Source organism: Lissotriton vulgaris, chromosome 7 (genome assembly GCF_964263255.1).
Source record: "Lissotriton vulgaris chromosome 7, aLisVul1.2, whole genome shotgun sequence".
NCBI lineage: Eukaryota > Metazoa > Chordata > Amphibia > Caudata > Salamandridae > Lissotriton > Lissotriton vulgaris.
Genome location: NC_141695.1, coordinates 1,161,138,589 through 1,161,282,767, shown reverse-complemented (window position 1 = coordinate 1,161,282,767; position 144,179 = coordinate 1,161,138,589). Strand labels below are relative to the sequence as shown.

The following is a 144,179-nucleotide window of genomic DNA, read 5'->3' as shown; positions in this document are numbered from 1 at the left end:
TACTGTAAAGCCCTCTGAAACCCGACACTGGGATGAGTAGCCCTATTAAAGAATTAAATACAAAAATAAATGAGTAAGTGCCACTGAATCATTAACTGTGTAATACTCATACACACAGATACAACTGGCACACAGCCGCGGTTTGTGCAGGTAAGATCGGTGGGGCCGCGTGGAATTTCAAGGGGCAATGCAGAGGGAAAACGTAATAAATACTTAATTTTCCCTCTGCATTGTCCCTTGAAATTTCCCACATGCAGCCCCTCTGCTCTTGCACAGACCGCGGCTGCTGGACCATGCACATCTCTTACATTGGGGGATTTAACAAACTTTAAAACTTGCCTCCAACTCATAGTTTCTCTATAGTACTTGTTAAGTGATAAGTTGTTTACCTTTGTTTCCTTCTATTACATTGGCCTCTAGGTATTAGGCTTCAGATGCCTCCCAGCCAGGAGGACATTTGAGCAAAAGAAGGGGTGATTGGCATTTAACTCTGTACTATGTTTTAGACCCAGCTGGAAGTAAAAATAAGAAAGCCTTCTAACTGCTTTTACATTGCTGAGCTGAAAATAATAATAAAAGCAATGTCCTACTACCTGTATTTATGACATAGTACCTCTTGAACACCCACCTCAAACTCTGTTTACGCTGAGCCTCCTCAAGCAATGTCAAAAGCACCCTACCCCGTCCAATGTCCTCACCTGGTATGTTCCTGGAGATGATGTCGTCTTGCATTGCTTTAATTCCAAACTGTCAACTGTTCATGAGATCACTGCAGGAATAAATCGACAAGCAATGGCAGCAGATAGCAGGATCATTCGAAGACGTCATCACCATGATGCCAGAAATGAAAACTGCTGTCATTTGGTGGATGGAGTAAAAGAACGTTTATACGGGCTTAGCATTCCAAGGTGCACCTCAATACTTCGTAATCACAACAGATGCTTCAACGAAGGGACAGGGAGCCCATCTTCAAGACCTCAAAGTAAGTGGGAAATGGTCAAGCACAGAGAAGAAAAAGCACAAACATTTTCTGGAGTTAAGGGCTGTGGCTTTGGGACTGCAGGCCTATCTGCCAAGCAGAAAAGGATCTTCCATCCTGGTATGCACAGACAACACCACCACAATGTTTTACCTGAACAAACAGGGTGGAACAAAATTGTCCTACTATGCTACAGGCAATTGTATTCATAATACCTGTTGTTGACTCGTTTGTGCGGTTATTCTTAACCTAACACCCACTCCAGGAGTTTGCAACAGGGTGTGCCTGTCTTTAAAATGTCCTCATAAAATCTCTGCGTGTCAATCACTGTATGCCTACAGTCCCTCCACTCAAGCTATGCTTGTGCAGCCCTGTGTGTGGATGCAGAAAGGGAAAAGTCCAGTTAAATCAAATCAAGATCAGAAAAAATGTGTGGGCGATGGGAAGGTACCTCACGGGAGCAACCACCAGGGAACTGCTGACAGGTTCTCGTCAGTATGTTCCACTTCTCATCATTGGCTCCTTCCCATCATAAATAAACAAAATGAAAAGTAGGAAAAAAGGAAATTCAGTTAGCTCAACAGTGTATGTCCCTACCATAACCATGTGCATCTATCCCCATGAATATCAACACCCCTAATCAGTGTGATACTGCTTTAAAAATGGAGTTAGAAATCCCTAGCTATTTGAACACCTTTATTCTGTGCTGGGTTTCTACTCCCACTAAAACCAACACTCTACCGTTGTGCTTCGTTTTGTATTCTATGAAGCCAACATGTTTCATTGCCTGTGTGATATCGTTGGCAATTTCATCAGGGCTGGGGGTGTTTTCTCCACACACCGCCGGTGGCGACTAAATCTTTATCTCTTTAGCGGCTCGTATATACGTATATAGACGTTTCCTCTACTCGGGGCTCCCGTTCCCAGCGGGAACGGGAGCCCCGAGTAGAGGAAACGTCTTCAGAGAAAGACGGTCGACGAGAAGCGACCAAGAAACAATTTTTAAAGGTGGACTAGTACCACTTAAAAGGGGAAAGTAGAAACCCCAGGTATACGAGCCGCTAAAGAGATAAAGATTTAGTCACCGGCGGCGACCGGCGGTGTGTGGAGAAAACACCCCCAGCCCTGATGAAATTGCCAACGATATCACACAGGCAATGAAACATGTTGGCTTCATAGAATACAAAACGAAGCACAACGGTAGAGTGTTGGTTTTAGTGGGAGTAGAAACCCAGCACAGAATAAAGGTGTTCAAATAGCTAGGGATTTCTAACTCCATTTTTAAAGCAGTATCACACTGATTAGCGGTGTTGATATTCATGGGGATAGATGCACATGGTTATGGTAGGGACATACACTGTTGAGCTAACTGAATTTCCTTTTTTCCTACTTTTCATTTTGTTTATTTATGATGGGAAGGAGCCAATGATGAGAAGTGGAACATACTGACGAGAACCTGTCAGCAGTTCCCTGGTGGTTGCTCCCGTGAGGTACCTTCCCATCGCCCACACATTTTTTCTGATCTTGATTTGATTTAACTGGACTTTTCCCTTTCTGCATCCACACACGGGGCTGCACAAGCATAGCTTGAGTGGAGGGACTGTAGGCATACAGTGATTGACACGCAGAGATTTTATGAGGACATTTTAAAGACATGCACACCCTGTTGCAAACTCCTGGAGTGGGTGTTAGGTTAAGAATAACCGCACAAACGAGTCAACAAGAGGTATTATGAATACAATTGCCTGTAGCATAGTAGGACCAGGTCTTTGTGTATAAAAATGATATGAGTGGAGGGTACCTGGGTCTGAAAATTTCCCTCTGTGCTCCTTTTGTGTATGAACTGGAACAAAATTGTGCCTCTTATCCAGGGACACACAGCATATTTGGGATTGGGTCCCCCGCCACAGGATTTTGTTGAAGGTAGAACAAACACAGAGCATGAACAATCAGTGGACGGACGATCTAAGCAGATCTTCAAGGCAATACCACGAGTGGGAGCTGTCACATTCTCAGCTGTCGACAATCTTTTAAAAATGGGGACACCCCTCACTAGACATGCTTGTTACCCCCTCAATCAAAAATGCATATTTTATGCAAGCAGATTTCCCCACAAAAGATCGTGGGAGAACGCCTTTCAGATAGCATGGACAGGAATATTTGCTTATGCTTGTTCACCTATCCATCTGGTTCCTCGACTTCTCAACAAGATAAGAAGAAAACCTTGTAGAATCATTCTAATAGCCCCAGCATGGCCGAGGAAATTGTGGTTCATGGAACTTCTCATTCTGTCAGACTAGAAACAAATTCCACTCAGCCCATTCCCTGAAATGCTCTCCAGGAACAATGGACAAGTGATTCACCCAAATCCAGAGTCACTCATCTTCGTTGCCTGGAACCTGAATACAATGAATTTCCCAAACTTAAAATTCCTAAACAAGGCAGAGACATTCTTGCTATAACAAGGGTGGACTCTATGAACAAACCATATTGAGCGAAGTGGCTACGATTTTGCAACTGATGTTCCACCAACAATTACCATCCTTTTTCCTCAACCTCAGCGCATATTCTATCATATTTGCTGAATGTGGCTCATTCTGGCCTCTCACATAACTCAATTAAAGTTTACCTTGGAGAAATTTCTAAATTCAGATGTTCCTGTCCTTATAGTCCGACAGGGTAATAAAGGAATTCTTACAAGGACTATTTTGAGTTTACCCTCCGATTGCATGGCAGCTCAATTCAGTCACTAGCCCAGTTAATGAGAAAGCCTTTCGAACAAATTCATAAGTCTAACATCAAATATCGCTAATGCAAGTTAGCCCTCCTTCTATACTGATGCCGGCAAGGAAAATTAGCAAAATACAGTCTTTTACAATTCAGCAACAGTACATGCAATTTACAAAGGATAAGGTTATTTTATTAATTATCCCTTGATTCATGCCTACGGTTTAATTCACCTTAATGAACCAGTTGTCTTTATAGTCAAATACAGCTGAAAGAGCACTGCGTTCTCTGGACATTAAATGGTGCCTCAAATTCTATACCGACAAAACTAAGCCCTTCTGAAAGTCGGATCAACTTCTAGTCGCTTTTGCATCTCTAAGGAAGGGAGAAGCCTTGTCGAGGTCCAGCATAGCCAGGAGGGTTGCAGCAGCTATAGCATTCTGTCATGAAAAGGCAGGAAGATCCCTGGACTCAAAGGTTATATCCCACATGACTAGAAGTATATCAACCTCTATGTCTTTGTTCCCTGGAATATCATTGCCGGATATCTGCAGAGCGGCCACATGGACAGATCGGCATATATTTACCACACATTACTATCTAGGTGCTACTTCCAACCAAGATGCGGCTGTGGGACAATCTGCTCTATGTTACCTATTTCAATGAGGTGAGACACTTTTACTGGTTTTTTTAGTATAAAGAAATGTTTACATGTTATACACTGTTTTACTCCCACCTCCACATGTTCTTTTTATCGGTCAGGTTGATTACTGACTTAAGCATGTGAATCTATGAAAGTTTCAATATTGGAGAAAAAACAAGTTACTTACCTGTACACTGTGGTTCCACAGTATTGATATCTTTCAAAGATTCACTTGCGACCCTACAGTCTCCCCTTTGTGGGGCTCACCATATTGAATACCTTATTTACTTTCTTTGGACACTCGTGCTTAGAAATCTGAGATGTGGTGATCCTTGAGAGGAAAGATGATTCAAGAACTGTTCTTTGTTTGGCTGGACTTTGGTTCTTCCTAAAGCGATGTGAATTGGCTAATGATGTCACTCCTATGGGCTTTACTGTGTGATATTTGGAATCTACTACTGCTTATTATAATTATCATGGGACTCTCCCCTCGTACATGGGGAAGATTCAGGCATGTGAATCTATGTAAGATATCAACACCGGAGACCTGAGTGTAAAGATAAGTAACCTGTTTTTTCTACTCAAAACGTGATGCTAATGATCAATCCCAGTCTGAGAAAACAAGTGTCTGAATCAGAGTTCCACGTGCTGTGAAAGTGACATACATGAGTAATCCGCTTCCACTTCTTGCAATTTTTTTCTGACATTGATTTCATATTTAGTTTTTTCCTTTTTCAGGGATGAGCGGTGGCTGGGTGTGTGCTTATCCAGGGTGCTGCTTGTGTTTAGTTGTGATATCCCATTGTTTTTATTTCATCTTGTGGTCTACTGCTTCTGTTGATGGTTTTGATGAGCTGTCCACGCACAATGAGGACCGTCTGGGACATTTAGCGAGGGTGTGGAAATTAATTTACATTGGTGAATTAAAATGTGAACACAAAATCAGGCCTAAGTGGTGGATGCACCGATAGGTTGGTAACTACAGTTTTAGTGTGGTCAGTGAGACCTTTCACCCATTGGACATTACCCATGGTTTCCAGGTCACTCTATCAGTTAGTCTCCTAGTTGTCAGTGCCAGTTGTTTGTAGGTGTAGTGCTAGTTTGAGAATAGATCAAAGGAAGTTGTTCCATATATGGGTACACTTCATCACTGCTGTAGCAAGGCAACGGTTTGCATTAAAAGTTTTGAGTAGATACTCGATTGACCTGTACTGTGTATCAGTGATCTCTGTGGTAGTATAAATTATTCAATATTTATTGTTAATCCACTTTCATAGCATCTTCTTGGTACTTTATTTTACTACTATGATTTTCTCATCTGCTGATACTATATAGATGGTGTTTACAGTCATGCATCTTGTCTTTCCAGCATAAATCAAAGCAGACTTCAGTGTTCTTTAAAGCAGTTATTCAGTGTGCTTGGTATATAAACATCTTTATTAGATAATAAATATGTGCCAGTGGTGCAAACATTCTGAAAATGTCAGTAGAGAAGTGCATTTCTTTTGTAATAAATACTGATGGCGGTGATAAAGTTGATTTTGTTGCTGTCGGAGGGAATCAATCCACGAAGGTTCTCAGTGAACATCGGCTGTTTCTGCAATTAGACAGCAGAAAAAAGCACATATATTAAATAAGAGTTTAGAGAATTTTTCATCCATAAACTTTAATCAATCTTTGAAGACAATAATTTCGTGAAATGGCCAAACAGATATATTGTGAAGAATAAAAGTGCTAAAAGAGACTAACCCATAAATATCACAATAAGCAAAACTGCGGCATAATGAAAAGTGGCATAAAGGCGCCCACTGTTCAGTGCTCAAGATCTTTTTTTTTTCCTCACAAGTATTTTAATATTTAAATGATATTTAGTACGTTTAATTAAGTTCTGTGTTTTGTATTAAAAGCAGGTTAATTATTTTTAAAATTCTAAAGTATTTTTTTCATTGAATCTAACTTGTTACACGAAAAAACTTAGATATATATCTAATTTAAAATCAAAATAATTGAACATTGTATTTGCTATGGAGGGTGCTATATTATATTATATAGTCCTCGTCTCCATTATTTTCTATGAGAATGAGTTGCAAGACCTCTGAGTTGTGAGTGGCCATGTATTTTTTTTTTGCACTCATTCACATAAAATATTAGAAAGTCTCAAGGCACGGACAACTTGGTGTAGAAATTTACTCTATCACGGGCTACTCCATGAACCTTTAAGGATATGGTGCTCCCTGAGGCTTCCTTTTGTTGTAGGATTGCTCTGCAAATTCTCTACTCTGTTATGTGTACAGTCTACAAGAGAGTGCTGAGGAATCTTGCTTAATAAGAGACACCTCTCAGAAGCACCAAGGAGGGTAGCAGGTTGTACTCTACTGCACTGCTGGCTCCTGGTCATTGGTATCTCTCTTGCTGTTTGTGTAAGGGAGTAGGGAGACCCAGGGACTGTCTTCTGTATAAGCTCATTGCGCATTACAAAACATAATTAACACACCAAGGATTCCTTTTTAAGCTAAATGTATTAGTGTAAAATATAAATTATGTATAGAGCCGGTAGAGGGAGACAAGTCTGTATTCCAACTTTATCATGTGGAAAATCTGATTAATTCTCATACTACGATGCAGTGTTCAGATTCTCGTGTGAGTGCAGTGAAATAAGAAACATAACATCATCAAAATCGTGAAGGAAGTGGTGAGAAAAGCAATTCAATTAAGGAAAGAGTTTTTTTTCTGATATCTTTTAAAATGGGGATCTTTAAAGATATTGACTGCTCAAATATCCTCTTGACCTTTTTCAAGTCTACATACATCATTTTTATTTTGAACTAACTGATTTGGCTAAAAAGAAATCTGTGATGAATTATTAATTAGTGTACACGCCCTTCAGGTTGGTATAGCCACTTGTCCAGATGAACCATTGTGTTTTCTTGTAGCCCTAGCATACCCAGGTCCATTTCCTGACACTGGGTAGCCAGATGGGTTTCTAATACTGTCCCTCATTTAGGGAAGTAGACGACAGTGTGCACAAGTCTATGGCTAAGCAACTAAGGGGCATATTAGCCAGAACCTCGTTAAAAGTATTGCCGTTTTAGCGGCAGGAAACTGCCGCTAAAACGGCGATAATGGGCTTGCTAATATGCGTTATAGAATTCCAATAGAAGCCCAGGTTAGATGTGCAGGACATCTAACATGGGCTGCTATTGGAATTCTATAACGCATATTAGCAAGCCCATTTTCGCCATTTTAGCAACAGTTTCCTGCTACTAAAACAGCGATAATTTTAACGAGGTTCGTGCTAATATGCCCCCAAATGTCCAATTGATGTGTATACCTCAGGTAATGTATGTAATAAGATAGTTAGCGTGAAACCTGTATTCAGCAAATAGTGCTAGCAAATTTCCTGTACTAGGTACAGGGGAATGTTCTATTGTAATGCGCTGTATGTATAAGGAAACTTTATTGTGCAACTCTAGCTGAAGTACAAAGGACCAATGGTGTTCTTGGAGGTCTCTATAAACCCTGTGTTAGCAGTAGAGTTTAGTCTGACTCAGCCTCTGCTGTGAATGCGAGGACAATATCAGCCATTCACAAAAAACACTGCCTCACAAGTATTTTAATATTTAAATGATATTTAGTACGTTTAATTAAGTTTTGTGTTTTGTATTAAAAGGTTAATTATTTTTTTAATTCTAAGGTTTTTTAAATTAAATCTAACTTGTTAACACAAAAAACTTAGATATATGTTAATTTAAAATCGAAATAATTGAATATATTATTTGCTATGGAGGGTGCTATATTAAGTCCTCGCCTCCATTATTTTCCATGAGAATGAGTTGCAAGACCTCTGAGTGGTGAGTGGCTATGTATAGTGTTGAGTTAGTATAGTGAAATATGAAAGTAATTTGAGTGGTGGATAGGTTAGTCAGTTAATTGGATTCAGAAGGATAGCGGAGGGATAGAAGAGGGGAAAAGGTTTGCATTTATTTAGCGCTTGTTACCCCTAATGAGGTGTTAAAGCACTTTCTTGGTGAGTAGCACGCTACTCCGGAACCCATAAGGATTCGTGGTGAATTAGTATAGTGAAATATGAAAGTAATTTGAGCGGTGGATATTACTCAGTTATTTTGATTGAGAAGGATAGCGGAGGGCTAGAAGAAGGAAAAAAGGCTTACATGTATGTAGGGCTTGTTACCCCTAATGGACTGTTAAAGCACTTTGTTTGGGGAGTAGCACGCTACTCCGTAACCAATAAGGATTAGTGGTGAATTTAGTATAGTGAAATATGAAACTAATTTGAGTGATGGATATTAATCAGTTATTTGGATTGAGAAGGATAGTGGAGGGATCGAAGAGGGAAATGGTTTGCATTTTTATAGCACCTGTTACCCCTGATGGGGTGTTGAAGCGCTTCTTTTTTTGGTGAGTAGCACACTACTCCGGAACCCATAAACGATTAGAGGTGAATTATTATAGTGAAATAAGAAATTTGAGAAGTGGACATGTTAGTCTGTTATTTCGATTGAAAAGGATAGTGGATCGATAGAAGAGTGAAGGCTTTAGACTTTTTTGGGGGGAAGTCACAGCAGTAGTGGGAGAGTTGGGATTAGTAAAAAGGGATGAGGAGGGGAAGAGTCAGAGGGAAGAGTTTAGAAAGGCTTGTTTTGGGGGATCAGTATAGTAAAAGAGGTGTCAGGTTGTGCAAGAAGGGGTAGAGTAGGGGAAGGTCTAGAAAGGGCTATTTTGAGATCACAGTAGTGGTATGGAGTTTGGGATAAATGAGAGTGTGGAGGTAGATATATTGATAGAGGTATAAGGTGAGAAATAGGCTAGTGCTTTGGAAAGAGTAGTAGAAAGAGGTTTGAGGTGAGTCAGAGAGTTGAGGTAGAAAATATATTGAGAGGTATAGGGCGAAAATAGGGTAGTGCATTGGAAATGCTGAATTAGAAGAAAGTAATAAATATATATAGAGCCATAAGTACATGGAAAGTTTATAGATGCATAAGGAAGTAAGTATATGTAGATTAAAGATATTGATAGAGGTATAGGGAGAGAAATAAGGTAGTGCATATAATATATTTTTTTTTGTACGAAAGTAATAAGTATATAGATCCAAGTACATGGAAGGTATATAGATGCATAAAGGAAGTAAGTATAAGTAAATTAAAGATGCATTCGATAAACTCTGGTTTTGAAGTGTTGTACTTAAAAAACATTTTTTTTTAACTTAATTAGTCTACATGTTAATACAAAGCCATACACATATATATGTACATATCTATAGTACAAATAAATGCTTATATACAGAGGGATATGCTGTATATTTCGTTTGCGTATGGTGCTTATATGGGGATAGTTTTCTGAAGATAAGGTGGTTGTCGGTGTATCTTATGTTGGGGGTAAAGAGCTCATTATTTTAGCTGCTTGAGCAGAGAAGGGTGTGCCACCCATTCTTTTTTCTTGTATCTTGGGATTTTGAGGCTAGGTGCCACTCTAGCGCGAAGGCTCCTATGATGAATGTGTTTGGTTATTTTATTCCTGATGAAGAGCGGTCCCATTCCATGAATGGCTTTGTGGGTGATACAAAGCAGCTTCAATGTGGATCTTCTGGCAACCAGTAACCAATGTAGGGCTTTCAAGGCAAGGGAGATGTGGTCTCGCCGTTTGATATGCAAGAGTAGTCTGGCAGCCGAGTTCTGAATCCGTTGTAGTCTTTTCATAGTCGTTACAGGTGATCCGTGGTAGAGGCTATTGGCATAATAGAGTTTGGATGAAACAAGGGAGATGGTAGCTTGGACCTGTGTGGGAATCCCAAATGGGGGAAGACTCGTCGCAGAGTTTTTATAGTAACAAAGCTTGATCTTGTTAGTTTGTCCATTTGGGCATTCATCGATAGCTTGGAGTCCAAGGTCATTCTGAGGTTTCTCACTTCCTTTGATATTTTAGGCGGTGATCCCATGGCAAGTGGGCCATAATGTTTCCAATCGCCACACATAAGTATTTAAGTTTTGGAAGCATTTAATTTGAGATGGCTCCAAGTCATCCACTGATCCAAGGCTCTGAGACAACAGAAAATTGGAGAGTTTCCAATGTCTTTGGGGCATTCCAGTTGGAGGAGTATTTGTGTGTCATCTGCATATTTATAGCACGTGAGTTGAAATTGATTGATCAGTACCGGTAATGGCTTCATGTGAATGTTGAAAAGCATGGGCGAGATGATAGAGCCTTGAGGGACCCCGGCTTTTGTGAAGTACGGTTTGGACAAGAAAGGTGGGGTATAGATGACATTAGTTCTGTTTTGAATGTAGGACGTGATCCAGTCTAAAGCAGTCCCCTCTATGCCAGCTTCGTAGAGTCTTTGTATTAGAGTGTCATGGTCAACCTTGTCAAAGGCAGCTGAGCGGTCAAGCGGAGTAGTGCAGCAATCTTCAGGTCATCCCAGATGGCAAGGAGGGCAGAGTCTGTGCCTCTTCCCGGACGGAATCCTGTTTGGAAGTCTGAAAGTATGGCATTCTCTTCAATTAATTGTGACATCTGGGCAAACGCTGCTCTTTCTATCAGTTTGCCCGGGAAAGGTCCATTAGTAATGGGGCTGTAGTTTTCAGGGTTCAGCAGGTTCAAGTTTGTTTTCTTCAGTAAAGGGTTTATGTATGACTTTTTGAGTTCTTCTGGAAATATTCTGGTAGTTAAGGAATCGTTGATGATTTGTCTTACTGGAGTGGCAGCAGAGGTTGTTATAAGACTACTCTTGAAGGTTTGTGGTGGACATGGGTAAGAAGGACTGCCAGCAGGCCTGCTTGCTTCGACCAGGTCCATAAATGTATCATGTGAAATGTGTTGGAAGGAACAGAGAGGCTGAGTTAGAGTATTCTTGGACTTAACTCCGAGGCGGTGTTGGAGTGCACATAATACTGTTTTGTGACCTTTTGCTCTGAAATTACATTAGATAAGTAGTTTGTAAATAGCAATGGTCTAGGTCTATGGGTGATTGTATTAGCATGTCCTTCTCTACACTAATCTTTACCCCGCCCTAATACCTCCTTATTCTGTCCTAAATCCCACCCTCTTGATAGTAAGTGTTCACCATTTTCCAGCCCCTCTCCCTTGTCCTTCCCACATTTAAATCTAAATTGTAGGCTTGCAAATCTCTGTCATTTTAGGGGTGATCTTTTCGACTGAGAGATAGGCGAAGCAGTGGTCTCAACATGTACGTTTTTTATTAGCAATTCATTGTGTGTGAGTAATGCTACCGTATTACAGTACTTTGTGCATTCCAAAAAGCAATTTGTAAATAGACCATTAAGTCTACAATTGGGTGTAAATCTGCACTCGGAAATGGTGAATAGCGAAAATGTGTAGACTTACACCCAGGTGGAAAAATTAATTTACATATGAGTACATCTACATATGTAAATGTAACTTTATGAATAGCGCCCTATGCCTCCAATTACTGCTAGAGGAACTGTTAAAATGTCCTTTTACTACAACTGATACAAGTACTTCTAAAGCGACTAGTACTCAAACTAATAATATGGCTAGAAGATCTATTACTATAAAAACTATTACTGTTGTCAACACTGCCGATGTTACTGTTACTATTACTTTAATACTACCTCCCAAATATTCAATATGGGTACACCGCATATTCTCCTTGAACAAACCATATATTTTCTCTGCTTTACAACTTTCACAGACTATAACAAGCATTAGAAATGCAATAGGTCTCGCAGCATTAGAGTTAGTGCTTTTAGAATTGTTTATGGGTTTTTTTGTAAATCTTTAGCATGAGGTTGAGGGTGAGTGAGGGTGAGGGGTTGAGGGTGAGTGAGGGTGAGGCTGAGGGGTTGAGGGTGAGGGTGAGTGAGGGTGAGTGAGGGGTTGAGGGTGAAGGGTTGAGGGTTGAGGGTGAGTGAGGGTGAGGGGTTGAGGGTGGGTGAGGGGTTGAGGGTGAGTGAGGGGTTGAGGGTGAGTGAGGGTGAGGGTGAGTGTGAGTGAGGGTGAGTGAGGGTGAGGGTGAGTGAGGGTGGGTGATTGTGAGTGAGTGTGAGTGAGGGTGAGTGAGGGTGAGTGAGGGTGAGTGTGGGTGAGGGTGAGGGTGAGGGATTGAGGGATTGAGGGTGAGGGGTTGAGGGTGAGGGGTTGAGGGTGAGGGGTTGAGGGTGAGTGAGGGTGAGGGGTTGAGGGTGAGGGGTTGAGGGTGAGTGAGGGTGAGGGGTTGAGGGTGAGTGAGGGTGAAGGGTTGAGGGTGAGTGAGGATGAGGGGTTGAGGGTGGGTGAGGGTGAGTGAGGGTGAGTGTGAGTGAGGGTGAGTGAGGGTGAGGGTGAGGGTGAGTGAAGGTGGGTGAGGGTGAGGGGTTGAGGGTGATTGAGGGTGAGGCGTTGAGGGTGAGTGAGGGTGAGGGGTTGAGGGTGAGTGAAGGTGAGGGTGAGTGAGGGTGAGGGGTTGAGGGTGAGTGAAGGTGAGGGTGAGTGAGGGTGAGGGGTTGAGGGTGAGTGAGGGTGAGGGGTTGAGGTATACAATTGTGTTATTCTCTGAACTCCAAATAAAACGTACAACAGGCTTGCACTATACAACGCCAGCCAAATAGATGATCTCTCCCTGGTATTGGCAAGAGGCCAGACCTGGACCCTGTTGCAATGACCTGGATACTGAGTCAGTACGAATTTTACTCTGATCTTTCTCTGCTTTCTGGATTCACCGCGAGTCAATGAGTCAGAGGAAGGAAGAAGACCGATGCTTAAAGCCATTACATGACTGCATAAAATCAGAAGCCTTCCCTACTGGCTGCTACCACGGTGGGAGACCAGGGCTTATGTTGAAAGAGGTGAAAAGCATGCAACACCTCCCAAAGGCAGGCGAGTTGAGAGGTATGCTTAATCAACGCCACTCCCACTATACATAAGGCCTTTGAAATGTTTTTTTTTTTAAGTAGGGACAATCCTTTCAACCACATACTGCCAAGCGAATCATTTAGGGGTTAGCAAGCAGCTTTTTGTGAACCCCATGGTCTACATGTTTATATTAGTCATACTACTGCTCTCAGGGAGTATATTTTTGACCTGGCTCCAGCATAAAATTGTCTACACTTCAACAGAAGTCCATGAGGAAAATGCTGGCATTACTGACAGAAATTACTGCATAAACTTGTATGCCCGCTGATAAATAGATGTGTTCGTAACAATCACATTTTCTGCAAGTCCTCAAAGTAAGTTTCTTTAGTCATCGAAGATATTATGATGCAGTTTGGATAAGAAGCAAAGTGACCTATTTATTAACCAGATTTCCCGTGATGACATAATGGGACCAATGTCCTGTGATATAATGTACAGTGGTGCTAGCATTACCCTAATTAGCGGTCTTTAAAACTTGACCAATCCTATTGCTTTCGGGTCGGCAAATGTTGGCTCTCAAGTTACCATCCGTTGCATACTTGTCATGTGAAGGTTTTGAAGGGTTGCAGTGGCAAGCTGGCTACTGAACTTCGAAAAGATTAAAAGGAAGGATGCAGCCAGGCCCGGGGCTGGTCACGTGGGTGCCCGTTATCATAAAGGCAACAGTCACTGCAGGGAGATTTGCAGGCTTTCGTGACAAAGCGAATTTGCCATAAACACTGACATTGAGCTAATCCAATAATTGATGATTAGTGCAACATTGAGGGAAGACTGTCTGCTCTGCTTCCTTCCTCACAGGGCTGTAATGGCGGCCGCGGGAGTGGGAAATGGAGGCTAGGAAAGCCAGTCGCCTCTGCGGCGGGTCTCACGGTATCCCATGGTCAGGTCGCTCCTATCTTACATCAAAGGCAGGGCTGTTCATAGCACTTCCGTGATGGCGGCATCAAGCCCCTCTGCACAACAGCTTCTGACGGACCAATACCAGATATATGGAACCTTCCACACGGGCCTGACGGAGCTGTGCGGGTTGGTTGGGGGACGAAGGGTGACAGGTCATAAAAGCATGGAAACAAAAAAATTAAAAAAAACTCTGAAGCTGCGGTTCCAAAACCATCTTAACCCAGAACCATCGCGCTTACAGGTTCTAGTGTCCATCCAAGCAGGATAATTATCACAATATGGTTCCAGAAATACTGGAGTAGAAAAAAAATCCACGTTTCAGGAAAAAGCATCAAATAAATGTCTGCACCTAATGGGTCTGACCGATGCAAGCGCAACAGAAACAAGAACAAGAATAAGTGGAGGCAGTTTAGCGAGTGCTTCTTTTCAATTGTCATAATTTAAGTTCACAATCACTGAAATACATTTTTTTCTGCGAGTGAGAAGAGCAACAAGAGCACAACGACGGAAAAGATAGGAGTGAAGTGAAACGACGAGGCGAACATGTGTGAGAAAAACGAAAAGCGGCCGATGGGAGACGAGAACTATTAGGCAGAGAAAGAAAGGAATGGACAAGGAAACAAGACGGACGGACGGAAGAGAGGGGAGGGGGGAGGAGAAATGCGACACGGAGGGAGGGGGCGGAGCGGGTAAACATAGACGGACGTGCACGCGCTTTTAAGGTCAATGCGCATGCGCATAAGCTTAATGCGCATGCGCATTGACCTTAATAGTCACGGGCACTGCAAGGAATCGCCACGATTCCTTGCAGTGCAGATAAAGAGTGGATAACTCGCAATACTCTCGCCTTGCTCGATGCGCATGCGCATCGACAGGCGAGACCTAAAAAGGTAACTGTATTCAACTCAGTTATTCTCTGAAACTGACTCAATTCAAAATGTACTCAAAGAGCCTTAACTCAGTTGAACAATACTACAAAAAATGGTGCAATCCGTTTTTAAAATGGGAGTGTACTCCTCCACAATCCAAAGTGTTGATCAGACTTGTAATTGAAATGCACGGCTATTTTCTACTCCATAGGAACTTGGAGAGGAGTCATTCACAGCTTTTCAAAATAACATTTGGCTGCTGATACGGCATCAATATTGGAAGGTAGGGTATATTCATTGAGATTATAATCTTAATGTTTTCTGATCCATCCCAAAATGGTTAATCAATTTCTAATTAGATTCTTAATTATCTTATTTTGTGTTAACAGATATTGGGGGAGATTTACCAAATCTCCACGCAAAGCAGCGTAGCCTTCCGTGAGGCTGCACTGCGTTGCGCAACAGCGAAGGAGCAGGAGAGTGCCATATTTTAAAAGATATGGCTTACTCCTCTCCCTTCCCTTGCGCCGGCGCTGAGTACAGCTGCCGTGTGGCATGCGCACACCTTAGCGCTAGGGTGTGTGCATGAGTCCAGCATAGGTTTTGTACCGGAAAGGTACCCTTTCTGTACAAAATACTATGGCTGGACACGAGGGAAAGCTGTTCCCACTTTGTATGCCTGCTGCACTGTGCAGCACGCATGCAAAGTCTGAAAAGAAAGGAGAAATTAAAGCATTTCTTCTTCCTTGCGCCTAGTTGGAAAGGGCGCAGTTTTCTCACGCTAAACCCAATCTACTGTGTTTAGTAAATTGGGTTTAGAGTGAGAAACGTTGGGTGGTTGCATGGGAACGCCCATGCACCACCCTTTGTGTGCCCCCATGGCTGAAAGTAATGCTATGCGCTGCTCCGCATTACTTTTAAGTTATTTCCAGCGATAAACAAGTTTAGCGCTGGAGAGTACATTAGAAAAAAAGATTTCGTGCCAATTTGCATCACTTTTGTGACGGAAACACAGTGCAAAATCTTAGTACATCTCCTCCATTGTCTCTTATGGTGATTGGGAGGGAGAGGGGTGTAGAAAGACAATTGCTTCTGTAGCCTACACACTTATAGTCAATCTTACCCTATTTGCATTTGAAAATCAAAAGGGGTGCAAAGATTTCAATAAATCAAATGAGATCAGAATGGTCGAAAGCGATCCAGCGCTGAAGAACATAAAAGTATTTAGCTTAAGCTGAGATTTAAAAAAAAAACACCATCTGTAGTATTGTAGCTAACCAAACATGATAACAATTGCATGGCCAGAATAAAGAGAACGAGGACAAACCTGACATATACCTATTTAAAGCTGAAAAACAAGGGAAGGAACAAAAATGGCACGAACCCCCAAAGCTGGAGCATTAATTCACATTTATCCACCCTACAATGGCTAGGTGGAGGAATTCAAGGTGCAGAAAAAATGTGTCAGGGATTTTTATGTACTTGATGACAAACCGGCAGAAAAAAATATTCTTTGCAGGTGATTGTGGCCGTTTCAACTCTAAACGAATCCATGTTCTTGTAGATTGTCACAGGTTGCAAATGACATAAGTGATATGTATTCTGCAACCCGCTGTTCATGTATTCATCTCTGTGTGGTCTTTAAAGGTCTTGTAAATGATCTCTTCTGTTTTTATAGAGTATCCTTTGCTCTCAGCATGGGTTTCGAAAACAGGAACAAGCCAATCCACTCATTAGACGTTTTATGATACTCTGGAGTCATTTTATACACGAGTCTCAGCTCATCAGTCAGGAGGTAGAATGCACCTCCCTGTTACTGGTAGTTGTGTTGGTTAGCATACTGTAGCTATCACACTCCTACAAGTCTAACAATTCAGACTACTCAAGGCCATCCAAAACCTAAAAATCATCTGGACAGCTGGTATTCATTTTCAAAATATATTTGTATTATTAAATAATCTGTTGATGTGCTCAACTCAACCATAGACAAAGGGCGCCTCCATGTGATAGACTATCGTAAGTGCAGGTGTTGAGAATTAAGTGGTGGTGCCAAGCACTGGCAAACACTGACTCAACTTAAGCACTGGATGTAACCCGATTGGGTAATTGAATATCCACTGACATATTGCAATTTCTCTTTAATTTAGTCCTAACTGAAAACATGCAGAGAAATTGCAACTTGGCCATTGTTTTGCAAAAATGCACTTGTCTTAGTCAAAAGCACTCATTTGGTTTTGCTCAAGAGAGTTACCTGCAAAGCTGGGTGCTGCATTCTGTGGCATCCCTACACGAGGCCCCAATTGGCCTGAGTGAGAACCCTCTCCAGAACGGAGTCATCCTTCTCAGCCTCACAGCTGGTGGAGCATCTGGAGCAGGTATGACTGCACAATTAATCTGAAAAACATGAGAGCATCAGTAGAACAGTCCAGTTTTATGATGGAACAGGAGTAGAGTAGACAAACACATAACGTATGTGCAAGAACCTTCGATTGAAGAACGAGTAGATCATCCAGCAAGGATGGAGAGCGTTGATAGATAATACTCGCTGTCATAAATGCCCCCAAAGGTGGCCCTGCCTTGAAAAACAGCAGGAGTCTTGAATGCCTGAGTGTACGATGGCAGGGTCACTTTTAAGCTTCTGGCTTGGTAAGGATGCTGCTTACAAGGAATATCGCGTGGATGGTTGAATTAACTAAATACCAGGGAGAAGAAGTGGATCTATCTAGACCTTCCAGTTTAAAGTCTTCATGTTTTGGAAATGATAGGCCACTGAATCTCTTACATCTAGTCCAACTGCTAGTCAATAAACACTTGTTGCCAGGATTGTCAGTGTTATCGCTATATACATCGGGACTCATACCGTGTGGCCACTACATCGTAAGTCCCTACGATAGGAGTACCTTACATTGCACCTTTCCAGGTAAATTTTTAATTTTGTTATTACATGCCAGAGATTATGCTCTCCATTTAAAGTGGTTATCGTGCACTTCTAACTATGGTGGCATTAACTCTTGAGAAAACCTCTTGATTTTAATTCTAGTGGAATTATCAAATTAAGTGGTAAATAAAAAGGTTCTCCACTGGCCCGTCAATACTCTGCATAGAAAAGTGAAGTGTAACTATTTATGCCCTCAGGAAGCAACAAATTAAATCCTAAATGTCGCAAAACAGGTGTTGGCATTGTTTACACTTGATATCTTAATTTTATATGGCATTTTCACTTAATCAAGTATAGGTTTCTAATCTTTTTTTAAACAAATAAACGTTGGTATTCATAATTATTCATTTTCTAATAACATATCGTTTTTTTTCTTTTTACAGAAATGCGATGAACATCCCAAAATTTGGAAGATGTCTTGAGCTGACGAGTTTTCATTACATTTGATTTATGCCCACTTGAATATGTAGTGAAGTAAAACAAAATGTGGATGTCTCGGAGAATTATATGATAGTGAATGATATGTAAACTCATTCATGTGTTTTACAAACAAATGTTATTTCACAACAAAACTAGCAACCAATACTTTTTAAGAGGATAAAATGGGCCTGATTTTGAAGAGCGACTAATGGGATTCAAGGCATAATCTATTATCACTGTTTGTTGTGACGATTTATAATGTGACACTGTAAGGAAACAAGATTTTTGCAGGTTTCACTCCTATTGTCTGCCCCATTTTGACTACTAGTTGCTGTGTCATTGCTATGAAATGTTCTGAACTATGCTAAACAGGACACTGTGCATGTCCTCTGCCCTTAAAATTGTATATAATTAATTGGCTTGTCCCCAATTGGCATAGCTCACATTGCTTGTAAGTCCCTAGTATATGGTACCAGAGGGACCAAGGGCATGTAAGGTGAATTTTGAGAGGTTTGACCTATGGAAATTTTCCTGGGAAAAAAACGCAGGGGGTGCAGTGATTATCGTATAACACACAATTGCTATTTGTGTAGTAGCAGGAGTTACTGCACATATGTAAGAAAGTGGCTCTATATATACTGGACCAAAGTAAGGTACAGTGTGTACAGAGTCCACAGTCCCCAGAGGTTTGGCAGAGGGTAAAGTTAGATATAACCTTACTCTCTAAAGTGGTAGCTTGGTCCAGCAGTAAGGCAGTATCAGAGGACAGTGTAAAGCATTTGTTGTACACACTCACTCAGCAAATGGTCTCACACACTCAAGAACTGAACTCTAGGCCAATTGTTTTGTATCAAAATATATAGTTGTTTTATTTTTAGAACCAACAAGGTATCAAAATATACTTTCTCAGGATGAGTTACTTTAGTTGAATACTTTTCAAATAGGCAATAGACTTTTTGATTACAATAGTTACAGTTGTTGCAATAGGCAACACAATTTTAAACACAATGCAACATTGAGCTCAATGGGAATTTCTAGATAAATGCTATTAGTTACTTTATAGATCACTTTTCTAACCACAGGACTGGATCCTAGATTCAGTCCTGGGACATCTCCTGTAAACAGTTAAGTAAAAGCGTTTTGGTTACAGTAGTGATTTTTAAGGTATATTATTGTATTTTAAAAGTTGACACTTAGAAACTTTTTTACATAGAATCACCAATGTTATCCTATCGGAGGAAATTCACTTAGCAGGTAAGTAGTGTTATCGTTACTCTTTTTTACTCAGCGTTGGATCCTGGATCCAGCCCTGGTGCATCTCCTGTTAACAATTAAAAGAATGCGTTTAAGTCATACAGGCGATTTTTAAGGAATATTTGTAGTTTTTTAAAATCGACACTTAGAAACTTTCCTAGTGAAAACCATACAACGGATTCCTATGGAAGGAAATTCAAGTTACTGATAAGTACGGTTAAAATTACTTTTTAGGGTCAGTGCTGGGCTAAAAGACGCAGCATAGGTTCTCTCTTGATAACAGGTGAGTAAATCGGAATTCGTTGTTCGGCTGATTTTAGATGAATATTTTAAAGTTTTAAAACGCCACACTTAGAAGAATTTCCAAGTGAAACCAGTCAATAAATCAATCAATCAATTTAAGCTTATAAAGCTCCTGGTTGCACTAACCCGTGAGTCCCCGCGCTGCGACAAGGTCCCATGCCAGGGAAAGAGAACAAAGAAAGACTCAAACAATGGAATTATCAGATGGAAAAAGCCATGTCTTGAGCTTTTCCCGGAAGATTGTCTCAGATGATTCCAGTCGTACCCCATCGGGAGCTTGTTCCAGTAAGATGCCGCTAGGAACCTGAAGGAACGTCCGCCCATCCCAGCTCTTCTAATAATAGGTATGTATGCCTGACCCGTACAACTGGATCTTAAACCTTGCGTGGGAACATACGGGGTGAGAAGTTTGTGTAAGTAAGAAGGGCCTTTCTTCTGCAGGATCCGGTGACTAAGGCACATAGCCTTAAACAGAACACGTTTCCTCATCAGAAGCCAGTGTAAGGATACAAGAGCCTTGCTGGATGACGCTCTCTTGGGGAGCATTAGAACAAGACGAGTAGCCGCGTTCTGAATGTGCTGAAGTCTCTGAATGCACTTAGTGTTAGCACACAGGTACAGAACTTTCCCATAGTCCAGCCGAGATGTCACAAGGGCATGGACCATCGACTTTCTTGCCGACACTGGGAGTACATCTAAGGTCTTCCGGAGAGTGCGTAGGACCCCCACACAGTTTCCCAACACTTGCCTAGTGTGAGTCTTAAAGGACAGTTTAGGATCCAGCCATATCCCCAGGTTCACCTGATCTTTAGGGGAAGGGGCCTGGCCCAATCTGGATGGCCACCAGGCAGATGACCAGATCGAGGGAGCCTTGCCTATGATTAAAACCTCCGTTTTATTACCGTTTAGTTTCAAACAGTTCGAGGCCATGCAGGACTCCAACTCTTGAAGACACCGTGAAAAATTCTGTCTAGCCTCTGCCGACTCTTGAGTCAGGGTTACCACAAGTTGTGTGTCGTCAGCATATGACTCCACACTTACTCCAAATTTGTCCACAATCTCTGCCAATGGGGCGATTTACAAATTAAAAAGAGTGGGACTAAGAATGAAGCCTTGTGGGACCCCTTGATCTAACTTGACTCTTTCCGACAGGAAAGGTTTTTGTGACACCTGAAAGCAGCGGTCGCTTAAAGAGGAATGCAACCATTCCATTGCCTTACCGCCCACACCACCCTCATGCAGGCGCCGCAATAGAGTGTGATGAGCAATAGTGTCAAAAGCGGCACTCAGGTCAAGAAGAACTAGTGCCGCCATCTGTCCCGCATCCACTAATTTACGGATAAGCTCGGTGGATAAGAGCAAGGCCGATTCCGTAGAGTAAGTGGCGCGAAATCCAGACTGAGTAGGATGGAGTAGGTTGTGATTATTAATATGCGCACCCAGTTGCATGTTAACAACCTTTTCTGCTACCCTCGCAAAATAAGGCAAGAGGGAAATCGGGCGGAGATTCTCCATCTGACTTATACTGATGTTAGATTTCTTTTTCAGGGGGATAACAATGGTCTCCTTCCATTTTTTGGGGACTTTTCCTGATGAAAAGGAAATCTCCAGAAGATGTCTAATGTAGGGTTCTCCTATAGTAAGACTCCCCCTCAGGATCCTTGGGGAGGCCAGATCTCTGGGTAAGCCAGACTTAATACTGGTAGCCACTACTATGAGTCTATCCCCGCAAGGTATCACAAAGTCACGGAGACAGTCTGTCTCTGGGATCATGGAAACCCCATTGCTACTGGCACGACCCTGTTGCACTGAAACAGGGAAGGTGGCATAAATCCTCCCCACTTTTTCCGCAAAAAAATCCGCCATTTTGTTACAGGACTCAACTGAGCTCACATCAGGTGCCGTAACTCTAGCTAAAGAGGTAATCGCTTTAAAGATCGAGAAAAGCTCTTTCGAGGAGTTCTCAGCTGCTACAATCCTGGTATTATAGAAGGTAGCCCGAGCCTTCCTAATCAAAGCATGATATTTTCTTAGGCTGGATTTATATTCAAGCTTTGCTGGATCATCAAACTTTTTCCTCCAAATTCTCTCGAGGCGCTTACAGGCAGATTTGGCCATTCTAAGATCATTGTTACCCTATGGAAGAAAAGTGAGTTATCGGCTTCTGGGTAAGTACTCGACTGGCAGATTTAAGGTTCTGGGCATTGACTCAGGGGTCTCCTAGGGTCAGGTAGGTACAGTTGGTACACCCTCAGCGGCACAGGGGCAGCTGGGTGCAGAGCTAGTTAGGCCCAATGTTATCCAACGAGAGGCAGAGGGCCTTCGGTTGGTGGCTGCTGGCAAGCAGGCCACGCGACTGTGGGAGCTGGGCTCCTGGTCACTTGCCCAGGGCAAATGGGGGTGTAGATTAGGACAAAGGTTGCACTGCCAGGGGCACTCGGGCGGCTGGGTGCAGAGTGCTTTTGAGCGGTCGGGCGCTCAATGTTATTCAATGGAGATCTTGGGAGATGAACAAAGGCTGCAGGCTCGGGACGAGATTCCAGGTCATAATTGCTGGGGGGACGTACTCAGGGTCTTTTTCCACTCAGGCACAGGCCGGGTTCGGCGGGTGCAGAGTGGGCTGGATTTGCGGTTCCTGGCTGGCACCAGGGGTATTGCTGTTTGAGCAGAACCACTGCTCATGGGAGTCCCAGTCTTTAAGAGGTTCAAGGCAGGCAGGTCCTCTGGGGTTTTCATCGTTGCTGTCTGCAGGAGATACTGGGATTTAGCAGGAGCAGGTTCAAGGTTCAACAGGCCTGTAGGGCTGGGGCCAAGTCAGTTGGTGTCGTCCTCTTGTTAGCAGATGCACAGCAGGTCTTCTTCTTCTTCTTGATCTTCTTTCTTGTTTTCAAATCGGGATCTGCTGAAGCAAGGTTCAGGGTGCCCCTAAATACTGAATTTAGGGGTGTTACAGGTAGGGTAAGGGAAGGGACCAATGGGTCCCTGTCCTGGGGTGAGTACACCCCCTATCCTGCTCCTCTCCTGTGGAAGGGGGCAGGAGCCTATCTCTTATTGGGCAGGGCTACCCATCCTCAAGATGGAAGGAGCCCAAAGTTGTGCTTCACCTCGCCACCCCCACCTGAGGGGTGGGGTTGGCAGAGGCTGTCACACCCCCTTCCCATTGTTTTTCCTGCCTGCCTTCCCGCCAGAGTGGGGGTCAGAACCGGTGGGGGCCAGTTGCTAAGTACAGCAAGGGGCCTGGAGAAGCTCACAAAGGTGGCGTGCCTTTGAAGCTTCCCTTGCCCATCCTGGGGGAGGAGATCTAGCACCTCGTCGCAGGATGTGCATTGTTGCAGGGCAAGGAGAGCGGATGGCTCTCTACCCTGGGGTCCAGCAACATGTCTACTGTGTGGCAGCCTAGGCAGCCTCTCAGTCAGGACACTGGTAGTTGGTTAGGTTTCAGGGGGCATCTCTAAGATGCCCTCTGTAGTGCTTTTTACATTAAATCCCACACTGGCGTCAGTGTGGGTTTAATGTGCTGGGAAGTTTGATACCAAACTTCTCAGTCTTCAGTGTAGCCATGATGGTGCTGTGGAGTTCATAATGACAACCTCCCAGCACTATATACTCTTAATTGCATCACTGCACTTACAGTGTCCAGGAATAGCCCTGGGTATTGTAAATGTACATGTAAATGTACAGGAATTTATATAGCGCAAATCACCAATTGGTCTCTAAGCGCTTGCTTAGGGAACCCGTCCTGGTATTCCCCTGTGAGATAACCCCGGCAGGGTATCCGCAAGGTGAAAGCCAGGCATCCCGCCTCGAGGGGCTGTTGTGGAGATTAAGCAAGCTATTGCCCAGAGTCGCAGAGTGTGAACCCGTGAATCGAGTAGGCACCGGAGCGAGAATTGTCGAGTCCATGGACATTTTAGGACTCAAGACCCTGCCGAGCCGGGAATTGAACCCTGGTCCCGGGCTGACCACTGCTTCCAGGTCTGCCTCCTCTAACCAGTGAGCCACACTTCTCCACAAATTGTAGGGGCACAGGGCTCATGCACCTGTGCCCACACCACTGGCATAGTGCACCCAGCTAGAGGGGTGACTGATGTATGCCAGGGCAGTGTGTTTGTGAGCGTGGCACACAGGGATGTGTGCCATGTCAACTCTGTTTAGTTCTGTACCAAGACACTCAGCCTGCCAAGGCAGTGTATGCGTGTCAGGGTACAGGGCCCCTAGGGGTGGCACAATAGGTGCTGCAGCCCTTAGGGGTTTTCTCTGGTCACAGTGACCTGGGTACCTAGGATACCATTTACCAGGGGCTTACTTGTGGCCAGAGATGCAAATTGGGTTTAGGCTTTAGTGCAGTTTTTAGGGAAGGAACACAGACCCTGGGTACCTGATTGGTAGGGACCCAGGGCACACCAAGGAAAAGTGCATCAGGTATCAGGCAAAAAAGTGGGGGGTTACTGCAATAGAAACCCACTTCCCTACAACATATCACAATTAATTAAGCTGGCCGTAATCATAGCCAAAGTGGTTGTTCACTCCTCCATTACCAAGAGCCGGTGCAGCAATTTATGGGCTGATGTGATGTGGTCAAGTTTTGTAAACCAATCAACAGGTAAGCCGCGTAATTTTGTACTCTGGAATTTTGAGAGAAATATTTTGGGGGTTCCAGTGTAAAGGCTCTTGCAACAATCCAAGCAGGATGTGAGAATGATGGAACAACTGAAGAGCCACTTTTAGTAGGCATAAATAATCCAGTTAACAAAAGAAACTCAGGGGCATATTCTCAAGAACGTGTGATAACCATCGCAAAAGTAATTTAACGCAACTTCCAACATAGCAGTCTATTGCGGGAAAATTACGCAGTGTTAACGAAGCATTCTCAACACGGCGGCACAATGCGAAACGCGAACGCAAAAAAAGCTGCGATGAGGCCAATTGCGATACAAAAATCAGCGAAAACCAGCAACAAACCTGCAATTCACACGCGTCAGGCGGGAAAAATCACCATAAAAGTAGAAAAAAAACCTGCCAAACAAATGTCAAACAACAGCGAAGCACAATGGATGTTGCCGGAGCAAGTACGGAGGAGAACCAGAATCCCACAAGCTCCCCGGAGGACCTGCCTGGGTCCTCGGGGTCAGAGAAGGCCAAGGAGAAGAAGAGTAGGAAGAAGCGCTTCAGTCCACAGGAAAACAGGATCCTGATAATGGAGGTGGTAGAACACCATCAACAACTGTTCGTCACCTCCACTGTGTCATTGGCAATCAAAAATGGACTATGGCAGTCCATTGTGGACCAGGTGAATGCAGTGGGAGTGCTGAAGAGGACAATGGAAGAGGTCAAGATGCGCTGGAATGACATCAAGCGCCAAACCAAGATGAAACTTGCCAACAACCAGAAGGCAGCAATGCAGACTGGAGGTGGGAGTCGAGGAACAGGGTCAAGACTGATTTGCATATGGCTGGGTCCAAACTGGGGTGGTGTTGTGAGCAAAGGAATGATGGATTAAACCCAGGTCCTTGTGACTGGGGGTGAACGTTTGCATTGTCCAGCATTCATTCCATCAACTGTTTCTTTTGCAGGTAGGAGTCCTGCGCCACAGGAGGAGCTGGACGATATGGAGGAAATGCTGTCCACAGTCATCAGTGGGGAGGCGGTGTCTGGAGTCAGGGGACCAGACACTGCTCAACATGACTGGACACAACAGCAGCAGGGTGAGTAATGACCAGGGACTGGGAGGACGGGGGAGATGGGCACAACGGCTTACATGCACAATTGAGCTGAACACATCTGCGGACAAACCATGCCCCAGACCCCAACTCCCACCAAGAGACCAATGTACCCAGGTATGCAACATCTCAGCACTGTGTAAGCACAGAAGTCAAAGGCACATCGCAGGAAAGGGATAAGGGGCAACAAAATCAGAGCAGTAGGGGCCACTCCCCCAAAATGCAGCACACACACATACCGTGCAGAGCACTGCAACACTGACAACAATGTGGCACAAACCGCAACATGTCCACAACAGAACACAGGACACAACTGGTGCCGACTGGGTGTAGACACTGGCCAATCACAATTGGCATTGCAGGGAAATGTGAGTTGATAATGTAAAAGTACAAACACACAGACGTCTGTTGTCGAACTGTCTACTGTCCCCCATCAAATAGGCAGCTCCTCGCAAACAGCCACGATGTACAGTCATGCAGTCTGTATGTAAATATGTAAAGTGCAACAACATACATGTGAACACATTGTTAAACTGCATCTACTCTTCTCATTGCAGAGGGCAAATCAACACCTCCTGCAGAGCAGCCCGAACCTCTCTTCTCTGATGACAAGGAGGACCACCACAGCTTCGACTCCGACGCCCTCCAAGAGTTCATTGACAGCCTCCGCAGCCCACGTCCAGGAGCAGGGCACCCCGGCTGCAACAAGGATACCCCACCCCCTGCACAGACCAAACAGCAGGCGGCACCCACCACCACTGCTGCCTCCCAGGACCCCTACGAAGAACACATGGCCTTCTAACGCCATGTGTTGAGATGCCAGGAGCAGATGGCTGAACAGGTGCGGGTGGGCTTTGACTGCATGGCAGACAAACTAGATGCCATACGTGGGTGCCGTCCCATCAGGGACCACTCATGGTCCCTAATGGACGTCTGCTTCATGCTCTTTAACAGACCATGGCTGACATCACTGGAGCCCTGACTCAGAGACTAGAACAACTGTCCAGTCAGAGTGACTCTTGCGAGGTCACCCGGGAGTTGGGACACATGCAGATGTTAATGGAGACCATGGAGCGGGCCAATGCAGGAAGAGCAGCTGCCATGGCTGCACACCAGCGAGTGGTAGCTGGGTTCCTCATTGACCTCAAAACCATCCTCATGGCATGGCTGCTACAAGGCCTGGCGCCGATGCATGCTGCTGCTACAACTCCATCCACACCTCCGCCCCTGAAATGTCTGTGCCACAAAGTGAGGCAGACATTCCACCTCTTGCACCTGAGGTGTCACTGCCACACAGTGCTGGAGAAAGGTCAGCACCACCCACACGTGAGGCACATGGAACAGCAGAGGATGAAGATGCGGATGAAACAGCCTTCGTGGTACGAAGGATGCAGTAGCATTCATCTCCACCATATGGCCGGTTTCTGCTTGGTTCTGCCCTCTGCATTTTCACCTTCCACTGTCCCCGATGCACCCTGCGACACTCACCTTGGACCTCGACATGGACTGCCACTTACTGTGTGTTCGCCAATGACACAGCAATCAGGCTGCAGACTGAACACTTCCTCTTCATTTGGACTAGTCATTCCCTGAAGGACTCTGGCTGGCCCTCCACGGGCCGACATTGTAAAGTGGGGTTTGCATGGCCCTGTACTGCTCCAGATGCAACACTCCACTGAATGTGCATTAAACATTCCGAATCACACAGATGTGTTGTGTCTATGGTCTTTCAAGTGTGGTAGTATGGATGAATGTAGTGTCAGTGAATTCCTCTTATGTCCAGGTGGCTCATGTCGTTGGACTTGGGTCACAGGGTGACACCTTGCTGAATGTTGTCCGGGTGGTGCCGATGCAACAGGGACACATGCATTTGTTACTTCCTTGTCCAGCTCTGTATGGAACAACGCCCAGAGCCCCGGGGTCATTGTTCAAACCCTTACGCTGGACTGGCATACGCCAGGCCAGCCCACTCCGCTTTCGCTCACGGGGGCGGCAACGCTACATGTCCCAGTTCTTCCCTGTTGTGATCTGCTGATCACAGGTCTAGTTGTCACCATGCCACAGCCACTCCCTCACGGCTGATATACACCCACACCACACCCATCCAGCACACATGTCACAGGACATATGACCCTGCCAATAAAAAGGGCTGGGCGCACGTGCTTGACGCCATTTCCAACCTCTCTCTGGGTGTATCCGTGTGGTGTGCATGTAGGCATGGGGGCCCATATTCCGCCGGCCTGGAGGTGACATGATGGCATCCGCTCCACGATACCCAATCATAGAGGGTCCATGACTTGCGAGTCACAGACTTGGTGGCACCGGATACACTGAGGCTGGCACAGACACACAGGCACACCGCCACTAGACGGTGACTTTCGGTGCACTGAGGTAGGGGCACCTTAAGTGCTAAGCAGGTGTGCAGCCTGCGATGATGCCCCGTCCTGGCAGTCCAGATTGCTCAGGTTTTGTGTGCCCTGCTGGACCGCAGTGTAGGCCTGAGCCAGCGGATAGTGGGGGCCTACCACCATGTGGCGTTGCCTCCTGGATCACAGACTTAGTGGCTCTTATGAGGCAGAGCGGGTTTGCAGTCTGCGATGATGCCGGGTGCACTGGTATGATTCAGAAAAGGGGGTGGTGATGAACAGAGTGTCTGAATTAAGCAGACCACTCTTACCCAGTCCAAAGATCAGGGCTTGATCCATCACCGTTATTTATCTCACTGCACCATCCCAGTTCAGAACCTGGCTATATGCAAATCAGTCTGTCCCTGGCCCAGTGCATCATGGGAACAGGGCAGACTAAACTACCAAGCCAATTCTTCACCAGAAAGGAGACAAGCTACCGGGGACCGGTTTCTGGCATTTCAGCCGTCTTCGGCCCGGCTTGCTTGAATCCTGATGGTGCAGTGAGAAAGGGACTCATGTCTGAGTATACCCTGCCACACCTATAGTGGCCACTGGTATGTCCTCTGCCATGGCGAAATCAAGACCCAGAATCAAAAGTGAGACTTTGTGGCCTGTAGAGCAGGGCTGCATGATGTCGAGGGTGCCATGTCCGTGGGCCCCGGGCCTGTGGCTTTCAGCGGCACGTGGTGGGCCCGCTTTTCTATACGCCGGTGGTGGAAGGTGAGCAGTGAGGCCTGAGTGTGCAGGGGCAGGCATGCACCTCTGGGCGGCAGGAGGGGCTGGGGTGCAGCTGCCTCGGGGGTAGGGGCGGGCATGCACTGTGGGCGGTGGGAGGGTCTGGGATGCAGCTGCCTGGGTGCGCAGGGGAGGACAGGCAATGATGTTGTGTGCATTTGTATGTACTGTGCCATTCATGTATCTGGACTCTGTTTCAGATGACGGGTCTGTCTCAGATGTGGGACCTGGTGAACTGCACTACATACCGGCACGTGGTTGGAGACACACAGATAGCAGCAGGTGAGCAGGGTGACCTGGGTGCACAGTGTCGGTACTCTCTCTCCCTGTCCGTCTCTTCTGTTATCTGTGTCTCTCTCCCCCCCTCTGTCCATCTATCTCTGTCCCCCTCTCTGTCCATCTTTCTCTCACTCCCACTCTATGTCCGTCTATAGCTCTCTCTCCCCCTCTCTGTCCGTCTATCTCTCTCTCTCCCCCTCTCTGTCCGTCTATCTCTCTCCCCCTCTCTATCTGTCCTTCTCTCTCTCCCCCTCTGTCCATTTTTCTCTCTCTCCCCCTCTCTGTCCGTCTATCTGTCTCTCCCCCTCTCTGTCCGTCTTTCTCTCTCTCCCTCTCTTTCTCTCGCTCCCTCTCTTTCTCTCTCTCTGTATCTCCCTCTCACCTTCGTTCTCTCTCTGTCCTTTGATGTGCGCAAGACACACCTTCTCATCATGATTTTTGTCTAGCAGGCTGTGACCTACGGATTGTCCCGAAGGGAGCCGCCATGTGTCTTCATTTCTGTTCTGTGTTTATTTGAATACATTTTCATTTGTTGATTCGAAGGTGAATGCGTGATGCTCATTTTTGTGACGACACATGCCTGTCACCAGATGTGATTGTGCGCCATCAGGTGGATTATTTGGTACATTATTCTGTGTGGTTGATGGGGCATGTCTATGTCTTTGGCCGGGTGGGGGTGTGGGGAGGGTGGCGGTGGGTGTTGTGGTCCTGTTGGGGCTCCCAGCTGCATGATCAGTTGATCAGTGGCTCTATGGCAGGGGTCTCCAACCTTTTCTTTAGTGAGAGCTACTTCTGACCAGTGAAAATCGTCGTGAGCTACTAAAAGGCCAAGCAACTCGCGCATTTTTTTGAGGGACGCCACACGTCAAGTTTAATTGATTTTAAGCCTTTCTTTGGAGCCCTTACTGTCATTCGAACAAAAGGGGCCGCACTCCCTCTTTAAAAATGGCAGACAGACAGACGCAGGTTGTGCTACCTGAAGTAAAAGCTTGTCTTGCTTGGAAGCATTCCTGGAAAGTATAAGGAACTACTGCGGGATACAAGCCTATGAACTCCTTTTGTGATCCTCGATAAACGTGTTCACACACTGCAAAAGTTAAACCTCAACATATATTCCTTACCAAATGTGATTACAGTCTAACTTAGATGTGGTCATTTTTTTTAAAAAAGAGACTCATTTTAGTAAGAAGAACCTCAATTATTTCTCCTTCACCACATACTCTTTTTTATAAAGTTTTACATGTTATACTTTGCATTGCATTGGTATGGTTTGTTGGGCCTCATCAGAACAATATAAAACCACAAATATAAATTAAATAAATACCATCACCTCCACGAAGTCGATGTTCCCCATAATGAACATGGTTTGAAAAGTAAATTTTCTGCTCATAACGCGCATTGATATTGCCCAGCCCCAGTCCCTTTGGTGATCAGGAGAGAATCGTGGGGAGAGGGAACATGTGACAAGTCATTCTGAAGAATGTGTGGCGTGAGGACATGTTTGAAGGTGCACGGAGAGACAGCAGGCCTTAAGCCAGCCTTAAGTTGGAAAGAGTGTCTTCTGGTGAAAAAGTGCCAGGAGGGCAGCGACCTTTCAGCCTGAGGAGGTACAGAGGGGTTTGTGGGCGGTGATCTGGGTTAGTGGTCAGTGGTGGGCGCCAGCAATGAAGAAGCAGATGAATTTGGCAAGATATGGGTAAAACAAGCCTGCGCGTGGGTGGCAGCTTCAATGCTTTATTACCCCTAGTAGAGCACTGTCTGGGTAACGACAACAAGAACCGTTACTAATAGGGGCTTGAAGAACCCTCTTAATCTCTGTAGCTTGCTTCCCATACCCTTCCCTTTACACATGCTGAATGAGAGGCTGACTATAGACCAGGGGTCAGCGCTGAGCAAGCATCGGTTGAAGGGCGTGTTACTTGATCTAACAGACTCGTGAACTTCTGCCCATGAGACTATGGGTGGATGTGAACACCATGCACCAATCAAGGACTCCGTACAACACTGCACACCTCAATGAGGTGTTGCTAGTAGCATTTTAAAGCACAGCAGAATAGATGCACTCACAATTACCATCCATACACCTCCTGTCCCCTGCAGTATTTTATCAAGACTGTGCACCCGAGTTTAGGGAGCACCTTACAATTTTGCGACCTTGATACAATCATATGGACCGCTTTGCAAATGTCATCATCTTTGCCCCGCCCCGCCCCGCCACAGCCGAGCTCAGTTAGGCCAATCTGAGCAGCTAGTTTTGGTGACGGCAGGCAGCAGCTACAAAAAAGGCCTAAAAACAATAAATTACAATAACAGGCTACTAAATTGAAATGCGAGGCGCGAGCTACTCATGGGGGTGAGGCGAGCTACCGGTAGCTCGCGATCGACCGGTTGGAGACCCCTGCTCTATGGTATCTGTTGCCCTTCAGCTGTGGCTCTAGTCTGGGCTCCCTTTTGTGGTGCAGGCTGTGGTCCGACTTTACATCAGGTCAAAGCAGGTATTAGTTTCCTGCTGCTAAAGCGCCTTATCGTTGAGAATGTTGCGGAGTGGTGTTGTCGCAGCTTTTGGCACAGTAACACCTACTTTGCATCTCATTAGCGATAGTTGCGGGGGTTATCTGTGGCGATGTTTTTTGCGGCTGCTATCGCAGGTAAACTGGTGCTATGGGCTATTACCACCAGGTTGTGAATGGGGTGATAAATTTATTGCCTCTTTGGCTGAGATAAAGTGTTGTTAACTCGGCGATAAGTCCTTCAGAATATGCCCCAGAGTGTTCTGATTGGCCCATGGAGCTTTATTTACCTTGGATCCTCTCTCTTCCGCTGTGCTGCGATTGACTGCCAGCAACATCAGAAAAATGTTGCTGACAGGTATTACAGGATTTGGGGACTTAGTCCCATGTCCGAAATAAAAAAAAAATGGTATAATGGGGCAGGGTAGGGATCCCCTGACCAGCTCGGCCCCTTGGGGAACGGGGCAGGGCGACCCACAGGGACCCCCCCCCCCCCCTTGAGGCCAAAAAGAAAAATACAACCATCTGCCTCCAATCTCTAGCCGGTTTCCATAGTCTCCTATAACACACTTTAGTCGGGTCAGTCTCACCATTGAGGAACTAGACATCTTCTCTGAAAATTCTTTCCTTTTTCACAAATTCATCCTACTCTGCGGTGACAGCCTGGGTGAGGATGTTGGTGTCAATATCCATCAGTTCGCTGCACTGCTTATCCAACCGCTAACTCATTCACTCGCGGATACCATATACTCAGAGAGGCGCAGCCTTGAGAGCTACGTCTGTCATCCCAAGACATCCCTTCAGCCATCACTCCTCTCAAAGTTCCTTAATCAAGTTAATCACCACTCTAACCTGGCCGACAACCTCTCAACCCTCCCTCCTCTCTCAACATAAACACTTTACCAGCTAAATGGCCGAATCCGATAATTCGCTGATGAGGAAATCATTGCTGACCCCACTCGTCCTCCCAGATAACTTGCTGTCAAGAAGGCCTAAAATGTACATCTACCATATGGCGGTAGTACCTTTGCAAGAGTAACAACCTTGCAGAGCAGGGGCGTGGTTCGTAAAGGTGCAGCAGCACAGGGACCCTTTGAACTCTGATAGCTGCTATATTTTACTTCCCGGGGAAAGGGTTATTTTCCTTTCTCGCACCAGAGCTCGTGGCTTCCTTGCTAGTTACTGTTACAGAGTGGGAACACAACTCGCCTAATAACACCGGAAGTGTTGCTCGGGAAGTAGAGTCTGGCCACCCTCGATCTTCCAAAGCACCACCTATAAATCGGCCCGCAGTATCCGGCGGCAATAAAGCACAGCAGCTCCTTATTTTGCCTCCCAGGGCGCGAGAAAGGAATGGAATTTGCACAGGCTTGAGCACTAAAAGTGCATGGTTGGCTGCATAGGATTTGAAAGGCGGTGTCTAGTGTTTAATTTAATCCGGTGGTGGCCACCGCCACTCATTTTTGAGAACCAGCACTTATTTTTCCTGATCAAATTGCTGAGAGCAGGAGTGGGAAATATAATCGGGAAAGGAGGCTAAATAAGTGAAAGGTGGAAACCCAGTCTACAGGAGGCTGTAAGAGCGAGATGAAGTGGTACATTGGGTGGGTTCAAGACTGCGGCCTTGGTATTATTCGGCCCGCTGACGTTTTAATAGCGCCGGCCGCGAGCTTCTGAGAAGGGGCATCGGGCACCGGCACTCATTATTTTACAAATAAAGCACTGTAACCTGCTACAAATACCAAATAGCATATTCCCATTGCTTAACGCAAAATGATGGAAGCTGTCTGCAGAGAGCGACGAGAACCCCCTGAAACTCTCACAAATTTACATAGGTTATAGACTGAATGTGGGGGCACTAAGGGGGTGCTGCCCATCGTGCATCAGGGCCTTTTCACATTACTACTCTGTGGCTTTTTAGCAAAAATATGTTCTTATAAGTGCTTACCTGCGTCATGAATAATGCGCAAGCAATCAGGAGCGCTGCCACCTTCACCAATTGGAGCCCCATCCTTTAAAATATTGATTGATTGTTTGATGACCCGAGCTCGAGGCCCCTGTGCTGTTGCAGTTCTGTCCCGGGTGAATCCGTGCACAACTTTCGACTGAATTTATGCAGTGAAATATTTGTCCTGGCCAATGAAATGTGAGTGGGTGCTTCCTGCAATGCAATGGGCAAAGGTCACTTGCTGAACTCTCGCAGATTCCGCGAGATAACGACGGCGACCTCCGGCTCCGACACACAGGGCGACGCAATCACGGTGAGACTGACAGTGTGTGCTTTTCCCCCGGTGCTTATCGCGGAGACATTTGCATAATACTGTACAGAGCATTTCTAAAATGTGGCGCATTCCAGATGACCAGGCCATCGACGTAACTTAGTTGTTGGCTTTTGCAAAGCCCCTCTTTGTGTAATTTTGAAAATAAAACTTAGACTCCAATTGTGGCAATTGTTGAGAATCCCAACTTCCGGCAAGGACGTAATGGTGGAAAAAGAATTTCCTTATTTCCATCCAGCCATGTCCATCTGTCTGTACTCTCATACATCTGCCAATTTACAAATTAATGCCACGTTGAGGGGCCTTGGAGGAGGCCTCTTGCTGAGAGCTACGTAAGAGGCTCTCTGCCCCTCACCAAGCTCTCCCCACGCTTCTCCCCAAAAAATAAAAACATAGGGTTGTCGCTGTTGTCCTGCGGTGTTTTCACACCTTTTAATGGACATCGGCTAGTTACTGCCTCCGAAAACAAGCTGAAAAGTCAATGTTTAAGTGGTTTCCAAATCGTTTTCCCTGCCACCCTGTGATTTTGGCTCCTTCCCGGTGGGTGACCGTGTGAGTTGACAGGTCTGCTCTCAACACTGCTGATCCTGTTTCCTCTACTGTGTTCATCTCCTAGGCTTCAATTTGTTCAATTAAGTGCCTACCGGCCATTATCAGGCACATGCATCAAAGGATTTTGCGATCGCAAACTGTGCGAATCGCAAAAATCAGCTGCTTACGATCGCAAAATCTGCTTTTGGAATGCATGAAGGGTGAAGGCCCTCGCAATTTTAGAATTCGCAAATATTTGCGAATTCTCAAATTGCGATTGCATTTCAGGAATCGCATTTTGCGATTCCTTAAATGCAATGCATGAAACTTTAAAAAGAATGTGATTTCGCAATTAGGGGGAGCAAATTACCATGAGGTTGAACCTCATGGTAATTTGCGAAAACTTTGAAAAATGCACTTTTGTGCATTTTTCAAAGTTTCATGTTGTGCACACACATGCCCTAAGGGCATGTGTGTGCACAACATATGTGCACAGATTGATTTCAGGGGTGCAACAGGGTGTCCTTTGGACACCCCTGCACCCTTGAAATTGCATTCTCAATTTGCGATTCGCTAATTGCTAATCGCAAATTGAGAATGTCTTCCCATTCATTCCTATGGGCCTCTAGGCCCATAGGAATAATTGGGGAGGTACTCCTTAATTGAGACTCTCAAATTGCGAGTCGCAATTAAGGAATATTAAGAAATCACAATTTTTTTAGCAATTTCTTGATGCATTGCATTTTGCAATTCCTTAATTGCGATTCCTTATTTTTCGCAATTAAGGAATCGCAAAATGCAATATTGATGCATGTGCCTGTATGTCTCTTAAAAGTGAGTCCGAGGTGTTTACTGTATTTCTTGTATTGTAAGATTGTATAGCACCTTGTACCACTGATGAGCCCCAAAGCACTTACATGTGGTCTTTTGTTGTGTGTGGCTGGTAGTGTGGCCTTATGGAGTAGAATATCTGTCTAGCGTTTAGCTGTTGGAAATATGGGGTCAGCAGTTGTTTCACTGTGAACTTACATACGCGCTTAAGCATGGCTATGCTGATGGGACATTCTCATCATGGCCGAGCCAAAGTGGAATCCATTTTCCTTGTGGGAGCAATACACAGTGGAGGGGAAGAAGTGCAACTTTACACTATTGAAGAAATAATAATCCTACGAGATTTCATCCTGTACATTTAATCTTCAATCCATTTCATACAGAAAATGTTCACTGTGTTTTAATCAAAGGGCTAGCGTAACCCCAATTACAAGATATATGCAGATTTCCACAACATCGGATATGGATTCTTGCCTGAATTCGATAGCAAATCAAAGTACAGTTTTTTTCTCGCTAGGCTGAGTCTAAGCACAGTTCACTTCCTTGTGGCATTCCAACTAGTGGGTTCCTGATTTTCCTCCCTCCCATGTGCCCTTGTGACTGTTTTACTGCCCAATCCACTGCACATTTTTATGTTTTTTAGTACTTTATATAGGACTCCTTTAAATTGCACTTTTTAGGTCCTGTCCTTCTGTATAAGCACCTTAATTCTTATAAAGAGGGTTTGTTCTATTTGCAAAGTTTACAATCACTTGATGTTTGCACTGCTGTCCTTACCTATATCATTACTGTAATCAAATTAAGAACCTATGCACTTTAATTACAAACTGTTTTATGATGCTTTTGAAGTGTTATTTATATTTTTGAATATGTTAATCTTTTTATTCTGTGCTGACATGGTACAATCTGACCGAATAAAGATGTTTTGATTTAGCCTTTAGTTAAATTCTAGAACTGTCATAAATCACAGGATCACCTCTGACATGTGGCTCGTATGTGTCATTAAAGACTGATACACACGTTTATATAATCCCTTACATGGTCATAGCTCATCAACGAAAATTTGAGCTCCCAAAAGCAAACCTGACATGTACATTGTAGTTGTGTGTTGGGGGGGGGGGGGGGGGGGGGGTAGAGAAAAAGAGCAGTGGACCTTTGCAACTATTGATTTATATATCTTTTTCTGCAATCCGTTTTTCTGTTAATATCCTGAAACAGCAGGACTTGTTCCTGCACAGGCTGTACTTTATCTTCTATCAAATGCCTTTTAATTGAAATAGAACTGCCTCGCTTTTAGCAATCCCTAAAGGGAAGGGTGGATGAGTCAGCAAGATTTGTAGAGCAAGGAAAAAGTTTGGACAGATTTCTCAACACTTTGAGCCGATGCAAAGTCCACAAATTGACGCAGAGCTGCACTAAGTGCTGATTTGAGATTTAGGAGCACATTTTCAAGGGGGTTTCACCACAGGTACCGATGTTCCTGTGACGCAATGTTCTGCCCCAGTTTTCTGAGTGAAAGAGGCGGGCAATGGGTGTTGCTGTGGTCGTTCCACCGCAACACCCTTTGCTTTTTGACGCTGCCCCAGATTTACAAGGATGTGTAAATCAGGCAGCGCCAAAAAGCTAACGGCATGCAATAGTAGGCATTAGTATGGCTCAACAAGGAAAAATACTTTTTTTTCTCCTTGCTTTCGCTTTTTTCTTTGTAGGCTTCATTCTGCAGCATACATAGACAGAGCAAAACACCATTAATGATGGTTTATGTGCAGGCAGGTGTCCTTTGTACTTCATATAGCCAATGATATGTTGATTTAATACATTTTTATAGAACCACAGCAATCTTTATGTTTCATTTCATCCAAAATCTTGCATTTGAAAATTTGCCTGACAACAGCAAAAGTACTATGTTGCCTTACTTTAGGCAACTTTTCACTGCTATAAAGGTTTTACGCTGCAAAGTAATTTCCAAACTAGTATTTTGAGCAGTTTGCGTCACTTCTGGTGGCTTTGCACCTGCACAGCCTGTTGATAAATGTGGCCCTTAGTGTCAAATGTCTGGCAGCTTAGCAACAATAGCAGAGGAGGGCGAGTTACTAGCTTGGACCCACAAGTGACTAAAGTCTGGGCAAAGCTGCTCTCCCAGTAAGCCCCAGAGTTGAGAAAGCACCAACCTGCCTGTTTTGCCCTTGCAGTGAATTCCTTACATGCTAGTAGGTTGACCGGCACCCAGGGGTACATGTGTGGTCAATGTCCCGGCCTTCACTCAAGGTAGTAGAAGGCATCAGAATTGTGCATTACACATCTAGAGGAACATAACAGGTGACAATTACTAAATTCGCACCAGACTTGCAGGTAGGGAGGACATCTTGATTTGTGCCAGTCAGGAAAGGAGGAATTTTGGGTGTAGTTGTAAGATCAGGCTGCATGAATCATCGGTCAATGTAGATGCTGACATCTTATAAAAACATGAGATTAATGTAACTAAAACACCATAAGCGAGTCAACTACAAAGAGGAATATAGGGAAATAAAAATTTCAAAACAAAGGACCAAGATGAGAGTATGAGGGGCCAAAAATGTTAGTATACTGAAGCCTACACAGAGGACCATCAGTGCATTAACTTCACCGTGCACAAACAGCTCACGGTGAACTGGATTCTTTAGTCCCACATTACTCCAGCAAGGAGAGGGTCAGCACCTGCCTACAGGTAAGGTTGTTAGTCAACCTGTTGCCCAGCACAAAAAGCAATTTCAGATGTTTTGTCATCCATCTCTCTCATCAATGCATACAAGGAACTCACTGCATGCATCAATGCAAGATTTGAACCACAAGAGAACATTCACTAGAAGCATTACACATTTATAAACATGAAGGACCTCATTTATGAAAAGTGTTGCATCGCTGCGATAAAATAGCGATGCAACACTTTTCACTGCGCCCTCCTTGCGACACCATAGATGCGCCGTATTGAATCCTGACTTATTTGTCAGCGCAAAAGTCACACATTGCTGGAGTTGTGTCGCAAGCATGACAACTCCAGCAATGAATGAGGCAGGCCTATACACATAGCACTGTGTCACCCATACGACTGCAGTGAGTTAGGCGTAAGGTTTTGTCGCAGTGGCAGCCTAGAAGTGGCGCAGTAAAATCTGAAAGATTTCATGCGCCACGCCTACGAGGCTTTGTAGCGTGGGAACGTCCACCCTACCTACATCATACCTGACGCAGGTATAATGTGCCTCTGGGCGTTACAAGGTGATGCATCTGCCTAGATGGTCAACTTCTAAATATGGCTCGACGTGGCACATTGTTTACGCCTCCGCTGCGTCAAGAAAAGTGATGCAACGGTGGTGGAAAAGTGTTGCGAGGGGCTCATAAATAAGCCCCCCCAACATTTTTAGAATTGTAATCTTTCTTACGTCACAATTATTTAAAATTCTATGACAGTACATGGTACAGTAATGCAAAACTAGATCAATCCACAAAATAGCACGTTCCACTAATCGAATAGGGCTTGTATTTTAACATGCATCCATATCAAGTGTTATTGGTACAGTAGGCACCAAGACCAATATAATATGGCCCAAAATATAAACATCCACATTGTAGGGTCCCCAGGATTGACCAAAATGATTATTCGGATTTCAAGTTTAACCTCCCTTGTTAAACAGTTTCACAACAATCACTAAAGAAAATATTAAACCAGTATATCTCAAAATGTTTGTATAGAACAAACAAAGGCATTGGGCAAAAGGTAACCGCGTCCTTATTCATCGAATCATGAGTTAGGACACACAACAGAGCAGTTTGACTGCAGTTTCAGTATTACTATTGGCCCGGTCTCAGCCTCTCTTTCACCACACAAAAGGCTGAGTAAAAGGGCCCTCTAAAGAGCAGGGATCTAAGGATTACCAAAGTCTACGCCAGACTATTGTGTTATGACGAGGTTCCTGCCAGTAGTTTGCCTCATTGGTCCACCTCCCTCCTCCCCACGGATTTGGTAAGAGTAGTGACGTCAGATAGAATGATAGAAGGTTCGGTTGAAGCCACTGCGGCAGGCCCTATCATAAACGGTTAATCTGTGTGCGTGTGTTCGCACGACCCCCTCAACCACGCATTTTCTGCCTGTAGGGTGTTATGTCACTTTGTTACTACAAAATTATTGTACCCTATTGCACTGTATGACATAATTATTGTATTGTACGAAAATGCGAAATCACAATAAACAGAGTCAAACAAAAATTAATCTCCACCCTGGCAATCATTGATGGCTCCTGCCCCTCACTGGATGAGCATGCACCACTCAGGTTAAACTACAGTGGTTTTGTGGCTGTTGCAGCAGTAGATGACTAATGGGAAGACTAATGACACTCCTGGCCTATGCGGTGTCTGCCAGACCCACCTCAACAACCTTGAAAGTAATGGTGTGACTGATACTGGCTGGGAATGCTGTTTTGCCTATCCATCAGCCTTGGTACAGCCTCTGAACTGGTGTGGAAACCGATTAGCAGGTTCACCGAACACAAGGAACCTGCCATAGCAATACTTTCATCAAAGTGCTATAAAGCAACCTTCTGACTGAAAAAAGATGAGCCATTAAAGGATATATCCGTAAGGAAGGCCTGGGCTTCCCCAGAAAATCCTGTGGAACACATTCACAAGTGTCCGCAAAGTACATCACTAGTGTGGACTGCCCTCCCCAGGTAACCAGTAGCAGCTAGACCAGCGTAGCTGACTTTTTGGCCTGGTCTTTGTCCGTCATGGATTTTCTGAGCAAGGGGCCTGAAGGTTTTCTGGCACTGGCAGGAACATCTTGTTGGTAATGTCCCATATGTCGACTGCAAGGAGTAGAAAAACACGCTTGGATTCTTTAAACGTTGGAGTGGTTGGTATTGAGTTGGCATTAGCTGTACTGGTTGAGGCCTGAGCCACAAGGCTCTCAGGAGTAGGATGCTTGGTAAGAAAATCAGGGTCACTAGGATTCGGCCTGTGACGACTGGTTACCTGCCTATTTACAGGTGGGCAGGAACAGGCCTTTGACTTAGTGGCCACCAAGGTATCAGCGAGGGCCTCATTAAAAGGGAACCAGGGCTCCAAAGTAGCTGACCCAGGCTGCAACATTTGTCAGGACATTAATTTTGGTCTCAACTGAAAGCAGATGTAAATTAAGAACCTAATCTGCTCTGCAGAACAACACTATAAAAGGACATTTTCGTTCATTGGTGGCCAAGTAGCAAATCAAGCCCTACCTCAGGAGAAATGTCAAGCCAACTCACCTCTAGCAAATCTATGTAGAAAGCATTATCGGTAGTGTGGGGAGAGTAAACCACCCCCATGCCCACCATAATCATCCACATCTTCAGTGTTCTTGCTCTGAATCCGAGCCAAAAAATGAATTGAGCCTTCGATGGCATGCACGCCCAGGCAAAGGCACCGGGTCAGAATCTGTGTGCGATTTTGTGACTTTGTAGTGCGATATCAGCAGACATTGAGCAGAAGTTGGTTGTGTTCAACATCTGTATCAATAAAATGTCCTCTTCTGGTGCCAATGTAGATTGACCAGCACAGATCTCTGCGCAAAACTGGAAGTCTGCACTGGTGCTCAGTACAGGGACTGTAATAGGTCCCTAGTAATCAGAAAGACAGAGGATGGAACACCAGGCAGTAACTGGACTGGCGACCACTGTATTACTTGAGGCTCGGAGGCATGCCAGAGTGTGAACCCGAAGCCCACCAAAAATCTGCAGCATTACCTCCTTGAAAGCTTTAACCGTCTGAGGTGTCACAGATGGCACCAGGATCAGTTGAAGAATCGGCTCCACAAACCGAGAATTTGAAGGTGAACAACAAACACTGTGATGCCCCTGTGCTTTTTTTTTTTAGGTGCAAAGTGGAGGGGTGAAGGGTAGTGGTAACAGGAGGGATTGGTGGGGGGAAGAAAGTGTCAGATGGAGGGATGGTGGGGCATTGTTGAGCATTGCTTTTTTAGGTCTCGCCTAGCAACGCAGAGCATGCGCTGCTTGCCTTGGCGAGATCTATTGTTGTCTATTTCTGTTCAGAAGGGGGACAGGATATGTGCACGCGTACGTCTGATGGCTAAGCAGAAGACGGCAGATGTGTGCATACGGGGGACAGGAGATGTGCACATGTACAGCTCTCTCCCTACCAGTCGGTGCGCACGCACGACAGGAGATATGCACGCGTTCAGCTTGCGTCGTTAGCACAACTCCTGGTCGCTCGCTCCTGTGTTTAACAGAATGCCTCAAACTTGTGTTCCACACTCTGTGGTCTCTGTCCCTGTCATTCCACATCACTTGGAAGTAGAGCACCGGCACTTAGAGCCGTTCAGGTGATACGGACCCAAAATACCAACATGATGGTGGGGTCTGCCAGGAAACTACCACTTTGTCTGCTGTAGCACCCGGGCCACTGCCCACCTCTCATTTCAGCCCACTCGCACACCCAAGGGCGTTGAAATGTGTGTGCGTGCTTATGTCAATCCCACCTTAAAAGTGCTCATTGTCAATGTGGACTAACTTTTATACAAATTATTTGCTGCAATTAAACATTATACACCGCCCGCAAATTCTGCGTTGTGGTTTCAACGCACTAAAAGAGCACAAGGCCACCCCTAATAGAGCCTGCATACTAACATTTTTTATATATGTATACATTTTTACAGCATTTGTCAGAATAAAAAACTTATTTTAAATATTAAATTTTTTCCTTCCTTGCTTCCTTGTGTTATTTTACATGCCACTTCATGCCAATTGAAAGTTGTGTGCAATCAGCATCGAACAGGTAGCAAAAAATGTTGATGAATGTTGTGTCGGGGATGAAAATTTCTTTAAATACTGTTTCAGCGACATGACGCGCTCACTAGAAAGGCAGAAGAGTTTGTACGTCGCTGTTCCACAGGGTAACTCCGTTAGTACTCAATTCTCCACCTCACACTAGCGGGGTAATCATTTAATTCTGACGTGCAGCCAAAGCCCTGCGATCTACGTGGGAGCTGCCAAGTGGGCCCAATGCCTCAGATGTATGTGACCCCCTCGCTCCCCATCTCTCATTACAAACTGACTGACATCCCAGGCACGCTGGATACAGCTGCTCTGCAGTGGTTTCACCCCCAGGGGCTGACTGTGGAATAGCTCGGTACAAAATATGCCAATTCAGGTGTTCTTTGAGGTAACCCACAGGGAGTTGTCCTAATACGCTGTTCCACACGCCACGAGGGGCAATGAAAATACAGCAAGTATCAAATGTTGCCACTCTAGTGAATGCCTTAACCTTACAGCTCAACACCACCAGTATTCAGCGCCTCCAAGCAGTCACCCAAGTATTCAGGGCGCTACACCACAGCTGTTATATTAAGCAAATTAAATAAAACTAGGTGCCCAAGCATTCAAATCATACACTTCTTTGAAACACTCAAATGACATATCTCGATTTGCACACCACTGGCAATACGTACACACGCGTTCAGGTGGCCTGTTTAAATGTTTGTAAGTGATGAACAATGACAATGCATTTAATTTATGTGTTTAGAAAACCTGCAAGCGATGTTTCTGCACCACTTGCAGGTTTTCAAAACACAAATAAAAGGCGTGGTCATTTACAATGCCAATGGCTCAAACTCTCGCAAATGCGAGACCTATTGCATTGCAAATGCTTGGATTATTGATTTACTGGAGGACTTCGAATGCAAATTTGATTGCTCGCAGGAATGGCCTTGTGAATGGGACGGAGTTTGTGCGCCTGTGACGTGCAGTAGGACTTAGACGAAGGCCCCAACTTCTTTGTGTTTGGTGAGATACAAATTCGAATCCCAGTCCTGTGACCTAAGCCCAGACACCAAAAACAATACATTGAGCATGTCCATGACCAACATCTGTTTTCCAAAGTCTCAGCATACATTGAAGCCTGTAGTTTTGGATGGGGACATTATTCCAGAGCACACTGGAATTCGTTTTAGAAGTTGTGGGATAAGTGGCAATGGAGCTTTGGATTCCTGTCGGAAGGAACTGATGCTAGCGTGCAGGTGTGGCGATTATATGCAGCTTCACTCGTCACTTATAGGGCGGCATGGAGCAATATAGCGCCAGCTAGCGGACCGCAGGAGCGCGGCTGAAGATAAGTCTTTAGATCCAGTCTGGCACCTTGGGGGTTTTCTAGGGTGAGTAATCTACAGTTAGAAGTATTCTATTAGAAAAAAACACATATGTATATATAGCTTCTACTCTGCAATGGATTTGCAACATGCTGTGAGCTTTCAGTTGGAACCAGAGGAGCATGTTAGATTTATAATTTCCCCTGTACAAAGAAAGAACTACAGGAAACAGATACGATTTGGTAGCAGCTGTTGGGGTAGAAGCCTAAACAATGAACAAAAGCACACAGCAGCTGACCAAGGTTTCGCACATCCACTTCGTCTGTTTCAGAATTATTTGGTGGTGCGACTACTCTCACCATCCGCTGCCAAGGATGTATATCAGACCAATAGTATTTAAGAGCAGAGAGGCGCACACAATGAAGTCAGTAGTATAAGAAAGTCCAAAAAAGCATGTAGATCTTCAGTTCTTATTTCTAAAAGTATTCTTTATTTTCACGTACAACGGCACAGCCAACGCGTTTCATTCCCATTCGTGCCTTGGGAATTTCATCAGGGCATGTACTAGACAATCTAGTCCGTACGGTATTTCTCGAGGTCGTTCCTCTTCGAAGACAGTTTAAAGGACAGTCACGGTAGGTCACAGTGTGTACCTGAAGAATGCTTTGTGCTTGATTCCAAGTGGAATGATGATTTGAGTCCCCCGGATTATCTGGTCACTGTCACTATGGCAAGTCAAGAAGGATAAGGATTCCGGACCCCTCGGGGGAACTCCGGAGGGGGGGTCTGAACGCTCGGTAAGATATCCGGCTTCAGTGGGGTTGTAAATAGCGTAGTAACGCGACGGTGCCTTTGATATGGTCTCCGTTCTCCGCCGCTCCTCCTCGTGGAATGCTGGAAGCGAGGAGGAGCGGCGGAGAACGGAGACCATATCAAAGGCACCGTCGCGTTACTACGCTATTTACAACCCCGAGGGGTCCGGAATCCTTATCCTTCTTGGCTTGCCATAGTGACAGTGACCAGATAATCCGGGGGACTCAAATCATCATTCCACTTGGAATCAAGCACAAAGCATTCTTCAGGTACACACTGTGACCTACCGTGACTGTCCTTTAAACTGTCTTCGAAGAGGAACGACCTCGAGAAATACCGTACGGACTAGATTGTCTAGTACATGCCCTGATGAAATTCCCAAGGCACGAATGGGAATGAAACGCGTTGGCTGTGCCGTTGTACGTGAAAATAAAGAATACTTTTAGAAATAAGAACTGAAGATCTACATGCTTTTTTGGACTTTCTTATACTACTGACTTCATTGTGTGCGCCTCTCTGCTCTTACATACTGTTGGGGTAGAAGCGTCCGCATCAATGACGGCACTTCCTGATTTTAAGATAATGGACTGACATTACTGAGATTTCCCACACGCCTTAAACAATTGAAGCTTCTATCGCAATAAAAGATTTGAAGCAAAGATTTTGTACATCACTTCTTGTGGAACATCTCCACACTACAATTAAGAGCCCAAAACCAAGTCCAAGTCTTGATAGAGAATCACAGATTTGTTAGGGATTCGAAACGAGTTGGCTTTGAGCATGGGGGACTGTTGATGGGGTGTGTCACGAGGAATGTAAAATAATATTTCCCTGATCATGTTTTGACAACAACCACCAGTAGGTTAGGTATCCTCATCCTCTCCCACGCAGGACAGGAAATGTGTCTCAAAAATGAGTAACTGTCCGCCTTGTGTTATTATGAATGTAGGACTGGTTGAATTTTAGGCTGGCACACATGAGTTACTGATGTTTGTCTTGTGATTATTGGTTTGTTAATATTCGTTTAAAAAAAAGACCCAAAATATTTGTTCTCACAAAAAACTTTCTGAACTATGTAAATGTTGCCTATATTTTTCCTTTCAAAGTTTTTGTATTGTGCGATTTCTTATGTGGGGATTCTTTTAGAAGACATGTTAAAATTTATTTATGAATGTCTGTTGAAATATCAAAAATAAGCGGAATAAAGCTTAAAAACTTTGGAATTAATGGTCTAAGGTTTAGCACAACTCTAATCTCAAGTCAAGAGATACTTTATTTCGGCCTCACAAGACCATAAAAGCACAAAAAAAAAACATTACAAAATTCAATACGATTTATCAACATAGAATATTTTTTTTGTACACATGAAAATATAAGAATAATAAAAAGTGAAGAAAAAAAAAATTAAGTGTCTTGACAGGCACTGAGCATCTCAAACATATAATACCAAGTCATATAATAAAATACTGAGTCCCGAGTCATAGTAAATACATAGAGTGGGTTATTTGGACTTTATCTTTCTTTAAAACTACCCGGCGTGCGCACCACATTGAGAACAGGTAACGAGAAACTGAATATACAATTGGCATGCCGGTATCATATCTCAGGATCCTATAAGCCTGTGAGCAGTGGGAGGTTCCAAGGTTCCTACAAAGCTGTCTCAGCCAACGATTCCTTATTGCCTTGTAGGTGGGTCAGAAAAACATCACATGCAAATCAGTCTCCGTACAGTTTTCACATGACGGACAATCTTTCGTTGAACTACCTCCCACTTATAAGTAACAGCACATAAAGGAAGTACACCATGCCTAAACTGCAAGTAGTTTTTTAGCAAGAGAAAGCTTTATGTCATCTATACTAGATTCTAAGGTATATTGCAGTTTAACTTCTAAAAAGGATGATGTAAATGTGCCAGTCCTGGGGTCCCTCAATAATAAATTGAGATGGTGATCCTTAAATTTTTTTATCAAGGCCTTTCTTGGTGTTGACAAAGACCTTTCTTCCGGACTATCCCATAGATCTCCCATTCCAATGGATAAGAAGGAATTCTTTATATAGGCGAGCCAAGGTATTTTGCTTGCTCCACTGAGGTTTGCCACCTCCCACAATCCCTCCTTATACATGGATAACTCTGGGGTGCTCCATATACGGCGCCAGTAAAGCAGGGGTCTAAGCGCTACCTCTAGTGCCATTGGGCTGACACCCAGATCCATTCGGAGCGGAGTTAGTGGGGTACCATTGGGCAGTCCCAACAGTTGTCTAAGAAATTAGTTTTCAATCCTAGCAAGTTGTTCAGATGTCCTGTGGCCCCATAATTCCGCTCCATACAGGGCAGCACCTCTAGCTTGCGCCTTATATATTTCCAACAAAGGCCCCAGTGTCTTAAGTACACACTTCCTCTGCTGTTTCCCTAGGCTCCCCGAAATTTGCGCCAGCTTAAGACAAGCCTTCCTCGTTTGATCACCCTACTCTATTTTCTGATTAAGGGATAATCCCAAATATTCACATAGAGGGACTTTCTCTAAAAATTCCCCAGCTAATTGTGGATTGGGTTGTTTTGAGTGCCCTGCGTTAAACACCATATATTTTGTTTTCTAGGAGTTGATTTCCAAACCCTTGTTCTCGTAAAATAAATGAAAAATATCCAAGACCCTTTGAATACCCATCAGTGATCTTGACAGCAGGAGAGTATCATCTGCAAGCATCAAGGCAGGTACCTTGCGGCCCGCTAACTTTGAAGCATCTATGTCCCCTTCCGTTGTCAAGGCTCCCACTAGGCCATTAATAAAAATAGAAAAGAGGGCTGGAGCCAAAACTCAGCCCTGTCTTACACCTCTCTCTATGGGTATGCGGTCAGTGAGGGCTCCATTTTTTCCATATCCAGTTTGAGCGTAGTTATTCACATGTAATTTTTTCAAGATACCACAAATACGGGGGCGCCTACAATTCAAATAAAATAGCCCATAGTTTTTCTCTAGGGACTAAGTCGAGAGCCGATTTTAAGTCCACAAGGATCATGTAGAGGCTGCCACCCTACAAAATCACTGTTTTCCAGTGCAATAATTGTAACCTGAAAACTTGATCTATTGTGGACATTTCTGTTCGGAAACCGGCCTGGTAAGTGCTAAGAATAGAAGACTCCTCCGTCCAGTTCTGTAATCGATCCAGAAACACTCAAGCAAAGATTTTTTTGTGTGCAACATCTAAAAGGCTAATGGGCCGATAATTCGCAGGATGGAGGGTTGAACCCTTCTTAAAGATATGGATAATTTTTGCCCCTAGCCATGTTATTGGGATCTCCATTCCCTGTAAAAAAGCATTAAATACGCTCCAGAAGTACAGAGCCCAAACCCTGGGTTCTGTGCGATAAAGATCTCCAGGGATCTTATCTAGGCCTGGAGCCTTTGCAGGTATTACTCGAGCAATTGCAGCCGTTACTTCTTTTAGCGAAATTGCAGGCATTTCCGGGCAGGCTGTGGGCAATAGATTTCAGCTTGCTCAAAAGGACCCTCTACCCTGGAGTAAAGCGACTGAAAGCGGGCCCTCCAGACCTCTGCACCCAAATTAGGTTTGAATGCTTATTTATCCTCTTTTGAGTCTAATCTAAAAAATCCCCCCAGACATTTTGTTAGCCAATTTCAATATTGCGGTGATCCAGTCTGGGGAGTTACAGACCCAAGCCTTGCTTGATCACACTAGCTTCCATCTAGGAATACACAGTATGTGTTACACATCTGCTAAACACTACCTGAAGTATCAGACTCTTTTCTAACAATGTACACTGAAGCACCTGACATCAACGGTGGCTTCTTCACTACTTGTGGTATCAGGGTGGCTCATTATCAGTTAACCCCTAGGGAAATTGGCTATGATCCGGACTGTGGGTAACTGCATGTGTCAAACGGACATTTTGCACTTGTTAACAAGATACAAGCCCAACCTTCGATCCAAACTTTAGTGTCTTGCTTTCAGGTAGTGAATAACTGGCAGCCACATCCATTTGGAGCGGGGGTGTTTTGCTTACGTGAGGAGCTGCAGTATGGCCTGCGCGACCGACTCCACTGGAAATCTTGATGAGCGCAGATGACTATTTAAATCTTATCATCTGTTCCCATGGTAGCCCAGTCAGTTTCTCCTCTGCTGCTCTTTAGAGGCACACTCACCAAACCCACTTGCTGGCAACCGTGGAAAGGTTTTGCAATATGCCGCTTTTCAAGCACCAAATAACATTATTAATGAATTAATAATTCCAAGTTTATTGCTGGAACAATACAGGGTTTAAATCTCTTCTACTCTTCTGTTTTACTCGGCCATGGGCGAGGAGAACGGTCAAAATGTGCAATCTAAACAAATTAGCGGTTCCTTTAATAACAACATTATGCAGGATTTATGCAGAGCACATGTTAGAAAAAGGTCTTATACATTACAATACAGAGTAGGACACTGTGCTAGCAGAGTGGACTCAGCAGACCAGGAAGGGGAGATTCTGGAGAGTGGCAGCCATTTCGACAGTTTGGGATCCATGTAGGCAAAACCATCTGACCAGCACCCAGGAGAACAAGGAAAGGCACGGACAGCGGGAGGGAGGGAGGGCAGGAAAGACACGGACAGCGGGAGGGGGCGGGAAAGGCACGGACAGCGGGGGGCGGGAAAGGCACGGACAGCGGGAGGGGGGGGCGGGAAAGGCACTTCTGTTTTAAAGGATTGGTAAGAATCCATCAAGCACAGCTGCACAATCAAACCTGACATTTCGAACAGTAAGTTACTTGTGTAGAACCCCTAGCCATTGATCGGAAATGGACAGTCAGCAATGTTTGAATATGTGCCGATAGTCCTAAAAACGTTTTTAAAAGAGGGTCAATGAGACTTCCTGTAACTTCCTGCTCTGATGCAAGCAGACCTGCAATACTAACTCATGCACAAACGACACAAAAGTAGGCAAAGTATAAACCTGTAAAATGAGACCGTGTAAAGGCACGGACAGCGGGAGGGAGGGCAGGAAAGACACAGACAGCGGGAGGGAGGGCAGGAAAGACACAGACAGCGGGAGGGAGGGAGGGCAGGAAAGACACAGACAGCGGGAGGGAGGGAGGGCGGGAAAGGCACAGACAGTGGGAGGGGGCGGGAAAGGCACAGACAGCGGGAGGGGGGGCGGGAAAGGCACTTCTGTTTTAAAGGATTGGTAAGAATCCATCAAGCATAGCTGCACAAGCAAACCTGACATATCGAACAGTAAGTTACTTGTGTAGAACCCCTAGCCATTGATCAAAAATTGCTGACTGTCCATTTCCGAATATGTGCCGATAGTCCTAAAACGTTTTTAAAAGAGGGTCAATGAGATTTCCTGTAACTTCTTGCTCTGATGCAAGCAGACGTGCAATACTAACTCATGCACAAACGACACAAAAGTAGGCAAAGTATAAACCTGTAAAATGAGACAGTGGAAAGGCACGGACAGCGGGAGGGGGGCGGGAAAGGCACGGACAGCAGGAGAGGGGGCCGGAAAGGCATGGACAGCGGGGGGGGGGGGGAAGGCACGGACAGCAGGAGGGGGGGGGCGGGAAAGGCACAGACAGCGGGAGGGGGGGCGGGAAAGGCACAGACAGCGGGAGGGGGGGCGGGAAAGGCACGGACAGCGGGAGGGGGGGCGGGAAAGGCACGGACAGCGGGAGGGGGGCGGGAAAGGCACGGACAGCGGGAGGGGGGCGGGAAAGGCACGGACAGCGGGAGGGGGGGCGGGAAAGGCACGGACAGCGGGAGGGGGGGCGGGAAAGGCACGGACAGCGGGAGGGGGGGCGGGAAAGGCACGGACAGCGGGAGGGGGGGTGGGAACGGCAAACGGCAAGAAAAAGCACTCACCTGGACTTCTTCCGGCGGCGGTCGGCCTGCAATGACCAAAACAAACCTTCCCCCCCCCCCCCCCCCCCAAAAAATAGGAACCGCCACGATGACGATCAGAAAAGGGTGGAGAGGGAAGAAATCGCGGGAACGCCCACAAATCTGGTCCGGCCATGACGGACAGATCTCTGTTCCAATCGCTAGCCTCCATTTATGGAGCTAGCCAATGGAATAGAGGGCGGATTCCCAAACCACATAGTTATTCTCATTAGGTTCTCGCCTGCGCGAAAAGCTTTCACTTAGGCGAAACATAACTACTCTATTTGCAGGAAACCAAGTTCTGTCCATATGCTGAAAAGAAAGATCTAACCTAGTTTCCTCTTCATGAATTTCTTCTACTTCCTTGCTGAATGGGCCAGACAGAAGTTTAATCTCTCCAAGAACTTGCAACGAGGATAAAGTAATATTGTTCTGCATCATCTGTACATGACGAGGAAAAAGGGATTTACCTTCCCTCCCTACTATTTGTTGAGGTAAAACGCCACCATGGTGGCCGCTGCCAATATCTGGACAACCTTGCCATGAGCCAGAGTTAAAGGCTTTCAAGCTTAAGCCCACTGTCGGGTACACTAGGACACTTATGTAAGGTGCCACGCGTTTGCCTCAGTTTTTTCATTGCGAGATCCTGCATGTGTGCTCTGTGACCTAGGAGGAAGGAATCCATGTATAAGATCCGTGTACATGTGTTCTGTTCTTTTTTTACCACAGTAGGCTGTTCTTTACCTTATGTATTAAATTAAAAGCGCCAGATCCTCTAAGTCCCACAAACCTTGTAACCACTAGTTGTTGAGCCTTTTTCTACAATCATGGCATATCTTGACACTAAGGGTGATACAAGATAAATTGCGTATTGTTCCCAATTGTTTAAACCCTATTCTCAATTTTAGGACCATGCACGCCGAGAATGTAAACCCATTCTGAAATGCCAGAATTCCATCATGAAACGTGACCCCACTTTTAGCTTTGTTATCAAACTTTAGAATGTTTCTTTTTTCAGTGGGTCCTGGACAGGAATCCTGCAAGTTGACCAATCGTACACAGGACCAGAAGATAGATGGTGTGGTTTGTGCTGCTTGGACATTACTGGAAAGTTCACCTTCACCACACAATCATTTAGGAATGGGTCGACACTTGGTTAATACTCTCTTGCAATTGACTCTAAACAAATACACAAGGTCTGCTAACTGTCTAAGTACCTCAAAGAAGAGAAACAAAGAGGTCCTCTTATGGCGATCGATACCAGAAAATAACCCCCGTTCCGAAAGAAGTGGGTAACATCCAGCAAAGCGGACGTTTTTAATGTCATTGTACAAATTTTGTACCTTGAGCTCTATCATGAGGTAATGCACCAAAGTTTGTGGGTTAAGAAAGTATACAGTACTTTGCAGGCAGTTTAGAGATCACCAGAGAAATACATGAGAAGATGATTCACAATGTCACTGTCCGCGCTGAGACATTCAAACCTGGTTCCTTTGGCAGGGCCGGAACAGTTGTCATGGGTTTCATTCGCTCGTAGTCTGTAGTCTTTAATAATTAATATACATACCTTTGAGCTTGCACCAACAAGCAGATGGCAAATTTCGATTTTCCAGAGGACGGACTGGTACATAACCATAAAGTGATGCACAATAAATAGCCATTTTCTAAAGAACCAAATTAAACAGACCAGAGTATGTCTGTAATATTGACAACGTGTCCAAGTTAAGTGCTCCTTGGGACAGTCACTGGGTAATAGCCTGATTTGGTGGCTTTGTTAGACCAGGTCACTGTGAACGATTGGCACCATTTCCAGTCAAGCACTCTGGCGATAACCAACTGTAAGACTTCTTAGAGCGGATGCTTAAAAGGAAGTTCACTGCTTCTCTTGAAATGAAGCACAAGTCATGCACCAAAAGTACATAAATGTGTCCCCACCCTCTCACCAGAGGCTAAAATATGCCAAATGACAATTTCTCATGGAGTAGATAGAGGGTAGTTCGATTTCTCCAGAATCCTGCATCTCTATCTTGACACACTCTTCAGAAAAACTGATCATATCCACACACCAGTCAACATTATGCAACACGTTCCACTATAATATGTCCAATGCCTACTGGGTGTCTTTGCTGTACAGTTAGAGCTAAACATTTCATTAAGTGCCAGTATTTATGAAGAACATTAGTCAATACATTACTGGTATTTACTATATATAGCCAGCTAAAAGAAATTCACAGGAATCTGTAAGATGTGACTGCTCGCTTTATTGAATATACCTCTTCAAAAAGAAAATAAATACATGGAAAAGTCAACTGTAAGATGCTGGACTTCTTCTGATCAGCTGCATTTAGTAGTCTTTCTTACTCGTCTTTTTCATACAGGGACAGGTCCTTCCTCTTACTTTTTGCAAATTCCTGTTGTCCCCAGGAGTACACGAGGTACATCAGGATAAAAGCTGAGAAAAAGGTACAAGACATAAGTTAATTGACTAGCAACACGAGGCCAGGTCAAAATCACCGGTTGAAAGCATAATTTGTGTCGGTTTAAAAAAAAAACAAGCATTGAAAATGCAATAGGCCTCGCCTTTGATTAGGTTTAAGCCATTTGCTTTGCTAATGCTATTGTATAGCAAAGCAAATGGTTTTAAGTTAATGAAAGGTGAGACGTATTGCATTTGTAATGCTTCTTCTAAGAAGAGGTCAACTTTCAATTAACCAAACACCGCTCCCTCTCAAACATACCAGCAGTATTCCCCACTGTTAACAGTGTGGAAACCGCCCCCACCCCACCCTAATTATATGCAATACTAACAAGCACCAGCAACTGGTCACAACAATGAAGACACGAAAAAAGGTCAACAAGGCTAATAATCAGACTGTAGGCACAAATCAATTTCTACAAATGCATGCATGGAACTACACCCTGCAAAGAAGTTTATATAAAAAATTAGTCTTAAATGTTATGCAGCCAACAAAAGTTGCATCAATGATCAATCCAGTCTTGAAATATTTTAAGTGGATATTTTGTCTGAGGTCTCGTTCAGTATCACTCAAACTTTTGTTCGCACAGGTAAAATATATATTATTTGTGGTACTGGGCTGACGATGCTGAGTACATCAATTTATAACGTTTGCTGCAGGGATATTTATTGCTTATTTCTCTAAATATTTTTGACCGAGGAGCTTTGATGGCTTTCAAAGTGCACGAATAAGAAGCCGAAAATGAGCGACTCTATGGTAGTCATATCACCTCTCAATATTGTACAGTAATGCAAATACACCCAATTTCGCAACCGGTTAGACCCAGGTTGGGAACAGAAGGTGGGATTTGTTGAAGGGCTATAAGAGCCCACTCTGAAGAGGGACTTTTTGCACTTGGGTTTAGTGTAAAGGCATGGGGGCGGGGTTCGGGGTCGGTTTACATACATCTCGTCGAAGCTCGGATTCCCATACTCAGCAGCAAACAAAAGGCAACCAGGAAGCATTTGAGGGCAGCCCCTGCATGGCTTTGTAGTCAATCAATCAGGTGGAACTTCTCTGCAAATCACGGGCGCACTTCCGGAGCACAAGTGCACTTTTGGCAGCGGGAGAGGTCGCCAGGCACCGCTCTCAGACACAGCCAGAGCCCCCGACAGAGAAGGGGCGCCGGTCAGGCAGGGGTAGTTAGTCACTCACTAGGAGGGAAGAGGTGTTTGGGGGAAGTTACAAAGGATATTTATAAAGTGTGTACCAGGCCTGGCTGCTCAGCTCCGACTTAAGAGATGGTCTAGAGAGCTTAAACTGGGGCACACGGATTGTCCAACACAATATAGGGATCAAAAATGGCTGGGCTTCTAAGCGGATACAACAGGAACAGGATGCCATTCTGCAGAAGTAACTGCTCGTTATACGGTCAAATGCATGGCATAAAGTATGGCCAACAACTGTGCCACTAAATGATATGAGAGATTGTAAACAGTTCGTTTTCGATTAAATGCAGTTTGATATCTACTGCAAAACTCGCCATGAGCATATGACTCGTGGACGAAATCGGTGGAATGAGGGGCACAATAATATGTACATTGTTTCAAATTATCCTTTGAAAACAGGCTGTTTTTAGAGTAAGCATGTTTTCTCTTTTGTATGCTCATTTCTGAGAAGTGCTGGTACCCTCCAATTAAAAATATTATGTTTCTCCTGAGAAGTGCCGGTACTCTCCATTGCAAAATAGCGGGCCCCACGCTCTCTACCATCGCGTGACGAGGATGGCGCCCCCGCTCAGCCTGCGCCCCTCACTTGTTCCGCATTGTCCTGAACCACCGAGAGACTTCCACAGACATGCTCCTTCACACCTTAGAAAGACGCCCAAGCTGCAACCCCTTAGCTCGCACATCAACCACGGGAGGGAAGGCGCTGGCTGCTGCGTCGAGAGCAGGCCCCTGTGCCCTTCTTGAGGTGGGTTGGGGCTTGGAAAGTGTATTAATATCTGGGACCGGTCTGGATCTGTGTCTACATGACTGAGGCCCCCCCCCAAAAAAAGAACACCTGACACCTTGCAAAATAGCAGGCCCCACGCTCTCTTCCATCGCTTGACGAGGATGGCGCCCCCACCCAGCCCCGTGCCCCTCACTCGTGCCGACATGGTCCTGAACCACCTAGAGACTTCCTCAGACGTGCTCCTTCACACCTTATAATAAAACAAGCGCGGTACCTATAAAGTCAGCCGCGTGTTTACTAAGCACAATAGGAAAGTAAACACGCGTCTGACTTTGCCAAAGCAGAGAGAGTAAAGAATAAGCCCTTCCTCTGAGACTCCCCTAACTGGCCTTCAATCCGTGCTCGCCACAATTCCATCTCCCCTATCACCCCAAAAGCCAAAGCCCGCCTAGCCTCACGCTCTTCTCACACTGAAATTGCTTTAGAGGCACCTAATGTCTTCCTTATGTTGTTTCCTCTCCCCTCCTATGAGACGCCCATGGAACACTCTATTCTAATCCTGTTTTTTCTTCGCTAGCCGCTCTGCTTACCTCTGTTCTGCTCCTTCGTTCTCAGCACTTCCGGTTCCGTGCTAAGTGCACTTCTGATAGGATAGCGACTGATTCCCATTAGAGGAATGATCATTGGCAACTGCCTACGAGGCACGTCACGTCCTATATCTGCGTGTCTTCGCTATATCAGCCACATCGTTGCCTATGCAAGATCTAGTAAGCGGCTTTCCTCGTTGATTGAGTGATGCCCGATCTTGGCAGTTGGAGTAACAGCACCTTGGAGGCAGAGGGGTGTGGGTAGTGGAGAGCCCAGAAGAAAGCAGGGATTCCAGGACTGCTGCGGTTCCCGGGAGAGAGCAGGCAAGCATAACGGTGCAAGCGATTGAGGTCCTCCAACTCCCAGAACATCCTGTGACGCGATGTAAAAGCCCTGTTTGGGGGGTGGGGGCACGTGTGTGGGTGTAGCTGTGTGTGTGTGCAGGTGTGCGTGTGTGTAGCTGTGCGTGTGATTTCGAAAGCCTGACTTGCTCTGAATGTGGGACAGGGATGTGCACGGCGCCGGCCTGGACGTGCGCATACAGGCAATAAATTCGCAGAGGGAAAGCGCGTGCCCATCCCCTGTCCTCCATGCCCGGCAAACCCACAACAATAGGTCTTTCGCTGGAGCAGCACTTCGCGCTGCTAACACCAGCGAGACCTAAAAACGGATTGTCTCACGTGAGCAAAATCACAAACGCCTGATGGTCCAGAAACTAAAATGCGAGCTTCTATCTTAATAGTTTTGAACACATCAGCCTTATTACAAGATTAGTATATGGGTAATTATCATAAGAATATATTAATGACCTGTATTTTAGGTTAATTCTTTATAAATCTTGCAGAAAATGCTACTGAATAACCCTTCTGCCTTGCAGTATGTACTTAAAGACAGCTTGGGCGTGGATGATTGGCCAGAGGGCAAACAAAGGTAATAGAGGTCACAATCCACGAAAACACCTTTAAACGGAACAGTGCTACATTCGCTATAAGTGTTCATGTCGTCATAATATTATTTCACGAATGGCAACTGAGCTGTTCTCTAGTGAGATATTGTCTTGGGTGTACTACAGGTTTTCGTTGAATGTCAACTGCTAATTAGCTTTTATGTACAATAGGAAAATACAAAACATCGTAGACATTATGGAGCGAATGCATCCTCCACCTCAATTAAGTAGTTATTACATGCTAAGGAAGTGGTGCTAATGTTATTTTATGAGTGCGGTGTTCTCCACCCCCATAGATGAGTACTCTGCTGTCCTAGCTTGAAAGATGAACCCGCATCACCTTTAGATTGTCCTTTGGAGTTTAAGGTGACACTGTTAACAACTCTGTACAGTCAATCAAATGAGACGTGTGGAATTTTATGAAACATCAATTGGCCCAGGGGGCTGGATGCTTCAGACATCTAGTTTATGGCTAAGCAGTGAGGTTGCAAATTATATCAGTATTGTCATATCACAGCTTTTATAAAACCGCTCTTATATTAAAGGTAGGCCTGGATTCTACCTAGGCTCGGGATTATGCCACTTCTTGGATTATATCAGACACTAAACATAAAACGGTTATATTTATGCTAACACTTTTGTATATTTACACTTTTTTTGGAGAGGTCATGTTTATGTATTGGTTATATTTGATGCATCTTTATAAGCATAGTAGGACAATTAATACATCAGCACATGCATAGGGCTCTAATTGCAGCCGAGATCTGGACACGTCAGTGCTCCAATTATGACCCGTCTTGTCAATCAAAATATTATGTGCCACATTCTTTTGAGGAGTAAGTTAGGGTACACCTCCACATGGTGGTTTTGCACTTGTAAAGTATGTATGCATGCAGTGATACTGAACTGAGGAAACTACTGGAGGTGGGTGTTGTAAGACAGGAACATCATTTGATTGTGTCCACATCCACAAACAAACGTTTATGGATATTCTTAAAAGTCACTCCTGACAAGGCGGATAAAAAACCTTTACCATAATGCAAAGAGAATTCTCATGAAGAGCAGAGGGAAAAAAAGAAGAAAAAAGATAGCCTTAGCAAATGCACTTGCACAGTACATATTTTGGATGAGCAGATATACACACGTAGGTTTGCTCAGGTAAAATTGGAACGCCTAAACATTTCTAGAATTACGCTTGGAAACTGACTTTGGCAGGTTTTACTCTTGATTTTTTAAATAATTCCTAACAATCATAAATGTGAGGTCGGACCTTCATGTGACTCCTCGCCATGAATGAAGATCATGGGACAACTTCCCAGCCTCGTTGCTTAGTAGAAATACATGAAGAGCAGCAGCTGTGCTTGGACATGGAAAGGGCTGAAGGTTCTACTGCATTGCACATCACCCACATCCTACTTCCTAAACCAAGCTTGCCCCGTGTCCCACTCCACCACTTGAGTCCCAGTACCGGCAGAGACTCACTACCCTCATTCTATGTGGAGTGTGCACCACCCCATAGCAGTAGCGAGAATCCTATGAAGCATCACAGGCACTTTTCCGTTTAGTACTTACTGTCAGAGCTTCCAAGTTAATGCCAGAATCTAGGCATGAATTGAGTGAGAAGTTCATTAATCGGAGGGCAACAGAAAAGCACTTAACCATCATGGTAACCAGATGCATAGTAAGATCGAAAGGAAGGGCCAGTGAGGTGAAGCAGAAACTTTACATTGAGGAAGAGGCGTCGGTGGGCCAAGTAATCTTGGAAAGAGAAAGTGGGAGCCAGACAGCTGCCAGAGCACACCACCATCCACGCAGAGGGAGGCCCTGTGATCTCACTAAGAATACAACATGAAACTAGTTACTCAGAAATAATCATAGAGTGAGACCAAATTCAAAGCTGGACACTCAACAGAATATAACGTCAACTGCCAAAGCCCAACAAAATCCACAAAAGCTACGGCCCAGGGATCTCATACAGCACACAATGGTGGTCTTCACAAGAGGGAGGAATCAAAGGATGAGAGTAAAGACAGCTGAAGATTGAACAGGGTCCGATGACTGCTCTCAGAACTTCCCATCAGCCATAAAAAGGGTGAAGCAGGATGCCACCGAGCAACAACATGAAACTAATCCTAGGGAGTAATTGCAGCACAAGAGCAAAATAGAGCTGGAAACTGAGTTTCATGGCCATCATGGACTAGTCATTCCCACTATCTGGCCATTTCCTAAGACCTGGCCTTTTTAGATAGCGCACTTTACATAGCTCTGTATTTAAACCCTCGTGTGATTAAGTGCCTGCCTATTATTGCAGTTCTATACCTCTACTTGTATTTTGTACATTTTTACTTACATTTACATTTTGTATATAAACACTTGTGGGATGAAGTGTCTGCCTTTATTGCAGTACTATACCTCTACTTGTATTTTGTACATTTTTTGTAACCTGCACACATCTCACTTTTCTTCACTGGTAATGTACTGAGCGCTACCTCAAATTTTTCTGGCGGCTCACTAGTATCAATATTGCTTCATGCAGCTTTTTGGTGGCACCGGTATTTTGTTTCAGTATATCATCAGTATTATTCTTTTATTTGTGTACTGTACATCTCTGTAAGCTGCACCTATTTCACTTTTATTCTGGAAATGCACCGATTGATACCACTTATATTTTTGTATATTTCTGTGCATTGTGTAAGCTGTACAGTCTGCTACCTCATATCTTTGTATATTTTTGTACATTGTGTAAGCTGCACCCATTTCACTGTTTATTTTTGGTTTGCACAGATTGCTACCTCTATATTTTGGTTATTTTTGTTACTCACTAGTGTCACTGGTGTACCATGTAACTTACTGTCTGCATTGTTCTTTGCACATGTGTATCACTATCGTCCACCCTCCCATACCCACCTTTACCGCCACACCCACCTATACCGCCATCCCAACATGGAGCCCATCGGCAAGCACACATAAAATCAACTACCCATCCACACTCACCAAAAAAGCCGCTAAACGCTTTAAACACAACTTCCTGAGGTCCCACCCTGAAACCCCCTTTGTCGACACCTACTTCTCACCGGTCAATGGATCCCTGAACATCGATATCTTCCACACCACTCGCAGAGCTCAATGGAGAAAAACGTTCCTCACCTTACTCACTGTCTCCACCACCAGGAAATCCGCTCATGGCTTAACTCTCTCCATCACACCATCCCAACTCTTCCTAGGCAGAACCACCATTACTATCTACAATAACGGGATTGTCCTAATTCAATCCACAGACAGGAACCTGGAACTACTAGACAACCTGTTCCCCACTTTCAAAGAGAACCTCTCCAACCATCAGACTTCCACTCACATCCCCTCCAGTAATATCACCCCTGACTTCACAGCCCCCACCCACAACCCTTCTAACCTAGCTCAGCACCAGAACAACACGCACCTCACCTCTTACCCCATCACACCAGTCACTCACCCACCTGCTGTAACCACCCCACACTCCTCAATCACAGACCCAAATCTCTCCCCCTCATACACCAGCCGCCCCCACACCTCCATCCCTGGGACCCCCACTCATACCACTCCCACTCCTCCCCCCCCTGACATCACAGACCCCACCCACAACCCCTCTAACCTAGTTCAGCACCAGAACGACACGTATAACGACAAATCCCACCCTTTATTCCCCCCCATTCTTAGCCCCCACTACCACCCTCTAACTAACCACACAGAGCACACCACATCTATTAACTTAACTACTCCTCCTCCCCATAACAGGACCATCACCAATCCCATTTCCCCTCCCACTCTTAGTCCCCACTACCCTACCTGCTCCCCCATCACCACTAACCTACACTCAACCTCCACCCGGCTCTCTCCGCCTGCCACTAACGCCCTCATCTACACCACCAACCTCCTCCCTACTTCATTCACACCCATCCCTCCAAAACCCACCATCCCTCCAAAACCCACCATCCTCTCTAACACCAACCCGTACACTGACACCACGGAACCCTGCTCGAACACCAACCCACCCCCCCTCCCCCGCACGCTCATTCTCAGGTTAGTCACGCACCCTTGATGCCCATCCCCAACACCAAGGCTTATCCCATGCTGGACAAGATCACGTCCACCCTCCTCCAGCTCAAAGAAGACATTCACACCATCAAGGAAGACGTGCACACCATCAAAGAACAACTCTGCACACTCCCCAGACACCCCTCACTCACCACCACCCCCTACCAAATTGCCCCCCACCCTTCCGGATGACTCCCACTCTGCACCCCCCACACTGGACCACGATCCCTATCCACAATCGCAACAACCGCCCCAGTCGCTCACGCAACCCTCTTTCTGACCTCGACACACTCACCCTCCTATGATCCTACGACCCAGCCCCCTAAACAAAAAAAACGCCACACACCTCTCCATTCCCACGATACATTCAAATCCTCGTAGACCCCCCACACTAAACAGAATCTCCGTCCCTAATAACCTTAGAAGAGTCCCCCTCTCACTAGTACCCTCTACTTCCCTTGACACACCCAGTCTCAAATGCACTCTCCTCAACTGCAGATCGGCCTCTAGACACTCCTCCGCAATCGCTGATCTCATCCTAACATTGGACCTTGACCTAATAATTTCAACTGAAACCTGGCTAACTGAATCTTCTACACCTATAATGGACATTCTGGTTCCCCCCAACTACCACATCATCAGACTTGACAGGTCTGGCAAGATAGGTGGTGGAATCGCATGCATATACAGGAACAACCTTTCTGTTCTGAAAGTCACCGCACCTTCCCTACCCTCCCCATCTTCCTGTGAATACATCTGCCTCGATATTAACAGTGAGGGCAAACCGATATGCTCTCTTCACGGCATTTACCACCCACCCAGGGACAACCTCACCTTCGCCCAACAAATCATGGATATGATCTTAACCAATTCCGGGCGACAGCTCACCCAAATATACCTTGGTGACTTCAACCTCCACTGGAACGATCACAATGATGCGGTGGTAAATAGTCTTAAAAATTTCCTGAATGCCCTTGACCTCAAACAACTTTGCAACAACCCGACCCACGAGAAAGGCTCTATCCTCGACCATATCATCTCCAAAGAGGACGCTATCCAACTTGAATCTATCCAACCCTGTGACTGGTCAGATCATCATATTGTCACTTTCTTCATCAATGAAAAGGTCAAATTCAACACGGTGCATTCCACCAAGCCTAAAGTCTGGAAAAGAGACCTGAAAAAACTCAACCCAAACTCCCTACCCCCTAGCAGCTGCGACCTCCTACCGGCGCCACGGACGTCCAATCCCTGACTGACCACTATCTCTTCGCCATGACTTCAATAATTAATGAGGCTGCTCCCTTGCAGCTAAAAAGAGCCTCTGCAAATATGTCCAATCCATGGTACGACGGGAGTCTGAATGAGGACAGACGAGCCATGCGAATGGCAGAGCGCACTTGGAGATCAGCTCCCTCTCCAGTGCACCTAAAACCCCTGAAGGAAAAGAGAAACGCCTACTTCAGGAAAATAAAGCGTTCAAAATCTGACTTCTTCAGCCTCCAGCTCGACCAAGCAAAAAACCACCCGAGAAAACTGTTTGAGCTAATCAGAACTCAATCTAAGGAACAACCCCAACCACTCAGCACTAGGCGCGAAGCACCCTCCTGTGAAGACTTCGCTGCTTTCTTTATCCAAAAAACTGAAAACATAAAGAGTGATCTCATTGACGCAAGCCTTTACTCCAAACCCCACTGCATAGCACCTAATGATCGAAAAAACAATGCCACATGGTAATCCTTTGACACATACTCTGAAGAGGAAATTAGCAAAATGATCAGCACCTTGAAACCTTCCAATCACCTCACGGACCCCCTCCCTGCTAACGCTGTCAAAGACTTCACCCCTTTGCTCCTTCCACTCTGGACAAAAATTATCAACAGCTCACTGCAACAAGGAACCATCCCTGACTCACTCAAAGTTGGACAAGTCACACCCTTACTAAAGAAACCTACAGCCGACCCATCTGATCTAAACAATTACCGTCCATTACCAATATTCCCACTCTCGTTAAACTCCTGGAAAAATGCGCACAACTACAATTGACTAAACACATTGATCAGTTTGATCTCCTCAACCCTCATCAATCAGGCTTCCGAGCAGGACACAGTACAGAAACTGCTATGACTCACATAATAGACGACGCCCTTCAAATCCTAGATCAAAATGATACCTGCCTCCTCATCCTTCTGGATCTCTCTTCAGCATTCGACACCGTCAAACATGAGAATTTACTCAGACTTTTAAACACAAGAATGGGTCTAATTGGGACCGTTCTCAAGTGATTCACTTCCTCCCTTCACAACAGGTCGCAGAAATTTAAGAGCAACAACCTGATGTCCTCGCCTATACCGGTATAGTTAGGCGTCCCCCAAGGATCCTCCTTATCCCCAACTTTGTTCAACCTAGTTATGGAACCTCTAACCACCTTGCTACAAGCATCCAATGTTCTCTTCCACATGTACGCCGATGACACCCAACTATATCTCAAATTACAATCCCCAAAGACGTTTTACTCCTGAACTCAACGATCAGAAGCACCCAATCCTGGCTTGCCGATAATCATCACAAACTCAATGCTCTGAAAACAGAGTTCCATCTGATCTCACCTCCAGAGAAGATCGCTACCACTCAACTTTGGCTTAAACACCTAACTGCACTCAATTTCCAACCCACCATCGTGGACTCAGCTAAATCTTTAGGCATAACACTCGACACCAATCTCAAAATGCAGCAACATATCAGCAAGGCAACTAAGGGAGCGAACTACCAAATCAACACCTTGAGGAGACTTAAACCCTTCCTCCCAGCCAAAGACTTCCAAACTGCAGTACAAGCACTAGTCATTCCTCGAATAGAATACGGCATCACCGCTCTCTGCGGTCTCCCTCTAACCACTACTGCACCCCTAAGAGCTTCTCTAAACGCTGCAGCGAGACTCATCACTGGGTCAAAAAAACAAACGCATATCTCCCCTGACTTGAAATTTCTGAACTGGCTGCCTTTTGAAGCCAGAATACATCTGAAAATCGCCTGCATGACACACAAGGCTGTACACCTGAGCTCACCCGGATACCTCACCCAGAAGCTGACAATCTCTGGTGGCTCTAGAAACACTAGAGGCACAAACAATCTTCTGCTAAAACCTCGAAGATTCCGGAAGGAAAAAACTTATAAACGCCCCTTCTCAGGAATGGCACCCAGGATCTGGAACTCACTCCCTCCTGAAACCAGGCTCATATCATCCATCACACTCTTTAAGAAAGAAGTAAAAGCTATCCTCATGGCTAAATACACTTGAGCTATTGACGTCACGGAAAGACGTTGGTTTTTAAGTAGCTGCACCGATATGTATTATCTGGTCGATCCCTGCGATTATTTGTATTACTTGTGTTGTTAATTTACCTGTCGGCTTTTGCTTTCACTTTTTTGTACCACTTACGTCTATAATGCAACTGTTCTACTGTGCTTCCTCCTATGCCTACCCCCCACTTATTACCTACAATTACGCCATATCTAATGGCTTGTTATGTATGCTCTGTAAAGCGCTCTGATATCTGCAAAGATCTGGTTCGCGCTATATAAAACTTTCAAATAAAGGGAAGGGAATATCACAATAAGAGGAAAGCAAAAAATGGAATACTAAGCAAGCAAATGAGACTGCCCATCCATAAAAGCAACCAGTAGGTTGGTGGCAAGCCCACTGTAAACTTATAATAGGTCTTTCGTAAACAGCCAGCTTGCACTGTCCGGTAGTCTGCACCTAAAGAACATACAGATTGGAGTGATGGGATTGTAGGCAGGAATACTTGTATCTAGACATTACTTTGATTTAGTAGTATGCCCAAAGATTTTAATTATTAAAAGAAGGCACATGTAAAATAGAGTTCAACCTATAGTTCAACATATAGTGTTCATAAATGGCATAGCACCCAAATAGGATGCTCACTCATGGGAATTTCTGACCTCTCTAACTCCTAGCGACCAAATGACAGATCACTGGTTACCATTAGGCGTAGGCCACTGGACGACTAGCAAACCAATGCACACTGTTCCAAAATAAGGACTGGTCTTTTGTAGGGTGCTGTAACTTAAAATCTACCAGTCATAATAGAGTATTTCCAGCAGCAGAGAATCCAATGCGAGTCATGGCTGCACTGGTGGCCACTAGACACTGCTCCAAAGAGAGAGAAAGGTGACTGAAAATGTAAATGCTAACATCTCCAAAATAATAAGGGCTAGGATTATTGTTTACATGATTCTGGGTGAACCTCTGTTAGTCACTGAGACTTGATGTCCCAGATGAACAATAATGGAAGTAGGTTTAGGCACCTCACAGAGGGACAAAGCACATTCCATTTTCAACTTGCGATGGAGCAGCTATACAAATAGTGTCTTTTTTGTTCATCTTCCTGGGCTGGAACAAACATTGTCGCTACTGAACACTCTCCACTTGGAGCTGTTCTACCACACAGGACCATCCAATCAGATCGACTCTGGCTCCCTTTCCTTGCATATAGTGAAATTCTTCTGAAAGAGACAGTCCAGCTCATCTTGTATGCAGGCTAGTATTTCTTCTTTCGGAGGGTCAAGCAAGAATTTGACTCTAAATGCTTTCACAGTGTTGGGCCTACTTTGGAGAGAGAGTGGGAACGAAGGTAGGTTCTGCTTTTTATCTTTTATGCTTCTGACCCAGTTTGGTACACAGCACCTCGTCAGTAGCAAGTTAAATGTGTAACAATGTACTGTTGTAGGATGATGAGCACCTATCTCCTTCTGGCCAGGCATAGCTAATTAGGGGAAGCTCGACTTTTCCAAAGTAAGGCGTCTCTAGAGACTGGGTCACTGTAGCTCAGGTGAACGAGGAATGGCTCTGACTCAGACTGGCGAGCCATTTCACAAGCAGATGCTGGTCACAGTCTAGAACAGTGGTGGGAATCGCTTTGGCTCGGAGAGCTTTGTTACAACAAACGGACCCCAGAAGTTTTAAACAAGTCAAACAACCATTGGGAATGGTCAACATGTCAAGGTATCAACACCACGGACTGCTTAACTGCAAATTTTCTATAGAATGAAAATAAATATCTATTCTGTCACTATCAAGTAGATCTTATGTTTTATTGTAGTCCTGTTACCCGTTAGTTGTATTACCCACAGGATCATTGAGCCACACTCGCTAAATATCAACAACAAAAAATTTCACTATTCCCATGAAGACAAGGATGGTAAATTATACTTTCACATACAAGAAACACTAGCCATTGATCAATAAAATAGGCTACTGTGAACCAACAAAGGCCTTCGGTGAGATTTGTTGTCCTATTATTGATACAAGTTTAGTGTAATATGACATGAAAATATAAAAACTACTTCATTGAAAAAAAATGTCATTCTTTAATGTATATCCTGTTTCTATATAGAATATCGGGTTGCACTATATTTCTCAGGGTGAATAATACGACATTTTGCCATCTGCTATAATTTTATATTAAGCCTGATCATCCCTTGCATTTTTCAGCTTCACGAGAGGCAAGTGTACCAATGTGTAAACAATAAAAACATAAAACCAAATTTAGGTTGTTACTTACGGGGGCCTACTTTGAAGACCTGGCTTCTGAATCTCCTCCAGGTGTTCGGAATGCCTTTGGAGAAATAGTGTGGAAAAGCCTTCTGCTCAAATGGAGACAAAGTGTAGGTGATGATATGTCGCATCTTCGCCAGATCACCAAAGTGGCGCCCCATTGTCGGTCTTAGGCTGTCAAATAAAGAAAAGGGATACATTTGTAGGCCTTTATGAATCTTTCTGGAATTTTAACTTTTGTCCTCTGCCTAAGAGCAGAATCAATCACGTCGCCAACTTTTAAAAATCAATTCGCAAGTTCTAGAAGATATATGGGGCTCTCCAAGATTCAAAATTAAAATTATTGATCATACACAAACTAGGCTAGCATATAGAGAAGAACAGAACAAAAACTGAAAACTCCTTTCGGAATTTGTTCCAGCTTACCAAAGAAACAGAATGGTGACTGAACACTTCTCTCATCATAGCCTGTCTGGTGAAACCGCAGAGCATATCCTATCTTGAGGAACCATTTCTCTACAAGTTAAGCTTCTTATTCAATCATAGTTAGTCTCTTTGTAAACACAGAGAAACTAAGGCTTAGCTTGCACAGATGGATTTAGCCCTATTTAACCAAAACTAAATGGCGTTTATACAAACATCCGAGTCACCTCTGACATGATCGTTCAATCTTGAAACAGAATGTAGTATTGGCAAAGCCAGTAGGATTTGCCCATGTAAGATCCATTTGCTTTGTCAATGATTTTAGCCACCCCCCCCCCCCCCAAATAAAACATTTAATGCACGATAGCATTTGATTTACTTTCAACCATGCTGTACAGCAGATGCCCTGCTGTACAACATGGCTAAAACATATTGGCAAAGCCAATAGATTTCACTTGGGCGAGGCCTATTGGCTTGCCAATGCTTGTTAACTGGAGCCTTGGTAATCTCACTTGTTGTTAAACCAATACCTATTCTTCGGACTCCCGCAAGAGGTTACCACGAGTTCGACGAATCCTGTATCACAATCACTAAAACTGATTAGAGCTTGGTGGCTGAAAGGTCAGTGCAGGCTGTTTGACAGCAGTGTGTGGTCACTGGGCTCGGGAACACACAGGTCATAAAACTGAAAGATAAGTAACTTTGTGAGCGTTTAGGGAACCGGGTTATGTAAAAATTATGTTAAACGCCCCTTGCAGTACCTTTTCCGATGTGGGGCTGGTGTACATGCTGTACGGGAAGCGGTGACTCGGCACCTTTCACCAACATGATCTGCAAAAAAACGTCAATCTCTGGTTTGAACGCTATGCCGAAAAATCCATTCTAAGCAAAAAAGCCAGTTGGTGCCAACAGGCAGAAGCGGGCTATTACCCAGGAATGCTGCCCTTTTCCATGCAATCTGTAGTAGAGAGCACAAACAAAACGAACTGCTACTAGTTTAGATTTACAGACAGTCAACTTTTACACATGTAAAGGTCAGCTTTTAAACCTTTTAAAATAACAGGTACTCCAAACGAATCGGAATAAGGCTAAAGTTCACCACCTCTTAAAGCACTCTAATGCTATAGAGGAACTTTAGCACGTACACACTTGCTTTCTGTCTCCAATCCACTTACAAACAAGCATTTGCAATGCAATAGGTCGCGCATTTCGAGAATTTGAGCTATTGCCATTGTAAATGACAATGTTTTTAATTTATGTGTTTAGAAAACCTGGAAGCGGTGCCTAAACACGCACTTTGTGTTTTTAGTCCTTGCTTGTGAACAGCAAGGCTGGCAGTAAAAGAGGCACAGTTCCTGCCAGCCTACCTTCTCATAAGCAACAACTATTAGTACAAAGTACAAATACAATTAGTCGCTTTGAAATGTGACATTATTATTATATTAATTCTAGATTAGGTTGTACTCTATGTGGCTCTGATGAAGGGAAATGTATAGGTCTAAAATAACGGAGATGTGGTAGGTGCAGTACAGCAAGCTGCACCTAGATGTCCCTAGTGAGCAAGGCACCAGCTCTGCTCGTCTAGGTGCAGTAGCACAAGCTGTGCCCAGAGGTCTCTAGTGAGCATCATAAACTTTGAAGTTATGGTAAATCAATCCTACCCATAATGCAGCGCATGCAAGACAGTACCACAAGTACATTTAAATATCTATGTCCATGTATACAATTAGTAGCTTTGAAATGTGACAAAATTATTATATTATTTATTCCAGATTAGGTTGTACTCTGAAGCTGATGAAGGGACATTTATAGAAGGTCTAATATAAACGTGAGATGTGCTAGTGAGTAAAGTAATAACTGCCAATCTAGTTTAGGACTAAGTGAGTGTCCTGGCTGAAGGTTTTTAAGAAAGTAGTGCCTTGAGGCTGTAATTAAAGCATAGGGTGTAACAACACATGTAACAGGGGGTGTCCTCATGGGAGGTTACAAGAAGAGACAAGGCGGTACTATGGAGGGACTAGAAAGCCTAATGACCAATGAAAAGTCACCATTTACAAAGGACAGGGACAGGAGCCATTTGAAAAGATGGGCGGGAAGTAAGTGGAGCTTTATCCACATATCCTGAATACAGCATGCCTCGAAGAGACAAAGCAAGCGCTGCATAGGCGAGACCTACAAACATACTTTCCTTAATATGCCGCATTCGGTCAACAAGTTAATAACATTGGTACAAGACTCAGTTTTACATTTAACCCCTTGGGCGCGGCCGCGTTTTTCGCGCTGTGCAGCCGTTTTTAACAGTGGGCGGGTTCATGACGGCCCCCAGCCGTCATCAGCACACGCCCACCGCGGTGCATGACGGATGGGGGCCATCATCAGCACCGAAGGGGTTAAAACATTCCATGGAAAAGCATAACAAGTGGAGAATAGCTGCCAAAGTTTTAGATTTCGATGTGACATTTTCATAATTTCAGTGTAATTATGAGTGACATCTGAACGACTGAGTGACACTATCTCATTAACAAAATCAGGCAGTACTAAGGGGAAACACAAATATCAGAAATTACACCCAATTGAGCAACGAGAAACTGTAAGAAGATCTTAAAACTGCTACAAAGCACCAGAAATGGATGGGCACTTAGGAAGTAAAGTGGTGGCAAGGGGCCTGCTGAGTGAGAAAGAACCATTCGAGCTCCCTGGTGGAAAGACTGAGCAGCATGGACAATGCATATGGCCTAGAGTTCCTGCTTCTAAGCACTACCATCAGACACGAAAGACCAGAGTCAAGGAGGGGGAAGAGCAGAGTTATAGGAATTATGACAGTGCTGCGATCAGTCTAAACGAGCAGAACCCCGAGCTCACTACAGAACAACCATGGCACGGAGAGGGAAGTAAAGAATGTGGGTATGGTGGGGAAACTTAGGTTCTTGTAACCCCGGATAACATGGTGGGGGGAAAATGAGAAAAAAAAGGGGGGGGCGGGGGGGGGGGGAATGAGAAAAAGGGGGCTGGCTGGCAAACTACAGAGTTTTTGTGGCCGTTTCCAGTTACAAGTGACAAGTTAGATCTGCGTTAGATCCTTCACAACTCTATTTCTCTACTTTATTAAAAAAGGCATTTTAGTTTGCAAAATACCAATATTTCGATTTCTAAACAGTACATCCCGCTACAGAAGAAAATACAAAACTTGATAGGTGGCTATGAGTGGGAGCCAATTTACCTTGTGGCGAAAGGGACACCGCAGTGTGAACTCCCATAGTCTATGATGAAAGATAGAGGCGGCAGACAGTGACAGGCAGCTGAGGCACACACTTGAAAAGTCACAGCTGCCCGCCGACAGCATCAGTGACAACGGCAGAACTACATTGACAAGCAGGTAGCTGATCGCGAGCTAAGAGCTTAATTTAAAAGCAAATTAGATTAACATTTAAACGCACTGACACTTGCAAGCCATGGCAATTTGGGCTTACGGGCCGGCTGTCAGCCTCCTTAAGAGTCCTGGCCCGTCACTCCCTCTGCAAACATGTGCCATCAGACTCACTCAGGTTCAGCAGCAGGAAACTGCACAGTGTGGGCTCCAGTGGCTGTTGGGGTCCGCGAGGTTGGGTCATAGATTTGAATTTACCACCAAGCAGCGCCGGCGCTACCATGATTTACTGCACTCAGCCTAGCTGGCCTCCCAAAAATGTAACTGCAGCTGGCAGCAGCAGGGTGAGACATCCCACAGTGCGCGCCCTTTAGGCGTGGCCATGTGGCATCAGTCACAATGAATGCTGCAGCGGAAATCTTATCCTTTGATCAACAAACTGATGCAGCTAAGTCAGTTAGCAGCGACTAGCTCAGCCAGCCCCCAAGCCTGCCAGGAGGAGCCTTCAGGAGACATGGCATGCTTCCACACCTTTAGTTTAGTCAGTTTTATCAGAGCTACTACGGCTTGACAACTGAGGCAGGCGCTAAGCGTAATATGCGTTTCTGTGCATTTCAGTGCTGTGATGCGGACCACCGCACTGAAATACGTTAGTCTAATGCCTGATGCGTGTTACTTGGCAGAGCAAGTGCAAGCAGCAACCGGCAAGCAACGACAATGAGGAAACGACAATGGCGGAAGAAAGGGGCAAACAAAAAAAAAAGTACCCGAATCAGAGGTGAGCAGCAGAAAGATCCTGACAAAGCATTAATTAGAACCTGGTAAATGCTGCATCCAAAGGCCAAACACCAGAAAAATAAAATGAATCCAACGCACACTGACCAATGAGAAGTAAGGAAATAAGTGACAATGAAGGCAACACATGGTAAGTAATACGCAGGTTCTAAAACCCTTTTTTTTTTAAATGATCTAGCACGCGACAGCATATGCACGGTCTGAGGCGAGACCTAAAAACATAGAATAGTTTTAAAAAAAGGAATAGCGCACTCACATTACATATACAACCTAAAGTATTCGCTTAGTGGGGACGCGATATCGAGCCGTGAGGGGCTTTCATTACTAACACTTGCCCTGTGGCTTTTGTTCTTTTTGGGCATCTTACCTGTGCTTTTCGCCCGCTGTGGGTGACGAACTTGCCGCTGAATGCCGGAGTAACAGCCCAGGGGCTGCAATGCCAGTGCCTGAATCTGCTATTCCCAGTGAGATCGGGACTACAATTACCAGCAACGCCGGGCCCAGGCTCACCACGTCATAGACCGCGACAGGAGGTGCTTAAAAACACCTGAGCCCTCCCCCAGCGCGGGACGCGCGCGGGCGAAGCCCGGGCCAAGGGCGGGCCCGTCCGAACCCAGAAGAGACCGGACCGGGCTATACCCCCAACAGCTGCTGGTCCGCCATTACAAAGGTTGTCGCTCCAGTGTCCTTTTTGTTGTTCCTCTTACAACTAGCTTACCCAGAGTATCAAGTATGGGCAAGTGAAAAGCGGGTGGGCACCCTGGATGAATATCTCACCAGGGCGGAGATTGCTATTGAGAAAATTCTTGCTGTTGAGCGTAGGTTGTCTCTCGATCCAATTCCATCCATACCCTGCGCCCAGCTACCATCTGATACACCGCAGTTTAATGATAACTCTCCTGTAGATCTCACACCCACACTCCCTGTGCTCACACCACTCAGGGAGTTTAGCAGTAATAACTCTGTTAGTTAGCAGTCCCGAAATACAGTCAAGGATAGCAACAAGGGGGAGTAAATGAACGGAAGGGAAAGCAAAAGACTCCCCCCAAGCGAAGGAACGGTCGAGGCCCCGGCAAAATTCCAACTCCCCTTAAGGTGCTTGGTACCACAGTGGCACAGGTACATGGGAATCGCTTAGCCAGTTTAAATAAAACTAAACAGGGTCTAAATTTGGGCACTAATACGGCGTCCATGAGCTCTGCCCTTGACAGCCAGCTTACTGCTCGCTTTAAACCTGTTTTGGATAAACTTGATTTAGTGGTGGCGAGGCTCAATCGAATTGAAGCAATGTTGTCTTTATCTGCTCCGTCGGCCAAACTACCTTTGCAGTCTGCTCTTCCCATAATTAATACCGCAGCCCCTGCTCTTAATGGGATGGCCGCGAATCCTGACTCTTGCACTGGGTGCCCTGCTGCGTCCAGGGCATACCCTCCAAAGAAGTCTACTTTCGCTAATTCTACCAGCCAAGTTCAACGCCAGACTTGTGATAGTGGGTTACGGACCTTCAGGGTTAATGAGGGAGGCTCCGACTTGCTAACCAGGTTGCATCTACCCCCTGAAGCCACCCCCTATACTATTATCTTGGCGAACGTACCTTCTCTACCTGATGGGACAACTGAGCGCTACACTACATAGGCAAAAGATATGGGCTGAGTCAAGTTTTATTCGAGGAATTCAAAATGGTTAGGCGGGTGTACTGGGTAGGACATGCACGTAAGACTATACCTAGAGACTGTTGTGCTGAGTTTTCGATCGCCATCTCTAGTGAAGCATATTCTAGATATGGCTGCATACTCACCATTTCTGGCTAATGAGATCAAAATCCTTCCATTGGGCTATTTTTACAAACCAGAGAGGAATAGACCCCCCGGGGGTGGGCAGTTTACCCTTAATGTTCTTATTAAGGGGCTATGACCTCTATTCCCTGTTAATAGATTTGCTGCCTTGTCTTCCTTGGGGGACAATGACTGACTTGTGGTAGAGTATTTTCCCCATACACGGCAGCCTCTATTGACCACAGATACTTCTGAAGGAGAAAAGCTGCGTAGGTCTATATTCACACAAGCTGTAGCCCATCCTAGTATGGTCCTATCCACTCCCCCAGAGGTACACTGTAGAGGGCAGACACCTACGACCCCTCCTGGGGATGACAACACGAATGTCGGGCCCAATCCGGTTAGGGATGGCCAGCAGGTGGTGTTGTCCTACTGGAACATAGCTGGTCTTGAATCCAAAATTGTATTTACCTGACTGGGGGATTTTATTGAAAAAAGGTGAAATATGGGTTTTCCAGGAGACCTGGGCGGTCGCACCACTGTTCCGTAATGGCCTTCTTAATTTTTACAAACCAGCCATCAAGGGTCATAGGGGTAGACCTGTTAGTGGACTAACGACATGGGTCAGACAGCATGAGGATATTTCTGTGACAGAAATGCATATTGACAGTCCCGATATATTGGTAGTAAAAATAACCTCCTCAAAGGGCTTTTCACTTCTGTTGATTAATATTTATGTGAGAGGGGTTTCAGGTGATAAAACCTTCCCTACACTCATGCTCCTGGAGCATTACCTCAGCTCTGTCCAGTATCAAGGCCATAGGGTAGTGGCCGGGGATTTCAACATTTGTTTTGAACCCCTGGACGAAGATGATGGTAAACTCTCCGAAGCAGAGTATTCGACGTGGGGCGTTCCTCAGCTGGAACTTAACCCAATTAGTAAGTGGTCCCAAGCAGCCTTATTTTTAAAAGGGTCTCAGCCTTAACTTGGGCCTGAGAGCAGTGAACGGGAGAGTAAAATCAGATAGGGGAGGGATGATGACCTTTGACAATGGGAGATCATCGAGCCGTATAGATTATATACTGGTTGGTGTAGAGTCATGGTCTGTGATAGTAGATATGGTGGTTACAACTAGATTGGAAAGTGACCATAATCCCCTGGTTCTGAATATCCTAGGCAACTGCTTTAGGGGACAGTCAACTAATGACGATGTAGATAAGATTCAGGCAGTAGTCACTCTAACTAATGACGAGCGTAGGGTACGCTGGCCTAAGCTAGCAACTAACGAGGAAGCCAGGGTAGCCATCAGGTCTCTAGTCACCCATACCATGGAGTCCCTCAATTGATAGAATTCCTAGGGCCCACAGTGATTTATTTCAGGAGCTTAAAAATTATTTATTAAAATAGTTAATAATGGTAAACCAAAACCACAAAGGGATGCTTCTTGGTACGATGCCAGTTGCAGGACTGCCCATAGAGAGCTTCTCACTGCAATTAAATCTAAATCACCCAGTAGTGTCCGAAGATGTAGGGTGATTTATAAGTTAGACCTGGACAAGGCAAAGAAAAATTGGGATGAAGAGCGTTGGAAAGATCTGTCCTCAGCATGTACGGGTAGAAACATGTCACAGATTTGGCATCTGTTAAAATGGGGTGACAAACTTAAGGAGCAGAAACCAACGTCAAACGTTGAACCCCAGCAGTGGGTAACCTTTTTCGAAAATCAATTAAAAACATGCTTGAGTACGGATGTGCATCTTCCTATCCCCACCCCTGAGGAACCGCTCCGGTTTACCCAGTCAGAGGTGAAGCATGTTCTACAATGGATTCCGAACAGGAAAGCCCCAGGTCCGGACTGTGTCCCAGCAGACCTGTTTACCCATGAACCAGGTCTGTGGGCACCCTACTTGACACTCCTGGCTAATGTAATCGCGGGGGCGCTCCGGTTCCTGATTGTTGGCTCAGGCCGGAACCTTGCCAATTTATAAGAAGGGCGATAGATCGGCCACGGCCAATTACAGGCCGATCAGCCTCATCGATGCGGTCCAGAAAATCATAGCACGTCTAGTCCTTGGTAGAATTATGATATTCTAACACCATTGCAAGCGTGGTTTTGTAGCTGTATGGGGACGCTTGACCAGGCTTTTAGATTTGTTATGTTGTTTTGGAAGGAGGTTTTCGTGGGTGGTGGGTTGCTGTTCGCTGCTTTTGTGGACCTCCGGTCCGCATTTGATTTAGTACCAAGGACCAAACTATGGGAAACACTGTTAAAGCTGGGGATGCCTGCCGCTTTGGTGAGGGTCCTGGTTAAATTACATGAACACACCTATGCACAGGTCCGCTGGGGCAAGCCAGGGGATGTGACAGCTAGGTTTGAGGTGTCAACGGGCGTTAGACAGGGGTGTGTCCTTGCCCCCACCTTGTTCTTCCTATTTATTAATGAGGTTATAAAATATTTTATAGACAAACCAACAGATGCCCCCACCCGAGCTGGAATGAAAATACCCCTCCTCATGTTCGCGGACGACACGCTTTTAATATCCAAAACCTGTCAGGGGCTACAAAAGGCCCTGGCGCAGTTTGAGTTATTTTGTCACGAGCATGAGTTGGAGGTCAACGTGGGGAAGACAAAGTTCATGGTCCTTCGTGGGCCAAGACCAATCAAAGCAAGCATATCTATGGGAGGCACCACCCTTGAACAGACACCCATTTTTACTTATCTGGGTGTCACCTTCAGTGAGACTTTGAGCTGGAAACCCCAAATTGACCTGCTCTCCTTAAAACACACGCAATTAGGAGGTGCCCTAATTAAAGAGCATAAAAGATCCTTTACAAAACCAATAGCTCCTCTTGTTAAAATCTAAAGCTCTAAAATTCTACCGGCTGTCTTTTATGGAGCGGAGCTTTGGGGTTTCAGTAATGTTGACGCCCTTAAAACAGGTCAAAATAAATTTTTAAGAACAGCAGAGGGTCTACCGCAATCCACCCCTCATATACCCCTGCTGTATGATTTGGGTTGCCAGTCTGTTGAAGACATAATCCGGTACAGACCACTGGCGTTTTGGCGACGCGTGTGGACTGTTCCTGAATTGTCCCTGTATGCAAAGGGTCTGTTAGGGATCTTAAACCTAAGGAGCTCCCACAGGATTGTGTGGATTGCTGGAATCAAGTCGTTGTTGTTGGGCGAGTTGTGGTATAAACCTGCAACAGCAACATTCCCCTCTAAAAGTGCCTTGAAAGAATTATATTGGAATTGGGTAATTAGTAGACGCCACTCGATGGTGGCAGTCTGTTCTCTCACTGCAAACTTCCTCAATGCTAAAGATACATGTTTTCAAGAGGATTATTGGGGCATAATATCCAAGACTTTGGATCGCAAGCTCTTTCATCAATTTAGAGCTGGTTCATTGCCCGTAAGGGGCTTAACCAAGTCTTGGGGAAGTGGGAACTGTAGTAACTGCTTGTTCTGTCTGGATCAGGAGGAAACGTTAGATCATTTCCTCTTTATTTGCCCCCAGTATCGTGCCCCGAGGCGGAAGTGGCTGCGCCCAGTTTGTAGACTGTTGGGCACAAGATCTGCCCAAACAGCTAGAAGAATTTTGAAAACTGATACTTTTAACCTAGTATTGACTGGGGTAGCCAAATTTATTAGCTGGGCTTGGATTATTCGGGGTAGGAGTTCCCCGTGCCTGACCCCATTGTCCGTTGTATAGCTTTGTGGAAGTGGGATGACCGTCACTCCCTAGTCTTTCGGGATGAGTACATGCCCCTATTTAGTATTGTCTCCCATATCTTGTTTCTTTTTATACTGTATTAACTGTCAAGTCTTTTAATTGTATTTAATATCTTTTTAAAGCGATGTATATATATTTATTAATTTTAGTAATATGTACATTCCTAGCATTGAATTTTTTATTGTATGGATGTTATGGTGATATTATGACTGTATTGTTTCACTTGATGTCGGTTTTATATGGCTGCTAGTATGTCTTATGATGAAAATCGAAATAAAGACTTATTGACATTGACAGTATTCGCTTAGTAACTCATGAAACGAACGTGCCCAGACACATCACAAGTTGTCATTTGCCTTCAATTTCTAAAGTGCTGACATGGCAGACATTTAGCCAAACTTGAACTATACAGATCAGTAGCTAATGCGACCTCGCTTTCCAGCCAAAGTACATTAGAACATTACGGAAGCACTGTGGCTTCAGTTATGGGAGAATACACTGGCAGTCAGCAATTTTATGTTGTATAACATTGCTGGAAGACTGATAGGCCATTTTAAAGAACGAGCATTTGCAAAATCAAGTTATTTTCCTTACTTTTATTTTTACAAAAAAAGAAAACATGTAGCCTAAACGCGGTGCCCTGATGCTTGCAATAAAAAATTAAATATAAAAAATAAAAACACCACATATTTTAAAAGAACAGACAACTGTGTTAATAGCATATATGGAGGGTCTTTTCAGCTTTAATCCTCATTATGGTCAAACACATATTTAAAATAAAATAGAGTATCCAAATAGGCCTTCAGTATAAGGAGGAGATACCATGTTATTACGTGTGAAAAGCTGGAATTGGTTCGGACAACGTCAGTGAATGGCAAGTTCTGCTTTAATGTAGTAAAATGCCATAAGCATACTAGCCTTTTACAAGTTTTGCGTAAAGTATACAATTTACTAAAACACAAATAATGTACAGTCTACTGACAGCATGCCAGCCCTTTCAGCCTTTGAGACACAGGAACATAATATCTACTCCTTTTGATAAAACTAGCTCAGACAAGGTGTAAACATGTCAAATGTGGAGCCGTTCATTAAAAAGAAAAGGAACATTACTGTGCCTGAAAGTCTGTAAGAAGAGCTCACAGTTTAGAAAAGTTAACTCCACCAGTTGGAATGATCATCATGGTTATAGGCACTGACATTAAAAGGCACGTGGGGTGCAGCAGCATCCTTAAAATACATATTTTTCTGTGAACCAAACTTATTTTTTAAGAGTTAGCAAAAGGTGCCATGTGCTGCCAGCTAACGGAAGTTAGCTGAAAGTAATGTAGATATTGGAGAGGTTGGAAGAAAAACAAAAAAGGTGTACAATATTACTGAAAATATTAAAATAGAAAAGACCCTAAATGTGGAGTGTTTACACGCCAATTGAAAACAAAATGCTAATTTTATATGTGAATTTTAAAAACATCAGCAGTTAGTTGTGTGGGTTTTTTGTGGGTCTACTAATGTTAATTTTTAACAGCGACTATTAAGCAGAAAGTTTTGGGAGAGAAAGCCAAGAAATCAGCAACATTTTCAATATATAATAAGTACAAATAAGTGCTGCAGGAAACAAAATTATTAAAAGCGAGTAATGTATTTCGGCTCTTATTATAAAATTGCGTAAGCAAAGGATAGCTTCTACTCAAAATTACACCCACTGATTGAAGCAATGTTTTTATAGTACCGTTTTGTTTCTGTAAAAGCATTCTGGTTACCGAGCGTGCTTTTAGTTTTAAAGCAAAACGATAAGGTTATTAAGTCTTAAAAAGCACGCATAATGTAAGCGTTTTCAAAGAAATGCTACCAAAACAACAAACGTCTGATGCCCTTTCTAAAGAGGAGGTTAGGCAAAGCTACTGTGTATACAAGTCTGGAAGGTCTGGGACAATGTGAGTGGCACTGGAAATTCTGCTTTCTATGCAGCTAACGAGGGCTGAGTGCGAGCCTTCACTCGGAGCTCTGATTGGTGTGTGCAGAGTAGCACACCTAATGTGACATATTGTCAGGCATTCAGTTGCACACTAGGGCTGCCAGCACTCCCAGGCTCCCTTGTAAGCAGAGAGATGTGTGTGCACTCAAGTTTTCTGCTGTTTTGTACCGATGTTGCCTATTGACAGCTCTGCTATACATGCACGACTGGGTACACTGACGTGTTGTCTAGTAAAGTATCTGAATGCAGGCAGCTGTAAACAGAGGTGTGTTTCTTTGCTGCTAACCTTGTGAGATGTGCACTCTTAAATCGGTTTACTCCGAATGAATGTGCATGTCATCTTCTGCTGTGCTGCACTGTGCGTTTGCACTGGGAGGGCTCTGTGCACCGCCAGCCCGTGTTCATTAAGGGCAGTGCAGAGTGTCGCAGGCACTCACAGAAGGCGTAGTCAACAGTCATGTGTAGTTCTGTACTATGGGACGAGTGCGTTCTCATAACTGCGCCGTGCACTGACGTCGGCCTGCACTTTCAACAAGCGATGACACAGACGCAATATTGTCTAATTCAGCACACCACGAATAATCCTTTCGGACTCTGGGGAAATATATAAGCTTGTTGCGCTGCCCTTTGGCGCGAACCCAGGTCTCCCAGACCACAGTCAACCGCTCTACCAACTACGCTGATTCATATAGTGCAGACTCGACCTGGTGTCCCAGAGCGCTTCACAGAGTACCAGTTACATTACACCCGAACACAATAATTTCGGTAGGGAGATTAAGGTATTTTTTGCAGAGGATCGATCCTTGTTCCCCAAGTCTGGCGGTATCATACCCCGGGCTTCTCGCGACCGCGCTTTCTCTTTTTTTTATCATTCATCTCTAAATACTCGAACACCGCTCTCTTATAACCAGTAGGCCAACTCGCACCTCATCCCGCCACGCGGGTCGGAACGAAAAGCCCCTCCCTCCACCTACCGAATAACGCTGCCCTCGCTCTGCCCGCGATATGACTTAAAAACAGCAAGCGCCTATCATCTTCTTACTCTGGATAATTAACCTTGCTTTTTCCAGCATATATTTTGATTCTTGCTGAAAATAGGAAAATATCTCTACAATTAAATCGCTTCACCGGGGCCCGAACCCGAGGCTCCCGGCACCATAAACATGTGCTCCAAACGCTACACTATGGCCTCTCACCCGTTTGCACTCCAAAGCCGCCAGGCCTGACTACACCGCATGATAACTATTCCCCGGCTAGCGAACAGACATCGGGAGGGGGCGGGAACGGCGCACGGACAGCGGGAAGGGGAGGGCGGGAACGGCGCACGGTCAGCGGGAAGGGGAGGGGGGGCGGGAACGGGCACTCACTTGGACTTCTTCCGGCAGCAGTCGGCCGCGGAATGGGAAGAAAACAAACGGACTACAAAAAAAATTAAACCCCGCACACGGCCGCGATGACGACATCGCAGAGGCGGAGATGGAAAAAATCTCGGGAACGCCCACGAATCTGGTCCGGCCATGACGGACAGATCTCTGTTCCAATGGCTAGCCTCCATTTATGGAGCTAGCCAATGGAAGCAGAGGCGGGACTAATCCCCACACTGTAGAGACATAAGATTTCTCCTGGGTGGAGCTAGGAGATCCGGCCCCAGGCGAAACCTAAAAAGCGAAATATGTCAAAGGAAGTGAGATGGCCACCTTAGATTCTTCTAGAGTCCCAGCCCACCACACAGAGGTAGCCATTTTAGAATGTTTTACTCTGGAATAACCTGGATATGGAATGATGCCAGGTGAAGAAGAAGAAAAAAAAAAACGGACGCCGGGACAGCTACGATTTCGTGTGTAGGGCTCTCCTGCCAACACCAAACACATGTCTTTCTTTCTCCCACAACCTTGTATGTGCCAACCCTTGCCTCCTCTGAGGAAAAAGAACGCTGCCCCACCGGGGTACCCCAAAGCAAGCAGCACCACTTTAAGTGAGACTCCGTCGCAGCAAGAGAAAGCCATCACCGGCTGCACATACTCTAAAGCAGAGGAATCAAGGAGACATTTTCTCCCAGGAACATTTAGTCTGTGGGGGCAAACACCATGTACTTGTGCTGTGTGGTAACAGGGATTCCTGATTTGGCAGGTGCAAAGTCACATACCTTCAGCCCCCTCCGGAAGTACCCAGCTTCTTCAGAAAGGATTAAACATACCAAGGTAAAGAATGCATAGAAGAGGCAGACTTTCAGGAGCATTCACTAGGTAAGTAGCCTTTCCAATGAATACAAAAATTAAATGTGGTTCAAAGTAGACTTGAAACACAAATCTCACCAACTTCATTTTCAGTTCACTCAGAATAAACGGAAGGTAAGCTAGACGGTAACAAGCATTTGCAATGCAATAGGTCTCGCATTAGGAAAGTGTGAGCTATTGATATTGTAAATGACAAATTTCTTTAATATGTGTTGGCTTTGAAAATATATAAATTAATAGCATTGTTTTTCACAAAGCCAATAGCTTGTGAATGTGTTTAAATCGCAGTGCACTACTGCATCATGCATTGATAATATACCTTCTTAAAGTGAGTTTTTAACCATGAACTCAGTGTCATCAGGGCGAGGACAAGAATCTTTCTGTTATTGATAAACCAAGAGACAAGCAAGGGTTCATGTTTTCTTTTATGTGGGGTAGATATTTTTTATACACGGCGCAAAGGTTTAGTCTATTAAATCAAACAAAGCTTTTGTATAGCAGAAATGCTGAGCTCACATATTTATATATATATATAAGTTGGTTTGATCCTCATAATAACAGCTTCCTAACATTCTGCAGAGCTTTACGATTGTTAGGGCCACTAGGATTATGTGGAAAGATTATTTACTATAGGAGGCAAAGTTAAAGTTACCTAAATTATGCAGCAAAAAAGGCAAATTATGAAGCACATTCTCTTCAAAATTATTTTCATCTGTCTGAACTACATGCATCTTTGTCCCCAGTTGTGGTAAAGCCTGCAGTCACAGAATTACATAAATTCAGGGACCCTTACCGCTGTCCATTGTTTTATCAACGGTTTATTCAAAGCTAAACCTAATCATTTTATTCCAATCAGTGCCCACCGTTAGCTGCACTTTAAAAAAGAAAAAAAGGCTACTCAAACACCACCCAAGACAGATTACACAAGTTACGTGATATATATATATATAATTAATAATGTGACCAAGAACAACCAGGGCTGTTCGAAACGAGTTATCCTCAGTCGTTTGCTGTGCCAATAATAAACACATGATAACATGATAAGGATTATGGGCTCGTCTGGATTCTATTAAGTTAACTGGAATTCTGTCGATATATATACACACACATATATACATACACACACCAATTACTCCCCCAGGTAGGGAAGAATACGACACAGCTCCGGGGTGATCTTGACAAAGAGGCTCTATTAAGATGTTAAGAGCGCTCAGTAAAAAAGTCCTTGAAACGCTGGCAGACGCGTTTCAGCCTCCATTACGGCTTTCCTCAGTGCACTGTTTCAAGTAGCTTCTCCTCTCCCTGGGGGTCTGCTGTTGCTGTTATATAGCTGTAATCACGGCCAGTTAGGTGGTCACTTTCCCTCCTCCAATACGAAGCACCTTGCGCTACTCCTGCAGTCCTGCTGGATGTTAAGAGTCCTCCTGGAAAGCCCAATAAGTATTGTCCTACTTTCTGTGGCCGGTGGGCCTCACATCACCACAGCAAACTACCGGAGTTAAAACCTCACACACTAAATAATGCCTCCTCTCTCCCCGTGTCCTCGCACCCTCCAAGTGGAAATCACCAGGACCAGGAGGGGAGGGGGGGGGGGGGTGTCTGGGGGGTTGGTTCCGTGCACAACTAAAAGTGCAGGGTGACAGCGGTGCACCTAACCGAGAGGGTGTGTCGTGCGCCAGCTCCTGCTGCGCCGGCCAAACACAATGTACTTATCACACATGCACTACTCAATTGTACTGTACCCTTCAGAGACATGCATACAACCAATGCAGTCTCACTACTCCTGTGCTGCGCCGCACTCCCAGTCTACTTGATGTAGGCCAAGGGCGAGTTAGGCACACTGTCACTGAATTTTAAGAGGGGAGTGAGCCTGTAGGTCTCACTAGTGACACAGGGTAAAAAGGGTCCTGTTAACTACCACTGATCGCTAAACGGTATACTGCCACCACAGCGCTTGTGCTGCTTAGCTCCTGATGAAGCTGGTATCCTTCCACTAGTATAAGAGTAGTACATTAGGTTCCCCTACCGGCTCAACAAGACGCAATCCATGAGACAGGCCTATGCCATGGCGCACATGCATGACCCGTGTTTGCATACAACAACAATAAATCTGCATTAGGGATTCAGACAGCAGTTCAATTTGCCACTCAGGCAGGAGTAAACGTTTCTTGCAATGCAGAGGACGTTGCAGTCCCCCAGTCCTGCAGAGCTTGCAGATTTGAAGTAATTCAATACACTACACCTGTGGACAATGTTTTATTCACTGTAATGAGATTACCCTTTTAAAAACTTCACATGACCTGCAATTTTAAGTCAAGAAGCTGCCAGGTATATATTTACCACTGTAAAGAAAACTGGTAGGTGCTATGAACAATGCTCGACAGTTTAGTAAAATACACAACACCATGAGATAGGCACAGCATCATACAGCCATGCTTACAACATAAGAATGAGATTAACTACCTCCAAGTGGGGCACCCCTACGTTATTTATTCTGCAGCCTTCTAATAAACAACAAGAGTGCTAACATCCTATATTTATGTCAAGTGTGGCAGACCGAAAGCCATCTTTTTATTTTATTTATTGATTTTCAAAAAAGCAGTACAGAACAATGCAATACCGAAAGCCATCTTGATGGAATAAAAGTGGTAAAACGTAAAGCAATTCTTTTAGAAATGAACAAATTGAGGGGGTTCATATTGTCACAGAAATGTTGGTTAGTGCTCTTGAAAGCTAAAATGAGGACACGTTCTCCCTGAACTCTCAAGTAACTTTCTCATTCATCTCAGTAAAACATTCTGACATGTAGACTGAAACATGTAGTTTAAGCATCAATATGTGAAGAGGCCTGTGGAATTCCTTTAGTCCAATGCCCGGGACATTTTGTTTGGGGTCAAGGACAAGAAGTTTTCACATTTATTTTGTCCTTGGGACAAAAAGGCCAAGCCCCCTGCAGAACAAACCATTATGGATCCGGGAAGGGCATGGTCTGCAGTGAAGGTAATATTTGTGTCCATATGTTAATGATGTTCGAGCTTCTATTTATGGTTCATTAATAGAAAGCCTTTTTATTAGGGTGAGTGCTCTATGGAAATGTAAGTTCAGACTGCACTACTGACTGGTACTAGTTTAAAAATACGTACACGTTTAAATGTTTAACAATATAAGGCTGTGCACAATGCTTCCAGGATGCTTTCTGATTAGATGTAACTATATGCAAACGCTTGGAAACAAGATTGAGGACTCTTTGCTTTAAAAATAAAATAGTCAGGGGCGTGGCCAAGATGGCGAAGGAGTGAGACGTGTTTGAGAGTCCCTCCGGCGCCACAAGCCTTTTCAGCGTTGTATAGCTTTCCCTGGGGGCCTCAGCTCATCGCCCTCCGTGCTGCCTGATCTCCGGAGTCGACCGGGGATACCCAGGGCTTTGGTTCTGCCTGCTGCGGCGATCAGGGAAGGAGTTTGCTGCCGCGGCCTGACTGTCGGAGAGCGCACGCGGGACCCATCGGGGCCTGCGGGCGGTGAGACTCCGGGACCGGAGCGGAGCTGGAGTGGCCGGAGCCCCCTTGGGCCCTGCCGACGGAGGCGGACTGCCTGGTGCCCGAAGTGCTGCAGGCTGCATTGCCCGGGAACGCGGCGACGGGCCCCCGGCCACCGGTGAGGTGCCAGAGCGGAGGGCGGACGCCCGGACATTGTAGCTGCAGACCAGCCACAGGAACAGGAGAGTGGCGGGGCTTCCGGGCCTAGGCGGGCCCCGACTGCAATTGCCTGCCGGAGAGAGGCCTAGGGGCGTGAAGGCCGCCCCTGCGTCCAGCAAACCCAGGACCCTGTAGACGGCGGAGCGGCCACAAAGCCAGGAGAGAGCCGGTGCTTTGGGGCCTAGATTGGCTTCGACTTAATAGCACGCCGCCGGAGTGTGGCCTGCAGGCGAGAGAACAACCACCCACGCCCGGGGTCCCGACCTCTACTCATCTTTGCCTCTGGAGCGGGCCCAGGGAGAGCCGGGACGGCGATCTGCAGCCCCGTGAGTTCTACGTGCGGGAGCCCGCGCTGCAGAGCTAGGGGGCGGCGACAGGGGCACTCTGGCTCGGGGATGCTGGGTTGGTAAAGGCCCTTCACCCGGTTGTGGAGCGGAGGCCTCTACCCTTGCCACCGATCTGCACAACGATTGCACAGAGGGGCCTGCGTGGTAGGGGAGGAGCGCTGCATGGTGCCCTGAAGCCCACTGGACTTACCGCTAAACTGCGTGGCAGCGCGCTGCTGTGGAACCCCAAGAAGGAGCGGCCTGGGGCCTGTGCCTCCCAGGAGGATTTGATGGAACCAGAAGGAATCGCAGTCCTACCTGCTTTACCTGCATACTGGTGAGACCCCCATCGAAGATAAGTAAGCCTCTGAAGGTGTGAAGGATTGGCCGGGGCAGTTTCCTACCAGACGAGGCTACCGCTGTTCGAAGGTCAGAGCTACGCCTGCAGCCCCCGACCTACAGATTCCCCACTACCGCACTGTCTGGGGCCTTAGCCCCTACCTGAGCACTTGGACTGGGTCAACTGGCTGCGTTGGCCGCATTCTGATGAGAGGCTGCTTGTACCCTGCTGCCGTAAGTACTCCCAAGGCGGACAAGACCTAACTCTCTTGGGGCCCGCGAACGGATTTACCTGGAGGTCCGTCATCAAGATATCCGGTTGCGGTAACACGAGGGAGAAATAGTCGCAGAGGGGGAGCACCCTTCGGGGCCTGCCCCGTGACCCCAGGGAGTTCCATTGCAGGGAGGCGCTTCGGCTTGCTTCCCCTATCCAGTTCGGCGTCCCGGGGCTAACTACATGGCGTCCAGAAACCGTAAGGACAAGCCTGGGAAGGATGGAGTGGGGAAAGGCTCGCAGCCGGCGTCACTCCCTGGCTCTAGCAAGTCACCCCCGCAGGGAGACGGCAATGCTCTTGCTACCAAAGCCTTCATGATCGAGCTCTTCTCAGCCATCAAGGAGGACATCTCCGAAATCCGCTCTCAGTTGGCATCAGATTTGCGAGACGTGAGGAGAGATGTGGACGGTATTGGAGAACGGGTGGAGACCCTAGAGGAGCACAACCTAAGCCTGGCAGGAGATGTGCACCAACTCCAGCAAGACGTGCTTAGACTTACAGAACAGAATCTGGATCTACAGTCCCATGCCGAGGATTTGGAGAACAGGTCACGCCGCAACAACATTAGAATCCGGGCGGTGCCCTGGGAGGGAGAAGGGGGAGACCTGCGAAGCTATGTGGAGGCCCTCTTCCTCCACATCCTGGCGGAGGAAGATCTTAAGGAGATACGTAAGGACAGGGTTGGTTTGCCGCGGGGCGAGGTCGCCTCCCACTGACATTCTAGTTTACGTCCACAACTTCCAGCTAAAGGAACGCATATTTAGGAAAGCAAGAGGAATTAACCCCCTGCAATTTCGAGGGCATCGCCCTCAGCTATTTCAGGAACTGGCGGCCTCCACTTTGCAGAAGCGGCGAGACTTCCGTCAAGTGACCACGTTCTTACGAGAACAAAAGGTGGCCTACTCCTGGGGCCACCCTTTTCGCCTCATCTTTCGATGGCAAAACAGGCTAGTCCAGATCAGATCGCCGTCGGCTACCCGTGATCTCCTGGGCCTGGATGACACCTCTACGACCCGCAGGGAGGGAGCCTCCCCGGCAAGGCGCCGATCTCGCTCCCCGCCCTGGCAGAGAGTGGGCCGATCTGTGACATCGGAGGGGCCGGACCCTTCGGTTAGCTTGCATGAGCAGGGAGCCGCGGTTGCATCAGTAGCATTGGTGACGGAGGCAACACGTATGGACACCTCATCAGCGGCATGAGGCCCCTGAGAAGCAGCTTCAAGGTGGCCGGGCGGGTGGGGAAACACTCATTACTCAGGTACCACGAGTGCTTTATGCTCTCTGGAGAGACACACCAGCCCTGGACTTTGGGAGGGCGAGGCTTGGGCTCACACCCCCGACCCTTACGGTCATATCCGGTTGCCCCTTTCGAGGGCCTTTTCAATGTTTCTTTTTATCTTACCTTGAGTTTTCTAAAGACTTGCGGGGGGCAGTGGTGGTAGCGGGGGAGTGTGGCTGCATGATTCAATGTGGAGAGCCTGGTTTTAGTACGATGCACTGGGGGAGGGATTGGGAATGCTATTTCTCTGTTGCGAGACATGGTGCCTTCCGGGACTGTTCTCTCTCATGTACCATTAGCTTACGGAGGGGTGTTGGAGGAGAGGGCCTGGAGGGACTAGCTGGGAGGCGTGGTCCCTGCCAGTTTAATGCTGATTGAGCGGGGTGGGGTGCAAAATACCCGATGCCTATCACCTTGGGAACATGGAATGAGAAGGGACTGAACTCTCCCCAGAAACGCCTGAAAGTGTGGAAATATGTGCTCGACCACCATTTAGATGTGGTGGGTCTTCAGGAAACCCATCTGGCTCGGAAAGACGAAACCCGCCTCAAAAACAAGCAATTTCCCCTTATTTATAGATCCTCGGCCTCCACGAAACAGAGGAGTGGCCCTTTTATTTCGCTCAACCCTCCACTTCCAACCTATGGGAGCGCGTAGTGATAGGTGCTTTCTGGTGCCCTTTATTTGGACCACATCTAAGCCTCCGCCGACTGGACCCACTACAAAATTCACCCGAGCTGGGTCCCGCCTCTCCGTCGACGACTGGTCTATCAAGCTCGCCAACAACCAACCCCTTTACAATGAGGATCCAGGCCTAGCCAACCAGGCTTATGCTGACTGGATCACACAAACTCTTGAAAACACCCTCCCTAAAAATAAAATCACGTTGAAACACTCCCACAAAACTGCTCCCTGGTATACGGAGGCTCTCAGGGATAAGAAACGCCAATGTAGAAAAACCGAAAGACGTTGGCGTTTAGATTACTCACCAGGAAGCAAAATTCGCTACCGAGAGTCACTTAGTGAATACAAAGCTGAAGTCAAAGCTGCCCAGGCTACTTATTTTTCGAACAAAATTCTCTTAGCCAAATCAAAACCTAAAGAAATTTTCCAAATTGTAAAAAAATTAACCAAACCCCCACCCAGTTTGCACAATACAAAATCCACAACTCACTGCAATGACGTAGCTGAGTTTTTTCATCAAAAAGTGAATAAAATCTACTCTGCTTTTCCCCCCAGCGGCATCACCTCTTTAGCCCAGACCAATGAAGTCTTAACAACTCCCTCCCCTCAGCCTCAACCTACTCTGGATCACTTCCCTCCTCTGGATCTTGCAACTCTGGAAACCATAGCTCGGAACGTAAAATCCGGTTCCCCTGATGATCCAGCCCCGCCAGATATCATAATGTCAGCATCCCAGATCACACTGCCAACCATCAGGGATGTCTTGAACGCATCTATCACTTCCGGCACTGTCCCTCCAGCTTAGAAACGGGCCATGGTCCGCTCACTGTTAAAAAAAACCAATCTGGACCCGTTAGCCTTCAGCAATTACCGGCCCATCTCCCTGCTCCCGTGGGTGAGTAAAATCTTAGAAAGATACATTAAACTCCATCTGGTAAATTTCCTAGAGGACTACCAATTGTTAGACGCCACCCAGACGGGCTTCGGACTGAGAAAGCCCTCCTCATGGTCACAGAGGAATCCAGAAAAACCCTGGATCAGGGAGGATCAATGGCAGTGATCCTCCTTGATCTCAGCGCAGCATTCGACACAGTCAGCCATGACACCCTGCTGCACCGTCTGTCCAGCGCCGGAATTAAGGACAAAGCTTGGCTCAAATCCTTCCTGGAGGACAGATCCTTTCGAGTCTTCGACGGTGAGTCCGTGTCCACCTGTAGACCATTGAGGTGCGGAGTCCCTCAGTGCTCCTCTTTAAGCCCCGCACTTTTCAACATCTATATGAGGCCACTGGCTGATGTCCGCCCATTTGGGATTAAGATTATTTCTTACGCGGACGACACGCAGCTGGTGGTCTCACTGGCGCAGGAAGCTAACCCGCCTGCGTCAGACGGACTTAGAGACTGCCTAAAAGAAGTAAAGAGTTGGATGTCCTCATCATCCCTCAAACTGAATGGGGACAAAATGGAGCTGATGCTCCTGGGCCCCTCGACCGCCTTTTCTTCAACTCTTTGTGGCCCCCTTCTCTAGGCCCCCCTCCAGCACCAAAGGACAACATCAAGAGCCTTGGGGTATGGCTGGACAGTTCCCGCTCATTTAAGACTCAAGCCACAAAACTTTCTGCTACCTGTTTTGGCCTCCTTAGGATGCTTAAGAAAATCCTGCCTCTCCTCCCCATGGAAGCCAAGCAGGTAGCCATACAGGGTCTGATACAGTCCCGCCTGGACTTTAACAACGTGTTATACCTCGGCGCCCCAGACTACACCTTACGCAGACTCCAGACAGTGCAGAACTGTGCGGCCCGTTTACTGCTCGAGCTTCCTCGCAGACAATCAGTGAGGGCCGGCCTGGTCAGCCTTCATTGGCTGCCAGTACGCCAAAGAATCCTTTTCAAAGACATGTGCATTGCTCATCAGGCCTTCTGGGATACGGGTCCCATGATCACCCGGGATTTAGTCACCCATTACATACCCAGTAGAAACCTCCGCTCTAGCCAGACCTTCATGGCTATACCCCCAGAATAAAAAAGACCAGGTCTGGCGGCAGGACGTTCCCCTATAATGCATCAAAGACCTGGAATGCTCTTCCCCTGCACCTCAGGGCCAACCCCAACCTTTCCTCATTCCGCAAGCAGTTAAAAAAACATTCCTTTTCAACCTTCCCTACTAATTCCCAGCCAGCCACTCTACGAGGTTGCTTTTATTATCTTCTAGCGCTTGGACGCCCCCGGGCAGCAATTCGCGCTCTACAAATTTACATCCATTATCCATAGGGAGGGCCGATGGCTCATGGTCAAGGGTGGGCTCCTTGGCAGGGCGTGTACATCCTTAGTCCTATATGTCCCCAATGTGGGTCAGAACAGGTTCCTTCAGGACCTGCTGTGAGAGGTGGAGGACTTTGTTGAGGGTGCCCTGGTTGTTATGGGGGACTTTAACTTAGTGTGGGATAAGGAACTAGATAGCTCACATCACCAGAGATCCGATGGAGGTCTCTTCTCCGAGGACACACAACGCACCATTGAGGACCTAGGACTTATAGACGGGTGGCGCACTCTTCATCCCCATTCTAAGGATTATACCTTCTTCTCTCATGTCCATCACTCTTACTCTCGGCTAGATCATATTTTTTTTAAGTCAGTCGCTGAGAGGGGACCTCTGTGAGGGCAAAATATTCCCCTTATCTGTCTCAGATCACAGTTTACTTGCGGTTTGTCTAAATTTGACGCCAAGTACGAACGTCCAACGCAAATGGTATTTCCCATCCTCACTGACCCGAGACGAACCATCCTGCAAGGAACTGCGTAAGGCCATACGCGACTTCTTTGAATTCAACCTCGAGGATGACACCTCAATTTTTAATGTATGGGACGCCTTTAAGGCAACCATAGGGGGCAGCTGCATAACTCTCAACTCTGCCCTTAATAGACTAAGACTGGCAGAGAGGGAGGCCCTAGAGAAGGAACTCTCTGAGCTTGAGTTGGCACATAAAAAAAACCCGCGAGAACAACGTTACGACCACTGACGGCGGTTAGGGGCAAACTCAGAGCTCATTATAATAACAGAGCGGAATTCACCTTACAGAAACTGAGGCGCCTCTCCTATTCCCAGGGGAATAAGGTGGGGAAACATTTGGCCCGCCAACTCAAGGACAAGAGGGAGAAGGAATATATAGGGGGTATTTGAGACCTGACAGGCTCATTGACACACCAGGACGAAGCCATAGCTGGCCTCTTCGGTGACTTCTACGCTGCTCTATACTTGGCGGACACTCTTGACCCCGAGGAACAAAAGGCTTACCTGGGGTCGTGCCCGCTCCCCAAAGTTTCCGCAGAGTGGAACGAGCTGCTCACGGCCCCTTTCACCAGAGAGGAGGTGGTGGAGGCCATTAGAGCGCTGAAGCCCCAAAAGGCGCCTGGACCAGACGTATTTACCGCCCTCTTTTACCAAACCTTCACCTCAGAGATGAGTGACATCTTGGTGCGACGGTTTAATAGCATGGGAGAGAAGGGAGTGACTTCGAGCTCCATGGCGGAAGCAGGTATATCGGTCATCCCTAAACCTGGGAAGGACCCTTCCCGATGCGCATTGTACAGACCTATAGCCCTGCTTAACAGACGCCAAGTTGTATTCCTCCATTATCGCGAATAGGCTCACAGACCTGATGCCGGCCCTCATCCACCCGGACCAATCTGGCTTCATTAAAGGGTGTCAAACTCATGATAACACCAGGAGTGATCCACCTCATTGAGAAGGCCAACAAGTTCAGGATTCCGGCGGTCCTGGTGGGCCTGGATGCCGAAAAGGCCTTTGACCGAGTCGATTGGAGCTTCCCATTCCAAACCTTGGAGGCATTTGGCTTCTCAGCCAAATTCCTGTCCATGTTGAAAGCGAACTATAGCAGCCCCCGGTCTAGAGTCACAGTTAATGGTCACTTGTCGGCGTTCTTTCCACACTCGCGGGGCACTAGGCAGGGTTGCCCTCTTTCTCCCTTGCTTTTCGCCATGAGCATAGAGCCCTTGGCGCTGGCCGTGAGGGAGAATCCGGACATACGGGGATTGCCCTTCACGGGGGAGCAGCATAAGATCTCCCTCTTCGCGGACGATGTCCTGCTCTCTCTTTCAGACCCTGCTCACTCTCTCCCCCACGTCCAAGACGTCCTGTCACGCTTTGAGAGGGTGGCAGGTTTGAAGATCAATTACAGCAAGTCCTACATTCTTAACCTCACGCTCCCATCGGCTGAGGTGGACCGCCTCAGGCCGCTTTCGCCTTTACCTTGGTCCCTTTCCTCCATAGTGTATTTGGGGGTCCATTTGAACCCCACTATAGGGAAGCTCTATTACGCCAACTTTCCCCCCCCTCCTGACGAGGATCCAGAGCGAGCTGGCTGGTGCGTATTCACACGCTCAAGATGTCCCTGCTCCCCAAGCTTCTATATCTCTTCCAAGCATTACCTATTGCTCTAGAAGGAGACGTTTTCCGCCGCATTAAGTCCCTGATGCTCCGTTTCATCTGGCAGGGTGGTCGTGCGCGATTCTCCTTTGCTACCCTCCGGCACCCGAGGAGGGAGGGAGGGGTAGGTGTCCCTGACATGCACCTATACTACAAGGCAGCGCAACTGCGAGTCCTGGTGGAGTGGTCCCAGCCTATGTCCGAGAAACATTGGCTACATATGGACAGGAGTGTGGCGGGGAGAACGATCTGGGACCTGGTGTGGAAGCCCATGGGAGATAGACCCAGGAACGCATACATTAGTACGCCCACTGCCACCACCCTGAAGGTCTGGGACTCGATCTCTGGGGATGAGCGTTGGACAACATTCCCATCCCCCTTTACCCTATACACTATAATCCGGCCTTTCCCCATGCTACACGAGAAGGTCCCTTTGATGCCTGTAGAGCCGGGGGCTGCCATGCTCTTATGCATCCGTTTCATGGCTCTGACCCACTCACCTTTGACAACTGTATGCGTGACTATGCAGTCCAACAGTCGGAGAATTCCACCACGCCCAGTTGCTCCATTGGGCTCGGTCGCCCTCGCTTAGAGATGCGGCCACCAGGCCACTTACTACCTTTGAAGCCTTCCTTTATAAGACCTCTACCATGCGGGGGGGGGGGGGTCATATCTTTCATTTACGGACTTCTCTCTACCGCTTTTTCTCCTAGACTGCGCTACATGGGCCTCTGGGAGGAACACCTGGGTCACAACATCTCAGACGAAGAATGGTCCCATCTGTGGCATGACATACCATTCGGTAGAGCTTAGAGTGGCCCATCTTAAGACGATGATGGACTGGTATTTATATCCGGCAAAGTTACGAAAGATAGATGCTGGAGGGGCTGCGGCCTACTGGGAGACTTCTGCCACATTTGTTGGGACTGCCCTGTCATCCGTCCCTATTGGGAAGAGATTCTGTCCCATATCAAGGGAATACTGGGATATCCGGTCTCGCACTCGTTGGCACATGTGCGGTTAAGGCCTCCGAGACCCGGATCTTGAGCACCAAACTAAGGCTTCCAAAAAGATACTCTGGCTTTGCATGTGCTATGCTCCAAACCTCCTGCCCCAACATGGTTGTGTGTGACAAATTTCTCAAAAGCTAGATCTGTCTCTGTAGGGTTGGCAGATCCGGATGATATCAGACAGCAGTGAGCTGAGCTGTGCTTTCATAAATATGACTAGTCTTTCATTGTCAGGAAATTTAGAAGAAAAAGAATTACATTTCAGACTTGACAACATTTTATCAGCATAAGGAACTGAAAGACAAAAGAATTAAGGGAGGGTGAATAAAATATGAGAGCAGATATTTGAAAGTGTGCTAGCATTCTAGTTGGTTAAATGTGTCCTGAAACGCTACTATTTGAGTTTATGACAAAACTGAAGTTTTTCAGTGGTAGGGCACAGTTCTTTTGCTTGTGGTTTAAAAGAGATGTAACCACATGGCTGCTGCCAGAATCATGTGGTTCTTACGGATATTGCTTCACAGTGTAATTCATAAATCCACAATGATGGGTAGCAAACTAATGAGACAGTTTCTTTGAATGTTGCTACCTGTGAAGAGATGGAGTTTAAAAAAGGTCTGTACAGGTCTCTTGCTCTACGAAATGCTGTTTTTATGCAAAAACGTATCTAAAGGTAGCTGTAAATTAAATATGAGCGATTCAGCAGGCAACTTTCCTAGCAGAGGCTGATCCTCTTCCCTGTGTTTTAGAAATGTGCAAAAACAATGTTTTAAGTCATTTACACTTTCCAAAACGGGTTTGGAGCCCTTCCAAAATTGCAAATAGGAAAAGAAAAGGCCGAACGAGAAATTATTTGCCCCGAGTACATTACACAATCTTAATTTGCTTGGCCATCAAATAGTTCCAAAATGATAACTGGGTCATCTGACGCTCATGTTAAATATATGCTGCATTAAATGCATATAGTATTCTGTATGAACAGTAATTAGCTGTATTTGAAAACATTTTTTTTTAAATACTTAACCATCAAAGCAGCACAATTATGAACACGTTTGTATGTGCAGTTTTTTATATAGCATAAACCTAGCCAGGGAGGGAATCAATGGGAGCCAATGAGAGGTCCTTATATTTATTAATTACATTTTAGGCACAGTAAATTGAAGTGGTGTGTTCAGAGTTGGATGGTTTTCTCTCAAGTGCTTAAACTGGGATAAGCGTTTCATGAACAAAACAAAAAAGAGATATGCGTCTTCTAAGCAGTGTATTTGCAGTGTGGAAGAATTTTCTTTGAAGACTTCTGCCTATTGAGTGTAAGCTGCTGCATTGAAAAAATAATTATTACAACATGCACTGTGCTGAGCAGAGGGAGAGGTGGAGAAGGTGTGCAGACTGGGTGTGGTGAGTGTATGGGGGCTGGAAACATGCACAAAAAGGATGGTAGCCCCAGTTGGTGGTTATAGAAAGTGTAAAGATTTGCTAGGTTAGGGGAACGGGGGAGGTTGGCATAAGGGGATGGTGGTTCAAGAAGCAGTTCTGGAGTGTTGGGGGGTAGAGAGAAATGAAAGCAGCTTGCCCAGGATTTATAAAAAAAAAACAGCCATATGCAAATCAGTCTTGACCCTGTGCCCCATGGGTGCAGTCCAGCCCGAACTGCCAAGCCAAGTCCTCCCTGGACTGGAAACAAGCATCCAGGGACAGGTTTCGGGCTTTCAGCCTTTATCAGCCTGGATAGTGCAGGCGTCTGTTTCTGGACTTATTGACACCGACCTCTTTTGGCGTGGGCTGGCTGACCACATTCCAGCTCTTTCCCAACTTGCAGCTGTGTACATAGACTGTGTAACAAGCTCAAACAGTAAGATATCTGTGTTTGGTGTTGCAAAAAACCCAAAATAAAATGCCGCTAAATTTCCATTTTTGTGCCGCTAAATTTGCCAATCCATGCTGCTATATCCTGGGGGGTCTGGCTATAGGGCATTTATATACGTTGCCTGTAACCTGTTGATAGATTACTCTCTTCTCCCTCATTGGTGGACACGATAGAAGGTTTACAAGTGCGGGTCAAACAAAGGGGATTGATTCAGTTTAGGAACAGACAGAGGCTGGAATCCTAATATGTATTTATAAAGCAAAAATACATCTGACACCATCAATCTAGCAAACAATGATTTTGTCCCAAAGGATTTTTTTATTCTCCCTGGGGTATATTCATATATACTGTCTGATTTTCACATTTATTTTACAAAACATTCACGCATTGTCACTAGGCAAACTAGACACTATAATCTTGCCTTCTTTTATCTTATCTTTAAATATATACACAGTCAACACAATGTGCCCAATGATTATATACAGTGCAAAACAATAGAGTTGTAAAACATACAGTGCATTGTTCACAAAACTAATACTAAATCAAAGAATGAAAAGATGAAGTTAAGGTACATGTAACATCCTAAAACATTGCATAAGGTGAAGACTGATCCTGTTGCACTCTATCACCATAGGATGGAACAAAGGCTTGTTGCTACTTTTCTTGTCCTTGAATTATAATGTTTTTATAGCCAAGGGAGAAGTCAAAGATGGGGGTCAGAGCTCAAAGATTGTGCCCCTTTATGGGGTTCTATTGCATGCAATTAAGGGACCCTATTCCAACTTGGTTCTGTGATGAACCTCTCTTGGGTGAAACCAACGCGTTTCGACCTTCTTGATGGCTGGGCTTTAAATGAAGGTCTTCATCAGGGATACTGTGTCTTTCAAAAAGGAGACTTGTGTAACATGTACAATTCTTGTGAGCCCAAGGAAGGAGTTGAATTGTCGTAATGCTTTTCAGATTGCGGCACTTACTTCTAATGTTCGAAGTCCAGTGGTGGTATTTTCCTCTAGGGGACAAATCATCCTGCCCAGTGGATGGTATGGGACGTGCTGCGCCTGTGTCAACTGTTACAAGTGCAGCAGCTCACATGTCTGTTACATGAGTAGTGACGAAAGGACATTTACTAGGACCGTATCAACCCTGTGCACAGATCAGTGGGCTACTCCTTGTATTGTCAACACATCAGATCATCTGCCACGGTTACTTGTATAAAGTGCATGGCTGAGTCACTCACTTTGCTCGGGGTGGGGGGTTTAGAGGTTCTAAATTAAAGCAATACGAAACAATGCTGCTGAGCTCACATGAATACTGGCACAACACCGAAGTGCCCACTTTTGCAATCGGAAGTAGAAAACTTGTGAGTGCTCCCTAGGCACTCATGATTTTAATCAATAAGATCCATCTTGAAATAACTGGGGGTTGGCAGCCGTTCAATGGAGGGTACTGGCTGAAAAATCGACAGCTTCTCATCCGATAACTGCTATATATACACACATTTTAACAAAAACATTGCTGAAGGAAAACATCTTAAGAACAAAAAGAGTAAGTAAAGATGGGAGGTTTCCATCCCGATAACTGCTTTGGTTGTGGGGTGGCGGAAGAGAGAGGATAGGGCATTCCAGTAGTGTTGAAAATGGAAGGCACAGACTTCCTGCAGACGGTTGTATGTCGTTACAACGCATTCCGTTGCAACGCATGCCTTTTCCTCGCATGTGTTACAACGCGAATGCAAGTACCACGAAAATACCTTTACCACGCATAGTTATACAACGATTTTCGTTGTATAACTATGCATGATAATGGCATTTTCATGGTAAAGGCTTTCTCCGATCCCTGCCCCAATAAATAAAATTACTCACAGTTTTCCTTTTTTTTTTTTTTTTTTTATCAACAGACTTCTTCATACTCTGTTTTGAGTGGTCCTTTTTCTATTTTTTTGTAAATTCAGTACGTAGGTGCACGTACGTTATTACGTAGTTATGGAGGCTCATTGAAAGACGTACAAGAAGCACAGAAGAGCTTTTTTTAGGTAACACTTTTATTTCTTTTTATTAAACCCACTCGGTTTTTTTTTGGGGGGGGGGGCACCAACCCCCCGTTTTTAATTCTTCCTTTTACTCACATTCATTTACTACGTATTTCGTAGTAAAGGAATGCGTGGTAACCAGTCATGCGTTGTAAAGCATGCGTGGTTAAGTATAGCGTGGAAACGGCTGCGGTATTGGCTGTTTCCCCCTGCAGACACACTGACATAAGAGAAGTTAAACTAGAGGGTAGATTCCAATCAAATAAGCCAAGCCAAGGAAGAAGCTGCTTCGAATGCTAAGATGCCTAGTTGAGTGACCCTCCTCCCATCAAAAGAAAACGGAGGAAGCGGAATAGTATTTCAGCTGAGAGACCGAAAGGGGAAAGGACGACTAAGCAAGGGAGTGGTACACCTCCGACCAGAGAACGAATAAGGGTGGGTGCATTCTCAGTTCAGGCAGCGACCCCCAAGAGGAAAAGCAGCCCCACATCAGAAAGCAAAACCGGAGTGTGGCACAAATATAGTAACGGGGTGGCCACAGCAAGTATGACAGGTTTGTACACTGGCTTTCTAGAAAACACAGCACATTACTCTGCGTAAGGTTAACGTTTAGCAGTTTAAGTTCGATCACACAAAGCCTGTCATGAATAGTTATGTTGATTTAAGAAGACAGAGGTGACTGGATTGAAAGTGAAACAAACGCGGCAGGGGGGGTCTACTTGGCAAGCTTACAGCTGTGTAGAAGCACACTCCAACCCAGTCAATCGTATAGAGTCCTTGGGATTCCAATGGGTTGGACTCAGCACAACACAAAATCGTCTTTACTTGGCCGGGCCTTACCTGCACTCTCCACTCGCTGTGCACTGGCTGCTTCCTGCTGAAGCTACTACCACTGAAAAGGTCGGTCAAAGCGGACACCATGGCCCATTGACATCCGGGTAAATACTACAACTTCCGGTGCATACATCGTCAAATTGCTCAAGAATGAGGCGGCCATCTTGAAACGGAGAGAAGTATAGGCATATTTCGTTCAATTGTAACATTTTGTTAGACTTCATAGCGAATATCTGGCCCTATAATATGATTTAATCAAATACTTATATATCTATGTTTCTATATACGTATAATTTAAAATATAACTGTCACCATCGAGGGGGAAAAATCTTGATTTCTGGATGGAAGTTGTGTTTTTTACTATTAATTTTACAATGCTACATAAGTATAAAAATGTTTATTGTCGTCTCGTAGGACATACCCTTTCACATGTAGGATTCCTTTGTAACTGTCTTCAAGAGTTCCAAACCTAAAAACAGAAAAGTCCGACATAGAAGCAGAATTAATAGTATACATACCAACAGGCGGGAGACTCCGGTTTTTTTGAAGCAAGAAAAAGCTTTAGTTTAGCTGTCTCCAGCCTAAAATTGGTTGGGTTGCAATATAAGGCAATGGGCAAAATATATTCTCTCGTCTTTTTCCATAGTTGCCAAGGTTTCAGATTGCCTTGTGTGACATTTTCATAATTTCAGTGTAATTATGAGTAACATTTCAAAGACTATGAGTGACACTTTCTCACAAGCAAAATTAAGCAGTGAAGATGAGGGAAACATATGTATTAGAAATTACAGCGGAGAGCGAGGCTGAGGCATGCATAGGTAACATTCATAATCAATTGTGGAGGGAGAAGGAAAGTGTGATCCATTCAACTTCCTTGTATACAATATCTAGCAATCAAATGAGAAGGGATCACTTGACCTGCTTCAACTTGAATTTGCAGGTAGCGTACTTCTGTCCCAATTAAAAACCCTCATGCACGTGTCTGATGTTAAGCGAAAGCGGTATATCTTGATTCTCCGCCCCTTAGACCCGTGTGTGCATAATCATTGGGTTGGTGGTTATGCAACCTCCACCAGGAGGAAAACCCTTTGGTTACAGCAGTAGTGATTAGTGATAGGGAAGTGCAGTGCTGTGAAAAATTAAAAAGGCTCGTATACCCTGTATTTCAAATTTTAATCAAACATGGTGCGAGACTGTATTTAAAATTAAAGGTGTGTGTATTGAGACAGTTGAGGTATCTCACACACTGGTATTTATTGTTCTAAAAAGGTCGACATGTTTCAGCCCTAATACGCCAGCATGGGTCGAGTGGGCTTTCTTCAGGACCAGAGTGAAGTGCAAAAAGAGACCAAGGGCGTCTCGGTGACAGTGATAACACTGGAACAGGATTGTATGTTCAGATGTAGTGGTTGGGGAAGGATCTAAATATCCTTCTCTGTTAATGGTCCTGTAGGTACCTGTAATGAATAAAAACATGAAAAGACAAGGGTATTGGGGGTTCTGTGTGTAGGACAAACACAAACATAGGGCTACTTGTGCTAAAGATGCTGTACTCTTTTGTATAGCAACTGGAAAATAGCAATACTTTTCATGACACACACCACTGTCTTTTACGGTCAACTAACTCATACCTTTCGCAAAGGCACTGGTGTTATTAGTCTGATTGGCAACATTCACACTCATTCATCGACTACAGTTAATTGTAAACAGTAAGTATCATGTAGATACATTCTCTCTAGGGAGTTAGGCAATCGTATCACCCTTTGGAGTGGGTAATCCCTATGTGGTTGTGTATGCGCGTTTAACTAAGGAGCAAAAGATGTGTCTCCTCTGGTTGATAATACGTGGAGCTTTTTACTGTTCCTCTTTGCTGGAGAGTCCGGTAATTAATGTGTGACTTGTTTACCAGATGTCATCAAAATGCCCTCTACACGCCTAGGGCACTGAATAATAAAGCCCTTCTTCTCCGGTTGTTTGAAAAACCCCGTATTCTTTAGTCAGATGCTGACTCTTTTTTTTTTAATGTAAAATATGGCCGCGTGATTCAGGACCCTGAATTCACCCTCGTTATACCCACAATAACGGTTTACCTTATGTAGATCCGTGGCTTGCTGTCCACGGAGCCCTCGATGGTTTTAGGAGCCTCCTACAAATAAACGATTTAAAAAAAGGGAGGTTGTTTAGAGATTCAATACGTTACAGTTTGTCGGCGGTGTCTCTGTGTCATGGAAAGCCCTCGTGCTACCTGCGGGCCTGTCAGTACTGTGCTGACTCTGCCATCGGGGGCCCGGTTCACAATCTCTGTTTCCGGGTCAGGGTTAAAAGGTGTTGGTTTAGAAAAAATAGAAGAAAGACTTTTTCTATTGCCTGAGTATCTTTGGATCATTGGAACACAAAAGGAGCGTGAAAATTAATATTTTAGTGTTCTAATCATTCACGGATCGTTCCACAATGCATTTTATCGTATTTCTCCGTGATAATGTAAATTAATCCAGCCGTCTTCAGCCCGGCTTGCTTGAATCCAGTGGTGTGGAGAGCATGGGACTCATGTCTGAGCATACCCATCTCACTTAGGGTGACAAATGCAAAAACCACAGTTGATGGACAGAATGCAGAACAATGTCATACATTCACCCCAGTACAGAGATCTGGGCCTAAATCCATCGTTTTTTTGCACTCCACACCACCCCAGTTCAGACATGGCCATATGCAAATAAGTCTGACCCTGTGCCTCATGGGAACATTCCAGCCAGAACTGCCAAGCCATGCCTTCCCTGGACCGGAAACAAGCTTCCGAGGACCGGTTTCTGGCATTCCAGCCGTCTTCAGCCCGGCTTGCTTGAATCCAGTGGTGTGGAGAGCATGGGACTCACGTCTGAGCATACCCATCCCATTCGGGGTGACAAATGCAACAAGCATTTACAATGCAATGGTCTCGGCATTATTAAAGGTAGAGCTATTGGAATTGCTCATAACATTTTTTTTAAAAAATCATAAAGAAATGGCATTGTCATTTACAATGCCAATAGCTTAATAGCTCGCAAATGCATGACCTGTTAAACCCCAGTTTATGTTTTCAGGAAGCTGGTAGCTTTGAGCTGCTCTGCAGGTCCCGTTATGATATTTCTTTTGATCATAGTCTAGTACGCTGTCTACTGCACTGGGTTGTCCAGTCTGAAATGCTCTGTCTAGTTTTGTCCCTGAGGAGGCATGTTTGCAGAGTGGAAACACCCAGATAAACTTGGCATGTGTAACATACAGATCTGCCACCCTCCCGTGCGCCAGTTACAGAAGACATGACCCCACTTTTTGAATTAAACACAGGTTAAGTCTATTTTTGCAGTTTCCGAACATGGCAGCCAATGTTCAATCTTCATGCATAGACAAAAAAAAATCAAGTTTACCATCCAACACGAGAACCTCTCAGAAAAGCAAGATTCATTCAATTTACTTGCACTCCATTCTTTCTGGGTCCCCAATACCACGCACATCTATTCTGTGGGGTCATCCTGGGAAGCAGCCGACTGGACACAGGACTTCGAGGCTCCAATCGCCAATACCAATATATATATATATATGTGTGTGTGTGTGTGTGTGTGTGTCTGCACATATAGGCGGGAGGGTGGTGGTCTGTCTCAGACTCTGTCAGTGTATTGAACCCTTCACGAGTTGACCGTTCTGAACAGGTTAAGATTTCAAATTATATGGCACAGAACAGTCATAGACGGGACAAGAAACCCCTACCAGCACGTCCCGCCACCAATCTCCACTAAGTCGTGTTTCACACCCAACGCTTCCAGAGGTAGGTGTGAAGTGAAGAACCCAGAGGCCTCCCTCAAGGTCAGGCCCAGAGACGTCTTATGTCTGTGTCAGTCCTTTGAGGTCAGACCTGCAGGAACTTGGCCGGCCTTTAGCAGGTGCAAGTTGTGCCCACGCCCAGGGCGCCGACCTCCAGCTAGGTGCAGGAGCTGCCTGCAGAAGTCTCGCGCCGACCTGGGACACATAGATAATTAAATAGGAGACATGTGGTTTGGCCCGGGACATAATTGGAGCAAAGGGCAGCTGTGTGTAGGGAACCATGGGGCACCCGCTCGGCTGGTGGAGCTCGTTGGGCCTTTCATAAAAGCTGCTGCACTATGTTCACAGCAGCTGGAGGGTAGTGTTGATGGTTTGTGCGTGCTATATTCGTGTGTGTGGCTTACATAGCACCTGACAGACCCGGTCGAGGATAAGGGTGCTTTGAATAGGAAGGCATCATTCAAATTCTGTTTTTCCTCTGTCCAGTCCTCCGAATACCTATTCACCCATCCCCTGATCCTTCTCCCATGCTTTTTTCTCTCCTTCGTGCGTTTTTTCTCCTCTTCCTATCTGTAGTCTCTTCCTGTTTCTGGGTTTCTTTCAGCCCCCGCATCTTGTGAACTTTCTCATTACCTAACAGCCGCTGGGGCTTTCTCTTTTTTGCTTTTATTCTCTCTTTCTCCCTAGTCACTTGACTTTTCCCATTGTTCTGCCCTTCTCTGCACCTCCCCTCTTCCCCCTGCCTTGTTACATCCGTGCCTCGCGCCTTTCTGTCAAGTAAGCAGAGATAAGGAGAACATTGAGAGAAAGAGGGGGCGGTGAGAGGGACGGTGTGAAAGGCATATCTCCTGCTGTCACGAAAGGGTAGACGAGTCTTATTGATAAAGTGGTTTCTGCAGGTGTTCTGTTTCAAGGCACTGTATGCTGCTGCGGTGCTGCCTGCAGTGCCCTGAATCGTCACACATGCTGCCAGGGCCCGCTTATTTTTTGCATTGGAATCTGAAGACCGAGCTGCAGCTCTGAGGACTTGCAGAATGCGCCACATCCGCGTGAGATTACAAAGGATGTCGGTAATCCCTCTGCCTGGAAGGGACATTATATCACCGACTAATGTCCTGATAACGCCGAGTGCGGCGTCTCTCCTGCACGTGTTAACTAAAGCGCAGCGTGCACAGCCGGCATGACCCCGCTTCAGCTCTCAGTAAAACCGCGCTGTACTTTAAATGCTCCCCTTCAACCGCGAAGCATGTTAACCAAAAGCCCTGGGATGCAGAACATAGCTCAAGAGGCGAAGGCGCCTGCTGCAGGGAGTAACATAGCTCAGCGAGTTAAGCCCCGTGTGTGGCGATCTGATCACAAACTGTAGGACTCCGGTACTTTACTTATTGGACATACTTATTTTTCAATCCTTTTTTGATGAAAAGAGTACAATTGGGTTATGTAAGCAGCGGCTACAACCTTAATGTTAAAGGACAGTATATTTTCTTCTAAGGCGCACACATTTCTACCATAAATACACCTGACACCGCAATAATATTGTCGCCAGTGGCACCGCAGACAACTGTTGTAAATCATCACAGAGCCTTGACAGGGGCCAGTGAGTGGTTCTCACTTTCAAGGTATGCGTATCCCACCCACCTATCTACTTAAGTTCAAAAGCCCCATAGTGGGACGGCCTTCTGGGTAAATTGATGCCGCTGAACCAAGAACGACTTTAGCTAATCTAACCGCGCATACTTTCCCCTTCAACACACTCTGTGATCTTGGCCAAGTGACTTGCTCTTCGGGTCTCGCATCTGACAAAACCTGAGAGAGCATGCAAACCATCTGAACAAATGAACATTTGACTTTTTCTGGGAAATAAATGAAGTGGCGAGCTTACTTTTTGCTACCAGGCTCCTGAGGACGTCTGCGTTCTGTCCGAGTGGCGTGTGCTTTTTAGCCCTCTTGCCTCCTGGCTGCAACCATTTACTGATGCCTTGTCCGGTAAAGGCGAATTATCTGAAATCGCTCTTGGAATAAGTGAATGTGAACTCAGTTGCAGAACACAACAATGTAATTGAGTTCAGCAGATGGGCCATGGATTTGTGAAACTTGAACATAAGGTCAGTTTGCGATTGGGTCCTCGAGCCTGACCTGGGATGACCCTTTGCTCGCAAAAGTCACATTTCTGTCTCAACAAGCGCTTTCTATCCCTCAATTGCATTTTATCAGGGACCGAAAAAAACTATCTTAAAGTGGGCCATTTTTTTTGTTTGCTTTTGGATTTGAGGGAGGGGGCCGGGGAGCGGCAGAGCACGATGGAGGAGAGCTGCAGCAGAGGGAGGGGGAGGGGGAGGGAGGGAGGGAGGGGGAGGCCGGAGGCGAGAGCGCGACGGTCGGAGGATGCAGGTACCGGAGTGGCCCTGTCTGGACCATTTTGAGCCGAACTTTCCTGGGCGCTGTGTTTGAGAGTTGTGCGCACCTGGCAGGAGGAGTCCAGGGCACACATTGCATGGGACACCTGCTCCTATACCGCATCGCTGGACAGCGCGCCTCCGGCGTACCTCTAGTGGGGCACAGCGCCTGACAGATGAGTTGACTGCGGGTTCCCTGACCTGCTGAAAGTCTTCTGGCTTGGACCCAAACCTAGCCTCTCTGTGAAGAAGTGGACCAAAAGCGGTCCGATGTGATCTTTAGCACGACGGAGGAGAGCTGCAGCAGAGGGAGGGGGAGGGGGAAGCGAGAGCACGACGGAGGAGGGCAGAGGGAAGGGAGGAGGCGAGCGGAGCCGAGCAGCTCCTAGGGAGGAGTGAAGAAGTGGACCAAATGCCTAGGAGTGAAGAAGTGGACCAAATGCGGTCCGATGTGATCTTTAGCACGACGGAGGAGAGCTGCAGCAGAGGGAGGGGGAGGGGGAAGCGAGAGCGCGACGGAGGAGGGCAGAGAGAAGGGAGGAGGCGAGCGGAGCCGAGCAGCTCCTAGGGAGGAGTGAAGAAGTGGACCAAATGCGGTCCGATGTGATTTTTAGCACGACGGAGGAGAGCTGCAGGAGGGGGGTGGAGGGGGGGGCGAGAGCGCGACGAGGAGGGCAGAGGGAAGGGAGGAGATGAGCGAAGCCGAGCAGCTCCCAGGGAGGCGAGCAGCTCCGTAAATACCACCACGTTTCTCCGAGGCAAGGAGAAAATGCCTTGGAGAAACGCAGGCATTTTCGGATTTGGGGGCGTGTTTTGCTGTCCTGAGTGACGGACAACGTCACGAGCTAAAGAACAGCAAAAATGACGCCCCCAAATCCGAAAAAGACGGGGCTTGTTTGGAATGACTCACTTCTCTTCCAATGGCTGGCCTCTGTTTAGGAAGCCAGCCAATGGAAGCGAACGGAGCTGAGAGGCGGGTCTAAACTGCCCTACTAACTGACATTAATTCTCCTGACCGGAAGCTGCTTCGCAGCTTCGTCCCGAGACCTAAAAACCACAGTTGATGGACAGAATGCAGAACAATGTCATACATTCACCCCAGTACAGAGATCTGGACCTAAATCCATCGTTTTTTTGCACTCCACACCACCCAAGTTCAGACATGGCCATATGCAAATCAGTCTGACCCTGTGCCTCATGGGAACAGTCCAGCCCGAACTGCCAATGTGGCCACAGGTGTCGAAGTCAGCAGGCAGCGATGGCTTTGGTGAGAACAAGGCAATGAAGTGAATCAAGGGGGTGCGGTGCCCAAAGGTCACGCTGCAAGCAACGGCGAAGTGGCAGCGGGGAGACCAGGGTTGCAGTTCGAGATGCAGTGGTGCCCTCTGCTGTGACTTAAGGACACGGAGCCAGCAATAGAGTCGGTTGCTTTTCCCTTCTTAGTGGCAACTGAAACAAAGGTTCCAGAAGCAGTACCCAGAGGTTGGTGAAGTATTTGCAGTCCCTTAGCATTCAGAATAGGAGGCAGGCTTTACGTCAAGCCCTTGGAGATACTCAACTCAAGTTAAGAAAGTTCAGTCTAGTCCTTTCACTGCCCAAGGCAGAAGCAGCAACTGCATGCCAGCCCAGCAAAGCAACAACACAGCAAAGGGGCAATACTCCTCCTGACAGCTCTTCCAGCTCTTCTTATTGGCAGGTTCCTTGATTCCAGCGACTTCTAAAGCTCTGGGCCTCAATATTTATACTCAAAATTCCTTTGTTCTCTAAGGCAGAGGGCAGAGAGTGTCTGTGCTTAGTCCAAACCAGTGCTGTCCTCTCTGGCCCACCTTCCTGGCAGGAGGTGGAGACAGCATTGTCCAAGGTAGAGCAGGCCCATTCAGGTGCAAGGAAATCTCCTACCACAACTTTAAATGCAGCTCAGGTCTATTCAGCAAAGCCCAGACAGGAAAGGTAGGACACACCTCGACCCCCCCAGTGGCTGTCTGAAGAGAATGTAAATCCCCAGCCCCTGTCACTCCAAAGCCAGACTGTCAATCCACAAACCCAGCAGAGGCACACAGGATGGCTAAGCAAGAAAAAACCTATTTTCTAAAAGTTGTATTTTCAAACACAGAACATAAAAATCATCTTTACTAAAGGATGCCTTTTTACATTCTGAGTCCAGGCATATTAAACTCAATGTCCCAATCTTCTCCCAATGAGAAGTTATGCTTATAAGATGTTATAAGTAAAACTACCATTCTATCCTATCAGACAGGTAGCCTTTCCATAGTGAAAAACGAAATGCACTGTAATTCACTACCAGGGCATGCCATAAATACCAGTATATGTCCTACCTTTAACATACACCGCACCCTGCCCACATGGGTACCTTGGGCCTACCTTTTGGGCGACTTACATGTAAGAAAAGGGAAGATTAGGGCCTGGTAAGTGGGTGCACTTTCCAGGTCAACATGGCAATTACAAACTGTGCACAGACCCTGCAGTGGCAGGTCTGGGACACCTTTTCAGGGATACACACGTGGGTGGCACAAACAGTGCTGCAGGCCCACTAGAAGCATGTCTGCCCTCTGTAGAGCCTTCAACACATCCCAGATGTGCTGCAAGTGTTCTTCCTTGCTTGAACTTAACACTGCAATGTCATTGAGGAAGGCGGCACTGAAATCTTCCAGTTCAGCCAACACCTGGTTGACCAACCTCTGAAAAGTGGCAGGGGCATTCTTCAATCCAAAGGGCATCACCTGGAATTGGTAGTGCCCCTCCGGGGTTGAGAATGCTGACCTCTCCTTGGCCCATCAGTTAAGGCAATCTGCCAGTACCCAGACGTCAAATCAAATGTGCTGACAAACTTGGCAGCTCCCAACCGATCAATGAGCTCAGTCCTGGTGATAGCATTGAGCCCACGGTAGTCCACACAGAACCGCAGTTCAGAAGTGGCACCGGGTGCAGGAGCCTTTGGAACCATGACCACTGGGCTGGCCTAAGAACTGTTGGAGGGCTCTATCACCCCTAACACCAACATCTTAGAGACCACCTCTTTGATGCTGGTCCTGGTACGCGAGTGAGTAGCATCTGGGGTCAGAGAGAACAGTGTAACTGTCCCAACAACTTGTGACAGTCACCCTGCTCCTCTGGGGTCAGTGTAGGAGAGATAATCACACCTTCCAGTGACCCATCATGCTCCTCGGTAGCTTGGTAGATAGGAGGTCAGGGAGAGGTTCACTCCCTTCTTCCACCCAATCATCTGTCACCAAGAGCATGCACACTTCGGACCTCGGAAAGTGAGGGGGAGGTGGTTCACTTGGAGAAGCCTCAAAGAGCTCCTGGGAGTCTGGAAATTCACCAGGTAGGTGACATCACTTTCGCGCTCTACCACCTCAAAAGGCCCAGTCCACTTGTCCTGTAAGGCACAAGGTTCCACTGGGGCCATGACCTACACTTTCTGGCAACTGAAACTCCACCAGCGTGGCATTGTGGTTGTACCAGAATTGCATCTCCTCCTGGCTTACTTCCAGGCTCACCCAAGAAAGTTTCCTGAAGCAGGCAGTTTGGTTCCTGAAGGCCAGCATATAGCTATAAACATCCTGGGGAGTTTTCTTAGGATCTGTTGTCGCAGGGATTCTGCTCCTTCACAGAACTGTGCACAGAGACCCAGGACCTAAGTTAATTGTGGTGTACCAAAAACTCACCTCAGTGCCTAGAAACCCTAACCAGCTAGCAGCAGTGTCACATTAGCTCTTCGTCCTACAGCAAAGGAACCAATGATTAGACAACCCAGAACATGCAACTTAGGTTATACTCATGAATGATGGGAAGCAAGAACACTCTTTCGTTATACTCTGATACCAGTCCATAACAGGAGTAATAAAGAGACACGCAAAGGTTAAAATATTTAATTTAACAACGTGCTTGAAGATGCAGTATCTTTGCTAACATAAGCAGACATATGATTAGAAATAATATGATTAGCATTGTTACAATTCCATAAAACACAAAAGGAGAAATCATATTACAATGATGGTGAAAATAGGTACTAAAGTGCCTAGTAAATCACCCTCCCTTGCTAAGAACTATGTTTTATAAAATATAAAAGGTCTCTTAGGCTTGTTTGGGAGACCTCATACCTCTAAGATCAGCAGGGATGAATCACATCAGGATCTGCAAAAGCTCTTTCTCTCTGGAAACGGAAATTCTTCCAAGTGCCTGAAATCATGCCTACAGTGTGATATTAAAGGCGCCAGAATCACGTTGGCTTGCAGCTGCATATATGTTATGGCTAGAACGGGAGCCGATCAGCCCGGACAACAGCTACCTTGTTATGATAACCTTGGAGGCTTTAGCATTCAGCGTGCAGACTAGAGTCACAATGTAAGTCTAGGGATGCTTAAAACAAGCCAGTCTCATGTGAAGCATTTCACGCAGCCTAACTTACAACAACAGTTATATGCAAAAGCAGCAAAAATGAAAAATGGCGGTTAAACTTCTAATAATCCTAAGCTAACTTAACAGTGTGAATAACAAGGCCCAGGCACATTACACTGTCTCCCAGCCTTCCTTGACCAAACTGAGAGGTCCTCTCACAGGGTGCCCATACAGAAGCTCAAAGGGACTGAACCCTAATGACTACTGTGGTATCTCCTTGTATGCAAAGAGAAGGCATGGTGAGAGGATGTTCCACTTATGCCTCATGGGTTCTGTTAGATCCTTGATCATGGCCTTTAAGTTCCGGTTGAACCTTTCCACCAAATCATTATCTTGTGGGTGGTAAGGAGTGGTGAACTTGTAGGTTACACCGCACTCCTTCCACAGGGATGTCATACACTTGGATATGAAACTGGGCCCATGGTCAGAAATCACCTCACTGGGGAAACCCACGCGGGAAAAGATCCCCATTAACTCCCGGCCCACCACTGGCCCCGTCATTGTTCTGAGAGGGATTGCCTCTGGTTACCAGGTGGCATGGTCCACCAAGACCACTATGTACCTGTTACCCATGACTGTCTTGGGATCCAGTGGCCCACCAATGTCCAATCCAACCCTTTCAAAAGGGGTTCCAACAACTGGAAAAGGTTGGAGAGGAGCCTTGCACTTCCTCCCACTCTTACCACTTGCCTGGCATGTTTGTCAAGACCTGCAGTGTTCATCAGACGGCCTTCGCATTTGGGGCCAAAAGAAGTGGGTGACAAGCCTGTCAAAGGTCTTGTCCCACCCCAAATGTCCTGCCAAAGGCAGGTCATGAGCCAGACCCAGAAGGAAGGTCCTGAAGCGCTGGTATACCACCAGCACACGGGCTGACCTTAGGCTCGCTGTACAAGAGACCATTCTCCAAGTATATCTAGTGTGATCGAGACTGATCACCAGCTGTCTGGTTTGCTGCCGACAGCCGCAAGCCCTCTAGAGAAGAGCACTCTTTTTGCTCCCGGCAGAATTCTTCCCTGGTGAGACCACCCTCTTGCTGCCAATGGGTCAGCTCAGATAGATCCCCCAGTTCAGCTACCTGCTCCCCTGTATGTACTAGGGCACCCCCCTCAAGGTCAGTCTCCTCCCGGACTGTCAAACCTCAGGGGCAGGTTTCCTGCGTCCCCACCATTTCCCTTGGCAGGAACATGGGCCTCTGTTGCAGACTCCAGGTCCTTCTGATCACCCTTTCCCGCCACCATTGACCGAGTGGTTACGCATGCCCATTCTGGCAACCCAAGCATCTCCAAGTGAGACCTGATCCAAAATCCTTCCATAAGGACTGCTCCAGGTAATTTCGTAGCAGACAATCTACAGGCATGGTAGGGCTTACAGCCACCCTCAAGGGACCGGAGACCCCCCATCTCCCCATTCAGAGGGAACCTGTGCTAGCTTACACTGGTTCTCTGAGTTGTCCAGAGCAACTACTTGGTGGAATACTCTGGGGACTTCTTGCGTCTCAGAGACCAGTTGACACCGGACTGAGGTCACACTGGCTCCAGTATCTCTGAGAGCCTCTACCCTTTTCCCATTGATGGTCACCCAGGCGCTGTATTTCTTAGTGTTAGTAGGCACCTCGTTTCCTGGGACAATCTCACTGTCCCCTAGTGAGACAAGGGTAATTTCTGCGGTATCTCCACTCTCCTCTGGGCACCCCTCCTCCCCAAGCGCTAGGCTAGCCAATACCTTGTCTTCCCACCGGTGGGCGGCTGGTCCCTCTAGGGGCACTTGGGATCCCCCCTTATGTGACACACCTGCTTACAGGCAAAGCCAACCCATGGCCGGTCTCCGCAGGCTTTCCTGAAGAGACCCTTTGTTTCTTATCTCCTGGGGGATGGGAACATTTACCCTGAATATTAGTTTAGGGCCCTTTAGAGATCTCCTGTGTGTTACCCTAGTCTTCCCCACTCTTCTGCTGGGAACCCTGCCCAACTATGGCGGAGTCTCCCCCAAACGCTTTCTTGTGGACCCTGGTACTCACCCAGTGGTCTGCCTCCATAGCAAGCTTCCTTAGGACAGTCAGGTTACTATCAACTAAGTGCTGGTGCAGCTCTGCAAGACATAGACTTGACAAATGCTCCCATGCCATCAAATTGTAGAGCCCCTGAAAATCTGTCACATTACTACCATTCACCCAGCCATCCAGTGACCTACAAGACGAAGCCACACATTCCAACCAAGTGTTTGCATCAGTTTTCTTACTGGACCTAAGCTGATCCCTGTACTTTTCAGGACTGAGACAATACCTGGTGAGAAAGGCCTCCTTCATGTCAGCATAGGTGAGGTTACACCCCTTACACAAAGCCACTAAAGTGTTCCTCCCATGTTCTGGGAAAAGAGGTCACAATCATGCCCCCCAATTCTTCTCAGAGACCCCATTTATGGGGATAGATGCCTCATAACCCTGAAACCACCTTTGTATGTCATCCCCCTTCTTGAATTCCTTGCCTACATTCTTGGGGATGTGCACACTTCTATCTGCCTGTACTTATAAATTGCTGCCACCATCTGTGCTGGATCTACTCCTTAGCTCCAGCTCCTTAAGACCATGTTCTGATATAAGTTCATCTTTCTTTCCTCCGTGGTTATTCTTTTCCTTTCACCTCCAAAGACTACATCCTTCTGGGAGACCTCAACTTTCACCTCGAAAAGGTCAACGACCGCAACACCGCCACCCTCGTGGACAACCTCACCAACCTCGGACTTAAACAACTAGTCACTTCCCCCACCCACATCGCAGGTCACACACTCGACCCCATCTTCACCTCCAGCAACCATGTCTCCTTCAGCCACACTACGGACCTCCTCTGGACTGACCACAGCTGCGTTCACTTCACCTACAACAAACCAAAACCCAGCATCCACCTCCAACCTACCCTGAAAAGGAACTGGAACAAAATCACCACGGACCAAATCTCCGCATCGCTCCTTCAACACACCCCAGCCCCCTCCTCCAACGCTAACGAAGCCGCCGCTAACCTCACCCTATGGTTATCCAACACCGCCGACACCTTGGCACCACTGAAAAAACGCCAAAGCAAACCTGGCAGCAAGAAGGCCTCATGGTTCAACGATGATCTCAAAAAGTCCAAGAAACTCTGCCGCTCCCTTGAAAAGGCCTGGAAAAAAGACCCAACCACCAGCACCAAGGACGCCTTCAAAAACGCCACCCGCACTCACCACCAACTAATCCGAAAAGCCAAGAAAGCAGCATTCAAGGATCGACTCGACAATAACGCTCACAACAGCAAGGAACTTTTCAACATCGTCAAGGAATTTTCCAATCCCTCGGCCAACTCCAACGACATCACCCCCTCTCAAACCCTATGCGACTCCCTAGCTTCTTTTTTCCACAACAAGATCGCAGACATCCACAACAGCTTTGACAACCAACCCGGAAACCAACCCACCCTACCATCTGCTGTCCATCTTCCCCCCATGAACACCCTTAACGACTGGAACCCAATCTCCACTGAGGACACCATCCGCCTGATGAACTCCATCCACTCAGGATCCCCCACAGACCCATGCCCTCACCACATCTTCAACAAAGCAGACTCCGTCATAGCACCGCACCTCCGAGACGTCATCAACTGTTCCTTCAACTCCGCTACCTTCCCAGAAGACTGGAAACACGCTGAACTCACCGCCCTTCTGAAAAAACCAACAGCGGACCCCAACGAACTCAAAAACTACCGCCCAATCTCGCTTCTTCCATTCCCGGCCAAAGTCATCGAGAAAGCCGTCAACAACCAGCTCGCCGCCTTCCTCGAAGCCAACAAATCCCTCGACCCCTCACAATCTGGCTTCCGAGCAAAACACAGCACTGAGACCGCCCTCATCGCAGCAACAGATGACATTCGAACTCTACTGGACAATGGAGACACAGTCGCCCTCATCCTCCTCGACCTCTCTGCAGCCTTCGACACAGTCTGCCACAACACCCTCCTACAACGCCTCAATAACATCGGAATCCAAGGAAAAGCACTTGAATGGATCACCTCGTTCCTCACCGGAAGAACCCAGAGAGTCCGCCTTCCTCCATTCAAGTCCGAGGCCTCTGAAGTCATCTGCGGCGTACCTCAAGGATCCTCACTCAGTCCCACCCTCTTCAACGTATACATGAGCCCCCTCGCGGCCATCGCACGCCAACACAACCTCAACATCATCTCTTACGCGGACGACACTCAACTGATCCTTTCTCTCACCAATGACCCCAGCACCGCCAAAACTAACCTGCACGAAAGAATGAAAGAAGTCGCCGAATGGAGGAAACAAAGCCGTCTGAAACTGAACTCAGACAAAACAGAAGTCCTCATCCTAGGCACATCCCCCTCTGCTTGGGACGACTCCTGGTGGCCGGAAGCCCTCGGAAAAGCACCCATCCCGACAGACCACGCACGGAACCTTGGCGTCATCCTGGATTCTTCACTCTCAATGAACAAACAAGTCAACGCCGTATCCTCTTCCTGCTTCAACATTCTTCGCATGCTCAGAAAAACATTTCGCTGGATCCCCTCCGAAACAAGGAAAACAGTCACCCACGCTCTGGTCACGAGCCGACTGGACTACGGAAACACCCTCTACGCAGGTACCACCGCTAAACTCCAGAAGAAACTCCAACGAATCCAAAACGCCTCAGCCAGGCTCATTTTAGACATCCCTCGCAACGAACACATCTCTGGTCACCTTAAAGACCTCCACTGGCTACCCGTCAATAAGAGGATCACTTTCCGACTGCTCACCCACGCACACAAATCACTTTACGACATCGGACCAGATTGCCTCAACTCTCGAATGTCCTTCTACACCCCCTCCCGCCAACTACGCTCTTCCAACCAAGCCCTCGCCACTGTACCTCGCATTAACAAGACCACCATGGGAGGCAGATCCTTTTCTTACCTGGCTGCTAAAACATGGAACTCACTCCCCGCTTACCTTCGTCTCACCCAGAACCACCTAGCGTTCAGAAAACAGCTTAAAACGTGGATATTTGACAAATAATCCTCCTCCCCTTCCTAAGCGCCTTGAAACCCTCTGGGTATGTAGTGCGCTATACAAATTTTATGACTTGACTTGACTTGACTTTTGTCTTCCCTTTCATTCTCCATCCAGAGTTTTTCCAATTCAAATTTCCTTGCTTCCCACCAGTCCTCCAGCTCCTCTGGGGAGAAGCTACTGCTGCCTGACCTGGAGGGTCCCCCCATCCCAAAAGCACATACACCCTAGGAAGAGGCTCCTCCACCTCCCAGCTGAGTTCTCCAGATTCTTCACTGGCATGTCTGGCTGCTACCCAGGCCAAGATTCCAACCTGTTCTCCTCAAAGGCCAATTTCAAGGATGCAACCGATGATGCTCTTGATTCAGGCATGATGAAGTAGCAAGTTCAACTTCTCAACAAAACTGGCAAGATCAAAAATAGGCCAAAAAGAACCAGTATGTGGTACGTAATGGTCTGCGATGTGGTATTAGTGCACACCAATCACAGTAACTATAGTGCAAACACAAGTCCTATCCTCACCGCTGACAACCAATGTTTGAAATGGGGGTCTCTAGGTGGCAATAGTTTGCACCTTTGTCCAAGTGGGACCCTTCCTTCTAGTCAGGATACCGGAGTTATACTCCTTAAATAACCCCTTTGTAGCTTGGCACGAGCAGTCAGGCTTATCTCAGAGGCAGTGTGTAAAGCATTTGCACATAACCACAGGGCACGAATCGGGGTACCACGCGGGTGGACGGCATCCCCCCACTTATTTCCAAGGGTTTTTCAGGGTGGACGCAGTCCACCCTGCTAAATCAAAATCGCGTCCACCATTAAAAAACGGGAGCGCGGCGCGCACAAATAAAGCATTTCCGGGTGGGCGAGTGGCTGGCTGAATCCGGAAGTTACCAAGCACGCCGGTGGTCACCACGCCCCTGCACCTACCATTTGTCCGTAATTTTAACCGGGCACAGCTTGCCCCCACCTCCCTTCTTGACTCCGATGCTGTGTGAAAGCTCAGACCCCCAGCAGCACCGTAGAGGCACAGCGGGATGGCAACCCTCACACCTCCAGCCCTTGATGAGCTGTTAAAAGGTGCTTGAAGGTGACTGAGAGGGAGGGGCTGCAGGTTCAGGAGCAGGAGGCATCCATTCACACGCAAACAACCCTGAATGCGTCTTGTATCTGCTATTTAGAGGGGGGCTCACACATTCCATTTCCACCCAGGGCCCCAAACATCCTAGACTCGGCCAGATTACACCCCTGATTACACCGAGGCAGCACCTGCTTCTCTTCACCGAGCTTAATTACTGTCACTAATTTGTAAGCAAACCTCGGTTCTTCAAACATGCATAATGTAATACAATAAAGAAATGGCACAATTGCACCCACACTGATTAACAAAGTATGGAGGACAATCAGTTCAATCAGTTCTCTCGGAGTATCTCCTGTAAGTACTGTATATCACAGTGGGGGATGGCATTTTGAATAAGCATGGGCGGAAAATCCGTTACGCTCGCGGATTTTGCGGATTTTCGGTAAATTCGCAATCTGCGAGATTCGCGAATCTCCCGCAAAATCCGCAAATCCGCGAGCAGCGGATTTTATGGCTTGCTCGCACTGTTCGCGTGAGTTCGCGGCTTCCCAGTTCAACTTCGCGCCCCGCGAATAAGCGCTAAATTGCAGAAATACGATCTTAGCAAAACTGAAACTACTTGCCAGGTTCAAAAGTTCAAGCTCATCATTAGTAGCCATTTCCTGTAGTGCTTCCTGAGGGGCCCCTCCAGAGTTCAGTTGCCTACTTGCAACTATTATGTGACCCTGCTCTGACCCTCAGAATAGTTACACAAAGGTCCTGAATTACAGCTAAGGCAGACAAGCAGGAGCCAGGCTGGAAGTTCAAATCCAGTGACACATTAATCAGCCCCTAATTCATTATTGTCAGTTGGGGCAGGGCAGGTGTTGTAACTAATTTTGCAACAATGAAATCACTTAGCAAGTGCAAAAGATCACTCCTCAGGAAGCACTAAGGAAGCAGGTGCCAGCTAAAAAAATATTCTGTGACACATTAATCAGCCCCAAATTAATTCAGGTCACTTGAGGCAGGGAAGGTGTGCTTTGCTTTTTCACAATAATGTACACTGGACAACCAGAGGGTGCTGTGATGAAACAGAGGGTGGCATGGGTGGGCCAGAGGGTGGCATGAGTAGTTAGAGAGTGGCAGTGGTGACAGAGAGTGGCAGTGATGAAGAAGAGTGTCCCAAACAGGCTGGACAGGTAGAAACAACAAGTTCGCAAAACTTGCGACCCGACAGGTAAGTTCGCGTTTGCGAAATTGTACAAAACCCTCTCGAACTGGCAGAAACCCGCGCAAACACAAAAAAAAAAAATTCGCGAGAATTCGCGGATTTTGCGGATTGCGAGTTCGCAAATCCGCAAAATTCGCGAACGCGAGATTCGCAAAATTCGCCCATGCTTAATTTTGAACAGAGAGCCTGTCTTCTCATTGTCTTGTGCAGGAGGGGGCGAGAAGCCCAAGATGATACTAGAATACTGCTTGCCCACCCCTGTGCACACCCTGGTGGATCACGTTCCCTCTCCTGTGATGACTTCTGCTCCTGTCCCCCCATGTTGTGGCTCCAGTCCACCCCCGCCTGTGAGGGCTCTTGTCCCCCCCTGTGGTGGATCCTGTCTCCGCCCTGGGTGGCTTCTGTCCCAGTCCTGGAACGGCCCCTGCAGCGAGGGTGAAGTTCTTGATGGGCCTCTTCTCAAAAGGGCTCAGCTCAAAATTAATATGGAAAGGTGGGCGTGTAAGTAAGTGAAGGGATGTGTGAATGGCTGGATGAATTAGTGAAAGGGTGAATGGATGAATGAAAGATTGAATAAATGGATAATGAGAGAGGATAGATGGATTGATGAGTGAGGGTAAGGATGGAGAGAAAATGTAAATAGCTGGAGGTATGGGTGGAAGGGTAGCTGGATGATTGATGAGGGGAAAGATGGATGAGGGGAAGGATGAGGGATGGAGGGGAAGGATGGATGGATGAGGAAGGATAAATGGATGAGGGGAAGGAAGGATGGATGGATGGAGGGGAAGGATGGATGGATGAAGGGCAGGATAAATGGATGGGATGGATGGATGGATGAGTGAGGGGAAGGATGGATGAAAGGAAGGATGGATGAGGGGAAGGATGAAGGATGGATGGATGAGGGGCAGGATAAATGGATGGGTGAGGGGAAGGATGATGGATGAGGAGAAGGATGGATGGATGGATGGAGGGGAAGGATGGATGGATGAGGGGGAAGATAAATGGATGGGATGGATGGATGGGTAAGGGGAAGGATGGATGGATGAAGGGCAGGATAAATGGATGGGATGGATGGATGGGTGAGGGGAAGGATGGATGAAAGGAAGGATGGATGAGGGGAAGGATGGATGGATGACGGAAAAGGATGGATGATGAGGGGAAGGATGGATGGATGGATGATGAGGGGAAGGATGGATGATGAGGGGGTGGGCGAAAGGATGGATGATGAGGGGAAGGGTAGTGGATGATGGGATGGATGGATGGATGATGAGGGAATGGATGGATGATGAGGGGGTGGGTGAAAGGATGGATGATGAGGGGAAGGATGGATGGATGATGAGGGGAAGGATGGATGGATGATGAGGGAAAGGATGGATGGATGGATGATGAGGGGAAAGGATGGATGGGTGATGAGGGAAAAGGATGGGTGGATGATGAGGGGAAGGATGGATGGATGATGAGGGAAAGGACAGATGGATGGATGGATAGATGATGAGGGAAAAAGATGGATGGATGAAGAGGGGAAGGATGGATGGATGATGAGGGAAAAGGATGGATGGATGATGAGGGGAAGGATGGATGGATGATGAGGGGATGGATGGATGGATGATGAGGGGAAGGACAGATGGATGGATGGATGGATGGATGATGGGCGGGTGAAAGGATGGATGGAGAGTGGGTGAAGGGATGGATGGGTGGGTGGGTGAAAGGATGGATGGATGGAGAGTGGGTGAAGGGATGGATGGATAGATAAATGGGTGGGTGAAAGGATGGATGGATGGATGATGAGTGGGTGGGTGAAAGGATGGATGGATGGATGATGAGTGGGTGGGTGAAAGGATGGATGGATGAGTGGGTGGGTGGATGATGGATGGGTGAAAGGATGGATCAGTGGATTGGATGGTGGGTGGGTGAAAGGATGGATGAGTGGGTGGGTGGATGGTGGGTGGATGATGGGGGGTAGGTGGATGAGTGAAATGATGGATGGATTGATAAGTGCAAGGGTGAATGAATGGACATATGAGTGAAAGGGTGGGTGTAAGGATGGATGAGTGAGTGAAAGGGAGGGTAGATGGACAAAAGGATGAATAGATGTGTGAAGGAGTGAAATGATAGATGGATGAGTGATAGGGGCAATGGATGGATTCATGAGTGGATGAGTAGATGGATGGATGGGTGGGTGGATGGATGGAAGGAAGGCTAAGTGAAAGGGTCAATGGAGAGAGAAAGGGAGGATGGATGGATGACTAAAAGAGTGGATGGGTGGAAGGATTAGTAAGTGAAAGGATGGCTGGATTGGTGAAAGGGTAAATGGCTGAATGGATGAGTGAATGGATGGATGGGATGAAGAGTGGATGGATAAGTGTACAGGTGGATAGGGTGAAAGGGTGGATAGATGGATGGATAATGGAGGATGAGTGAAAGGATGGATGAGGGGATGGATGAAGGGATGGATGAGTGAAATGATAGATGGAAGGATACATGATGGATAGGTTTGCAAATGGTTGAATACTTTTGGAAATGGCTGGGCTTACTTATATACTATTGCGCGACCTCTGATGTGTCTGTAAAACGTACCTATTGTCCTGAAGTTTTGTCCTGAATTTTGACCTCCTGTCCTGAATTTGTGTCCTGAATTTTGACCCTTTGTCCTGAATTTTTACACTCACTGTCCTGAATTTGCACCAATGCCAGTTGGTCACCCTAATTCTTTGTGCGGTAGAACTGAGGCTCTTTAACACAGCAGCATGAGAGTGACGAGAGAGAAACCTGGCAGAGTGCTGCCAAAGAGCTCTCCCACTCAGAATATTTCATTATTCAAGTGATCGTGAACCATTAAGGGTAAACTGAGATGTGAAAAACTAAACACAATGCGATGCGGCTGCACGAGACTTGAGGAGTTAATTAAGTATTAGTACTAGCAAGTGTGCTGTAAGTTAAATTAAAACATTTTACATGCACTGTGCGCCTCGTGCGCGTAGAATCAGAGTCCCACTAGACCCGGCCCTGCCAATTAAGTGCCGGCGCTAAGCACTGGCACAAATTAAGCCCTGCATTGAACAATTGACACCAGGCTACAAAATATAAGTAGTATGATGGTGTACCCTTGTGTGTTCTTCCATGTGTCGCTGTTTCCACATGGAATGTTTAATGATGACAGCAACGCCCCCTTCTAGTTTGTGTTGTCGGTCTGAATTGTATAATTTTGTGGAATGGGGAGGTGTAGGATGGCGCTGGATTGTTCATTTAAACATGACTCCATGATGACGTCTGACTTGGCATTACGTATGTCAGTATATTTTTAATTTAGGCTCAATCCTGTCAGTGTTTGGATAATTGCACTACAGGATAGGGGGGCACAAAGTTTTGCAAAGGTTCTGCCCGCTTTCTTCAAGGGGTCCCTACAAAATGACATCATGAGCTAGGCCCACCCCGATTTTATAGTAAGTAGTCTCTGTAAAGGGGGAACAACCATTATAATGCATGAGTCATAATCGGCCCTTTTTTTAGGAACTATCACAAAAATAAATAGTATTAATACAAAGTAAAGCAATGTTTATATTTTGTTGCACTGAAGTAAATGAAGGCAAATAAGTCAAACTAAAATATACCAAAACTAAATACATTTCCTAAAATAAATAAAAATAAATAAATCTGCTAAAATAAATACAATGGCCAGTTAATATATCTAAAATTTAGGCATTGACACAAGTTAATGCCCCGGCAGCTCCATTGTCTTCAGCCAAGATTCTCAATGTTAGACTAATGTTCTGATTTGTTACCTTTGCTGCAAATTGTAAAGCGTTCTGATATCCTTCGGGATCAAGTTCGCGCTATATAAAACTTTATAAATAAAATAAATAAATCTAGGACAGCTAGAGAGAGGCAGCTGGGACAAAACTATTTAATACAGAGTCACTAGTTTACAATAGGTGGGGAGATAACATATAACACTCATCGATAGAATAACGTGAATATGGAGCCCTACTGTGTGTAATAGTCATTGTCGAGTGTGGGAAGCAGCCTCTCTGGGAACCTGTAATGTATACAAAATCTTGCAGTCAAACTTTCCTGTAGCGTTTTGAAAATGTGTTCTTGTCACCTTCGCCAAACTTCATCCACATTTGGGCTGCTAATTCCTCCATACAGGGACCTTAAGTCACAGGCTTAAGTACCAAGCAGCTTCAATTGTTAAATCTTGCATTATATGCAAATGATAGATCTGCCTTACATGTGATGTCACTTCCTGTTGTGATGTCACTTCCTGTTGTGATGTCACTTCCTGTCGTGATGTCACTTCCTGACGTGATGTCACTTCCTGTGACCACGCCTACCTTGGAGAGTCCCCCCACTTCTTTTTTTAGGACTTGTGCCCTGCATAACCAACAGTAATATAGTGAAAAACACTACAAACTGACACCACACCAGTTTAGAAAAATATCCAATATTTTTATATATCCAAAACAAGACCAAACCGAAAAGAATCCAACATACCTTATTCTAAAATAGATACTTTGCAAGATATCCATTAAAATTGCAGAAATATCTCAAAAACACAGTACTTCCAAGTCGGTAGCTACATCTGGGGCTACAGCGATACTGAAAATAACAGAATCCAACAGTTTGTCTGACTGCAAAGGTCAGGAGTGTTGGCAGACTCGTAAACAGTACCTTTTGCATTGCGTCCGACATGTTGGTACGAGCTGGTTAAGGCAACCATTGCAGTTGCTATGTGAAGTGAAGCCGCGCAGTGTGTGGTGCCCTCAAAGCAGGCAGCGGCATAGTGTTTGTAATCCAGCGGTGTCGGTGAGACCAGGGCTACGATGCGGAGTGAGGCAGTGCTTGTTGCTGTGCTGGGAGGTCATGGTGCAAGCGACAGAGCCGATTAGTGGGATCTGGCGTCGATCGGCACAGACTGTGGTGTGGGAAGAGACAGTGCATTGTGAAACTTACAAGGGATGCCCCCAGCGACGATACAGTCACGGGTGTCGAAGTCAGCAGGCAGCGATGGCGTTGGTGAGACCAGGTTCCCGAAGTGGAGCGAGGTGGTGTGGAGTGCGGCCCTCACAGGAAATGGTGCAGGCAGTGGCTCGGTGGTGGCGGTTGCCTTCGTCGGTGAGATCTGGGTTGAGGTGGAAGATGCGGTGTTGCCCTTTGTGGTGCCTTCAGGACACGGAGCCAGCGACAGAGTTGGTAGCTTTTTCCTTCTCTGCGGCAACTGAAACAATGGTTCCAGAAGCAGTACCCAGGGGTTGGTGAAGTCTTTGCAGTCCCTGAGATTTCAGAACAGGAGGCAAGCTCTACTTCAAGCCCTTGGATATACTCAGCACAAGTAAAGAAAGTTCATGCCAGTCCTTTCACTGCCCAAGGCAGAAGCAGCAACTGCAGGCCAATCCAACAAAGCAACAACACAGCTGTGGTAGTGGGCCTCAGCAAGGCCTACCAGTGCTAGGGGTTCTCCCTTCTCTGCACAGAGTCCTCAGACCATAGAATAGAAGTTGGCACAGAAACTGGAATAGAAAGAACAAAGTTTATTAAACCTCATGAGGTGGAACTACATTCACACAGCACCCTTCGGTAATGTATGAAGTAGCACACTGAATGAAAAGAGCTTGGTCCTTTTATACCCACACAGGGGCTCAAATGAAGGCGGTACAAGTACAAAATGCTGGTTGTAGGTACATATAATGTCATACAGAAAGTGTACAGGCAACAAGTGGGAGGAGTTAACAGTTTGCTCATTCTGGTGGACACATCCTGACAGTTACAGACTACAGCAGCTGCAAGCTCAACTGAGCATGTGCGAAGGTGGAAGATGCTAAATATATCTCGCCTCTAGGCAGATTTCAAGAGCAGTTAACAGGAAGGTAGGACAGAGCACATGGCGAGCACATGGTAGCACATGGCAAACAAAATGGCTGACAGAAATGCAAAATGGATTCCACAAAACGGACAAGATAGTCTCTAAATACAGGATGCCTTTTGCTAATGCTTAACTTAATTGCTGCCAAATTACAACAGACGACCCTTTCAGCATTAGCTGAAGACATTCATTCATCTGGGGTAATCTAGATATGCATCCTGTACATCGATGCTCATAATCTCATTGATCTCTTTGTTAAGCATTTGTTGTGCTTTCATTTCTGCAATATTTCTCTTGGCAGGTGTACAAGCAGTAATGCACATGGAGCAAAGCATAGGACCACATTGTATACAAGCACAGCATGTAAATAATATCGCCAACAGTATACATAAAATAGTCAGTCATTTCCAGCCCCAAGTAGCAAATAGTGTCCAGAACCAGGTCGAAAAAGTCCATGTACCAGTCTCTGGGTGAATTTCTGCAGCAATCTTATGCAGTTTTGTTATTGCGTCATATACTGAAGGTGAATGATCTGGTATGAACACGCAACAGCTGCTACCGATGATGCGACATGCACCACCTCGATCAGCCAAAATCACATCAGGCACCATTCTGTTTTGGAGTGCTACAATCCTTGCAATGTGCAGTTCCTCTGTAATGTTCCCAAGTGCCATTGCTGTCTGATTGGTAACGGCTTCCACAACACGAGTCAATCTCCTTATTTTCCTACTATTAAATGCATCACCCACAAAGAAAAACAAACCCAAATTAAAATCGACATATTGTTGGAGAGTGTTATCAGTCTGATCAACCTCATCTGTACTTATTGTTCTTTTGTATCTGTTCTTGGAGATATCATTATATAGTTTCAAGTCCTGGTGATACGATGGAGGGGCCAAGAACACAGGGGGTAACAAGAATGATACATAACACACCCCAGACCATCCAATGGAGAGTTGATAATTTCCCTTATTACCGCATACAAAGTAAGTATTATGCGAAGCTGTAAAAGTGCTGTTGTTGGCACCTTCAATGGTTAGAATTAAAGCACATTCACTCCTCCCCACTGGAATTCTCCCATCACTGCTAATACATAAATCTGCTTTGGCTCTTGTCACAGAAATTACAAAAGGTCCATTGTTCTTCGTATTTCTCATATTCGTGAAGACATATGAGGTCGAAATATTGTCAGGTGTATACTCTTCCCATTCCCATTTAGTTCCTTTAGCTTGCAGATAACCTTCTTTATCTTGATAGCATACTTTATTCAGACGAAAGTTAATCCCACCTACTGAAGGCTTTCCAGAAGCAAACAAAAGTGCATACCAAACTTGACATGAGCCATTATGGGAAAACGGCAGAGGAATAAAAGGTGTTCCTCCCTTTTTCTGGTGAGCAGGTATCATCCCACACACCCAACAGTTGTTGGTATTCGTGGCATTATGAGTATGATGCAGCATCTGGATGAATGTATTATTTAGGTAGGATTGTCGATGCTTCTGCTCATGGTAGGGAAGCGTGAAGTAGTGGTGTTCCATTGGTACTGTAGTAGGTGCAAGGCGTCGAGCAGGAGCCACTTTCTCAACAAACTAGGTGATTATTGCCATAACCACCAGAGCAACAACAAACCCTACAGCACAAATGATTCTTTTGTTATGTATTTTAGCAACAGCGTTAATTGATCTTTCTACAAACTCGTTGAAACAATGGTTGGAGCTCTTATCCCTGGGCAGCCATTGATTTCTTCACCACGGGCCAAGACGGGTGTCACTACACTACACATGGCTGATTCCCCCCCCCCTTGCCACATCGGCGTTCCGTTTCACTAACCCAGGGCGGTAGCTCAACCAGTCTTTTTTGGCAAAGCAGATTCTTTCCTTGGTCTCAGCCGATATCGGGATTCTCCAGTGATCGTGTGGTCCAGGAAGACTTTCACATATTCGTCAGGTGAGATAGCTTGACCTTTCTCCGTCTCCAGATTCTCTCGATGGTCGGTCAGCACAGCAGTTTCCATCAAGGCAGGCGACACACGTTTGCAGTGTGTGCTATGGACCCAGCTCTTCTTGTTCCTCACTCGAACTGCTTTCCTTGTCGCAAGGAGCACCTGCTCTGGTCCTCGACACCTCGGTTCCAAACTGTTCGATCTGTCGAAGACCTTGACCATCATGTGGTCGACAGGACAGAATTCATGGGCCTCACCTGTAGATCTGTCAGGAAGAGCTTCTCGAACCTGTTGATGAATAGAGATCAAACTGTCGCTTAACTGTGCCAAATAATCATTCATCAGAACACATGGAACATCATGTACGGGGCGTGGTTTAGGAACTCCCCAAATGTTCATTGGTCTCCCAAAGACCACTTCATATGGGGTACGGGCAGATCGTGAATGTGGCACTGATCTTATGGACAACAATGCCAAGGGTAGTGCATACGGCCACTTCAAAGACGTGGAAGCCAGTATTTTCACCAACTTCAATTTCAAAGTAGCGTTGTACCTCTCCACTAATCCTGCTGATTGCGGGTGGAAGACTGTATGGAATTTCTGTTTGATCCCTAATCCTTTCAGGACATGCTCAACAACTTTCCCAATAAAATGAGGTACGTTGTCATTCCACAAAAGCTTACAAACACCATATCTAGGGAAAAACTCCTTTAGAAGCACCTTTGCTGTGGTGAGAGCAGTATTATCCTTTGTAGGTTATGCCTCTATCCATTTGCTGAAGGCACATACCTCCACTAGGACATATTTCAGATTATTGCAGCGTTCGAGTTGGATGTAATCCATCTGCAAAACTTCAAAAGGTGCGGTTGGTGTAGCAAACCCCCCTGTAGGAGTCTGTGTCCCTTTTCCAGGATTATACTGTCAACAGATCAAACAGGACTGTACTACTCTTTTAGCTGTGCTGGCAATTTCAGGATGCTCCCAAACTTGTGTAAGCAATTTAGTTATTGCTAGAGCTCCAACATGTGCCAGCCCATGTGCCATTTGAACCATAGGTTCTAAATAGGCTGCAGGCAATTTCCACTTATTCATTTCTTTGTTACGCCAACAGCCCTAATCGTCTAACATTCCTTCTTTAGACCATTGCTTCCTCTCTAGCCTCATGCCAACGCTCAGCTTGTGATTTCACTACGTACATGGATGTAGTGCTTCGCTGCATCGCAGTCTCACGAGCTACAAAATCTGCAGAGGCATTGCCTTGTCCTATTTTGTCAATGATTTTCTTGTGCGCACTACACTTCATAATAGCAAATCTCTTTGGGTATGTAAGTGCAGTCAAGAGATTATGCACTGTGTATTCCTTGGCTCAGATATGTTAAAGCTCAAATGGCCATTTTAGGCAGCCCAGAACTGTTTACAAACCCAAAGGAGCTGAGTAAGGTGGCTATTAAAGCCATCAAACTACAGTTTTTAAACAGGTCTATGTTAACAAGGTAACAAGATGAGCTGGTCAAACCCTCAGTTAGAAGTTTTGTAATTCTAAGTTCTGGGAGAGGAATTCAGCCGTACTTAACATATATAAACAAACCATTTCATTTGTTTGTATTGATAAGATTTAAGTACAATAAGCTTCCATGGCTACTCTCTTTCCCAAAGGGCTTTCTGAAGGAGGGGGCCCTTGGTCCATGCCCCTGTGATAATTTTTCAGAGCAGAACACCTTACATATGATTTTCTTTTGCGATTTTTATGTTACTATACGCAGGAAATTGATATTGCCATTGTTAAAGGGCTGCAATTTTGAACAGGTCAGGCCAGCTTTGACATTTCTGCAATGTCTGAGGTCCCAGATGGTATGCTTTGGAGTGGCTAGTTATATCACGGGGCAATTAGACGAAGAAATAAGATGTAGTTATTATGACGAGCCTTCTATTTTTGCATATGTGGCGACTTATCAAGGAGTACTTATTGATACAAATTTTTATTGTCATGTAGCTTTTAAAAATGTAAATTCAGTGGGTGACAGTCTTTTTAATTATTTATTGAATGTCAAGTATTAGGTTTGTAAGGGACAAGTTACTCAAATGGTCTACTCTTAATAATTATGAAATATGTATGTTGGTATTAATTGCACCTTATGTATTTAGTGAATATTATTATGACCTTTGTGTGGAATTGTGCTTTGATGGTTTTAAAACTTTTTAACCAAATAAAGCTTATTGTTGACTTGACTTGACTTGATTATGCACCAATTCTCCGTGCATTATCTGCATCCCGTGCAATGTAAGAAAGCCTCTTTCCTTCCAGAGTGGGCCAAAATCATGGACCATCACTCCGAAAGCATAGCGGCTATCCGTGTAAATGTTCACGCACAAGTCAGTGCTAAGTTCACACGCTCGTGTCAAAGCTATTAGTTCGGCTGCTTGAGCCGACTTCTGAGGTATGCGAGCTGTTTCCACTACTGTCTCAAGAGTGGTTATTGCATAAGCAGCTGAAGTCGTGCCATCTGGTAACTTCAAACAGGACCCATCTACCCACAGTTCCCCACCTACTTCTAAAAAGGGGGTATCTTGCAAATCGATGCAACCCTTTGTCTGTTCCTCAGTAAGGAATATACAATTGTGGGGCTCCTTTGACTGAGACTGAGTCGCAGGATATGGCAACAAAGTGGCTGGGTTCAGTTTCGCACACCTCTTCAAGGTAATATGAGGTGCTAACAGTGTCAATTCTTATCCTCTCAGGCGAGCACTAGTTAAGTGTTGTGTCTTAGTCTGAATCAAAAGGGCATCTACTGCATGAGGTACTAGCACCAACAGTTTGTGTGACAAAACTATCCCTTCACTCTGACGTATGGACACAGCTGTCCTTGCAACTGAACGGAAGCACCCAGGCAACGCACGAGCAACAGGATCGAGAACTGCAGGAATATATGCACATGGACGCTGCTTGTCACCGTGTGTCTGTACTAAAACTCACAATGCACACCCATCTTTCTCGTGTACAAAGAGTGTAAAAGCCTTTGTGTAATCTGGTGCAAAGAGCTTGTCTTAACTGACAAAAAAGCGTTTTGGCATTCATCTGTCCATGGAAGGGGGATCGGAGTGTTTTTAGTCAAAAGCGCTAGCAGGGGTTTAACAATGTGTTAAAAGCCCAATATCCATTGCCTACAAAACGAAGTCAAACCAATGAACGCATGGACATCTTTCTGTGTGGAAGGTACTGGGGTGTCTAAAATTGCTTGAATGCGATCTGGTGTCAATGCACGGCCCTCCTTAGACAGAAGGTGACCTAAGTAGGTTACCTTCGGTCTACAATATTGCAATTTCTTTCGTGATACTTTATGATGGTGTGTAGCAAGAAAAGAAAGCAAAGACAAAGTACATTTTTCACACTGCTAAGGCGTATCAGCTGCCAACAAGATGTCATTGGCATATTGCATGAGAGCCACTCCTTCAGACAAAGTAAAGGAATCGAGTTGTCGATTTACGGCTTGACTATAAATACTCAGACTCTCAGTGTACCCTTGAGGAACTCTACAAAATCTGTATGATCGATTATTCAGAGTGAAACCGAACAAATTTCGGCTATCAGGATGAATAGGAATCGAGAAGAAAGCATTCTTCAAATCGATAACAGAAAATGTAGTTGCTGTTGGAGGGACCAGGGTAAGTAATGTCGTTATGTCAGAAACCACAGGGTACTGCGGTACTACAATCTTGTTGACTTCTCTCAAATCAATAATAAATCTGTAAATCCTAGAGTCAGTATCTTTTTTCAAAATGGGAAGAATAGGTCTATTGCAAACATTGTAAGAAACTTCTTCCACAACCCCCACTTTAATCAAATCATGTACAACGCGTGTGAGTGCTTCTTCTCCTTCTCGAGAAATGTTATACTGAGGCAGTCTTGGCAATGAAGCACCCTCCTTGACACTAATATGCACTGGCAGAATAACCATTTGTCCTACATTAGTGTCTGAAGTAGCCCACAAAGTACTAGGGAGTGAAGCTAATGCAATGTCCTCTTTAATAATACAGGATCTCTCAATCACAGGGTAGTTGTCATTTAAAATAACCTGTACTCCTTCCGGAGAACATCGTATTGTAGCCCTGAAATATTTGAGCATATCAAGACCCACAATATTATCTGGTGTGTTTGGAGAGAGCAAAAACATACAGGGAACAATAAACTTATCAACATGGAATGCAAGTGGTTGCGACAGTGGGCTAAGGGAAGGTGTTCCATCTAAACCTATCGATGTAATAGTTAAGCCAGACAGGGGAGCCCTAGGAACCAAGTGTTTAGACAAGGCGCTATGAGTAGCTCCTGTATCAACCAGAAACTGATCAGTAGAACCCAAAACATGTGCTGTAACATAGGGACCCCTCTGATCTACTGGAACTTCAACTGATTCCTTACCCCATCCTAGGCAATCCTATGCATAAGCAGAATCTTGAAAATCAGATGGTACATAGTCGGTCATTTGATATTGGTTCCTTCAATCAAAAGTGTTAAACCCATCCTGCCCACGTGTATTAGCATCAAACCTAGCGCGATCATTCATGCTTCCCCTAGGCCCTGAATATCCTGAGCGATTTCTCATTTGTCCCCGACCACGTGGACACTGCTGAGCACGTAGTACTGGACAATCAGAAAGCCAATGTCCAAATTTCTTGCAGTACGCACACTGATCAACAGACAAATTCGAATGAGTATAGGAAGGAAAGGACGAACCATAAGATCCACGTCCACCTCTATCATTACCTCTAGAAGGCGGGGCATAAGCTTGAGCCAACATAACGTTTGTTTTCAACTCTTTAGACTTTTTATCCTCATTACTTTTAGCTTCTAATTCTTGTCGCTCATAATACTGAGCCATAGTTAGTAGAGAAACCGGAGAAGAGGTAGTCCATGAACTTTCACTCGCCTTTAGGCGACTAGCTATTCCTGGCAAAAGGTTTGCGACATATTTATCGACAAACAGATGCCTACCCGTGTCATCTGTAAATGACTGGCCACTAAAATCGTGGAATGCTTCTTCAAAGTGTGTGAAGAAGTCAGAAACTGATTCAGTTACCTTTTGCTTGCAAGACGCTAACACTGTCCAATCTATCTTTTTAGGGGGAAAGATCGTCTTTAACTTAACTAATATAGCTCCTGGAAGATTTAAAATTAACTGACACGGTTTCTGTGCAGGTTCTCTATCTTCATCTAGCTGTTCTAAATCTTTCCACAATGCTTCAAATGTCGCACGATCATCAATTTTACGCACAGTTCTCCACATATCAGGCGGTAATATTAGTCCGAAAAACAACTCAATATCAGGCAAAGTCATAGTACAAGAGCTAATGGCACCCTCAACTTCCTCATAAAAGGCTGCTGGATTCTTTCGAGGATCAGGCAATGCATTTTTAAGGGCCATAACATCTGCTCTATTCCAAGGAGTGTAAACACAATTATAAATAAAATAACCTTTTGCATCAATGAATGAGTACGCTCTTGTATAGCGCATGGCTACCCTGAGGCATCCGAGCGCTGCAAGACCATGGGCAGAAGAAGACACTCAGTGAAACAAAAATGTCTTCAATCGCTTCCTGAATACGAGATGGTTCATTTCCAGCCTGATGTTATCTGGGAGTTTGTTCCAGCCCTTGGCTACATGAAAGGAAAGCTGGCGGCCACACATCCGGGCTCGATTCACCCTGGGTACCACCAGCAGATTTTTCTGATTAGATCTCAAGGATCTGGAGGCCTGATGCCGGCGAAACAAGGGCTGGAGGATGGTAGGACCAACATTACTTATTGACTTATGCGCCATACAGAATGTTTTAAACATGATCCTTTCCTGGATCGGAAGCCAGTGAAGGGACCGAAGTGCCGCCTTTGCCGAGCAGCATCTGGGAAGATTCATAAGCAGCCGAGCTGCACAGTTTTGTACTGATTGGAGAATCTGGATAGAGCCAACTGGAGCTCCCAGATAAATGGCATTGCCATAATCCAGACGCGATAAAATCAGCAACTGGACCAGCACGCGTCTGGCCTCGAAAGGTAGGAGAGTCAGGACTTTCCTAAGGACCCTAAGCAGTCCTTAACAAGTCGCCGCCACCTTCTTGGCCTGGACCTGGAACCCCAAGGTGGTATCTAGCCAGACTCCTAGACTCTTTATTTGGGTCTTTGGGGTGGGAGGGGGGCCCAGACACTGCGGCCACCATGGGTCGAGGTTAATGGGAGCTTTATACCCCAGGAGCATGATGTCAGTTTTTGCCCCGTTTAGCTTTAAAAAAGACGTAGTCATCCACTCCAAAACCTTGGTGAGACAGGGGGTCAGGTTGTTACTCCCCTGATCTCCGGCGTCCTCTCTAGCCAGAGAGACGACCAACTGCCTGTCATCGGCGTAGGTGATAAGCTAAATTCCCCAGGGACGCACCACCTCAGCCAAGGCACTCATGTAGATGCTAAATAAGGTTGGACTGAGAGAGGAGCCCTGGGGAACGCCGTGACACAGTTGCAGTTGGTCGTATGATGCCTCCTCCTCAAAAACGGAGAAAAATCTCTTCGCCAGAAAGGACTGCAGCCATTTAAGGGCCATTCCTGAGATCCCTGCCCGATGGAGGCACTGGAGCAGAAGTGGGTGATTAACAGTGTCGAAGGCTGCGCTGAGGTCCAGCAGGACCACCGCAGCGCAGCCCCCGGCATCCACAATACTCCTAGTCGCCTCCACCACCGCCACCAGGGCAGTCTCCGTACCCTGTTTGGCTTTAAATCCCGTCTGAGAGGAATGGAGGGCGCCCGAGGTCTCAGCAAAAGAGGAGAGGATCTGGTTGACGAATTCTTCAGCAATCGTACTCAGGCCCGTTAGCAACAAAATGGGTCTGTAATTAGCTAAATCTTCTGGGTCCAAGTTACTTTTTTAAAAAATGGCTTTCACTTTCGCCATCTTCCAGATAGGGGGTACGATACCTGATTCCAAGGATGAATTAATGACCTGCATAATAACAGGGCACACCGTCCCTGAGACCTGTTTAAGAACTGCAGGAGGCGCAGCATCCAGAGGTGAACCTGATTTGAGGCCATCGAGCAGTCTTTCCACGGTAGCCAGGTCGAGTGGTGGAAAGGCGTCGAGACTTTCAGAGGCATCAGAAGGAGTCTCTACCAGAATCCCAACCAGGCTTTCCGTGGAGTCAGAAGTCAGTCTTGAAGACTCAAAACCTGCATATATAGCAGACACCTTGGCGGCAAAAAAAGCGGTCAAATCGTCACATCTTTTCTGGGGATCAGGGGAGGCCCTAATTCCTGATGGGGGGGGTGACCAGGGCTTGAAATATTTTAGAGATTTCTCTTGACCTTTTAGCTGCTTCGGTGATTTTAACCTGATAGTATGCCGACTGGGCAATTTTTAGTTGTTTTTTATATGCCCTTAACTCTAACCTGTATTCATTTTTGGAGGCAGTTGCAAAATCTTTCCTCCACTTTCTCTCTGCTCTTTTACAGCACTGTTTTTGCTCCTTGAGTTCCCTAGAATATCAAGGCTGTTTGTTAGGGTCAATAGAAGTCTTATCATCACTTGTACCCGTTCCTTTAGGAGGAACATATAAAGGCGCGGATTCCCGCATGGCTTTTACATTGATTACAACATTCTTATCTGTTTCAGGAGTAGAAGTTCGTGCCATGCTGATTTGGGATGTTTGTGCAGCTGCATCTGCTGCCTTTTTCTCCTCTCGCTAATGGGCTGCCTCAACACGCACTTTAACCAAGCGTCTGATCGTATCAGCCACCTGAGAGAAGACAAATAAAACCTTCACATAGTTGTCTACAATCAGCTGCCACATCATCGGGCACCATTTCTACCGAATATTTTCTAAACCGTTGAATAACCTCTGCGGCAAATGTATCGGTAAAATATATTTTCTCCCTTTCTTGCCAATCTTTTATACTATCTAAACGTTCAGAAGCAGTGGCAGTACTACAAACGGCTTTAAGTGCAGCAGATCTAATCTGAGACGCACGTTCAGCAGATAACATCGAGCGAGTTTCTCTAGCTTTGTCCTGGTCTGTAGGAGAGTCCTCATCTGACTCATAAGGAGCAGAAGGAAGAGTATACGGAGGTGGACAACGATCTAATAAGAGAGAATCATCTTGGGGTTTATTTAGAATAGGATAAAGAGGTCTACGAACAGCGTATTGGCCATTTACCTGTAAATGACGCTCCCTATCTTCCCTCTCTTTAATTTCTTTAATTTCCCTATTTTTCATTTCCAATGCTTTCGCATTAAATGGTCTTACGTTGTTTTTTTTCATTCACTCACACACGTCTTTCTCCCACATTCGCACGCAGTCAAACATATCTTGCCTAGCCGTTCGCTTAAACATTCGTTGCTCCACATACTGAATCTTTCGCAAATCAAATGACCCATGCATAGGCCAACGCAACTCAGGATCTTTACGAGTGTGTTTATTCCATAATGTGCTGTACATTATGGAAGAAATACCATAATTAATATACATGTCCGGTTGTGCTTTGTCGAGTTTCAAAATGGTACCACTACAAAAGCAACACATCCTACGAAGTGTGCTGGAAACAGGCATGCCAAAAATAGTGCAGAATATGCAGTATTATAATCAAAGTAGCGCTTAAGGTACTCTTCGTACGTTGCCCCGTTCAAAGAAATTAAAATAGAGAAAAATCTCCTCATTACCTGCCTATATGAATTGCAATGCATATATAATTGTCAAACAAATACTAATATTGGCCAATCTTACAAACAAAACCACAGTAAGTGTTACTAAACTACCTTACCAATCAAAGGCATCAAAAAACCAACAGCAAGTGCCGCAGAACGGCTCTTACCAATCAAATGGTATCCAGGTTCCAACTGCCAAGTTCTCAAATCGACCAAATGGTCACTGCACGGCAAATCAACAGAAGAGATCTCAGTCTAGTACCGGCGCTACCTGGATGGTCAGATCAGAAAGAAAGGAAAAACGCAGTGAGTGCCAAGACTCAGGTCTCCTCAGGCAGTGATCGCGTCCAAAGCGAGATTTCAATCATTCGTCTCGACCAGTCCTTCGGGCATCCGAGTCGCCGATGAGCCCCGCGTTGGTTGTGCCAATTTGTGGTAGTGGGCCTCAGCAAGGCCTACCAGTGCTTGGGGGTTCTCCCTTCTCTGCACAGAGTCCTCAGACCATAGAATAGAAGTTGGCACAGAAACTGGAATAGAAAGAACAAAGTTTATTAAACCTCATGAGGTGGAACTACATTCACACAGCACCCTTCGGTAATGTATGAAGTAGCACACTGAATGAAAAGAGCTTGGTCCTTTTATACCCACACAGGGGCTCAAATGAAGGCGGTACAAGTACAAATGGCCAGCTTAAAAGGAGTCGTTTTAATTTATTTTGAGACAGCAGTCATTTTGCTGCTGCAAAATTCACAAATTCACTTTGCTTCTTTCCTACCTTCCCTTTTTTCTTCATTACTTTTTCTTGCTTTAATCATCACTCACAGTTCTAAATGTCTTACTGTATGCATCACATGTTGAAAATGGTTTTGTCTTGTTTTTGAATTATCACTGATTTTGTCCCTAAATGTTTTTGTTTAATAGTATTAGGATCATATTTGTATTTTGAATGTTTTCTATATTCACACTGTAAATATTTTATGTATCCATGTGTCTTTATGTGCGAAAACATGTTGGATTGAATTTGATTAATTTCAAGATTGGTTCGGTATAAATAAAAATACCTTGTTGAATACGACTAAATAGCGTGCTCAACTTTTCCACAAGTGTGTTTAAAAATATAGGTGTGAGAGGCAACTTTTTGGTGTTTTAATAGAATAGAAGGTGGCACAGAAACTGAAATAGAAATTACAAAGTGTATTAAACCTCATGAGGTGGAACTACATTTGCACAGCACCCTTCGGTAATGTATGAAGTAGCACACTGAATGGAAAGAGCTTGGTCCTTTTATACCCACACAGGGGCTCAAATGAAGGCGGTACAAGTACAAAATGCTGGTTGTAGGTACATATAAGGTCATACAGAAAGTGTACAGGCAACAAGTGGGAGGAGCTAACAGTTTGCTAATTCTGGTGGACACATCCTGACAGTTACAGACTACAGCAGCTGCAAGCTCAACTGAGCATGTGCGAAGGTGGAAGATGCTAAATATATCTTGTCTCTAGGCAGATTTCAAGAGCAGTAAACAGAAAGGTGTGACAGAGCACATGGCGAGCACATGGTAGCACATGGCAAACAAAATGGCTGACAGAAATACAAAATGGATTCCACAAAGCCAGACCGTCAATCCACAAACTCAGCAGAGGCACACAAGATGGCTAAGCAAGAAAATACTTACTTTCTAAAATTGGTATTTTCAAACACAGACCATAAATATCCTCTTTACTAAATGATGCATTTTTACATTCTGAGTCCAAGCATACTAAACTCCATTTCCCTCTCTTATCCCAATGGAAAGTTATGCTTATAAGTGTTTATAAGTAAAACTCCCATTCTATCCTATCGGACAGGTAGCCTTTCCATAGTGGAAAATGAAATGCACTGTAATTCATTACCAGGACATACCACACACACCAGTACATGTTCTACCTTTAACATACACCACACCCAGCCCATAGGGGTACCTTGGGTCTACCTTAGGGGTGACTTATATGTAAGAAAAGAGACGATTAGGGCCTGGCAAGTGGGTGCACTTGCCAGGTCGACATGGCAGTTACAAACTGAATGCAGACCGCGCAGTGGCAGGTCTGAGATACCTTTTCAGGGCTATTCATGTGGGTGTCACAATCAGTGATGCAGGCCCACTAGTAGTGTTTGATTTACAGGCCCTGGCACACTCAGTGCACTTTACTAGTGACTTACCAGTAAATCAAATATGCCAATCATAGAAACACCAATCCATAATAACAACTTCGAACAGGATCACTTGCACTTTACCACTGAACAGCAGTGAGAAAGTGTGCAGAGACACTAAACCAGCAAAAACACGGTAAAAACCGGGAGGTCAGAAAGCAAAAAGACAGGGGAAACACGCCAAAAGATGCCATTTCTAACACAGCTACACAATTGTGCACCATCCAGGGAAAGATCAAAACCTTGCTGACTACTTTTCAAGAGTGCCTCTGCAATGCCCTCGCACCACTTCCAAGACAGCTAAAGCATACATAAATTTCATTGTGAAATCAAGCACACCAGTTGTCATTTCACTGGAACAAATCGTCACTGCCAGGAGTCAAGATAGTGACATGTTAAAACTAAAACACATTATTATACATCTGTCTTAGCACCAGCACCCTCAACCTCTTACCAGTGATAGTGAATACCAGAAGTTTTAAAATGTCAAAGATGACCTGTCCGTTACTCAGGAAGGCATTATCCTAAGAAGTTTGAAAATTGTTATTACAGAGAGTCTCTGACAAGAGAGACCAAGTCTGGTATCCACATCTCAATGAGAGTTGAAAGAGAATTGAAGACCTGTCATCTATGCAACTGCCTTTCATTGAAAACCACGCAACACGCCTTAAAGCATGTCAGAGTTGCCGAAGCATGTATTGGAATGAATTGCCTTCGGCTTCTCTAGTCCTCCTGACAATGGACACCACCTGATGGTAATTGTTTTAAAAAAATATATTTTTTTATTGATTTTCTGCGCACATTGTAACTCAAACCATAAACAATCAAGGTATGCAATAAATTCAATCAGTTGAGCCAGATACATTACATCGTCATCGGACCCTTCTTGTACATCAATAGTTACATAGAACATATGCCCAGAGAGACCAAATCCCGCCTCCCTCTTCGTGTTAGTTTCGCCTCGGTCCCTCAGGTCCTCCCGCTTCTTGTTGCAAAAAGCCCCTCTACGCTGTCTCACCCTTACAGTGTCTGTTCGTCTATCTGGGACCGCTGGTCTATTTCCCCATCTATACCATAATATGTCCTCCATTTTCCCCATACTTTAAAAAAAATTTGGGGGCATCCCCTAGCTCTATACGTGACCCTCTCAGCTGCCATGTATAGGTCCAATACTGACTTCTACTCCCCCATCTGTGGTTCCTGTGCAGATCCCTACTTCCTAGCGATGTCTCGTTTAGTGACAACCAGGGCAAGGGCGGCGAATATGAAGTGGGGGCGACTCAGATCCACATCTCCTGGTATGCCCAAGAGGATAAATTTGGGGTCTAGTGGTAGGGTCTCGTTCAGTACCTTCCCCAGTTCCATCGTCACCATTTTCCAATACGTTTGAATAAGAGGGCAGTCCCATACCGTGTGATAAAAGTCACCCTGTTCATGGCCGCACCATAGGCAATACGGGTCGCGCGCTCTACCCATCCTGTGTAGCCGGGCCCTATCGTAGTAGATCCTATGCAGGATTTTATATTGTATAAGTCTTAATCTGGACTTGATTGACACTTCCTGGGGATGCATAAGAGCCGATTCCCAGTCCGTGGTGTCAAAGGGCCCCACATTACCTTCCCATGTCTCTTTCAATTTTGCCAGGTGATCTGGGGCATTATTAATCAGGGTTCTGTAGGTGCAGGACACTGCTTTTTCCTGTAGGAGCTCCTGTAGTAGTCGTCCCTACAGTGGCGCGTACTCTTGCAGTGGGGAGGGGAAGGGGTCTTCCGCCTGCCATGCGTGTTTCAGTTGTAGGTATCTATAGTGTTGTGTGGCGTTAAGTCCAAAGTCTGTTCGAAGTTTTAGAAAAGTTTTAAAGGAGGTGTCCGTCATTACGTCTCCCAAAGTGGATATGCCCAGGTTGTCCCACGCTTGAAATCTGCGCAGCTTGTGGATTTCACGTAAACATGTGCAGTGCCAGAGTGTGGTCTGTCTCATGGGTTTGCGGTGCCAACCCATCGTTTTGTTTGCACTTTGCCACATTGTGATTGTTGTCATGGTGGCCTGAGGCAATCCCGCGTGCTTTTTCCCACCATATAGATAATGAAGAGGGGAGTGCTTGCCCATTTTATAGCGTTCTAATCTATAAGTGCGGTGGGTTGCTTCCGCATGAAGCCAGTCCGATATCGGGGTGAGATGCGCCGCTCTATAGTATGCCTCTATGTCTGGTAGCGATATTCCCCCATTATATTGATTGCGGCATAGCGTGGTGAGGGCAATTCTGAGCTGTTTCCCCAGCCACAGCAGAGACCGCAGCTCTGTGTTAATCATTTGGAACACCTGTTGCAAGAGGGGGAAATACTCATTTTGAAGAGCATATAAAAACTTTGGGAGCGTGATCATTTTTAACATGGCCGCTCGGCCTAATATGGTAAGGGGAAGTGTCTTCCATCATTGAGCATCCTCTTTGAAGGCAAGGAGGATGCAGTGTATATTTTCTTTATAGGACCGTTGTTTGTCCGGTGTGAGATAGATCCCCAAGTACGTGAAACCATGGGTTGCTACCTGTAGAGTGTGGAGTAGGGAAGGCCAATCGTATCCTATCTTGGGACTGAATATGACCGATTTGTGCCAATTGATGGTGTATCCTGAGTAAGTGCCGTATGTGTTCAGTGCCTCAAAAAGGATGTGGAGGGTAGTTTCAGGGTCGGTGACATACAGCAGTATGTCGTCAGCGTACAGGGAGATTTTTTCCTCTGTCGCATCCGTCGCTGACAATCTGAATCCTCTTATGCCTGGGTGTTGTCTCACCACACATGCTATCACTTCTATTGTTAGAGCAAATAGGAGCGGGGAGAGGGGACTTCCCTGTCAGTTGCCCCTCTATATTGGGAATTCTCGGGACAGTCGACCGTTCACCCTCACTCGTGCCGTCAGCGCCGTATACAGCAGTCGCACCCAGTTCCGGTAGAATGGTCCTAATCCGAATCTAGCTAGAGTCGCTTCAAGAAAAGGCCAGTAGACCGCATCAAACGCCTCTTCGGCGTCTAGGGAGAGTAGGAGATAGGGTGGCGCAGGAGATAGTTTCTCCATCATCCAGTGTGGGTTCGGCGCAGGTTCATCCGGGTCGCCCTTCCGGGCATGAAACCTGTTTGATCCTTGTCCACAAGGTCAGTGATGACCGGCCTCATGCGCAGGGCCAATACGGTTGCTAGAAATTTCGCCTCCATATTCTGGAGTGAGATGGGACGGTACGAGGCACATTCTATCGATGGCTTCCCTGCTTTGTGTATAAGGACAATGATGTCTCTTCGCAGATCAGGCGGGAGGGTCTCCTCTTCTAGCGCGCTTTTAAACAGAGACAGGAGATGAGGGGCCAGTAGATCAGATCCCTTTTTAAAAAATTCTGCCGGTAAACCATTTGGTCCCGGTGTCTTGCCGGGTCTGAGCTTGGCGATGGCTTGGCGGATTTCTTCGAGTGTAAGGTCTGTGTCCAAGCTAACCCTGTCTTCCTCCGACAGGTGAGGCAGGTCTACCGCTTCCATATATTCCATTATGGCCGGGGTCTCCCGCAGGTCACGGGCCTTGTAGAATTTGCCATAGTAGGTGGCAAACGCCTCCGTTATCCTCTCGTCCTGTTGTATCTGCACGCCCGCCTCATCCAGTATTGCCTCAATCCAACGGGCTTCCATTTCCCTACGGCTCAGCCACACCAGCAGTTTTCCCGATTTATCACTGACATCGTATAGCTTGTGAAGCGTACCTAATCTCTGTGTCTTCGTTTCTTGTGTCGCTAAGGGCCTATAATTAAGTTGTGCGTCTTTCAGGCGACACCTATGCTGGTCATCATTGTGGGTCAGGCACATTCTTTCCAGGATCAGAATCTGAGCTTCGCATTCTCCCATCTCTTCCCTCTCCTTCTTCTTTGCCCACAATATCCTGTTCTGTGCCCGGTCCCTAAGAACTGTCTTGTACGCCTCCCATACCATCGCCCCTGACTTGACCGTACCTATATTCTCGGTAAAATAGACTTTCGTATCTGCCCGCAGACCGTGAAGTAATTCCTTATTTTGCAACTCCCATGCTGAAAGGCGCCACTCCCCCTTGGGTCGAAGTATGTCCTTACCAATGGTGACCTCAAGCGGCGAGTGATCCGATGGACCATGGGCTCGATACTCAGCCCCCCTGACCTGTCCCTTTAAGCCTTGCGTCACGAAAGTATAGTCTAATCTGGAATATACTCTATGTGCCCCTGAGTAGTATGAGAAACAGGTGTCTTGCGGGTGCATCGTTCTCCAGACATCTATAAGACCCAAGGATTTGGTGAAACACGCTAAATGCGTCTCCGTCCCTGACCATGTGGAATTCCCGGTCCTGTCAACGGTAGGGTGCATTACGTCATTAAAGTCTCCTCCGATCACCAGTAGGGCGTTCGGGTTTCAAGCAGTATGTCAGTGACTCTCGCTAGAGTTCTGGCCTGTAACTGGGGGGGTATACACCGATATGATCATGAGTTCGGTCCTGCCCCATCTTCCATTGACTCCCACATATGTGCCCGGTTCGTCTATCCATGTGCGTTGAATCTTAAAGGGGGGGGACCTTTTTATTAAAATAGCCACCCCTCGGGACCCCGTCATGTATCCCGCATGCGCTGGGACAGTGTAAGATTTCCTACCCAGAAAACCACATTTACTCCCTCGAAGGTGGGTCTCCTGGAGGAGCACTATATCAGGGTGAGCACGTTTGATATGAGCCTGCACTAAACTTCTCCTAATTCTGTCACATAGGCCATTCACATTCCATGTGTAGACCAAGTAAGGGGCTTCCAAGCGTTGCCCATTAAGTGACACCGGCGGGGCCATTCTCGTTCTGGCAATCTATGATTGATTGTCTTCTGGCAACCCATGCATCATCAGCTACTGGTGTGACATTACCTTGTATAAACCCATAAACATACCAACATGTCTCTATAAACTAACCACAACCCTGCCAGGATCCCTCCCTGCCCCATCCCCCCTCCGCTGGGACTCTGTCGCCAATCGCTGTCGGTCCCTTGCAGTGGTAGGTGCGGCCTGTCGCCCACCCATGGTCGTAACCCTTCGCACAAATGTGTCAACAGAACACCCTGCTGTGTGTCCCACAACTTTTAATCTAAATCCCGCAAGGCGGGGTACAGTTCAGTAGCAGTCGGGGAGCCGACAACAGAGTGAAGAAGAAAAGATGGGTAGGAAGGATAAAGGGAGGTAAAGTTCAGCTTGTGAGTGTTCCATGTTAGTGTCCTGTTCCATTGCAACGATCTCCGCTACCAGAGGATGTCTTTCATCCTCCGACGTGCTACCTTGAGGGTCTGGGTCGGCATTACTGTCCGGTCCTGCTGGGAGTGGCAGAGTGTGGGAGCGCAGTCGGGGCTGTGAATTCAGAGGTTGGTACTTGGCCGGTACCGGGCGGCTAATAGGTTGTGACGGATAGAGGGTGGGCGGATTCCTCCACTGCCCTGCGGAGTCTCGGGGTCTGAGCATCCTGCCCTGCTCCGCCTCTGGTTGCCTCTGGAGCGTACCCGGGGGGGTCCTCCGCCGTCTTCGTTCCTCCGTCCGTTTAGGAGCGGCTGCTCCTCCAGCCATTCCCACGCCGCCTCTGGGGTTTGGAAGAAGTGCGTTTTCTCTCTGAACATGACCTTCAGCTTGGCTGGGAAGAGTAGCATGTATTGTATGCCTTTTTCACGCAGTTTTGCTTTGACGGATATGAAGGATCTCCTACTGGCTTGCACTTCTCTACTGTATTCCGGAAAGATCATAATACGTGTATTGTCTACTTTGATGTCTCCCAGTTTCCTAGCTTCTTGGAGGATCATGTCTCTGTCAAGGAAGTTTAGGAAACGGGCTATTATCGTGCGGGGCGCCGCACCCGGGGGGGGGGGGTTTGCCTGTAGAGTCCTGTGTGCCCGTTCGATCACAAAACAGGTTGAGAACTTTTGGCAGGGAAAGTGTCCAGGAGCCATTTGTGTAGGAATGCCGCCGTGTTTGTCCCTTCAATTCCCTCTTTAAATCCCACAAAGCGGAGGTTGTTCCGTCTTGCCCTGTTTTCGGCGTCATCCACCCTCCATTGTAGGTCTTTAGTGGTGGTCTGGAGTGTCGTGAGGCCGCCCCGCAAGTCCCGCAACCCATCTTCAGCCTCACTGATTCTCGTCTCCGTTTCGGTTACTCTAGAGGCCATGTTTCTCATGTCCTGACGTAGGAGCGAGACCTCCGCGCTGACCTCACCTATCTTCCCCTCCAGGGCCTGTCTCGAGTCCCTTATAGCGTGTAGGAGGGTCTCAGTATCTCCACTCCGTTGCGGGATGTCCAGGGCCGGTGGTTGGTGTTGCGTGGTGAATTTATCCATTTTGCACTGTCTAGGTCAGGTGTCGCCAACCTGTCGATCGCGAGCTACCGGTAGCTCGCCAATGCCCCTTAGGTAGCTCGCGCTGATAGCGTCGCAATTTAGTTGCCCATTGACATTGTTGGAACACTTCAGCCTTTTTCCATTGTAGATGTAGACGTTGTCTGCCCTAGCCAAACAAGCAGCTCCGATTGGCTTAACTGAAGAGGGGTGGGCCAAAGAGTATTACGTCGATCCTCCAGTAGCCTCTGCGCCGCCACCACCTTCCTTTCAAACCCTGGCACCGCACTTTTCATCCTGCGCGTTGAGTGCCAGTACAGAGTACAGAGCAGCAGGCATGGAGGAGCAGAGCGGCCGGTGCGAGGAAAGCGTGCAGGTGGCGCATGCACTGCCTTTGCCATCTGCTTTGTTCAGCCTGCCACCAGTTCAACCGACTCAAGGAAGAACAAGGAAAACCCTACTCACATCGGAACCAGGGCATCATATTATAACAAAGAACAACGGTTCCTGTGGTGTGATATTTGTATAAATAATTCAAATATTTGCTTAATAGCAATTTAGCGTAACACCGAAAGGTTGAAAGGAGATGTCGAAAAGAGGTGCAAGGACAAGTTTCAATCAGTCTCAGTAATGTTTATATTTCAAAACATTCGTTGTTTAATTGTACAATCGATATATAGTTTGTCACATAATCATGTGAAAAGCACAACAAAAAACTGTACGGGTGCACCGTGTCCCAAGTGTATACATATGAAACCAAAAAAATAATTACAACAACACACAAATAAACATAAACATAGCGGTTTCTTATAGGATGACCAATTAAGGAAAATGACCCAAATATTGATAAATGGTTCTAGCTAGTGACCATATCTAGTCATAGGCACTGGTTGTGGGTTCAATTCCTTATAGCGTCGACGGCGTTTCAACCCTTGAGAATATGGGTCTCATCAGGACAGGACATATGGGGACATCTACAATTAAAACGGAGTGAGAATTAAGCGTTGGAAGTGACAAATTCGTAATCTAATCGATGTATATTTAAGGGATCAATGTACCTGTATAGAGACTTGTTATCACCCATGCGTGATGAAAAAGATAAAATTGACTTACAGGTAGCCCAGCCGGGTACTGTTGTCATATGTGGGACAAAAATTAGGGATTAGCGTCCAAGAAACGAGATGATACTCATTCATTTACATTTTGTGTGAGTTATTTTGGAAAAAACACACAGTACTCACCACTGTAGTGGTCAGCGACTCAGAGTGATGAATTACGCTCTCCAGACAGTTTGTTATGTCTACAGGACAATGCCTGAGAATATTGCGCTGGCACCTAATAGTGCTTGGATTAGCAGCGACGTAATACGTCAATATTTTCATGCAGGACGATGCCTGGTGAAGAAAACGGACATCTTGTAAGTGACACGATGTACCAGAAAAGGAGAGGTACGATTGAAGGGCAACCACGGGAAAGTTATCCTACCTGAAAGGATCTTCTCACGCTCAATGGCGTCTCCGTGGGTCAGTAGTGCGGAGGCTGTCTGCACTTCCGGGTATTGACGCTTACAGACCTGACGGGGAGAGTTACGAAAACTCGATCCACCGCAGGGTCTGTTAATGGAATATCGAGTTTGATAGAGGTGTATGAGGGCTAACCCGACATTAATGTGACATCTCGTAAACATAGCAGAAAATAGCTGTGAGGCATATTTTTGCTGTGGAATTAGCATATAGAGACAATGTTATGGCTACTGCCTCCATGCGTTCAGACTATTTACATCACTTTATATTCGATCGTCTACACACATTAATTTTAAACATGTAGCAATTGACAAATAATGATATGCAATACAGGGTAACTTCTTACTGCTAATATACAATGTGCAATAATGTACATAAACGCAAGTAAGGAGGAACAACTTATATGTATATGAGAACCAGTACGAAAAAGACACATGGCTACAGTGAAAAAGACAATCTGAATGATCTAAACAGAGAGACAAAGGATAATGGTATATTCACAGGGAATCAGGGATGTAAACAATTTAGTTTCTAATACTGGATACATATCCTCTCCATTCACTAGCTAGAATCATTTATCAATATTTGGGTCATTTTCCTTAATTGGTCATCCTATAAGAAACCGCTATGTTTATGTTTATTTGTGTGTTGTTGTAATTATTTGGTTTCATATGTATACACTTGGGACACTGTGCACCCGTACAGTTTTTTGTTGTGCTTTTCACATGATTATGTGACAAACTATATATCGATTGTACAATTAAACAACTTATGTTTTGAAATATAAACATTACTGAGACTGATTGAAACTTGTCCTTGCACCTCTTTTCGACATCTCCTTTCAACCTTTCGGTGTTACGCTAAATTGCTATTAAGCAAATATTTGAATTATTTATACAAATATCACACCACAGGAACCGTTGTTCTTTGTTATAACCAGTTCAACCGAAGCGGCAGGTAAGCTTAAGGAGCCCTGCACAGGCCTCATGAGCTCCACACCCGTAGCGAGCTCCTAATCTGGCCTGATAGTTGAGTAGGTGCGCAGCTCATTGCAGTCCAGGGCACATGAAACCAGAAAAAATTAAAACAGATGAGAACGCTGCCATGAAATATATAGTGTTTATGACATTCATGATCTCTGGTGTTCCAATTAGGCTTCATGTTTGCACACTACAATGAAACGGAAAGTAATTTGTATTTCCCCTTTAAGAGGGTATCAATGTTAAATGCAAACCATTGACTAAAATCATACATTTAGAATTCTTAATTTGCAGAGAAACACTTCAATTGCATAAAAGATAATACGTGCTAAAATACCCAGGTTTAGCTGAAATGTTAAAAACTGTGTTTCCAATAGTGTCACTTTCCAAAAACTAAGGCTCACTTAAATAAAACATGATTGGACATGCTTGCTGCCTGTTTGCATTCAGTCTCATGCCAGATCCTTTTTAGGGTGATGCAATGCTTGTCAGAACGTTAAAAAGTGGCCATCATGTGGAGGGAAGTTAACTGTTATATAATGATCCATTATGTCAAGTGTTCTTGATGACGGTGGGTGTTCGCTCCGCATCCATTATGTACGTGCGTGCTGCCAGGGTGGAAGCAGCAGAGGTAGGAGGCCCCAAGGTGCACTCTATCCCACTATCATATTACACATAAAACATCTTGAATCAGCAGATAAATAGTATTCTCGCTGTCACAAAGCATGACTGTCAAGGTGGGTTAAACGTGGTTGTAGTTCATCCGGTCAAGTTCACAAAAACTCGCCCATTCTCTGCAGTGAGGGTAGCTTTCGAAGTCTGTGAATGCACAAATCACAAAATGCAGTTTTGAAGAGGGATACTTTTTAAAAATTCTGGAAGTTTTGAATCAAAAATGTTGTAATTTAAGTAACACACTAACTAATACAAAGGAAGGTTGGAAGAGCAAGGTGTTAATGTGTCTTTATAAAAATATATGTCCATTTTCAATTTCCACGTTGCATTGTGGGCCTTGTGTATGTGCTTTTAGTATTGCAATTTTGGGCTCTAAATGTCGCCATGCAAAATTTAATCTAAAAGTCTGGAGTGGACTGTCTGAAAGTGTTACAACCCATATGAAGTCACTTGGCTTGCCAGGATATTATTAAATTCATTTCAGTAAAAAAATAACCCGCTTGCCCTCATCAATACACTAACTGCACTCAGTGGTTGTGCAGCCAACAGTAGTGCAAACATTGTAGTTCCCTTACAGGTGGGCGTGGGGGGTCTCTCAGAAAAATGCGCTAGTTGCTTGGCCTTTAGTAGCTCACGATGAACTTGACTGACCAGAAGTAGCTCTCGCTACAGAAAAGGTTGGAGACCCCTGGTCTAGGTGGTTTAGACGTTTTATCTCTTGCCATTTTTAGTTGGACCGGTCTCCAGAGGCATTCCCGCCTACTCAGGGTGTACCCCGATCTGTCTGGGGCCAAGCCAGTGCTACGTCCAGCCGGGTGTCAGGGGTCAGGCCAGTCCGTCCTGAAGTTCTGGGACACCAGCGTCAGGTCAAGTGCAGCGTCCACGAGGGGTCCACAGTGATCCCCTGGGGTCCTCCTTTGTACAATATGACCCGCAGCGTAGCGGCAGAGTAGGCTGTGTGCACGGGAGGGCAGCATTGCAGGGTCTTACTCGGGGTGACAGGCTACGGGCGTCAGGTGCTTTCCCCCACTTCACCGTCGGTCATACAAATGGGGGGGAGAGAGGAAGCACCAAGTCCACACCTAGGAGCAGCGTGGGTATCCTGAGGGGTGAGCGGGCAGTGCTCCGCCCGCCGGTTGGCGGGTATGGCGTAGTCCTTTGTAGCCCATATGAGGCCTCCACCTAGTCCAGGGCATCCCCTCTAGGCCTCAATCCCGACCGTTCTGGGGTCGGAGGGAAATATCAGCCTCCACGGTGCACAATCGGGCGCAGGAGGTAGCCCGGCCTCAGGCCTCGCTCCCCGGGGCGAATCAGACGCTCAGCCCC

General features: G+C 45.9%; 1 protein-coding gene and 1 long non-coding RNA gene across 3 annotated transcripts; both read right to left on the bottom strand.

The window, feature by feature from the left end:
- Positions 1 to 17,258: 17,258 nt before the first annotated feature.
- On the bottom strand, positions 17,259 to 33,806 carry LOC147703091 (uncharacterized). The gene is made up of 2 exons (XR_015297563.1): positions 33,523 to 33,806; positions 17,259 to 17,401 (listed from the first exon to the last, which is right to left on the bottom strand). It is a non-coding gene; the product is annotated as an uncharacterized LOC147703091 (long non-coding RNA).
- An 18,450-nt stretch (positions 33,807 to 52,256) lies between these two features.
- UQCRQ (ubiquinol-cytochrome c reductase complex III subunit VII) lies at positions 52,257 to 96,794 on the bottom strand. 2 transcript variants are annotated; one of them, XM_086931627.1, is made up of 3 exons: positions 96,707 to 96,794; positions 65,624 to 65,790; positions 52,257 to 52,467 (listed from the first exon to the last, which is right to left on the bottom strand). In XM_086931627.1, the coding sequence occupies exons 2-3, from the start codon at positions 65,775 to 65,777 to the stop codon at positions 52,373 to 52,375; spliced, it is 249 nt and encodes an 82-aa protein (XP_086787753.1). In that variant the 5' UTR covers positions 65,778 to 65,790; positions 96,707 to 96,794; the 3' UTR covers positions 52,257 to 52,372. The 2 variants fall into 2 exon arrangements, with proteins under 2 accessions (XP_086787753.1, XP_086787754.1); XM_086931628.1 differs by lacking the exon at positions 96,707 to 96,794 and adding an exon at positions 66,801 to 66,860.
- Between the last annotated feature and the right edge of the window lie 47,385 nt (positions 96,795 to 144,179).

Excerpts from the sequence above, each read along its gene's own strand:
- UQCRQ (XM_086931627.1), bottom strand. The coding sequence starts at position 65,777 with ATGGGGCGCCACTTTGGTGATCTGGCGAAGATGCGACATATCATCACC. Across the intron at positions 52,468-65,623 it reads GGTCTTCAAAGTAGGCCCCC|CTTTTATCCTGATGTACCTC; the intron begins GTAAGTAACAAC and ends CCTTTTTCTCAG.